The 144179-nt window shown below is 44.1% G+C and overlaps 8 protein-coding genes, 2 long non-coding RNA genes and 1 pseudogene across 21 annotated transcripts; 9 read left to right on the top strand and 2 right to left on the bottom strand.

Moving 5' to 3' along the window:
* Positions 1-2668: 2668 nt before the first annotated feature.
* LOC120707052 (very-long-chain aldehyde decarbonylase GL1-10-like) lies at positions 2669-5586 on the top strand. 8 transcript variants are annotated; one of them, XM_039991822.1, is made up of 7 exons: positions 2669-3127; positions 3528-3850; positions 3938-4085; positions 4420-4476; positions 4600-4668; positions 5148-5180; positions 5306-5586. In XM_039991822.1, exons 1-7 carry the CDS (start codon positions 2798-2800, stop codon positions 5375-5377), a joined length of 1032 nt encoding a protein of 343 aa, XP_039847756.1. In that variant the 5' UTR covers positions 2669-2797; the 3' UTR covers positions 5378-5586. The 8 variants fall into 8 exon arrangements, with proteins under 8 accessions (XP_039847756.1, XP_039847758.1, XP_039847754.1 ...); XM_039991821.1 differs by having other exon boundaries at positions 2671-3127; positions 3525-3850; XM_039991824.1 differs by lacking the exon at positions 4420-4476.
* Positions 5587-27209: 21623 nt separating this feature from the next.
* Positions 27210-29341, top strand: LOC120707051. 2 transcript variants are annotated; one of them, XR_005688766.1, is made up of 4 exons: positions 27210-27923; positions 28221-28293; positions 28392-28478; positions 28819-29322. It is a non-coding gene; the product is annotated as an uncharacterized LOC120707051 (long non-coding RNA). The 2 variants fall into 2 exon arrangements; XR_005688765.1 differs by having other exon boundaries at positions 28392-29341.
* A 13722-nt stretch (positions 29342-43063) lies between these two features.
* On the top strand, positions 43064-49758 carry LOC120707050 (alpha-galactosidase mel1-like). The gene is made up of 14 exons (XM_039991818.1): positions 43064-43243; positions 44093-44240; positions 44345-44602; positions 45274-45448; positions 45597-45658; positions 45745-45908; positions 46038-46135; positions 46854-46912; positions 47005-47139; positions 47227-47477; positions 47547-47706; positions 47848-47926; positions 48002-48043; positions 49373-49758. Exons 1-14 carry the CDS (start codon positions 43155-43157, stop codon positions 49588-49590), a joined length of 1938 nt encoding a protein of 645 aa, XP_039847752.1. The 5' UTR covers positions 43064-43154; the 3' UTR covers positions 49591-49758.
* Positions 49759-50759: 1001 nt separating this feature from the next.
* On the bottom strand, positions 50760-51590 carry LOC120709829 (zinc finger BED domain-containing protein RICESLEEPER 2-like). The gene has a single exon (XM_039995469.1). It carries the CDS (start codon positions 51588-51590, stop codon positions 50760-50762), a length of 831 nt encoding a protein of 276 aa, XP_039851403.1.
* Positions 51591-61484: 9894 nt separating this feature from the next.
* LOC120710615 lies at positions 61485-62202 on the top strand. The gene is made up of 2 exons (XM_039996249.1): positions 61485-61913; positions 62013-62202. Exons 1-2 carry the CDS (start codon positions 61514-61516, stop codon positions 62039-62041), a joined length of 429 nt encoding a protein of 142 aa, XP_039852183.1. The 5' UTR covers positions 61485-61513; the 3' UTR covers positions 62042-62202.
* Positions 62203-68865: 6663 nt separating this feature from the next.
* On the top strand, positions 68866-70189 carry LOC120709828 (annotated as a pseudogene).
* Positions 70190-79668: 9479 nt separating this feature from the next.
* Positions 79669-80967, top strand: LOC120710614 (protein RGF1 INDUCIBLE TRANSCRIPTION FACTOR 1-like). The gene is made up of 3 exons (XM_039996248.1): positions 79669-79857; positions 80117-80350; positions 80444-80967. The coding sequence occupies exons 1-3, from the start codon at positions 79669-79671 to the stop codon at positions 80654-80656; spliced, it is 636 nt and encodes a 211-aa protein (XP_039852182.1). The 3' UTR covers positions 80657-80967.
* A 2154-nt stretch (positions 80968-83121) lies between these two features.
* On the top strand, positions 83122-84567 carry LOC120710613 (exopolygalacturonase-like). The gene is made up of 3 exons (XM_039996247.1): positions 83122-83293; positions 83397-83696; positions 83769-84567. Exons 1-3 carry the CDS (start codon positions 83123-83125, stop codon positions 84522-84524), a joined length of 1227 nt encoding a protein of 408 aa, XP_039852181.1. The 5' UTR covers position 83122; the 3' UTR covers positions 84525-84567.
* Positions 84568-89172: 4605 nt separating this feature from the next.
* On the top strand, positions 89173-92186 carry LOC120707049. 4 transcript variants are annotated; one of them, XR_005688763.1, is made up of 4 exons: positions 89173-89427; positions 89522-90395; positions 90752-91110; positions 91917-92186. It is a non-coding gene; the product is annotated as an uncharacterized LOC120707049 (long non-coding RNA). The 4 variants fall into 4 exon arrangements; XR_005688762.1 differs by having other exon boundaries at positions 89174-89427; positions 89522-90896; positions 91038-91110; XR_005688761.1 differs by having other exon boundaries at positions 89175-89427; positions 89522-90896; positions 91035-91110.
* Positions 92187-106786: 14600 nt separating this feature from the next.
* Positions 106787-114355, top strand: LOC120707048 (UDP-N-acetylglucosamine--N-acetylmuramyl-(pentapeptide) pyrophosphoryl-undecaprenol N-acetylglucosamine transferase-like). Its single transcript, XM_039991817.1, has 4 exons — positions 106787-107844; positions 108591-108699; positions 113099-113234; positions 113876-114355. Exons 1-4 carry the CDS (start codon positions 106889-106891, stop codon positions 113992-113994), a joined length of 1320 nt encoding a protein of 439 aa, XP_039847751.1. The 5' UTR covers positions 106787-106888; the 3' UTR covers positions 113995-114355.
* An 8591-nt stretch (positions 114356-122946) lies between these two features.
* Positions 122947-124185, bottom strand: LOC120707047 (stress-response A/B barrel domain-containing protein HS1-like). The gene is made up of 2 exons (XM_039991816.1): positions 123926-124185; positions 122947-123343 (listed from the first exon to the last, which is right to left on the bottom strand). Exons 1-2 carry the CDS (start codon positions 124063-124065, stop codon positions 123157-123159), a joined length of 327 nt encoding a protein of 108 aa, XP_039847750.1. The 5' UTR covers positions 124066-124185; the 3' UTR covers positions 122947-123156.
* Positions 124186-144179: the final 19994 nt, after the last annotated feature.

Raw genomic sequence — 144179 nt, 5'->3', positions numbered from 1 at the left:
AAGGATTAGGCATAGATTTCAAACTAAGTTAAAAACATGGGTTAGATTTCAAATAGGTGTAGATTTCAGCAGTGCAATCTTTGTTGTGTTCTTTTTCGTTTTTGTTATGTTCTTCGATTTGCAAAAAGTGTACTAATTCATAGTGAAGTCAACAAGGGGGGACATGGCGCTTTGATTGCAGGCTCAGGTCTCGTTGATCAGACGTTGAATTACTTGTGTGTACTACCCGGCTTGCATAATTTTCATCTTTGTTTAGATGGTTTTCACCACCGGCACATACTTCACAGAAAGCCAACAAATATTGCTAGATTCCTTTGTTCTACAACCTTTGTTTACCCTTCGTATAATTTAATTTCAGAGTCAACATTGTTAAGTTCGTATCCTAGGTTGAGTTTTGTTGCTAGGTTAATGTGCTTCATCTACCAGTTTGTTGATTCGTACATTCCCTGTTGTTTCATATATACATCAAACTCTAACTGAAAGCTCTTTTGAAACCCTAATTCGAGTGAATCTTGTCCACCAAGGAAGGGATCTCCTCATCCACCGTGCCCGGTCATTCTTGCCGCTCAACACAAGCTGCAAGGTTGATGACTTGCCGGCAAGCCACTAAGACTCCAAACCAAGTTTATAAGGTTGGTTTGCTCTAAGAAGGCAAGAACCAATGCACAAGGTAGCAACACATTGTCGAAGATCAATACTGGAAAAAGGCTCATCAGTAACGGGCATGGTCAACGTTACCTTTATTGCAATTACTAATAACTTATCATCGGCAACGGTTGGTAATAACAGACACTATGTTGATGTCTGTTACTAATAACATATTAAAAAATTGCATTCTAAAAATGCCAAATGGTAGGGAAAACAAATTATACCCAAGAGCGGCACCCCACTTGACCACCCTACTTTCCTCCGAGAGACATGATATTTGCCCCGTTTGACCGATTTTTGCCTCCTCCAGGATTCAAACTAGGACTTCTTAATTCGCATGAGCCTCCCCAAACCACTACACTACATAATCTCTTGTGGTTGAAAGAGGGATGCGGTCTTTTTATATTAACATTTTTTAACCTTTTTGAATTTCTATAGTTCAGATCACACCTTAAGTCTAATTGGTCTGGTTTTTAATTTATGGTCATCACTTATGTGCTCGTAGTTCAAGAAAAAAATATCAGGAAAATAATAGAAAAACACCACATTGGTAACGAGCATCAAACACCCATTACCACATTAGTAATAATATACGTCGCATTGGTAACGAGCATTGTTAACATTTGTAACTAATGTGCGTCACATTGCTAATGGATGTTGTTAAAGTTTGTTACCAATGTTAAAGTTTAAATAATGGCCGTTACCTTTAACTCTGCTTGAAACGGGCATCAAACGCCCATTACCAATACCACATTACTTGAAATGCGTTTTGATGTAGTGGATGGCTGATGAAGCGGCCAATTATGGCAGTAGGAACGGGGATTATGCAGAACAGGTTGCCATAGCTAGAGCGGCGTAGATTGACACGAACTAAATGCTGAGAGAGAGCGCACCCTATTTAGCTTCCTGCCAAATATAAGCGAAGAATCCGCAAATGGTCATCTAGACTTTTACCGTCTCAAGCGGTTAAAAGAAAAACATAAAAATAATTAGTCCAGAGACAAATCAAGGGGGCAGCTCTAGGATTTGCTGAGAAAATAACGACCTGTGAAGTGAGGAACTTATCGGGATGCCATCAATTATATATTCAGAGATAGTTAATAGCTTCTTATCATATGAAATTTTATAGTAAAATATACATAGTTTTCCTGCCGCTAATCATTTGCTATACTTGTGACCGATATAGTGTTTCTTAGAATCAGTGACTGAATTATTAATTTTTGACCGATTTTTTTTCTGCTTGGTATTCTGTTAACTTTTTATATGGTAGTAATCTAAAAAAAACTTTTTATATGGTAGTGGTCTGATTTTGTGTGAATCAAGTAGCTGTCAGGCTACATATGTCTACATTTTATCTGGCTGCAGATATGCACATATACTCGCTCGCTGCAATTTTGGTACCAAGGGTAAAAGAAGAAAGAGTAAAACTCATAAGAGAATAAATATCATTGGAATTGTACGGTGAGTATCAGGCGTGCAAAATCTTTTTTTTTTAGAAAATTCAGGCATGCAAAATCTGAGCATTTGTTGTTGCCAGGTATATGCTCATCACATGGCCATGTACATTGACATCTTATAGGACAAGCAAATGGTGTGGTCCATGGACGTGTTGTTGGGAGCTGGTTGTACGTTTTTTGTTTGTCTACTTTATGACATCTTCCAGCTACCACGTAAAGATGAAACATATTTTGCTGATTATAGGATTATTGTGGTGGCCAGAATACCACCTGTACCAGATATTATCTTCTGCAAAATTCACCAACGATAGATTATTCCAGATGTTTTTGTATCTATGTATAAATAAATTATATGTGCATATTATTACCAAGTTACTATTTAGTTCAAATGTCCCTGTCATGCATGTAATTTTCCACAATTCCACGCTTTTTCCATGCTCCATTTCTGAAAAATTGTTCTTTTCTTAAGATCAAGATAATGCTTCTGTCACGTAATTTCACCTGTTGTTCACTTGGATACCCACGTGTCCGAGACCAACCACTATAAAGGAGCACAGAGCCCCGGACCCCGAGCTGCCATGAGCTTCATCCTCCACGGCCACCAGACGGCGAGAAGAGAAGCGCGAGGTAATAAGGAGATTGCACGTACGGGTAGATAGCTAGGTGGCCAGCCTGAGGATCGACCGGACCAGATGATCCCCTACGCAACCCCGGCGGAGGCGGAGGCGGCGCTGGGGCGCGCCATGACATGGGCGGAGGCTGCGTGGTACCAGTACTCGGCGGCGATGCCAGATTCCTGGCTCCACTGCCACACTACATTTATCCTCTTCGTCATCTACACGATCACGCCGCTGCCCCTCGTGGTCCTCGAGCAGTTTGCTCCCTCCGTCGTGCTGCCGTACAAGCTGCAGCCCCGGGTGCGGCTGCCGCTGGCGGCCTCCCTCCGCTGCTACATGGAAGCGGCGTGCTTCTTTCCCCTCGCCGTCGGCTTCCAGCTCGTCTCCTATCCTGCCGCCGTCAAGGTGGTCTCCTATACAGTACAGCTAAGCTATATATATTAGGAGTATTTTTCTTACATATGCATGGTGGCACACATCGTATATATTTTAAGTAAAGGCGTACTTATGCCTAAAACCATCGCACAAATATTGCTACTAGTTTTCTCTTAATGAAAAATGTGCTCAGGCACGATCGCGAAAAAAAAAATTGCTACTAGTTCTTCTTCACTGATGGATCGGATGGACAAGCTAATTAAGCTTGCACACAGAACAATAAGTTCTCTGCTCAATGAAACCCTTAGAATAACCATAACTCAGTATTCATTTGGTGTGCTAGTATCGCGACTGAATTAACTTCATATACATGCATATCCAATGCGATGCTGATGCATATTCCTGCTTTGTATATGCACGTATGTAGCAGATACTGAGGACTCGAATGGGACTGCCGTTGCCGTCGGTCAGGGAGACAATTGCGCAGCTGGTGGTATACTCTCTCATGGAGGACTACCTGAGCTACTGGATCCACCGTCTTCTGCACACCCAGTGGGGCTACGAAAAGATCCACCGCGTTCACCATGAGTTCACGGCTCCCACGGGCTTCGCCATGTCATACAGCCACTGGGCTGAGAACCTCTTCCTTTCCATACCCGCCTTGGCTGGCCCAGTCATTGTGCCATGCCACATTACCACGCAGTGGCTCTGGTTCTCTATCCGCCTAATCGAGGGCATCAACACGCACAGCGGGTGATTAACTTAATTATGCCAACCCCCAGTCTCTATATGAGGTGCTTGCCCCCACATGCATGACCAACTGCTTGTTGAAATTTGCAGCTACCACTTCCCATTCAGCCCTTCCAAGTTGATTCCCTTCTACGGAGGCGCCGAATACCATGACTATCATCACTACGCAGGAGGGCGCAGTCAGAGCAACTTTGCTCCTCTTTTCACCTACTGTGATTATATATACAGGACAGACAAAGTAAGTTGGTGGTTTCTCATATATACTATGTTGATATATAATAATAAGATGAGAATATATATATATATATATTATAAGATGAGAAGATATATATTGATCTGCTAGATGCAAAACCCATTGGTTAGTGTGGAACCATGAAAAGCCTTCCTAAAACAATATCTAAGAAATATAAAGATCAAATTAACATGGTTTGGTTTGAAAGAAGTAAGCTTCTTCCCATGTCCATATAATACAACCCAGTCTCCATGACTTTAAGTTTCTATATCTGAGGTACCTTCTATCAGTATGCTCCCACTAATATAATAAGGTGTAAGTTAGTGCTCTATTTACACAGAAATCGCGTCCATCTGATGTGTTGAGTTGGTTCATCTTTGTGTTTTTCTTCCAAAATGTAAGTCACTACCTACTTTCCTTTAGAGTGGTTCTTTCGAAGGAGCAACTTGGTACTCTACCTTTTCAGTGTTGTTTTTGCTCTAAGGAGTTACTAATAATAACTAACTTTTACGTACAACAGATATATGTTACCTTGTCACGAAGGAGTTATTACAATATTTTCCTAGAAGTGGCTCAGAACAAGTATTTAGTAAGTTACTTTTGTAGTGTTACAGCAAAAAAAAAGATTCTGGAGTTACTAGTTCTTAAGCCATCCTCTATATGTATCATATTTATTTATACTTAGGCATCACAATGCAAGTAGCTAGAGCACAGTGATAGAAACAAAAAGAAAAATACCAAACTACTAAAGGCCAAATAGACTGTGGTTTCAATGATATGATCCTTTAGTGTAGCCGTGCATATTGTGCCAAGTGTCCTTGACATATCAGATAGCAGCATGGCTACCAAACAAGAAAGAGATCAAACAGATAGCAATGTGTTACCAAATAAGACAAGGAGACGCCTAAAATTACAATATGATATGAAAGTTCTCTTTAAGATAAATCTACATAGAATTTTTCTTCTATGTCCAATATCAAATGTAACCATGAGTATCTATTATATATTTGCTCCATAGTACGAGGTGTCCCTCTCACACTGACTATTTTATTATTTTGTTTATTTTAGGGCTACAGATACCACAAGTTAAAGCAAGCCAAGGTACCAGTGTCTTTTTACATATTTTGCCTTTTCGCTTATCATGGTCGTATTGTTTTCAATCATGCATGTCTCTGATGTTTAATTTATTTTATGTTTTCTATTGAAATTCTCTATGGAATATATAGCTGAAGAGTGTGGAAGAAAATAACGTGGAGAAGAAAGGAGGCAGCACTGTATTCAACACCAGGAAGGACTGAGATATTTTTGTGCCTAAATAGTTTGTTATTACTGTTATTACCGGTCCTGTTCGGATGAGAGATCTACAAATAAATAATCTCCATTTACTGCAGAGGCTCTCGATTGATGGACGAACAAATGTACACACTTGTAGTGTTCTGTATTTGACAATAATAAGTATTTTGTATAATTTCTGTATGTAAGAGAATTTTGCGTCAACTTATCCAAACTAACATCCGTGACCTAGCTCTAGTTTTTTCTTTTCAGAATTTATATATCATCTGGAATATATTTATTTTGTAAGTAATGAATTACACTAGTTTTGCTGAAAGTGTTTTAACTGGACTTCGTTCCCTCAAAACACCACAAGATATAGCTAGTAGGATTCCCTCGCTAGTTTAGCTGACATACATAAAATCCACTACCTGTTTAGAAATTTGCCAGCTAACATCTGCACCTAGACACACCGTCTTCCTCGTCAGGTAGCTATCCCAATCGCCATCACCTTGATCGTCGGTTTGCTATTCCCTTCAATGCACGACAGATTCTGATCTTCCCGAATATCATCAGGATTCCATCAAATCCGGGCGGTGGGAAACAGTATATTTGAGTAAAAAAATAAAGAACGCATATGCATACACTCTGCCACGTTGACGCCTACAGATGTGTCTTCTTTTCCTTTTCGAGACACAGTACCAGAAACTTACCTACACACAGCAGGCACGACGCCAATAATTATGAACACACACACATCCTACTGGTATACCAGTAGGAAAAGGTCGTCAATTCCTAAACAAACTCTAGAAAATTATGAGCACCCATGCATACCGTTTGGATCCATGAACTAAAGTTTAGGCCTAAAATTTACTTCATCAGGTGATCCAAACAAGTGGACCAAAATATAGACTAAAATTTAGTTCCACCCTACTAAAGTAGTTCCTATAAAACCCATTTAATTTGGACTAAATCAACTTGCGAACTGCAAAAAGATCAAACTACCCCACTATGCGCACGTAGGCACAACAATATATATAGTACAATACAAGGATAAAAAGGTATTTCTATATGTACATGTCCCACCTAAAGTTTAGTCCATAGATCCAAATAGGCATGGATTAAAGTTTAGTCACCTAAATTTTAGTCCGGATAATCCTAGGTGACCCAAACAGGTCCTAAGGCCCTATAACTTTAGGTCTAAATAAAGTTTACTCCCTCAATCCCAAAAAGCGAAGTCATCCTAGAAATTCTATGAAAAATTAACATGAAGGTAAAATGACTATATTTTCTTCTGTTTATTATCCATATTCGACACTAGTTAATTCTTGTATGCACATGTACTTTATAAATAGGTTAAGATTGACTTGTTTTTTAGACAAATTTTGAATTCTAGAATGACTTGTTTTTTTGAGACGGAGGGAGTTGTCCATTAGGTGATCTAAATAGGTGGACTAAATTGTAGACTAAAGTTTAGTTCCACCCCGACTAAAGTTTGGTCCATTAGTTCTCAAAACCTACCTAATTTGGACTAACTTGCGAACTGCGAAAAGACCAAACTACTCCTCATTATCCGCATGTAGGCACAACAACAGTATATATTCCACTAAGAGTCTAGTCCTTATATACTTCCCAATAAGCATGTATTAAAATTTAGTTACCTAGTGTTTAGTCATCTAAAATTTAGTCCAGACTAAAGTTTAGTCCTGAGTAATCCAAACAAAACATAAGTCAAAGCTTTTGAGCCTGGATGAACTAACTGATTCCACTAAAAATAAAGAACCTGAACAACTAACCATATGTTTCTTCAATTACTACACACAGGCAACCAAATTTTTATCTGACGTCATATAGGGAATTTTCTCCTACCTATAACGTCAACGTGTTTCCTATAGGATGACGTAAAAAAGACTAATATCTTTACAACAGGGAAATGGGTTCGATAGGAAAAAGATGAACAAAACGAGGATCCCTATCCAGTGTGACGCAACGGGCAATGATTACAAAACATCATAATTATAATGGACTAATTACAAAACAACGGGCAATGATTACAGAACAAGGATCGATAAATTAGGGCGCGTTTAGTTCCCAAAAAATTTCACCTCGAAATTTGTGCCTCTTCCTTTGGACATGTGTATGGAGTAATAAATATAGTTAAACAACAAAATTAATTACACAGTTTGGATGTACACGGCGAGATGAATCTTTTGATCCTAATTAGTGCATGATTAGATATAATTGATACAGTAACCCGCTTGTGCTAATGATGCGGTCAAAGGCCTCAAAAGATCGTCTCGCGGTTTCCAGGTGAGTTCTGAAATTAATTTTTTAATTAGTATCCGAAAAATCTCCCGACATCTAGTCAAACTGTTGATTTGACAACTAAAAATTTTTTATTTGGAAACTAAACGCGCCCTTAATATCATCATAAATTATACTGGATCCCTATCCAGAGTGACGCAAACGCATGATGATCTTGCATCTCCGGTCTGTACCTACAGGCCACCTGCTCCGAACACTCCACGCCTCGCTGACTGACGCACGTACATCTCCAGCTCCAGCTGTGGCTGCAGGATGCGCGGCTAATACCTGTGCAATGTGACAAGGGCACCATCACCCTCGTCTTCCCTGCCGTCCATCACCGTCGGCACGTACCCTTTCGGAGCCCCACGGACGACATACGTGGCGGCTCAGTCTTCATTTTCCTCCACATGACCATCGCTACTGACTAGAGATGTCTACACATTCGTGGGCAGGCATGCAATTTGATGGCTTAGCTTCTGTATTAGATAGTCCCAGACACGAAGCATAGGAATGATTACAGACCCGGGATTGGGAACAAGAAGCTTTCGCGCAAACTAGAAACCTGGCGCGACTTTGTCGCGCCCTCCGTTTGGTTTAGCTGGTGTTTCTACGGTGGGAAAATAGCAAGCACACAATACTGTAATGGATATGTTGTGTGTCTCTAAGATTTGTAGAGTCATCCGACCGTAACGCATGTTCTACAAGGAGCTCGAAATGAGCCCTTGACGCTAGCTTGTGAGCTTTGGCCGCAGGATTAAGTGAGGCAGCGATCGAATGGACGATGATTAGCGTAGACGTGGCTCACTCTGCGCTCGGTTTTGGTCCAATGTTGGATGAGAGTGACCTTCGTTCCCTTGAGAATCATCTCAGCAAAACTTGCCTAATCCTAAATACTCGAGATATATAGATGTGCACCTCCTCAGAGATATGTTGTGAGCAGCTCTCCATTTCAGTTTCCTAGAAAACACCGGAGTCCGGAGGACGTGCCACATGAAACTGCAACTTGGAGATTTAGATGTCCTCAGCATGTTGCAGTAAGCCAGTAACTAGCGGTCGCATCAACTTGCCTGCATATTCGGCACTCCCGAATGCCCTCCAGCATCATCGATGGGAGAGGTCAGCTAGATGGAACAGCTGTGGAGGCAGAGCACGCGCAGGTGAGGCCGAGCGCATGGTGTGTAGGTGCCACGATCCACAAGCAGGCACTGCAGCTGGGCGGGTGGAGTAGGGGTGGTCGCAGATCGGCAGCGTACATCTTCTTTGCAGCCGTGCCGCCGGTTGGGCGACGGCCAAGCAGCGCTGCGTCACTGCATCTCCCTCGAAGCAGAGGCATCAGACGCGGGCAGAGGAGCTCCGCGTTCACGAGCTCCCGGGCCACCAGCTCGTTCCTGGCAGGTGGGTAGACGTAGATGCGTCTCGACCCTCTTGGACTTGGAGCCCGTGAGTATTGAGTAGGGAGCCGAATGAGTATTGAGCAGCCGCATCGCTAGAGCGGAGGTTGGGCGACGGGTCACGAGAGATTGAGAAACTGCGCGATTACCTGTTAGGACCGTCAGATCAAAATCGTACGGATGAGAAATAGTAGTGACGTGGCCGAGCGAGCGCTCGATTTTGGCCATTTTGCAGGGTCGGCTTTCGTCTTTTTAGAGATACACGACTGTCAGGTGGTACGAACGTGTTTGAAAAGTTTTTTTTGGCATATGTTTAGTTCGCGAAAAAGTTTGGGTTTTGGTACCGTAGCATATTTTGTTGTTATTTGACAAATAATATCCGATTATGGACTAATTAGACTTAAAAGATTCATCTCGTGCTAATCAGTTAGACTGTGTAATTAATTATTTTTTCAATTCTATTTAATGCTCTATGCATATATCAAAAAATTCGATGTGACAGGTACTGTAGGAAATTTTTTTGGAAACTAAACAAGGCCTTGGTGTCGATGGTGACCTGTGTGTGGAGATAATCCAGGACGGGATTCTAATATGGTACGGTGAACGGATAATGGTCGACTCATACTTCTCTGAATCATTCAATCGTAGGAATGGTGGTTCGGGGTCATAGAACAAGAAGCTACTATATATGATTGAAGCAGCTTAGGACGGAGTAACTTCTCTTGTTCCATGTAAATCTTAAGTTTGTCTGAAATCATAATAGATGCATCATCACTAGTGATCTGAATAACATATCACATACCACTAAAAAAGAATATATTTATATAGGCAGGACGGACATCGTGAGACCAGCAGAGAGAGGGCACTACTAAAACAATTTGTAGCAATGCTCCGTTTTATTTTTGGGAGGCGGGTACAAAAAGTGATGCGCTCCTACAAATAGAGCGGAGCTACTGTAGCAATTGACATACTCCTAAAAATACATTTCTAGAGACGGGTGATAACGTCATCTATTCCTAAAAATGGCCACTACTTTTAGGGGGACCACTAAAAATACACTTTTAGGGGTCATTTCCAGGGTTAAGTGATGGTTTGGCCCTCCTAAAAATGCATTTTCTAGAGGCCGATGATGCCATGATCCGCCCCTACAAATGTTCTCATAGAAAAAAGATTTATAACATTTTCATATAATCTTGGATGAAGACAAACTTTATACCAATATTGTATGGCTTAACGAGATCTAAATATTTGTAGTTGATAACTTTTTCATTTAAGGTCATTTGACAGTTCAAAAAAGTATTATAAGTTCTCTAGTTTCAAAATCAACAAGTTTTGATTTGTCTTCAAACAACCTCGGATGTAGAATATAGAGTAGTTCCAGATCAAAGTTATAGTGGTAAGATCTAAAATTTTATAGTTCATACATTATTCATCTAAGAACATTTAGGATCACAAGACCATTTTCTAGTTGTGCCTTATATATGACTATGACTATATAGTATCCCATACAACTCAAGTCATATTTTCAAATTTCCACAATCTTAACCTTTATATACAACGAAATATATTTGATATATTTCTTGTGTATCTATAGTTCACAATAACCATAGTGTAGAAGTTTCACTTTTTTATTTGTTCTACTATATTTAAATATTTAAATGAATATTTGAAATAAAATAGAAAAATACTTTTAGGGGCAGGTGGCGCCCAGGCGGGCCATGGCCTCACTCGCCCTAAAAATTAATTTCAGAGTTAATATAAATAAATAACATATCCATTGAGTCACAAGTAGCTGTATAGTGTGGTGGAGAGGAGGTATGCGCGAGGCTTGAGGTAAGCGGTTCGAATTCCGGCTTACGCAAGTGTGCATATCTCGTAAAAAAATACCTCGATAGGAGAGGGGCTTGTGGTGGTGACCGGTTAGCAGTGATACTTTTTTTTATTTTGCTATTTTTGAGTTTTTTTTTCTAATATGTTTTGAAAATAATTTGTAGGGGCGGGTCAGAAGCTCCGAGTGAGGCTATGCATTTATAGAGGCGACTTGTTATCTGTCTCTACAAATCGATTTTTACCTATGAGAATTAAGGGCGGGTATCATATCCGCCTCTAAAATACATTTTTACCCATCCATAAAAATACTTTTAAGTAGTGGAGGCCGGGGCTGTTCAAGAAACAACTCTGAGCGTGTATTTGCAAAATTCAATGTGCTTCTCCGTTTTGACTGCAGGGCTCAGTAAAAGAAATAGACACCTGCAAAAATAAAAAGCAGTTACGTGGCACAACCTGAACTGGATGACACATACTTATCAGTATCTGCATTAATAAAACATACAAGGCAATAGATCTGAGGTTTGTTGTCCAGTAGTGAGTATGGGTACATCACCTCTGGTAACCATCCAATATATTATTTGTTCTTGGGTAGAGGCTAAATTTATGAGAATGCTGATTTTCATGCCCACCCCCACCCCCCTTTAATTTTTTGAAATGATAAGGATGGTGCTGATGTGACTCTGCCGTCCAAACGTGGCTCCTACTGGTTGAAAAGGGCTTCCTGTACTATAGGATAAAAATTGTCATCTGCAAATACCACATTAATCCAAATGTCATAGTCGAAATTAATACCAACCGTTTTCGTTTTGGCAAAAGCTAGTTCCACTATGTACCATCTTCGTTCTTTGAATAGGAAGTCTTGAAAATAATTTCCAAAGCACTACTAGCTTTAGTTGTAATATTCTTTTTAAGCGTTTTTGGGAAAATTTCCTTAAGCAACCAAGGGTTTTTCAGTCTAGTCTCAAGAGATTTTTCAGGAGTTTTTATCTCTTAAGTGGTATGGAGTTCTTTTTTTTCTGCTGAGAAATATTGTTAGGTAATTCTTGTTATCTTGTACTCTCAAGAAATACTGTTCATCAATAGCAGTCCTTTGAAAAGTTCCTTTACAAAGCTGACATCTCAAACTTGCTCCACTAGCTAGGCCTATTTTTTTTCTCAGATTGTGTTTAGATCGCGAAAAGGTTTGGATTTTAATACTGTAGCACATTTCGTTATTACTTAACAAATAATGTTCAATCATAGACTAATTGACTTAAAAAATTTATCTTGTACTAATCAGTTAAACTGTGTAATTAGTTATTTTTTAAACTACATTTAATATTTTATTTATGATTTGATGTGACAAGTAAGTACTGTAGAAATTTTTTTTGAGAACTTTGATTTCCCTTTTTTTTTCGTGGACCATTGTGGACGTTCAGGTCAATCATTTCGCGGTCGTCTCATGGTCATGGCCCTGGACACCTGTCACATTGGGCCGCATCAACTTGTCGGTCTTGCTGGCCCCACCTTCACGGGCTGAGTTTAATTTCCCATGTATGGAACGAGAGATGCGCGGAACGGATAGGTTACCTACCGGTTCTGAACTTGTGATCATCGACCAAGACGGGATAGCATCTTTTGAGTATATCCTCTAGACTATAGCGCGACCTCTGTGACAATAGGATCCATAATGTCAGTTCGCTGCTTTGGTTCTACTACCTCCATTTTGATTTTTCTAAATATATATATTTTTAGTTATGCATCTAGATATACACTGTGACTAGATGCATAATGGAAATTATAAATTAAAGAATAAAAAATTATAATCTCGAACGGAGGGAGTGCTAAAAATTTTATGGGTGATATGTGATGGATTTTGGACAACAAACACCTCGATCAAAAAATAACACTCCAGGTTAAAATAGAGCTTCACCAACATATATTTGGATAAGTGATCAGGGTGTTAGGAGGATCACTCATTTAGATAGACCTCTCATATTTCACTTTGGTTGTCCTCCCTCCGTTCGTGAAACATGACCCTCTGTCATCTAGTGCTGAAAACACCACATCGCCTCCGTGTGCTCTGATGTTTGATACGTTTACCCCCTTTGATTTGTTTTCTTCATTGATGCGAGCAGCGGCGCACGGAGCCGCGAACAGAGGAGCCATCAAGCTTGGAGCAAATGAACCCGCATCACAGAAATTTTGGGATTCTTTTTTCTGTGAGAAAGAAAATCTTTTGGGTCAATTTTTTTTATGGTGCCAAATGCCCCCAAGATAAGCTAGCTGCCGGTTGGCGCTAGCCGATGGCGCCAAGTACACTGAAACTCTATTTAACATTCCCGCAAAAAAAAACTCTATTTAACAGAGCAAACTTTTGTTATTAAAAATTAGTCTCTGTCAAGATGCCAAGAAGATGGCACTGGGCTAAAGGGTCTATGATGGAGACACCGACTGCAATCGAAGTTTATCTGCTCAAAAGAGATGACAAATGATCAGTGCATCCGTCATCAAACAGAGTAGTCGGCTTCACAATCTCAAACTTCCTACCTTTTCTTTATTTTTTTCCTAATATAAATTCATGCTGTGCTTACTCAAGAATGTTAGCTCTAGCATATCCTGATAGTTTTCCTTCACTCACGGCAACCATGATCTATCAAGACCATCATGATTTGGCAACTGTAGATGGTAAACTTCGATCCAAGTAGTTGGAGTGCTTCCTTGTTGCATCATTATTTATTATGAAAAACTATTCTAGTATTCACTTGAACACCATGTGAATTATTTGCCGATGATGATTCGACGCCAAATAACACTTCCTTTAGTAAGGACTATCAAGCGTCAAAATGATTACTAAATTGATGCTAGATGGATTGCAGAAAGTGATTATCCCTCTGGTACAACAGAGTCAAGATGGCTTCATAAAAATGAGGACTACACAATTTCCTAGCATGGTCCTATGAATATCTTCTCCTTTGTGACAAGTTCAAGAAGGAACTAATTAGTCTCAACCTGAACTTTAAGAAGGCTTTTTACAAACATCATGTGATTCTTGACATTTTGAAATAGAAGGGTAGGCAGAACCATCGAACTTAAACTGGTGGTCTGGTAGCCAAAATCAACCAACGCTGAGGAGTAACAACACATGAAAGAGGGTCAACGCAACAAACGTTCATCTAATGGACATTAAAAAATCCTAAACCAAGAGCTGAAGGAGATCTATAAATAAACTAGATGAGTATATATACACTACGTGAGAAACTGCCTCTACTAGTACCGGACAAATGACAGGGTTAGTACTGGTCGGGCTGACCATACCGCCTGGCCGGTATTAAATGGTTGGCCGTTTAGGAGCGGTGGCAGCGACAGGTAATAAATGCGCCAACAAAAAAAATGAAATAAAAATTATAGACATCCAACGCATTGTCGCAAGTCATGAGTTACAAGTCACGAGAATTTTTCACGCATAAATTCGTGTGCGCAGTCGTGAAGATTCAAACCTATGACCTCTGGCTTTGCGTGTAACTTCCTTACCATCCCACCTATGCATCATATGTGACTGGTTGGGAGATGCATTCATTTTAAAGTAACTAGTGGAGATCATTTAGTACCGAGCCAAGACACCAACCGGTACTAAATATAACCGTTTAGTACCGGATGGTATCATTGAATGGTACTAAATGGCTTTGGTATTTTTAGTACTGGGCCAAAAGACCAGCCGATACTAAAATGGGACATTTAGTACCGGCCGGTATCTTGGCCCAATACTAAAATGGCTTCGGGGGCTTTTAAATTTGAACCCGGTACTAAAATGACTTTAGGTTTTAGTATATCGGACCAAAGTTAACCGGTACTAACCGAAGGGACGAAAGTTTATTTTTCTAATAGTGATAATAAATGGTCAAAAAGAATGGTGTATAACTTGTTAAAATCTCGATATGGCCCCAAGAATCTAATTAATAGCATGGGGATTTCCACAAAAAAGTTGATGCATGTCTGCTAGCTTTATCCCAAAATTTTGTGCTGACAGTGTGTTAGAGTATATATTATGGATATCTCTATATTAGATAGATTAGAATTGTATCCATATCTTACCATAATTGTAGAAGAGGCTTCTTGCCCTTCAAGTCATGTACCACTACATATTCAGCCCCAAGGCTCAAGCTAATATATTAATCACATTATGCACCAATTCTATGTCTCCACATGGTGTCACGAGTTTAGAGTTTGAGATCCTAGGCTACATCTTCCGTCGCCACTCACCACGCCCCACTCCTCCATGTGCCGCCAGTCGTCAGCCACGGTGCGCCTTTTGCACGCCCCTCGATGGCCTCCCAGCGCCCCCTACGCAGATCATCCATGTCGATCTCTGCCAGGGCAGCGTCCTTTTTGATCTACGTGGGGGATCCTATTAAGTTTGCCGCCGTATCGCGTGTAGCAGATGGAAGTGTACATCACCATACGCCACGGAAACCATTGATGACAACCCTGTCCGGTGCTGCCGTGGTGGCAGCCAAGGTCTCCCTATGGTGCCTGCACTCTATCCCATGTTGCCATGGTGGTAGTGGGGGACTCTACGTGAAGTGTCTGCCCTATAATTGACACATTGCATGGCGGCTCCTAACCTCCACCCTATACCCTCTGCCACACCGTTGGGGCTATGGCTTGCCCTCATAACCGAATCTTGAGTCGCATGGGGCCCTCTGCCGCCGCTGCATCATCCTGCTACCACGGGTGGCGTGCCTACCTCGGCAGGCTTCATGTTGACCGCCATGGTAGGCCGCCGTAGCTCCCCGCGGGAGCCACCCACCCTTGCAGGATCTACCCTGCCCCTCGATATCGTCGTCATTGAGCCACCTCGACCCCTCTTTCCCTTCCTTTCTCCAATGGTTGTTGACCGTGAGAGGAAGAAAGAGATAAGACAGGATAAGGGGTTGTGCTACGTGCACCAGGAGGTAATATACGAGCTACTGCTGCATCGTTCTTCTTTCGCCCAAATAGAGATTCGGATTGCATTGCCCATTGCCCGTCAATCTTGCTCCTCTAGCTCAACGTCAGCGTCGATTTCACCAGCTTCTTCCTCGCCTTCGACTATGCAGCATGAACGATGCCCAAGGGGACATCCGTCTGCACTACCATCCTTGCCGCTTCATCTGCACGTCGATCTTCATCGGCTTATCATCGCCTCCACTTATCATGACGGCTCCACTGAGTTGGCCCATCATTACCTCGCCTCACGCACACTCGGTCTGATCAACCGACATGTGTGATCCACCTTGCTCCTATGACGTCTGTCGTCATCATGAGTGCCTCCCGCCCAAGCATGGAGGGCTACTGATACGTCGCCTCTTCGAGCAGTGATGGTGCCACCCGTCATCTCGTTAGCCATTGAATCCTCACCGCCACTGACCACATCCACGACCTAGTCATCTACTACACGTCATTGTGCCCTGCATGCATGATCTTCATCAAGCAGATCGAGTTTGATGTCGTCTTCATTCAGCACTGTCGCTGCTACCTATAGGTCATTTGGCTTTGTGCCAAATCATCCGCTCCACCCCCTTTCTTTGTCAAGCACACCTCGTCGCCAGCATCTCCGTCTCTCCTCCCGACTACTTCATCTACTCCAACAAGCATGCTGGATCGACACCTTCTACCCTGTCGTTCTTCTGCACCTAGGACTATTGTGGCAGCCCCGCCCGACATAAACCGGCTTAAGTGCGCTAACCATCATCAAAACGACAATCAGGGTTAACACGCACTTAAAACGGAGCAATCCGGCAGTGCTGTCGGGTAAAATCCCGATAAAACCACTTAAACCTGGATCGAACAAAGCAGCATAACTCACACGAAGGCGAGTCTAGAGAAAACAACACCTCACAATAAATTACAACACATAGAGTTTAACATGACTTCAGGATTACAAACCAAGTTCCAGATTTAACGAAGTACTTTTCAAAGCCAACACATAAGAAGTTCAACAGAGTCCTTTATTTTAACGGAAAGTACACACGAGAACTAACGACGAAAGGGGTGTCACGATGAAGCCCGATTCATGACATCACTTGCTCTTGTCATCGTTGGCCGGGGACGGATCCCACTCCACGGACCAACCAGGCGGAAGGGTGCAAGGCCAGGTCAAACTGGCAAACATGTCCTCCAAAGTATCTCCTGGAACAAAAATGAGCCACAAGCAAGGCTGAGTATTCTAATACTCAGCAAGGCTTACCCGACTGAGGGTATACTTAGCCCTTTAACTAGACATGCAAGGCTTTTGGCTTGAGGGGTTTGTTTTGCCGAAAAGCAGTACAGAGTAGATCCTTAATCTTAGGTTTTAGCTTTCTGGTTCTAGTTCAATTAACCACTCTAGGTGAGCATCTATCCAATAGCATACATGGTGGGAACAATTATTTTTCATCAATCAACCATATTCATCATCATCATCTTTCACTTCTTACTCTATGTAGCAGAAGGGTTAAGCAGTCTCAATAACCGGTGAGAAACGGACGATTCGAATCGGATTTGTTAACCTGGCCAGGCAGACCTAAACACACGTCACGTGGATACTCACAGAGTCACACGTGCAACATTTCCCTTCAATTCCCGCTTCACGGAACAGGCCCACCGCCCTCAAGTACAGCAGTACGACGACTCTGTACTCGCCATTAGCTAGATGTGAACGAGTTCAAGACGGTGGGAAGGTATGTTCCGGCTGCGGTTCAATCCAGTACTTAAGCTTACCGATTACCATATTCTCGGCATGTGATTAGTACGTTCAAACGCTTAACCACCACTACCACACACTGCGGCCTTATCACTTTTCACTAGACAGACGGGGCATCCCGAGTATCACGACCCCGCCCGTAGACCTTATAGTTGTAGCAAGTAATAAACAACCAACTCCTATAATTTCTCGCGAGTGACAGGAAATCACTCGACTTCTACCGAACCATTAGCATAGCTGACTAGCGACCCATACATACTAGTGTTCAAACATAGGTACCTAGGATCATGCAACTAAGGTTCCAGTCAACTCCTGTAACTTAAATGCACAAGTAAATAGGAACAATAATAAGTTGCATAATTTAAAATAGAAGGATGTGCTCCGGGGCTTGCCTTCCTGGGCGTAGCTGGATCTGGGCTCTTCCGAACTCGGGTTCGGGTCTTGCGCAGCTTCAGTTAGATTAACTTGAGCTTCACGCTGCACACTCTCGGACTCGGGCACCAGCTCGTATGTTCCGTCAGCGAGAGTGGTAGTATCTATATGAGATGCACATGGGTGAGTTGTTGTGAAGATATCAACTTATAACTTGCTTCACTAAAAAGTTGTAAATCAAACAAAACCCGAAGTTAAAGAGTGAAACACTTCCATTCATATTTTACTGGGCAATCGTTTATAGAGTAGTAACTCAACATTTCTAACTACGCAAGACAACATGATCAACATCACAAAAGAACTATACTAACTTTACCAAGCATGTTGAAGTTGTTTCCTATAACACGTAAATCACGGTTTGCTAATAAATAAACAACTCAACACATAATTAGTAACAAATTCAACAAAAATTACATCAAACATAAGGTAAACAGAACTAGCTATCCTGCAAAAATCATCCCAACACTTGTAGCCAAATAACCAGAACAATTCATGTAATCAGACAACTCCTAGAACAAGATTGAAAAACACAGGTTAGACTAGAGTATAAAACAAACTCAAACTTTAACAACAGGTCAAAAACGGGATTAGTCAGCTACTGTGAATTTTTCAGGATTTATTATGCACATAGATAAATATGAGAAAATAAACAAAACAGACAACAGATTAGCAATATTTATTTTTAGTTCCTGATCTAGCCATGAATTGAAGCTCAAACTTCCTGGAAAAGCTAAGATACTCTAGAAGAACACTCAGGAATATTTTCAGGATTTATCAAGAACAGAAACTATTTATCATAAATAAAGTCTACTAAACAAGGATTAAATCAAAGAATTAGCTACACATGAGAACTGACCATAAAATTTTTATAGAAACACTAGTGTCACATGAACAAACCACCATAAAAATTTCAGAGCATAACAAGGCTTCAAGAAATAATTAAGAAAAAGAATAAACAACTAGCCTTTATGCACCTAGTAACACAAATCTAATTTTCCAGCAAAAAGTTTCAACTATCACCCACCATATTATGATTCTACTGCATAGAGATTTTCATAAGGATTCCAGAACAACTGGGTTTTCTATTTTACGAATTTTCTACGAATTTCTATTGAATTTCAAAGTTTACAGCTAAAAATTACAAAGGAGTCCCTACAGCACTATTCATCTGAGTCACAGTCTATTCAAACAACCCCCTGAACTTTCTTGAATTTCAACCCGAGGTCCTTGGCTGGGGTTTGAAACAGGGGAGCTTCGGGCGGCCGGCGGCGAGGGGGAGTAGGGGGAGGAGCAAGAGGAGGGTGAGAGGGACCTAGGGGTGTCCTTGGTTGGGCGCGGGGTGGCCTGAGGAGGCTCCTCCGCGGAGCAGAAGCTCCGGCGGTGGCAGTTGGAGGCGGCGGCGGCGGTCCAGCGAGCTTGGGCGGCGACGGGTGGGTCGGGGAGCACCAGCGGCGGCCAAGGAAGCTAGCTACGGGGTCATTTGGGCGCGAGGGAGGGTGGAGGAGGGAGCTCCGCGGCGACCTAAGGGACGGCGGCGGGTATGGCGGGCGGTGGTGGCTGTTCCAGGCGAGAGGGGCGGCTGAGCGTGGCTCTCGCGATCAGGAGGGGAGAAGGAAGGGTTGGGGACGCCTCTGGGCTCCGAAGGAAGACCCTAGGTAGTCAAGGACGCGAGACGGGTCGAGGCACGGTCGACCGGGCCGTCACGGCGTCGTCGTGGCGGTTCGGCGGCCATCCTCGGTGAGCGCGCCGTGGATTGCGACGCGTGGCGAAGCCGAGAAGCTACGGGAGAAGCCGAGGCGGAGCTGACTGGGGGCGCGGCGAGGGAGCGGCGCGTGGCCGGCGGCCTCGCGCTCGGCCGGCGTCGAACAGGGGAGCGAGAGAGAAAACAGAGAGAGAGTAGAGAGAAAGAGAGAGAGATTAAATTGATTCAAGAATTCAAATTTTTCTCAAAATTTCCTTTTGAAACATGAAAAACTCTGAATACGAACGTTGTAGAGAATTTAAAAACCTACAACTTTTATTTCAGGCAAAAGTTTAAACGAGCAAAGGTTTAAAAGTTAATTTAAATTTTTGAAAACTACAAATCAAATCACTTATCATTTCATGTAATTTTTGCCACTTTTACCCCTAAGGTTCAACTAGACATTGATTATTCTTTTCATGGTGAACATGTTTGTTCATTTTCATATGCCTAATTGCATTGGTGTGTAAATTATTTGAGGTTCCTAACCTAGGCACACATACACACATACACAAACACATACAAACACAGATGTTCTTTTCCAAAAAGAAATGCATAATTTAACTTTCTCTTGTTTATTTAGCATCAAACCACATTTAATATTTCTTGCTTAGCATGTTAAAACTCTGAGATGTCACAGCCTACCCCCCTTAAAAAGAATCTCGTCCCGAGATTCGAGTAACTAGGCTAAGTGTGGAAGGTGTGTGTACCTTGGAGAGAAGCTAGAAAACCACGGTAATGTTCATTTAGATAGGTTTCAGTTTCCCAAGTGGCTTCTTCTTCCGTGTGATGACTCCACTGGATTTTGTACATTTTAACTACTTTTCTTCTTGTTACCCTTTCTTTCCGATCCAAGACTTTGATAGGATACTCCAAATAGGAAAGGTCTGGTTCTACCCGTATATCCTCTTGTTCAACAATCTCCGTGGGAACTCGGACACATTTCTTAAGCTGAGAAACATGGAAGATGTCGTGTATGGTGGATAGTTGTGGAGGAAGTCTCAATCTATAGGCCACGGGTCCACAAATTTCGATGATTTCATAGGGACCAACATACCGGGGAGCTAGTTTTCCTTTCACCCCAAATCTTTGTACACCCCTGGTTGGAGAAACCCGAAGGTATACATGATTTCCAGATTAAGATCATGATGCATGCACGACCTATTCGTCCTCACAAAACAAACAACTGCCAAATAGCTTTGGACTTACGGGGTTAGTGCCGGTAGCATAGCACAAAGTTACGTCTCTCCCTAAATATGTCTAGCCGAATTCTAACCGTTCTTAGGTTATCGTAATCGCGGTTAGTGTACCTGCAGAAGATGCATAGCATATATATATAAATATTTACGACTGGACCCTTCGTGCCAGCACTCACGAATGGCCCCCATGTGTCCTACGCCACATGGGTAACGCATATGCAGTTGCCCACATATTCACCCATACATTGCCATTTACTATAGAAACGGCAGCCATACAATTTTCCGCCGCATGGCCAACGTTAACATACGCTACTCAGTGGCGTATTCACCAGTTCCTTTACTCCCAATATAATCGACCGAGGTCGGTATATTGGTAGCAGCTCAAGTAGGTCACTGCTTGAGCACAGCGTTCGGTTCGCATCACCGACGGGAAGGTCAGTCTCCCTCAGCTGACTGAGTATACTTTACTCCCAGTATAGTCAACCGATAGTTGATATATTGGCAGCACCTCAAGTAAGCCATTGCTTGAGGGCAACGTTCGGCTCGCATCACCGACGGGAAGGTCAGACTCCCTCAGCTGACTGAGGATCCTTACCTCCTTACCTTTGCATAGGTGCGTCGTTACATAATTCAAGGGTTGATTGTGCACAAGATAAGGTCTGACAGAAAGTAAAGTGCTGGAAGTTAGATATATAATGACATAAGTTAGATAGCCACCTAGTAACTTCCCATAATTCCCCTAGGGCTTTACGAACTAGGCACCACCTTAACGAACCAACGTATTTTGCAAACGCAAGTGTTACTGTCAAATTTTTAATAAAATCCTTCAAAAACTCGTCACTAACTCTGGTGCACGCTTTGTTCGGCTCTGATACCAGCTGTGGCAGCCCCGCCCGACATAAACCGGCTTAAGTGCGCTAACCATCATCAAAACGACAATCAGGGTTAACACGCACTTAAAACGGAGCAATCCGGCAGTGCTGTCGGGTAAAATCCCGATAAAACCACTTAAACCTGGATCGAACAAAGCAGCATAACTCACACGAAGGCGAGTCCAGAGAAAACAACACCTCACAATAAATTACAACACATAGAGTTTAACATGACTTCAGGATTACAAACCAAGTTCCAGATTTAACGAAGTACTTTTCAAAGCCAACACATAAGAAGTTCAACAGAGTCCTTTATTTTAACGGAAAGTACACACGAGAACTAACGACGAAAGGGGTGTCACGATGAAGCCCGATTCATGACATCACTTGCTCTTGTCATCGTTGGCCGGGGACGGATCCCACTCCACGGACCAACCAGGCGGAAGGGTGCAAGGCCAGGTCAAACTGGCAAACATGTCCTCCAAAGTATCTCCTGGAACAAAAATGAGCCACAAGCAAGGCTGAGTATTCTAATACTCAGCAAGGCTTACCCGACTGAGGGTATACTTAGCCCTTTAACTAGACAAGCAAGGCTTTTGGCTTGAGGGGTTTGTTTTGCCGAAAAGCAGTACAGAGTAGATCCTTAATCTTAGGTTTTAGCTTTCTGGTTCTAGTTCAATTAACCACTCTAGGTGAGCATCTATCCAATAGCATACATGGTGGGAACAATTATTTTTCATCAATCAACCATATTCATCATCATCATCTTTCACTTCTTACTCTATGTAGCAGAAGGGTTAAGCAGTCTCAATAACCGGTGAGAAACGGACGATTCGAATCGGATTTGTTAACCTGGCCAGGCAGACCTAAACACACGTCACGTGGATACTCACAGAGTCACACGTGCAACATTTCCCTTCAATTCCCGCTTCACGGAACAGGCCCACCGCCCTCAAGTACAGCAGTACGACGACTCTGTACTCGCCATTAGCTAGATGTGAACGAGTTCAAGACGGTGGGAAGGTATGTTCCGGCTGCGGTTCAATCCAGTACTTAAGCTTACCGATTACCATATTCTCGGCATGTGATTAGTACGTTCAAACGCTTAACCACCACTACCACACACTGCGGCCTTATCACTTTTCACTAGACAGACGGGGCATCCCGAGTATCACGACCCCGCCCGTAGACCTTATAGTTGTAGCAAGTAATAAACAACCAACTCCTATAATTTCTCGCGAGTGACAGGAAATCACTCGACTTCTACCGAACCATTAGCATAGCTGACTAGCGACCCATACATACTAGTGTTCAAACATAGGTACCTAGGATCATGCAACTAAGGTTCCAGTCAACTCCTGTAACTTAAATGCACAAGTAAATAGGAACAATAATAAGTTGCATAATTTAAAATAGAAGGATGTGCTCCGGGGCTTGCCTTCCTGGGCGTAGCTGGATCTGGGCTCTTCCGAACTCGGGTTCGGGTCTTGCGCAGCTTCAGTTAGATTAACTTGAGCTTCACGCTGCACACTCTCGGACTCGGGCACCAGCTCGTATGTTCCGTCAGCGAGAGTGGTAGTATCTATATGAGATGCACATGGGTGAGTTGTTGTGAAGATATCAACTTATAACTTGCTTCACTAAAAAGTTGTAAATCAAACAAAACCCGAAGTTAAAGAGTGAAACACTTCCATTCATATTTTACTGGGCAATCGTTTATAGAGTAGTAACTCAACATTTCTAACTACGCAAGACAACATGATCAACATCACAAAAGAACTATACTAACTTTACCAAGCATGTTGAAGTGGTTTCCTATAACACGTAAATCACGGTTTGCTAATAAATAAACAACTCAACACATAATTAGTAACAAATTCAACAAAAATTACATCAAACATAAGGTAAACAGAACTAGCTATCCTGCAAAAATCATCCCAACACTTGTAGCCAAATAACCAGAACAATTCATGTAATCAGACAACTCCTAGAACAAGATTGAAAAACACAGGTTAGACTAGAGTATAAAACAAACTCAAACTTTAACAACAGGTCAAAAACGGGATTAGTCAGCTACTGTGAATTTTTCAGGATTTATTATGCACATAGATAAATATGAGAAAATAAACAAAACAGACAACAGATTAGCAATATTTATTTTTAGTTCCTGATCTAGCCATGAATTGAAGCTCAAACTTCCTGGAAAAGCTAAGATACTCTAGAAGAACACTCAGGAATATTTTCAGGATTTATCAAGAACAGAAACTATTTATCATAAATAAAGTCTACTAAACAAGGATTAAATCAAAGAATTAGCTACACATGAGAACTGACCATAAAATTTTTATAGAAACACTAGTGTCACATGAACAAACCACCATAAAAATTTCAGAGCATAACAAGGCTTCAAGAAATAATTAAGAAAAAGAATAAACAACTAGCCTTTATGCACCTAGTAACACAAATCTAATTTTCCAGCAAAAAGTTTCAACTATCACCCATCATATTATGATTCTACTGCATAGAGATTTTCATAAGGATTCCAGAACAACTGGGTTTTCTATTTTACGAATTTTCTACGAATTTCTATTGAATTTCAAAGTTTACAGCTAAAAATTACAAAGGAGTCCCTACAGCACTATTCATCTGAGTCACAGTCTATTCAAACAACCCCCTGAACTTTCTTGAATTTCAACCCGAGGTCCTTGGCTGGGGTTTGAAACAGGGGAGCTTCGGGCGGCCGGCGGCGAGGGGGAGTAGGGGGAGGAGCAAGAGGAGGGTGAGAGGGACCTAGGGGTGTCCTTGGTTGGGCGCGGGGTGGCCTGAGGAGGCTCCTCCGCGGAGCAGAAGCTCCGGCGGTGGCAGTTGGAGGCGGCGGCGGCGGTCCAGCGAGCTTGGGCGGCGACGGGTGGGTCGGGGAGCACCAGCGGCGGCCAAGGAAGCTAGCTACGGGGTCATTTGGGCGCGAGGGAGGGTGGAGGAGGGAGCTCCGCGGCGACCTAAGGGACGGCGGCGGGTATGGCGGGCGGTGGTGGCTGTTCCAGGCGAGAGGGGCGGCTGAGCGTGGCTCTCGCGATCAGGAGGGGAGAAGGAAGGGTTGGGGACGCCTCTGGGCTCCGAAGGAAGACCCTAGGTAGTCAAGGACGCGAGACGGGTCGAGGCACGGTCGACCGGGCCGTCACGGCGTCGTCGTGGCGGTTCGGCGGCCATCCTCGGTGAGCGCGCCGTGGATTGCGACGCGTGGCGAAGCCGAGAAGCTACGGGAGAAGCCGAGGCGGAGCTGACTGGGGGCGCGGCGAGGGAGCGGCGCGTGGCCGGCGGCCTCGCGCTCGGCCGGCGTCGAACAGGGGAGCGAGAGAGAAAACAGAGAGAGAGTAGAGAGAAAGAGAGAGAGATTAAATTGATTCAAGAATTCAAATTTTTCTCAAAATTTCCTTTTGAAACATGAAAAACTCTGAATACGAACGTTGTAGAGAATTTAAAAACCTACAACTTTTATTTCAGGCAAAAGTTTAAACGAGCAAAGGTTTAAAAGTTAATTTAAATTTTTGAAAACTACAAATCAAATCACTTATCATTTCATGTAATTTTTGCCACTTTTACCCCTAAGGTTCAACTAGACATTGATTATTCTTTTCATGGTGAACATGTTTGTTCATTTTCATATGCCTAATTGCATTGGTGTGTAAATTATTTGAGGTTCCTAACCTAGGCACACATACACACATACACAAACACATACAAACACAGATGTTCTTTTCCAAAAAGAAATGCATAATTTAACTTTCTCTTGTTTATTTAGCATCAAACCACATTTAATATTTCTTGCTTAGCATGTTAAAACTCTGAGATGTCACAACTATCATGGAGGCGTCCTATGCTAGTACCTCAGACAATGGAGTGTCTAGTTGGGCACTCTCCCTTGCACATCCGGTATTGGCAACACCAGTGCATGCCTTCGTCCCTAATGCGTTGATCAGTCGAGAAAGATTCATTTCATTTACGCCCCATGGTGTCAACGAGGATGTTGCTGCAAGGTTTGGCGCTGATGTTCCCATGCTGGTGATGTGGTTGTGTAGTACATGGCAATGGCAAATTCTTCGCTTCTACCCCTCAGGCTGATGTTCCACTGGAGCAATACGGTCGTGCTCTATACATGGCTGTAGTGGTGGAGCTAGGATTTTAGAGTAGGGTATTTTCATCTCCCAACAAGTAAAAAAATCCACATGAATAGTAGAATGTTCACAATATGTACTGTTTTTTACGAAATAAAGGTACAAAGCTGTTCAACTCTAATATACCCATGAAACAAAGTGAGGAGGGAAATGCCGCCTGGCCGCGGGCCACAACACCTCACAGTTGCCGGACGCATCTCCCAGTTTTAGCCTCTGCCCACCTGCCGATCTAGGTTTTTGCCTTTTCGGTGCTCTGGATTTTGGGGAACCATCAACGGAAGGAATACCTATTGGTGCCTTTTCTGGACCAACACACGAATTCGCTTGATCATGCGACACGAGGAGGGGCCTGATGCAGCACCGCCTACGCAGGGTGGTCAGACCGGTTTTGCCAGAGCAACAAACGTTCGCCCGGGAGGACCTTTGGGGGCAAACACATGCAAAGGTTGTTCTAGGGTCTGCAGACCACCTAGAAAGTCCACAATTGGCATAGAGATGAAGGGGAAACAAACAATAGTAGATTGAAGAAGCTAGGGCAAAAGAGAAAAGATAAAAAGATAAAAGTTGTTTATTTGATTGATTGGATACCCTCAATCGGCCGTTGCCTTTTATATTTATAGGGTGGGAGGTCTTGCCCCATAAGGAATCTTTTTACAGATCTAAATCTACAAATTTCTTTAATTACACTGTGACTCCATTTGGAATGGTCAGACCGACCGGTCCAGAGCATCCGGGCCTATTCCTGGAGTATCTGAGCCAAAGTTCGGACGTCCGAACCAGTGTCTAGAGTATCCGGGTATTTACCCAGAGTTTTCTGGTTTCCTAATTTGTTGCTACCAATTCTGGTCATCAACATATGCCGCCCTATTTTTTTTGGGAGTACTTGCATGCCAAAAAATAATCTTTTGGATCAAAATTATCAATAAGGGCGATGATGAATAATAGAAATCCCAACAGACGTGTGTCGGCAAAAGTAGAACAATAGCGATGAACTATCGGTCGGGAAAGTTCTGTAACAATCGATTCGTCGGTAATTCAAGTTTCAACGACCGACCATCAGTCGATATTTCAACTTACATATATCATCAAACCATCTGTCGGCAGTATAGATCTCAAACTATCCGTCGGCATACATGCACTGGGCCCATCACGTGCTCTAGGCCCACTCGGCCACTCCGACGCGCAATTTTTCCTAGCCCACCGCTCAGATTCGCAGAACCCAATTGTATCATTCTTCTGCCCCGCTCGCGCGCCGCCATCTTCCCCAAATGTCCCCGCCGCCGCGCGGTCGACCCCTCTCCCAAATCTCATCCATGCGCGCTCTCCCCAAATCCCCCAAAGTCCTTCGTGCTCTACCGCCTCGCGTCCTCTGCTCCTCTCCCAAATCTCATCCAAAGCCGCGCGCCGCTACCCGCCCAGTGCTCCTCTCCCAAATCCATCCCACCTCCTCCGTCCGCCACTCAACAGGAGCCGCCGGCCGCCGCGTCCAGGAGCCGCGCCGCTGCCCGCCCGCTGTTCCTCTTCCAAATCCACCCTGTGTCGCGCCTGCCTGCCATTCACCGGAGCGGGAGACCGGGCAGCCCCGTCGGTCGCGGTGTCCGGGAGCCGCCGCATCGACCCACGGGAGAGCAGGAGGCGCACCACCCACCGCTTGAGCTGCAAGAAACGCTGGACCCGCAGGAGGCTGCGGGTGGCGAGAGCGCGTGAGGGACCTGCGGGAGCTGGGGCGTGCCTTGTGCTCGCATCCGTGCTTGGGACCTCCCAGGAGGAGCGGATGCTGCACAGTATGGAACACATCCATTCGTGCGGGCGCAGAGCGCATCGATGGCGGCGGCCGCGAAGCCGCTTGGGGCCGCATCGATCCCCTTGCCTGCCTGACTGCCCGAGCCCTCATCACGCTCCATCTTTCAATCTCCATCAAGGTATTACTTTCCACTCCCTCCCCCTCCCCTACTTGGATTTTAGTAGATCTGGTTGCATTTGTAGTCCTGGATTCATATACGTATGCTTGTTGATTTGCGGACATGCACAATAATAGGTATAACAGTAGTCGTGTGTATAGCGGATCTCATTTCATTATTCTGAATGAACATTTGGTGCCGAAACATTTGGTTTGCAAATTACTTGTAACACCTGTTGGTTGAGCATTCCGTGAGCTGAACTATAAGCATTTCATATATACCGAATTTTGTTGATGGAACTGAATACATGGGTAACAGATACTTACTGACAAGGAATAAGGAGAACAAGGAAAAACGATCTTGGTCATGCACCTCTGGAAGAAATGGCCAGGTATGACATCCCATTAACTCTTGCATTACTAGATTTTACAACTGAAACTGTAACTTTTGGTATAACTGCCCTATTTAATTTTCTACCAAAACGTGCAGTGTTCGATCATATTTAGCTTGCTGAAGGACCAGCTGCAGTTGGCAAACAATATCTGTTCAAACTTGATTATACTGTAAACAAACTAGGTATGGTTTTTGCAATTTGTCATAGTTCTCAGCGTACCTACATGCTTATGTTCGTGTGTGTGTACTCATAGCTTGTGTTGGTGTGTGTGTAACTGTGTATTTTGGGAGAGGGGATAAAGCCTATAAATTTTACACTTGATCATTATTCTCAGTTTGTTTGCATGCCTTTTTCTTGGTTGATTTTCCCCAATTTCAACCATGCCGCAAAGGCATAACAGATGTTATAAGAGATGAGAATAATTTAAAGGGACACATTGTTATGGTTACACTGGTTATTCTTGTAACAAAAAAGACCCTCAATACTGATTTTGTATGTTTCTAATTATTTTTCCCCTTCAAGGTGCGAGCACAAATGCCTGATCGCAGAGGGAGGGCATGCTTCTTTTGTCTACCAGTTCCAGCTCATTGAAATTGTGTTTCTTCTGAACTTCCTCGAGTTAAAACTAGGATCTCCAAGAGGATGCTTTATAAGGAGTCTCCAAGAGGATGCTTTATAAGGAGTCAAGTGCTTAGCTGTGTTCTTGGTATATATGTAGCTTTTTAGGTTGTGTTTATAGGCTAGGTCTTCTCTGCAGTTAAGTCTTTTGGCGTTCCTGAGCGCCTTTTGGTGTTTACTGTGATGGAAAATTTGGCTGTATATGCTTCTTGTAATTTCTGGCTTATATGGAATCCTTTGTCTGCAGTTCTGGGAAAACATTGGACAACTAATATTTGTATGGGGGATCAATGTCAATGTTTGTATGCTCATATTGAATCTGTTGGCTTCAAATGAAAACCATCGGTCAAGTGTGTTTGTTTTGTATTGTTTCAAAAAATTGTTGTATGATCAATGAGAGATTAATTATATTATTTTCTATGGATTCTTAGCATTGGATTGTTGGTTGGTAAAAAAATTTAGCTACTTGCTGTCGGTCGGTAAAAAAGTTGTAACAGATCATTGGTCGGGGATATGTACCAGTCAGTATATCTTAGTAGGGCAACAGACCATCAGTCGGTATAAGTTATACCGACGCCACTTACAACGACAGAAACATGGTGTCGGCATACATCTATACCGATTGATGGTCCGTCGGTACAACGGCTTTTACCAACCGACGGTCAGTCGGTGTATCGGGGCTGTGGTATAGTGAGAATAGAGCATGCTGGTTGGATCATTTTTTGTTGGTGACTTGTGGGTCGTGATTTGTGGGCCAAAGCTAGCTTGATGAGAGTTGGACTTCATTTGTGGATTGGATGGTCTATTTGGGCTAAGTTTGAGCCCATGAATGAAAATTGTGACTCGATATAGTATGCATATATGTATTACTGCTGTATAATGTATATACTTACTCATTTGCAAAAATGTTAGGTATTCTTAGAAAAATTGAGGAATCCAGCTGCCTCCGCCCCTGCATGGCTGCAGCAATAACATATTCTATGCAAAGAACTAAAGAGGCTAAGAACTAGATCTAATCGTGGACCGCCCGATCCGATGAACCCAACCCGATCCATCAAAAAAAGCCAACCCCACCCAACCCGACTAGTATGCAGGCCGAGCTCGGGCTAGAAATTCTAATCTACCATAAAAATCGAAACAGACACGGACCCATTTTTTGAGTAAAAACTCAACATTAATAAAACCTATTTTATCCAAACCGATCCGAACCAGACCCAACACAACCACTTGTTGAATCGAGCTCGGGCAAAAAAAGAATCGGTCAGATAAGGCTCGGGTCGAAGAACAATTTTTTTTATTCGAACTGAACCCAATGCAACTCGATAAATGATAGATCTACTATGAACATTACCTACTAAATATATCTTATCTATTTTATATCTATATTTTTCTATATCTGTATCTATTACTAAAGCGAGTAAGGTTTCCACCCAAATTTTTAGTTTGATACGTTGATTTGATCCGCCTATGTTATTGACATATGGGCCTTAGTCCATCCGGTATGCGAATCGGACTAACCCCCTTCGTCCACAACTCGATCACGTAGATCCCTACAAATTAACACATGGTCACCAATATGTATCCGATACTTATACCAATTTTGTCTGTAGAAACGTACAAGCATAATTGCCTAGTCTATATCTATTACTAAAGCGAGTAACGTTTCCATCCAAATTTTTGGTTTGGTACGTTGATTTGGTCCGCCTGTATTGGTTTGATCCGCTTGTGTGATAGGTGGACCTTAGTCCATCCCGTATACGAGTTGGACCAACCCCCACTGTCCACGACTCGATCACGTATATCCCTGCAAATTAACACACGAGCACTAATACATATCTGATACTTATACCAACTTTGTCCGTAGCAACACACGGGCATAATTGCCTATATTAGTAAGCGAGTAAGGTTTCCATCCAATTTTTTGGTTTGCTACGTTGGTTTGGTCCGTCTATGTTATTGACAGGTGGGCTTTAGTACATCCCGTATGCGAGTCGGACCAACCCCTTTGTCCATGACTCGATTACGTAATTTCATATGCGAGTTGGACCAACCCCCACCGTCCATGACTCGATCACGTAGATCCCTACAAATTAACACACGGGCACTAATACGTATCCGATACTTATACCAACCTTATCTGTAGCAACGCACGAGCATAATTACCTTGCTATTTTTAAAATGAGCAAGGTTTTCACCCAGGTTTTTTGTTTAGTCTGTTTGATTCGGTCCGTCTCATGTCATTGACAGGTGAGTCTTTGAACATCTCGTTTGCGAGTCGGACCAGCCCCCTCCGTCTACGACTCCATCACATAAATCCCTACAAATTAACACGCGACCACCAATACGTATCCGATACTTATATAAACTTGGTTAGTAGCAACACACGGGCATAATTACCTAGTTAAAAGTCAATAACCTAAATGCTGGATTAAACTGCTATTCCTTGAAATATTCTACCACAACTTCCTGGTGTGTTTGGTTGGATAACCGGATGGGATGGAGTGGCTCCATCCTTCGTTTGGTTTGCGGACGGGCGAGCGGAGCCAACCCTATGAGCGAATATTCGCTCAATATGCGGGATGAGCTCGCTCGGCTAAAACCATGGAACGAGTTCGCTCCAGTTAACACCGTCAGCTTCCTGACACGGCGAGGCGCTTCTTCTCCCCGCAAGCTCGGGCGGAGCGCGTCCGTCGACGGAGCTCGGGCAGCACGGGCGGAGCACGACCGTGGCTGGAGCTCGGGCCGGGTGGAGCTCGGTCGCCGGTGGAGCTCGGCTGTGACAGAACCGCCAAATTAAAACTCTAATTAAGCGTAATGGCCGTCATTTGAACACATCAGGCTCATTAGCTTAACGGCTTAATTTGGCGATCCTTTCGCAACCCACGTCCCGATCGAAACATCACCGATAGTCCCACGCGAAGGTGGGCGCAGATGGTACACGCACGACACATATTTGAAAATACAACAAATATACATAAGATTTTACCTTGTGTTTTACAAACCAAGTTTGAATAAATACATAATTTACAAACTTTGCCTTACTGAAATCCGGTTTCAACCAAAGGAAAGGGCCTACAACTACCAGAAATGTGCCCTAGGGAGATCCCTAACTAAACGACTGGCTCCACGACCGCCCATCCCTCGGCATCACGGCGGATTAACTTGGCGCAGCAGGGACAGAAGTCTACGTCTGTGTGTCCTGAAATAATGTTGGCAACAAACCCTGAGTATACTAATACTCAGCAAGGCTTACCCGACCAGTGGGTATAACTTAGCCCACCTAACTAGACATGCAAGGCTTTTGGCTGGTGGTTATTCTGCAGAAATAGCATCTGGAGGTGTATCCTTACTTTCAATATTTTAGCTGCATTTTCTATATAGATAGACTCTCACTATTGTTTACCTGTCTACACACACATGTTGAAGCACCTAATTTAAGATTCAGTATAGTATCCATTTTTCATATCTCTACCATCCTAACTCATTTGCTACGAGGTGACAAAGAGATCAAGGCCCTCATATCCGCGAGACATGGCGAATCGATTCGATTTTTCCTTGCAAGGTGGACCTAACCAACACGGCACGTATTTGCCCTGTCGGACTATACATGCCAACCATTCCCCTCCCCGCCTCGAACTACAGGAACCAGCTCAACGACATATGATCAGCCGAGCTCAACGTGAGACCACCAAAAGTAAACATATGCATCCCAATTCTCCGCGACTACTCGACTCGCCCCAGGAGTTGGGTGCGGGTTCCTTTACTTTCGAAACAAGGCAGTACTCGGCTTACCGGTTTCGACTACCTCCTACTCCCGGTATGCGGTTAGTACAATTCAATCCCCGATCAGCACTGCCACAACGACGGGTCCTTAATCGACACGGACGGGGCTAAGATACCCAGGAACCCTGTCCTGCTGCCAAACCTAATACCCTCATCCCCGCCCGGTCTCACATCTCCATAACCATTTCAAACCACTTCAACAATACTGATGTACAAAGACAAAAATATATCTCGCGAGTAACCGACAATTACTCGGCTTCTAAAGTTTCCTGTGTCTCGCGAGTGACACGAAGCCACCCGACTTCTACCGGACTTATTTAGCCTAGCACCGCTATCGACCTAGACTTTCTAGTAAACTCAAGGAAACCTAGGGATTATGCAGCTAGGGTTCCAATCAATCCCTAATACGTAATGCACAAGTAATAGGTAAAACTTATACATAGTGAGTCATAATTTAAATTAATAGGACATGCACCGGGGCTTGCCTTGCACCTGTTGCTCAACACTAGGATCAACCGGGCCTTGGGCCGAGTGCTCACACCTCTCCTCTTGGGCTTGCGTCGGCTGCTCCTGCGGTGCCGCGATCACCTCAAATATGGAGCCCTCCGATGCGGATGCTACACGTATGCATATGAAATAAATGAGTGCATCCCAAAGATGTGACTATTTTACTTTTACTGAAATACCCTGCGGACTGTCCACGCCCAAGTGGCGGACCGTCCGCCGTACTACCCTACCGACCCATCAGAGACAACAACGTCTCTGGAACACTTTCCAATTCTACCTGCGGACTGTCCGGCCACCCCTGGCGGACCGTCCGCAGTTCAAGTACTCAATCCACCAGAGACGGCAACGTCTCTGGACAATTTCCTAGACTCTACTGCAGACTATCCGCGCCCAAGTGGCGGACCGTCCGTAGTTCAATTCCGTGAACACCACCAGAGACATCGTCCCTGGAACAAATTCAAGCTTCAACGGCGGACCGTCCGCTCCCCTATAGCGGACTGTCCGCAATTCAATTTTCCTAAACTACCAGAGGCAACATCGTCTCAGGACAAAACCTAACCTGACCGGCGGACCGTCCGCGCCTCCCAGGCGGACCATCCGCGATACCTAATTTCTGACCCTCGCCCCCAGGTGGCAGCAAGGGCGGCGGCGACGGCGGCGGCCGTACTCCGGCGCCGGCGACGCGCCATGGAAGAGGAAAAAGAATGGGAAGCACAAAGAACTCACCACGAATCCATTTCCGTGGTCGGTTCGAGTGGAGGACGACCGGAGAGGCGGATCGATGGTGGAGCAAGCTTCAAGCACCTCCAATGGTGACCAGTGGTGGTGGGGGTGATTCCGGCCGGGGAGAAGCCGGTCTAGAGTTTGGGGAAGGTGGAGGAGGTGCCGAGGAAGGTTCCTGCGTGAGGAATCAAGGTTTGGTGGGTGGAGGAGTGAGATCGAAGTAAGGGGGCGACGATGGCGCGGGAGCTCGAGCTCCGCTCGGCTCTGGACGAAATGAGGAGGAAGAGAGAACCGACAGGTGGGTCCCGCATCTATCCAGATAAATATCTGGGCCATGCCTGGCGGACTGTCCGCCGTCCCCTCGCGGACTGTCCGCAAGGCAGGTGTTACAATCCTACCCCCTAAAAGAAATCTCGCCCCGAGATTTAATGAATGGCAAAAAGGGGAGCTATGAATTGGTGTGTACCTCGATAGGCTTGCAGCAATTCTGGACATTTAGCCCGAACAAATTCCTCTGTCTCCCAAGTAGCTTCCCGCTCGGAGTGATTGCTCCATTGCACTTTATAGAAATCACTGGTTTGATTCCGAGTGACCCTGGTTTTGTGATCCACAATTTTGATTGGATATTCGGGATAGACAAGATCGGGTTCCACTTGTAGTTTCTCAATGTCAAGCACCTTCTCTGGAACATGGAGGCACTTCCTGAGCTGAGATACGTGGAATATATTATGAACTGCGGATAAGTGGGCAGGAAGTTCCAAACGGTATGCCACTGGCCCATATTGCTCAACAATAAGAAAAGGCCCAACATAGCGAGGTGCGAGCTTTCCCCTCACCCCGAACCGTTGAACCCCTTTCATTGGAGACACCCACAAGTAGACATGATCCCCCACTTGAAACAGGATAGATTGACGCTTCTTGTCTGCATAACTCTTTTGTCGGGATTGGGCAATCTTCAAATTGTCCTGAATAACCCGAACCAGCTCTTCTGCTTCATTTACCATATCGGGCCCAAAGAAAGTCCTTTCCCCAGCTTCTGACCAATTCAATGGCATTCTGCACTTACGTCCATATAATGCCTCAAATGGAGCCATTCTGATGCTCTCCTGATAGCTATTGTTATAAGCGAACTCGGCTAAAGGTAGGCATTCATCCCATTTCTGACTGTAGGTGAGTGCACAAGCTCTGAGCATATCCTCCAGAATCTGATTGATTCTCTTTGTCTGGCCATCTGTCTGGGGATGATAGGCTGAACTGCGGATCAGTTGTGTACCAAGAGCGGCATGAAAATGTTCCCAAAACCGAGCTATGAATTGAGTACCCCGGTCCGAAATGATTGTCTTTGGAATTCCATGGAGACTCACAATACGGTCCATATACAATTGTGCATATTGTTTTGCCGTATGTGTTGTCTTTACCGGCAGAAAATGAGCCGACTTGGTAAGGCGATCCACAATAACCCATATGGAATCATGTCCCTTGGAAGTTTTGGGTAAACCCACAATGAAATCCATACTGATGTCTTCCCATTTCCAGGATGGAATACTTAAGGGCTGTAAAGGGCCGGCTGATCTCAAATGGCTAGCCTTAACCCTCCGATAGGTGTCACATTCTGACACATAACTAGCGATTTCCCTCTTCATCCTTGTCAACCAAAACCGCTGTTTCAGATCCTGATACATCTTGTTGCTGCCAGGATGGATAGAATACCTAGAGAGGTGAGCCTCATCAAGAATTTGTTTCCGGAGTTCTAAATCCTTAGGTACCACCAGCCGGTTCTTAAACCATAACACACCCTCGCCATCTAGCTGAAAACATGCCACACGAGGATCACTTTCCCTGAGCCTCTGCCTAATCTTTTCCATGCCAATATTATTTGTTTGAGCTGCAATAATTTGATCCCGCATTGTTGGAGTGTGGGTAATATTGGTAAGTGTACCCTCAGCTACTATAGCCAGATTCAACTTCTCCATCTCTTGGTATAGAGTTGCTTGCATAGGTGTTGCTGAGATGCAGTTGCAACTTGCCTTTCTGCTCAATGCATCTGCTACCACATTAGCCTTACCCGGGTGATAATGGATTTCCAGATCATAATCCTTAATCAATTCCAACCACCGTCTCTGGCGCAAATTCAACTCGCTCTGGGTGAATATATACTTAAGACTCTTGTGGTCTGAGTATATATGCACTGGATTTCCCAGAAGGTAATGGCGCCAAATCTTTAATGCATGCACCACTGCTGCTAATTCCAGATCATGAGTGGCATAATTCTCTTCATGCCGTCTGAGGGCTCTGGAGGCATAGGCAATCACTCGCTGATCCTGCATAAGCACGCAGCCTAGGCCCGTACCTGATGCATCACAGTACACATCAAAAGGCCGGGTAATATCTGGCTGAGCGAGGACAGGGGCAGACGTCAGAAGTCTTCTCAGAGTCTGAAAAGCCTGCTCGCATTTGGCGTCCCAAGTAAATCTCACCCCTTTCTTGAGTAGTTCAGTCATGGGTCTAGCAATTTTTGAGAAGTTCGGAACAAACCGCCGGTAATACCCTGCTAGCCCAAGGAAACTCCGGATCTCTGAAACAGACTCTGGAGTCTTCCAATTTAGGACATCCCGAATCTTGCTAGGATCAACAGAAATCCCCTTGTCTGAGATGATGTGGCCCAAGAACTGGACTTCCTCGAGCCAGAAATCACGTTTACTGAATTTGGCGTACAGCTTGTGCTCCCGCAGGCGCTGAAGCACAATGCGGAGATGTTCTGCATGTTCTTCTTCATTCTTAGAAAATATCAGAATGTCATCAATGAAAATCACGACGAACTTATCTAGCTCAGGCATGAACACCGAATTCATGAGATACATGAAATGAGCAGGGGCATTCGTCAGCCCGAAAGACATAACCAGATATTCAAAAAGTCCGTATCTGGTGGAAAAAGCCGTCTTGAGAATATCCTCAGCTCTAATCTTTATCTGATAATTGCCAGAGCGGAGATCAATCTTGGAGAATACTTTGGCCCCGAATAGCTGATCAAACAAGATATCGATCCGGGGAAGTGGATACTTATTCTTGATTGTGACAGCATTCAGAAGTCTATAGTCCACACACAACCTGAGGCTTTCATCTTTCTTTTTCACAAAGAGTGCAAGACAGCCCCAATGTGACGTGCTAGGATAGATATAACCCTTATCAAGCAATTCCTGTAATTGTTTCTTTAACTCCGCCAGCTCATTGGGTGGCATCCGGTAAGGCCTCCTAGAAATCGGTGCCGTACCCGGTTGCAATTCAATGGTAAACTCCACGTCACGATCAGGTGGCATTCCAGGCAAATCATCCGGAAAGATGTCTGGATATTCACACACCACTGGTATATCCTCTAGTTTCTTGCCCTCGGCGTGGTGCACCGCATGAGTCAAAGACGCTGGATCCCTTAAATTCGAAGTCATACTACCATGAATAGAGGAGTTGATATGCACAGATTGTGAGGTCGTGTCCAGAGTAACTCCCTGACCATCCATCCAGTTCATACCCAATATAATATCTATCCTTTGGGTTGGTAACATTATCAGGGCCATAGGGAAAAATTTTCCTTGCAACTGTAGGGGTACTTGCTTAACAAACTGATTGGTGATTAACTTCCCCCCAGGCGAATGAATGTGGTATGGCTTGGGCATGCTTTCGATTTTTAATCCCAGTCTAACAATACACCCCTTGCTAATAAAGGTATGAGACGCCCCTGAATCAAATAATACTGTAACGGGTTGTTCATTTACTGAGAACGTACCCGCCATCACTGGAGCTCCCTCAGGAATACCCTCGAGGGTGGTGTAGTGCACCTGTCCTGGCTTGAAGTGAGCCACTTGCTACTTCTGACCCTGCTGGCTCGACTGCTGGCCTTGCTTGGGCGGCATTGGACAGTTCCGTGCAAAGTGACCAAGCTGTCCACAGTTGTAGCAAGGGAACAAATTGGGGCGCACCCCCGGCTGCTGCACCCAGACCTTCTGCTCATTCTGCTGAGGAGCAGGAGGCCTGACTGTCCCCTGTGGCTGAGTGTACTGAGAGGGCCTATATCCCCACTGCTGCTGTGGCTGGTGCTGAAAGGGGGCTCGCTGTGGGCCCGACTGCACCAAGCGAAACCTCTGAGGAGCACTGCTAGAAGATCCCGCTGCCGGCGTCTTTCTCTTCTTTTCTGCCTTGTGAGCTAGATGGGCGTCCTCCTGTATGATAGCCCCATTGACTAGCTCACTGAAACTGTCGAACCTGACCATCGCCAAGCGATCCTGGAGCTTGCTGCTGAGCCCCTGCCTGAAACAGGCCTGCTTCTTCTCATCAGTATCCACATGGTACCCGGTATACTGTGATAGAGTGTTGAAGGCCTGGGAATACTGCAGCACACTGTTATTGCCCTGCTTCAGGGCCAAGAACTCTGTGAGCTTCCTTTTAATCACCCCCGCTGGAATGTGATGTGCCCTGAAGGCTTCCTTGAACTATGCCCAAGTGAAACGGGTGTCCGCGGGGAACATTACCACATGATTGTCCCACCATGTACGTGCTGGGCTCCTAAGCTGCTGAGCGGCAAATCCTGCCTTGTCCCCATCATTGTACTAGTGCAGGGTGAATTTAGACTCGATAGTCTGAAGCCAGCTGTCTGCCTCCAGTGGTTCATCCGCCTTATGGAAGAGCGGTGGTTGAGTAGCCAGAAACTCTGGATATCCAGGAGCAGGCGGCTGGTGGTGATGTCTAGGCTGCGGCGCTCTGCCCTGCGCCACAAGTTCACGGAGGAGTGCAGTCTGCTCATCGCGCCCGGTGAGTATGGCCGCAATGGCCTGGACCAACTCAGGAGGGTTCGGTGGTTCTCCCATTCTGCATTCAACCATGACAAGGTAAATGCCATTAATCGGATAAATTAAAACATTACCAACAACAACTAATCTTCTCTATTCATGGGACAATGCAGAATGTAGAGCTTCAAAGCAATTTTGAATAATACTAGCAAGCGGGGCCAGGCGATCGATCGGTGCAACCGGTCGGTCTGACCGATCTGCCCTGGTCCAGCCGAAAAGGGTATGGCGGACCGTCCGCAGTACATGGTCGGACCGTCCGCTGTACCAAAAATACATCTAACCGGACTGTCTGCGGAGAATCTGCGGACCGTCCGCTGTACACAATGTCAACCAGACTCAGTTCCAACCGGTTCTGGTAAATTTTTCTCAATGTCCGGCGGACCGTCCGTGGGTCCTGACCGGACTGTCCGCTGAACACACTTTAACTACGCCACAGTGCCTCCGGTCCGGCCGACGACACTTTCACAACCTTTCCCACCTCCCCATAATAAATCTTTCAATCCGCACGTCATCCACAAAGGTCCTTAGGATCGTAGACTCACACCCCCACCGGCTCCTACGGAAAAACCCAAAAATACTACAAGAATGAGATGCATGCTCGCCCTATGCTCAAAATTCATTTTTTTATATTTTTAGAAAAACTTGAAATTAGTCATGCCTGTACCACCCTCGGTGCGTTTCGGATCTGATACCAGCTGTTACAGAACCGGCAAATTAAAACTCTAATTAAGCGTAATTGCCGTCATTTGAACACATCAGGCTCATTAGCTTAACGGCTTAATTTGGCGATCCTTTCGCAACCCACGTCCCGATCGAAACATCACCGATAGTCCCACGCGAAGGTGGGCGCAGATGGTACAAGCACGACACATATTTGAAAATACAACAAATATACATAAGATTTTACCTTGTGTTTTACAAACCAAGTTTGAATAAATACATAATTTACAAACTTTGCCTTACTGAAATCCGGTTTCAACTAAAGGAAAGGGCCTACAACTACCAGAAATGTGCCCTAGGGAGATCCCTAACTAAACGTCTGGCTCCACGACCGCCCATCCCTCGGCATCACGGCGGATGAACTTGGCGCAGCAGGGACAGAAGTCTACGTCTGTGTGTCCTGAAATAATGTTGGCAACAAACCCTGAGTATACTAATACTCAGCAAGGCTTACCCGACCAGTGGGTATAACTTAGCCCACCTAACTAGACATGCAAGGCTTTTGGCTGGTGGTTATTCTGCAGAAATAGCATCTGGAGGTGTATTCTTACTTTCAATGTTTTAGCTGCATTTTCTATATAGATAGACTCTCACTATTGTTTGCCTGTCTACACACACATGTTAAAGCACCCAATTTAAGATTCAGTATAGTATCCATTTTTCATATCTCTACCATCCTAACTCATTTGCTACGAGGTGACAAAGAGATCAAGGCCCTCATATCCGCGAGACACGGCGAATCGATTCGATTTTTCCTTGCAAGGTGGACCTAACCAACACGGCACGTATTTGCCCCGTCGGACTATACATGCCAACCATTCCCCTCCCGCCTCGAACTACAGGAACCAACTCAACGACATATGGTCAGCCGAGCTCAACGTGAGACCACCAAAAGTAAACATATGCATCCCAATTCTCCGCGACTACTCGACTCGCCCCAGGAGTTGGGTGCGGGTTCCTGTACTTTCGAAACAAGGCAGTACTCGGCTTACCGGTTTCGACTACCTCCTACTCCCGGTATGCGGTTAGTACAATTCAATCCGCGATCAGCACTGCCACAACGACCGGTCCTTAATCGACACGGATGAGGCTAAGACACCCAGAAACCCTGTCCTGCTGCCAAACCTAATACCCTCATCCCCGCCCGGTCTCACATCTCCATAACCATTTCAAACCACTTCAACAATAATGATGTACAAAGACAATAATGTATCTCGCGAGTAACCGACAATTACTCGGCTTCTAAAGTTTCCTGTGTCTCGCGAGTGACACGAAGCCACCCCGACTTCTACCAGACTTATTTAGCCTAGCACCGCTATCGACCTAGACTTTCTAGTAAACTCGAGGAAACCTAGGGATTATGCAGCTAGGGTTCCAATCAATCCCTAATACGTAATGCACAAGTAATAGGTAAAACTTATACATAGTGAGTCATAATTTAAATTAATAGGACATGCACCGGGGCTTGCCTTGCGCCTGTTGCTCAACACTAGGATCAACCGGGCCTTGGGCCGGGTGCTCACACCTCTCCTCTTGGGCTTGCGTCGGCTGCTCCTGCGGTGCCGCGATCACCTCAAATATGGCGCCTTCCGATGCGGATGCTACACGTATGCATATGAAATAAATGAGTGCAGCCCAAAGATGTGACTATTTTACTTTTACTGAAATACCCTGCGGACTGTCCGCGCCCAAGTGGCGGACCGTCCGCCGTACTACCCTACCGACCCATCAGAGACAACGTCGTCTCTGGAACACTTTCCAATTCTACCTGCGGACTGTCCGGCCACCCCTGGCGGACCGTCCGCAGTTCAAATACTCAATCCACCAGAGACGGCAACGTCTCTGGACAATTTCCTAGACTCTACTGCGGACTGTCCGCGCCCAAGTGGCGGACCGTCCGCAGTTCAATTCCGCGAACACCACCAGAGACATCGTCCCTGGAACAAATTCAAGCTTCAACGGCGGACCGTCCGCTCCCTTATAGCGGACTGTCCGCAATTCAATTTTCCTAAACTACCAGGGACAACATCGTCTCTGGACAAAACCTAACCTGACCGGCGGACCGTCCACGCCTCCCAGGCGGACCGTCCGCGATACCTAATTTCTGACCCTCGCCCCCAGGTGGCAGCAAGGGCGGCGGCGACGGCGGCGGCCGTACTCCGGCGCCGGCGACGCGCCATGGAAGAGGAAAAAGACTGGGAAGCACAAGGAACTCACCACGAATCCATTTCCGAGGTCGGTTCGAGTGGAGGACGACCGGAGAGGCGGATCGACGGTGGAGCAAGCTTCAAGCACCTCCAATAGTGTCCGGTGGTGGTGGGGGCGATTCCGGCCGGGGAGAAGCCGGTCTAGAGTTTGGGGAAGGTGGAGGAGGTGCTGAGGAAGGTTCCAGCGCGAGGAATCGAGGTTTGGTGGGCGGAAGAGGGAGATCGAAGTAAGGGGGCGACGATGGCGCGGGAGTTCGAGCTCCGCTCTGCTCTGGACGAAATGAGGAGGAAGAGAGAACCGACAAGTGGGTCCCGCATCCATCCAGATAAATATCTGGGCCATGCCTGGCGGACTGTCCGCCGTCCCCTCGCGGACTGTCCGCGAGGCAGGTGTTACATCGGCCGAGGAGGAGCTCGGGCCGGGGGAATGCGGCCGCCAGGGGAATTGGGCCGCCGGCGGATCTCGGGCGAAGCACGGCTGCAGAGGAGTGCGGGCGGAGCGCGGTTGTGGCCGGAGCTCGGGCCGGGGGGGGGAGTGCGGCCGCCGACGGATCTCGGGCGGAGCACGGCCGCAGAGGAGCGCAGGGTCCGGCGGCACTGGGGGCGGAGCCGGGCGGCGCGAGGGAGGGAACACGGCGACGCGCGCGAGGGAATCGGTAAGAGAGAGGGAGAGAGGAAGAGGGAATCAAGGAGAGAGAGGAAGAGGAATAGTGCGACTGACAGACGGGCCCCACTAACGGCGGTTAACGGACTAATAACAGATTCACGCTCGTACCTGCAACTAAACAAGAAATGGAACCGTTCCATCCCTCTAACCAAACACATAGCATAGAGCCATTCCATTCCTGAAATCTGGAATGAAACCGTTCCATTCTACATAGGTCTCCAACCAAACGCACCCTTATCTTCTCATTCTATACGGAATCAATAATTGCCATGACACATGAGAAACAAAACAAACAGAAAAGGGACCTGTCTATTGAAATTCTTTTTTTTTGTGTGTCGGTGATAGATTTACCGGCTGGAATTTAATCCGGCATGGTTGCCGACCATACTCGGCTCCGCGGGCTAGTACTGGACTTCGTGGCTCCTTACCGTCGTCATTCGATTTTTCGCTGGCCGCGTGCTCTGATCATCTGAATTACTGAACGTCTTCATTCCTCTTCCCTGCGGCTAGTGTTGTTAGGCTCTGTGGGCTGCATGGGCCGCCAAGAGACTGAAAAGTCATGGGCGCTAGGGGGTCTATGGGCCGCCCGCCGCGAAGAGTCTGAAAAACATGCAGCCGAACAGATGCTGCCGGGACCTCCTCGGGAGATGACACATCGCGCTACAGACGCACCACCTACTACAGTCACTGCCCAACAACCCACTGCCCCTCACTCCATTAGTGCCACCTCTCTCTCTCTCTCTCTCTCTCTCTCTCTCGCTCTGTCTTCCTCCTGTTCGGCGGCCGGCAGGAATGGGCATGGGGCCTTCCTCCCCTCAGCCATGGCAGCATCACCGCTTCTGCTGCGCCCTCCTCGTCCTCGTTCTTTTCGTCTTCCTCTGGTTTGTACGCAAACTGTTGAAGCCATCTCTGGTGGATTATTATCCCATATTGGATGGATGTTTTGTATTTGGTTTGCATCGGTTCTCCGGTTAAATCCGGAAATACGGTGCTAATAATTGATGGTGCTCCAGAGCTCACTATTTTCGCTTCAGCAATTAAGTAGTTCATTGATGGAGTTGCCAATTTTGCATCTGATTAGCAACTCTGTTAGACTGAGTAACTTTTATACTAAATGCTTGAAATCTATAGAGCACTTAATTGTTTCACTAAACAGTCGGAGGACATATCTGATCACTGAGCATCCTGATTCCATTTCACACTCAACTCAGGGGGCTTAGTTTATGCTTGAAGTCCTGTACCTGCCCAACCACGGAATTGAATAACAAAAGTACAGAACCAACCCTTATGGTCTAAACTGCAGAAAATTCTAGCGTCCACTGCTTCAAGTAAATGAGAATACTGATAGTTTATGCGTATTGATAAAAATACCTCTGTTTTGGTTGAAAAGTCCATTACTTCACACTGATCCTATAGAATAAGGTTTTAATTTTGTGACCTGATTTATGCACCCTTACTGTTTCAAGTGTCTTTCTAAAAGATGTTACTGAAATAAAATTCATCAAGTGCATATAAGTTATGTGTTTTTATATCTCTTTTGCTTCTGTCCAACACTCTTTTTTTTTTGTAACGTAACATCAATGAAAAATTGAGGAATATGCTGCAATACTATTGTGAAAGTGCCAAAAACTACAAGTTATAAAGCTTCTGGATTTGATCCATAGTAACCAAGGATACACATAACTAAAGAAAAATGACTAATACCATTTTTTCATGCATGTAAATTACAGGGGTACTTCTCAGGCAAATGAAGAACTTGCCGCGTTGCCACCAAGAGGTTGGAACTCATATGACTCTTTTTCATGGACTGTGGATGAAATTTCATACCTGCAAAATGCACAGATCTTGGCAGAGAAGTTACTCCCACATGGATACCAGGTTATTTTTCAGAATACTTTAGTTTGGCTATGGATAATATCATAAGAAATATGAATCCATATAATTCTGACCACTCATTTAACTATTTATTCTATCTCATGTAGTATGCAGTTATTGATTTCCTCTGGTACCGGAAGTATGTTGATGGGGCACACACAGATTCATATGGATTTGATAACATCGATGAATGGGGACGACCATTTCCGGACCTTCAAAGGTTTCCATCATCTAGAGTTGACAGAGGGTTTAGTCAGATTGCCAGTAAGGTCCATGCAATGGGCTTGAAATTTGGCATCCATTTGATGAAAGGTATAAGTGTGCAAGCTGTTAATGCAAACACGCCAATCTTGGACATCAAGACGGTAATGTTCCTCCTTTAATATGCTAATATATGACAACTAAAAGTGTTTTGAAAGTAGAATTTTATTTGGCAAAACTTGGTACGTGTTCATTTTATCAGGGTCCCTCGACTTTGCTACTAGTCCTTGTTAACATTATCTTTTATACTTTGCTAAAAAAAATTATGTTCTATACTAAAAAAACAATAATCATTGCTAATTTTAACTTGTATATACAAAATCCATTCTTAGCTTTTCTTTGAGTCTCGATATGAAAGATGAATTTGAAATTTATGTTTCAGGATTACTCAACTTTATGTGTACTAGCTACGTGATCTTTTTTTTCAATTTTTCGAAAATTGCAATGTGGAGGATGGTTCCCTTGAGTGCCATCCAATTTTTCTTTAATTATCTTCTCCATGATTCACTACTATTGTGTGAAATGTTGTACCCCCATAGTATTTTTCAATTATATATCTGACATTTCTGTAATTTTATATTATGTGACGTTTTCTTTTCAATAACTGAATAACTCAGTCGTTATGTGTTTTCCTGTGAAATTTTAACTTTTGTCTATAATTCAACAAATAAATCTTCAAACCAGGGCATCACACCTAGCAAAATTCAAGTGCAAATGGAAGTTGATGTACTCTAGTTTATAACTTTTTGATGTGTTCTCTTATGGTTTCTTTCAGGGAAAACCGTATATAGAGGACGGCCGTCAATGGACAGCACGTGACATAGGTCTCACTGACAGAACTTGTGCATGGATGCCGCATGGATTTATGAGTGTTAACACAGATACTGGAGCTGGACGGGCCTTTTCAAGATCTATTTATCGACAATATGCTGATTGGGGTGTTGATTTTGGTACGCTTATAGGTTATATGTCATTTTAGGTGCATGGGCCTGTGGATTGCATGGAGTTATCTCAAGTTTTTGTTGGCCCTTCCCATGTGCTGCCTAACCTGACTGTTGAACAAATCCTTTCATATTTACCATTCTGTTTCATTTGCAGTGAAGGTTGATTGTATCTTCGGCACAGATTATAGCCCAGAAGAAATCATCACTATTTCCGAGGTAAATAACTCCCCATCCTAGAATTATTTATACTAGTTCCAATGAAACCAGTGGATTTCCGGGATCAGCTAATACCTATATTGCAGCTATTGCAAGAGATTGATCGTCCGATCATCCTGTCCCTCTCACCAGGAACTGAAGTCACTCCAGCTTTAGCTGAGAATATTAGTGATCATGTTAATATGTACAGAATAACTGGAGATGATTGGGATAACTGGAATGATGTGAGCTCACATTTTTCTGTGTCAAGGTAAATTGAACAGATATTTTCTACTTTGTCTTGTTTCTTTACATTCTCATTATCTTCCTTAGCTTGTATCTGTTTATTGTCTAGTAAATAAGAACTTATTCCATATTTCCGTTTGCATGCTGTACACAGTTCCTTTGCTGCTGCAAAGAAGATAGGGGCCACTGGGTTGCGAGGAAGATCTTGGCCAGACTTAGACATGCTTCCATTTGGATGGCTTACCGATCCAAGTACTAAATTACCTTTATATGAAGAAATTAAATTATCCTTGATTTTCATCTTGCACGGTGTCTTTTAACCATGAAGCAAACTCACAATTTTCAGAAAAAAACGAACTACAGTCTGATAAATGCTCATGTTACCGAATTTCTTTTGAGGAAAACATGTTACTGAATTTTGGCATCAGGAAACAGTTGTAGCACACCGGTAGGGAGATATATTCTTCCACAAACTTCATGGATGCACATGCTGTTACAGTGTTGTATGAAATATCTCATTCTATATAGGAAAATGCGGAATAACTAAACTTATATACCTATGTTATTTAGATAAAGGCATTCATTTATTCAAGCAGATGAGTGGAACTGAGCCTAGCTCAGTTGATGGGTGGTGTGGGTGTACACCCCCACCATCTAGATTTGAGTTTGGGTGTGCTAGAGAATAATCTCAGTGTATTCCTCCAAACCCTAGAAGGGTGGGCAATATAGTAGCTGTCAATGGGCCTCTAGATGGGCCTAACACATGTGCCATATGGGCTGTACATATATACACCAACAGGGTGCACTAATTTATTCAACTACATGTAACTCATCTGCTCAAATGTTTTCTTAGGTACATCATATCTGTATCTTGTTTTTTCTTCTTTCCCCCTTTTTTCTAGAATATGCTAAATGAGATAATGGATATGCAGCTGTATCAGAAACAGACCCTTTTCTTCTGTTAGTGCAGGTGTCAATCAAGGCCCTCACAGGAAATGTAACCTTACTCTTGATGAACAGAAAACACAGGTTGATGATGATCGTTTTGGTTTTAAAATTTTGAATGTGCTATATCTTTTTTATATAATAAGGAACTCTTTTTTCTTTGATTGACCTTACAGATAGCACTTTGGTCAATGGCTAAATCGCCTCTCATGTATGGAGGAGATTTGAGACATCTCGATGATATTACACTAAGCATAATTACCAATCCTATTTTATTGAAGATAAACCACTACAGTAAAAATAACATGGAGGTACCTTGACTTGAGAATTTCTATCAAAACGATTTGTGCTTTTTGTAGGCATAAAAGTACTGTATGCTGACCTGTTGACATTTTCAGTTCCATTATCTGTACAGTGAAAGGACGTCAAAAAAGGAACATTCTGTCCACTTTAAGTCACCTTATCATGTTGACCTTACAAAGAATGATGGAATGTTTGTTGGTCTCACTGCCTGCAACGATGATACAGCTAGTGGATGGTATATGTTTTCACAAGATGGGAAGCCAAATCATATATGCAGGAACTATGAAATACAGAATGACAAAAGCATATCATTTTGCCTGGGGAAAGCAAAACCACTTCTTGCATCGTAAGATCCATCCACTTCATAAATGAAGTGCTCACTCAATGATTTTTTTACACAATTTCTACATTGTAGGGGTATCATTACCATGGACAACATGGAACACCAATTGAAGTTCTGTCTTTCAGTTGGAAATACCAGTGATACTTGTTTGGATGCATCTGCTGGTCAAAGGCGGACTGCCTCAGAGATTAGGTTTCCAATGTTCTCTGCATGCAGGTGGCATGCAAAACAGGTAATAAGATCTCTACCATCACCACCAGACCACCAACCCAATCTTTTGAATAGTGAAGATTACTGGACACAACTTTAGCACGTTACTAGTCATGAAGTTTGTGAAGAATGAGAACTTACGCATGAATGTGTGAATGCACAGATGTGGGAGCTAAATGCGAATGGAAATCTTGTGAGCAGCTATTCAGGATTGTGTGCCACGGTGAAATCAAGGAACGAAGGTGGTACATATTACGTAACTTTGTTGTGATTTAATTGAAATCATTACACTGTCATCACAGTTTTCTATGAAATAGGTCCTAATGAAGCTTGTGCATGGGTTGCAACTGGAAGTAAAGGTTAGTTATCTTATATGTACATGTACTCAATAGGGAATCCTGTGAAATGGTTTACGCCTGTGAGGAATATATATGCATGTCAATTACTAACATACAAAATTCTTTTAATTGTTGCCTTTGTAAAATATATGATAATTTGCTACCAGAATTGCAATGTTTCAATATGGTACATGAGCTTCAGCTCTGTTAGCAAACATCTTGATAGATAGACCATGATATGATCTCACCAAGGATTTAGCAAACATCTTGATAGATATACCATGATATGATTCATAGAGTAACCACAGGACACATAATCTCACCAAGACTGCAGAATCAAGCGTCGAAAATAGAGACCTTAGGCTAACATGGATGGCATAATTTAGACAGGGAATGCAAAAACCGACTTTCATAGCTTCAACTGTAAGGGGAGAAACGAGACAAAGAGTATTTATATGTGCCTACCTCCACCATGTAGTTTTTTCCTCAACAATCACCAATTTCCGGTTTTAGCAATCTTTTGCAACTCCGAAGTTTCAGCCTTAGACACAAGAGTAGCATGGCCATTCTTACCAACTGTCTTAACATCTGAAACCTTTACATTAATTCTTCATTTTACAAATATACAAGAATAGGATGGTTTAGGATCATCCATAGACCCTTTTATTGGCAGATAGAACCTGGAGGATGTGCCTGATACGTGGCACATAACCTTGTTTCACATATCTGAGTTTAGGTGGATAAGCTTTTGTGGTTTCTTATTTGAATTACAAGGAAATAAACTACTTTACAAATAGTCTTCCTAACTCCTTTTCATGTTTCAATGGTGCAATCATCTTCCTCAATTTTCATAAACTAAAAAGTTCTGCATGTAGTTTGATAAAATCTTATATTGCTGGTTTATACAATTGCATTTCAAATTTGAGTTTTTGGTTTTAGCAGAAAACGGGAAACAATCTCAAAAACATTGTAATTCTTACTATTATAGAATTGGTAACTTGACTTTTGGCCGAAATTATATTGAAGTTGTGTTCATTTGTGTTATCTAACAGTATTTACCTTTCATAACTTGAATAAAATATGCCCAGAAGTTAGCAGAATTTCTTGCATGGTGCATAACCATGGGAAAGATAGACAATCTCATTACTCCTTTGATTGGGAAACTGGAAATGTGTGAAATTGCCGAGATTGTTGATCGCAATACTCAGAAATGAAAGATTTAGCCCTGGTTGAATTTGTACTCCCAATTGAGATAGTTTCAGCTTCAAGCGCGGACCATTTCTATTTCTTTCTTTTGAGTAATGCATGAGAAAATATTTATATGCTGACGCTTCGTCTTCCATGGTGCAGGAGAAATCTATCTTGCATTCTTCAACCTTGACTCCACGAGCAGGAAGATGGCTGCACGAATGTCAGACCTTGGACTAGTTCTCAGAAGAGCATTGTTGAGAAAACACCTATGTAGCTGCACTGAAGTTTGGAGCGGGAAGAATTTCAGTCTCACGAAAGATGAGATTTCAGCAGTGGTTAATCCACATGCCTCCATGGTGTTCGAAATCATATGTTGAGATTGCGGTACTGGAACCCATATGTTGATCAAATGTATGTTGGATATGGAACCCATAAATTGATAAGCCAGAAAGATTTTATATTAGAATAGTGAAAAATAGACAAGGAAAAAAGGAAGGTGAACAGTATGTTTTGTTTGATGTCCTAATTGGACTCGGTGGCTCCTATTTAGTGGTACAATTTTCAGCTATTCATGATTAACAGAGGAACATGCAACATAATTTTTAGGTTAATAAATAATTAAATACTACGAACAAACATTATCTGGTCACCAAGATAGTAACAGATAGATAAATATTGTACTGGTGGAATGGGATCATCTGACGAGAGCAGGACTCACAAGCAGCAGTAGCTTCACAACTAAATAGCAAATGCAGAATGAACACATGGCGGAACTTATAACAAGCAAAATGCAAGAATTGTATCAGGACGTGAACACAGAAAACTGAAAGAGGCACTTAATAACCAGCAAGCTGAGACAGATCATGCATGCAGCTTAACATCCCGCTAAGCATAACTGAGTTGCAACCTTACGATATAGCTACCAACAAAACATTCCTAACAGGGCCGGCTCTAGTGTTTTAAGGGCCCTAGAGCGAACGGGATACGGTGGGCCCTTAAGCTAATTTTTTTTCACATTTGCAAAATGATAAAGCATATATTAGTAGAAAGATTTACTTAATTCTTAAAAACATTGTCGATATTATAAACTGAAAGAGCATTAAAATGAGACTATTATGCCAAATGAGAACCGAAAGCTCGAACGACTCCATCAATGATAAGAAAACATCCACCGACATTTATTTATTACCAATACACGATATGGGTATGTCGATATATATATACTTGCAAATATGTGCTACCGGAAGCTACATAAATATATTGATTAGCATAAAAATCATATATATTATACACCATATGCATTTCTAATAGGGAAAAGTCCGGTTTACACCCTCCAACTATCGCAAAAGTCGGATTTTCAACCTTCAACTACAAAACCGGACAAAATAGGCCATCCAACTGTCAAAACCGGACAAATTTAGCCCCTGGGATGGTTTTGAGGGTGGTTTTCCATTTTGTAAAAATTTAAAATATTCAATTTTACACTAAAAATGTATAAGTAATTCATTTTAAGTCAAAAAATTATGAAATGGGTATCAAAAGTTTTCTAAAAATATAACCTATCTCTTAGATTCACACTGTAGATATCATGTGAGGAGGACTCATAATTCCCAGTAATGGTGAATAATCTATCTGTCATGTTCCACTGAGTAAGGCTTCTGCTGATAGCTTCACTAACTGCATTCTCTGAACAATGCCAAGGGGCCATCACAAAGTTGAGCATTTTTCGGTGCATCTTCCACTCAGAATCAATGAATTGCCCTGCAATTGAAACATATCCAAGAGTTTGGCTAGTGGTCCACCATCCTATTGTGAGATTTATCCTTCCTGGAATATTTCTAACTTCCTTGAGCAATTTATCCCTTTCCTTCAGATAAATTGCATAAACCTCTGCCTCCATCGCATTTGTAGTCACCACCTTGAAATGGGGCTGTAGGCCCTCAATAAAGGATATGAAGGTTGGCTGCTGAACAACATGTAGGGGATAGTCATGCAGAATGATCATCTTCGCCAGATGTGATGAACTAAGGTCTGGATTGAATTGAGCATTTCCATAGCCAGCACATGTGTGGCGCCTCTTAGAAGGCTTCACTATGGTACCCTGACCACCATTGTCTGTGCCTCCTGCTGAAGATTCTTGACCTTTGATCACAGGACAATGACCCAGGGTAATGTGCCTCTTCAGATGGCTAGTGCCAGCCATTTTTGAGCCAAAACTGTATGCAAAGATTCCAGGGAACATGTTGCTGTCGTGAGCCGTCTTGTTATCATGGATGTCGACCACCTTGTAATCAAGAATCATTTCGCCACCATGACCAATCGTGTCACCACTAATTATCTGACAGCCATCAACCATCTCATTGCTACCAAGCATCATTTCGCAATCTTCGAACATCGTATCAGTGCCATGAATCATCTATTTGTAATGAACTATCAAAGAGTCGCTGCTGTTTGGATCACCCATTCTGAGAACAACACAGGTAGAAGGATAAGAAGAAACAGAATCATGTCAGATATAATGTAGTCAAATCAGAACACGCACAGCAGTTAAAGAAACTGCAATATCTGGTGAAAACATAACGCGTCACATATGCACAACAAATTGAATACACATTCACCATCACAGCCCTTTTATTGTTTGAGAGCATCAGCATCACAGCAGTCGGCCATTGTATCAAACAATATATGTCCCAGAAGTGGTTCTAGCATCACAAATTCATGTTTAAGCTAGCTATTTCAATCTTTCCAGTAAGAAGGCAGTACATTTATCAATAAAAAAGGATGATCTAGAAAAAAAAAGTATGGTACTGCAACTTCAGTCAATAATGTAAGTGAAGGACTATTGTGAAGGCATTGAGTAGAAAATATGTCCCACATGATTGATCCTCGGCACAAGCTAAATCAAGCGTGCGTTCAGAATAAGAGCTGTAAACGTGCCTTAAACAACTCACACTAACTCATTGAGGAGAATAAGACTGAAAATTCTGATAAATTCTGGTAGCATGTTGTAACCGTGCCTAAAACAACGCGAGTATTATATTGGACTGAAAATTCTGGTAGCAAGTTGACAAGAAACAGATTAAAATAAGATCAGAAACACCACGCCAAATTCCACCCTTTCTAGTTCGAGAAAAAAAATTGCATCCTGTTTCTTCAGATGTTCTCCCATCACATGCGGTTGATAACAGCAGGCCCAAAAAATAAACTAGAAACTGGTTGATTTTATCTAGCAAATTTTTTTTGGCAAAAAGTCACATCAAATGTTTGGACAATGCATGAAGTATTAAATGTGAACAAAATAAAAAACTAATTGCACAATTCGCGTGTAAATTGCGAGACGAATCTTTTGAGCCTAATTGCGTCATAATTTGACAATGTGATGCTACAGTAAATATTTTCTAATAATGGATTAATTAGGAAAGATGATGAGCAACCTGCTAGTTAGTAGCACAGCATACGCACACACAGCATGCCCAAATTGAGAGAGATTTGGGCCACTTCTTATCAAACATGCACAGGAAACCCCAATTCACTCACATGATCGAATGACCAGCCCCTGATATAATTAAGGCCCAATCAAAGCAAGCGGCTGCAGTAAACACGACAGCGAAACACAGAAAATTAATTTACACGAATGCAGCAGAATCCACCAACTAAAAGAGATGGAAGAGAGGGTATGGAGGCCGATGAGGCGGAGGGAGGCAGGGTTTGCAGCAGCCTGGGTGCAAGCAAGAGAAGAGATTGAGGGCAGGGGTGGGGATCATCGTCACCTCACGCAGATCGTTGTGGTGTACTGGTGTGGACCGCTTCGGATGGAAATCGCTCGCTTCGGCCCAGCAAGGAAGAACAAGGCCGAATTGATAGCAAACCCTAGACCCCTCCGGGGCAAAACGAACGACGAGGTGACGAGACGCGGAGGATTTTATGGGCTTGTTTCGTGTTCCAGCCCACAACGGAGAAAGGCGGTGGTATCATTGCCCTTGCCTCGGACATGTGCCATGTGGGCCATGGGACCGGTAGAATTATTGTTTGGTGTCAACTATATGTGTTTTGAGTAAAGACTTACTATTTATTATCTTTCCTATCTATAAAACTTATATAATTGGTCCCCACTACAAAGCATTAATATCAATTTCTCTCAAACCTCAGCGAGCCACATCATCGACATTATTTTAACCATTCGATTGTTTCCAGTGAGCTCATATATCCATTGGATTAGACTTGATCTATGTGATCTTTCTACTTTCTAACATTGATGCACCCACTCATGATAACAACTAAGGATAATATATGATAATGCACCCACTCATGATAATAATTAAGGATAAATGCAGCAAATGGTATTTAGAAGGTGAAGAGGAATCGATCAGCGCAGCGCAATGATTCAAGACCTGTCATCTTTCAGGCCTGGTAGCCGCATTATTCTTCTCCATTTTGTTTGCTAGGTTTATCTAATCGAGTTTCATTTTTCTACGTGTTCGATTGAGTTTTTGCAAAATATTCTTGATTGATAATTAGAAGCTACTCTTTTAATTCCGCAGCAACGCGCAGAAAAATCACCTAGTATATTATTAAGAAGCTGACCGATTCTACTGTATTTAAACCTTGATTAATAAGCCCACGTGACACCCGCAAATACATACAAAAATTCAATATTTTTTGATTCAAAGAAATAGTTGTCGTACATAGATTCAGCCCTATTTTTAAGCTATGGTAGCCAGATAAACTCTACCACAAAAATCAGATGGAACAAGATATTTTTTTCTAGTAAGTCCTATCATTTAGAAGAAAAAGTGAAACTTTAAACATCAATTTGTGGGACATAGAGAACAACAAAACCTTATAATTTAGGAAAAAAGTATAACTTAAAATGCAAAATATAAATATGCACATGACCAATTTGCAGTAGTTCTCATCAGTAGTTTTGCTACAATTTAAGAAAATGTTTATCAATTTATCTAGTACCCTTAATGTCCTTCATTTTCAACAGCAGCTCCTTCACCCAGCTACTCTAGCCTCTTCCCCACACTAATATATGATGTAAATATACCAAAATCCACATGACTCATCCATCTATCATGCATCTCATTATCTGATGTTAGATAGAGAATAGCTATGACCAAGAAATTCTTACCATATCATCTTTATGCTAAAATTCCTAATTTACATCACACAGCTGCATTCATATCATGCAGTCATATATGTCCGCTGAACTTGAGCGACAACTATGAGACCTTGAGCCAATCCCGACCATCTTAGGTGTGAGAGGGGCCTCTGGCTCTTTAATAGTAAAATGGTATGCACTACTGGCGTGCCTATAACAAAAAGATACAATTATTTAGTATGAAGGTTAAATTAAAAGGTATACAGAAGGTTAGGCATAATTTCAAGTGGCACAATTTCAAGCATCATCATCATCCAGGAAAGGCCTTCCCTATAATTAATGTTGCAACCGGTCTCAAAGAACTATCGAATATTTTTTCCATGGATGATGGATAGACAGTTTGATAGCTAACGATCATTGTGTAACCAAAGTGAGAAAAGTCAACAACAGGATTAGGTTTGTAGTTATATCTAGTTGGATGGGAAAAAAATAGAGACAAAAGAAATCTGTTGCCTGTAGTTGGAACCGAGCATATGGATTAATATTTGGTGTCATGAAATTATATTTTACTCAGAAATTATTATATCAAACACCTTGGGTTGCAAAACTGGGATGGCATATATGTCATGTAGAGAACCACATAAAAAACAAATCAGTTGACTAATTCTGAGAAGAACTTGGATGGCACATATGTGATATAGAGAACCACATATAAAAACCTGGGACTGAAAATTAGGTTATGCAGCAACTCAAATTGAATGATTAGTAGGTTATGCAAGGGTTGTCTAATTCTGTGAAGAATAAAACATACATCTCCTAAGAGGCATTTCAATAAACAGTTCAAGGGAATGTCAACCAATGGTGTTTATGAAAAGCACAACCTGATAGGATCACCAGTTTCGTCAAATTCCTTAAAATTAGCCCGACACTTAAATCATTAAGGTAGCTTAATAAAGGGTTATCAGATTTGCTCATGCAAACCATGGGTAGACTTACATGATTGCATATAGAGTAAATCCACACTAGACATCGAGTGAATCCTAGACATTGGATGTTTGTCCTCTCATCAATATCAGCATGGCTTGGACACTCGGATAATTCAGGGGCACAATAAGGTGTAGGGAAATTGATGAGTACATCACTACATTGGATACATACACGCTGAAGTCCGAATCGTCTTCAAGTTGGACTTTGTTTGCTTCTTGGATTCCAGAAATAGTCTGCACTAAATACGACGCCACAGACACATATGGAGTCCGTTTTGGGAGTTTTTTATATAGTTGGAAAGATAATTTCATACCCTTTGCAATGCCACCAGAGTCTGGTCCATATATGTTCAGAGTCATCGGCAATTGCACGTCCAGAATCTGCTAGGTGCTTGTTGACTGTCTATATTGACCATGTTTGACCATCAACTCCTGCACAAAAATCAAACATATTGTGGGATAAATGCTAGCACAGGTTTATTTATTAACAAATTCCATAGATGTTGGTGAGGCAAGATCCAAGGCTCGATGTTTCGATGAATCAGAGCGTGACACATGTTAGTACAAGGATTGGAGAGCCCATCAGAACAAGGAACTGACACACCAGAAACCATGCCTCGCGCTATTGACAAGTGGACCCAGAGGACAACGCATTAGGACAAGACTGAGGTCGGTTAGCCCCACTGGGTGGCCTATCGACTACCCTAGTCGGCCGACAGCCCAGTGGGCCCTACTGCCACAAGTCTTTCACGTGGCAGCAGCTGGTTGGAGGAGAAGGTCGGTTCCAGGCAGCTTCAGCTCATCCTTGTGGAAGAACTCACGTGGCTCCTCCCTATATATATATATATATATATATATATATATATATATATATATATATATATATATGAGAGGGAGGGGTGCAAATGGGGAACACACCAACACCTCTCTTCTTCATTTGGAGCTTGGGAGTTCATCCTAGGTGCTCTAGGCAGTCTAGGAGTGTAGGAAAATAGGGAGAGAGTGAGGAGGAGTCGGGGGAAGTGCCGGGCTGGTCGGCACTCTTCTCCGCTTGTACCTTGACGGATGCTTATTCGATCATTGTAATTGTTCGTGACTTCCTTATTTTGAATTAGAGTTTAATTGCAAGTTCTAGCTTCTTTCTTTACTGGAATGAGTGTTGGCTTACAGTACCGAATGATCCTAGCTTAAGACTCCTGATAGAGATGGATAATCTTGGCCAAGGTTAGGATCAGTACGGAATAGCATAGACGTGGTGTCTAGGCAAAACTTTACCACTTGGTTGTTTTGTATGCCCACGATTTGTAGAGGTAGCCGGCAGGTGGTGACAGCCCTATCCATTGCCCAGTAATCCTCTACGTTCAATTACGAAACAAAGCACAATTGTCAGAATAACGGGCTTATTAAGTCAGGGAAAACTAGTAGCCCGAAGTTCAAGGCGAATTTATTTTTTCTTTTAAGCATAGATTCTAAATCATAGGAAATCCTCTCTACCCTGTTTCTCCCACACGAGTGTGTGTGTGTCCTTGGATGAGCCTGAACCCGTGGATAGTGTAGTCACATTCCTCAGTGGATACGATACCCTGGAATATTCCTGGATGAAAGCTACAGTGGTATTCGTGCGCTTGCGGATTTTATTCGTGACGTTACAAAATACCAACAGTGTTGTGCCACCACTTTTGGGTCGAGGGCCCGTGTATCGTGTTGGAGCCCAATAGGGGTGCGTCTAGAGGGGTATCCATGCACTAAATTTGGCATCTTCAGTAGCAAGCACCACATTAGGGTTTTAGATTTTGTTTGAGTTTAGTTTTCCATAGAGAAACTAAATCGTTCATTATAACTGTGGCAATTAGTCCTTTTACGGTGATCCAGAGCCCTTGTTCTTGTTCTTCGCAATTGTGTTAATTAGTCCTTTCATGTTGAGAGCTTGAACCACATATTTCAGATTTACTTAATCCTTATATTGGCAATTTCAGACTGCATCTTTACTGGGTTCTTACTTGTGTTCTTTGATTTGCTTGCAGGAAGATCAATCGGGCATGCCTGGTTGATCAATCATTGGAGCAAATGTGTAACGGTTATAGGTTTTGAGTCCTCGCTGATTAGAAGCCTTGATCGTGAGTTGAGTGTTCCACAAATCGAACTTATCTACCTCTCGCATGATCGCCGCGTGGCTCTATCAATTGGTATCAGATTTGACCAGGGTTCCCATGATGTATATTGCTGTTTTTCCCTCTTTAGATTAGTTTATTTCAGTACCTAAAGTCCACAAAAAGCTCTAAAAAAGATTTGTTTTCCCTATCCTATAACCCCATTGTGTCGCTGCAATTGTTTTTTATTGCTTTTTTAAATTTTAGTCCCCCGTGTGTGTCTTTGTGTTTGCTGTGTCTAGGTCGATTGATTCTAGTTTGAGTGAATTCTTGATCCTTGTGTTGCATCATAACAGTTTGGTTTTTGCGTTGTGCAAAGAAAAAAAAGAGACCTTATTGGTTTTTGGTGTGTGCGCATGAACATATTGTTTTACTCACATATTTGCTTGCACATAAATAAATCTAGGACTGCACGTTGCTTGCTGTTTTCTCTGCGACAAAGAATTCGTTGAGTATGGAACCGTGACATTTAAATTGCTCATGTGTGCAGATCTTTTGATCCTAGAACTTGTAATTCATATTATCTTGATGCAGTTCTGAATTACACAAAAAAAAAAGAAAGAGAAAAAAGGCAAAGGCAAAGAGGTACTAAAAGCTGCATCCAAAAAAATAGAAAATAGAAGGAAAAGAAGAGAAATTTTAGAACTTGATTCCTTGGTTTAGTCTTATCATCTTTGCTGGCTGGAACTAGATCTCAAACTAGTTTAGGCCGGCAATACAGACTAGCTTGGGACTACTTTTCAGTCATGCAATTTCTGAATTGAATTATTGCTAATCCTTGCTACATATATTTTAGCCTCCCAAACTCCACATACATACTTCTAGTAAGTATAGGTTTAGCTTGCAATTATTACACCACCACAACAACAGTTTTCACAAGCCACCATCGATTGTATTCCTTACTGCTTTGGTAAGAGCACTTGTAAGAACGTGGTAAGACGCTTGAGAGTGTGTAACTTTCCACCTTTTCGAAAACCTATTAGTCGATAGGGATAATACTCTTGTGTTATCTTATCTTTTCTTCTAACCACGACAGGTAAAGGCACTTCTGGTGAGTCACCTTAAGATTTCAATGAGTGTGTGTCCATGGGCAAGCTCAAGAAGCTTGTCGAAGACCAACAAACTTACGTGGAAGAGAAGTTCAAAGATTTGATGCAGAACATTACCAATCTGAGCATCCGGATTGAACATGTTGCACAACGTCATCATCGTGCTGGAGACAATGAGGAAGAGGATACGTGCTGATCGTGGAGCAACTAACAGAGATTGGAATCAACACAAACTGTCAAGGTATGGGCGGTAATGATAATCATGGTCACAATGATCATTTTGCTGGAGCTAAGTTTACTATGATTCCTTTTGCTAGTAATGCTGATCCTGAGGCATATTGAGATTGGAAAATTGTTGTTGATCAAAAATTTAAATTCCACCTAGTTCCTGAAGAGCATAGAGTTAGACTTGCTACTAGTGAGTTTACTGGTTTTGCTTTGTTCTGGTGGAGTGATATTTGTGATAACAAGAATAATAATGCTTTACCACAGTCTTTGACGGCTTTGAAACATCTTATGAAATCTCGTTTTGTCCCTCCTTATTATAAGTGTGACCTACAATTAAAACTACAATGTTTGAATCAAGGTAATAAAAGCATAGAAGAATATTATCAAGAGTTGCTTGTGGGCTTAGCTCATTGTGATATACATGAGGGTGATCAAGATTTATCTGCTAGATTTAGGGATGGTTTAAACATTGATATTCATGATATTCTGGATTATAAAGAATAGACTAGATTCAGTCAATTGTATCATCTTGCTTTGAAAGCTGAAAGGAAAGTACAAGGCCGCCAATATTCTTTCGAAGGCCTTTTTCCCACGGATGCCAAATCCTATGGCAGGAAAGTAGTAAAATAAACAATTCTCTAATACGATAGAAATGCAAATGAGCAGCTTGGCTGTACCTAAGTATAATGATTTTCCCTTCTTAATTCTTGAGTTGACAGTCTTTTTCCCTAAAAATCTCTACAGTACCCTCCTACTTCCTGTGTCCTCACCCTTTGTCCCTAAAAACTATGAGAAAAGAGATATTTGACTCATGAATTTTGGGTGGTGTTCAAGATAATTGCAACATTTTACTGGTATCTTTGTCCACCTCACCATGCACTAAAACATGAAAATATGTCATGATGCATTCGTGCACTCACCGGTATCGACATACCCATCTTTGAACATAAACCAGAGTACACATGAGAAAGCTACCACAAAGACCTGGTTGTTAGAGGACAAGTGAGATTATGTTTATATCACAATGGTGGTGAGATACGGGAGCAGTATAAGGATATGAGGGATTGTATATTTGCACAACCTCGAAGCTAAGGTGGCACAACGATGACATGTACGGTTCAGAATTCAAATCAACGGGACCGTACTGTGATCTCATTTTCAGAATTCAGAGGGAAGTGGCTTGAAAAAATTGCATAACCTTTTTTTGTACAATAAAACGAAGAGAGAAGCCAGCTGCATGATGAAGAAAGTAACAGTGAAGGAGATATTTTTTTCTAAGTGAGCAGGCAGCCAGAAGAAACAGCTTGAAAAGTCAGAAAAATATTTCTTTTGAAAGAAAGAAAGTTAGATGAATATTAGGAATCAACAAAAGAAGCACAAAAAAATTTGCTGCAATAAAAAAAATAGATTGCATATACGGCAACCAGCAAGGGTGCAGACAAATATTTACCAACGCTTGTGGTGGTTAGTAATAAATCCCTACTACTAGGTTGATGTTCATCTTTTATGTATTTATGCAGGAATTGACGGCCTAAATTTAGTACTTAAGCGTTGTCACCAACACCCCCGCTCTTAGCCTTTTCTCATCCTCGAGTGAAGGAGAAAGGACTAAGGTAGAACATCACTTTCAAAGGTATAAAGCGGGAATAAGAGATATTCCAATCCATATTTTGCACTGTGAACTTTGGAGTGTCTATCATACTATCTTGAGTAGTTGAGACATGGAATGGTTTTTAATCAAATCACTTCTAATCTTCACGTCTAGTAGCTTGGGACAATAAGTTTTCAAAACAAACCTTGCTTAGCTCCTCATTTATTCTCTCAGATCGTTCAATGTGTATATATCCTTACCAAGGCATTTGACTTGCCTTTTCTTCATACTACTTCTAGTGATGGCTTTATGTGGAGCTCAATGTAGGGTATGAATGTTAAGGCATACTTGTATCACATATTCTGCAAAGTCATACAGTCAGATCAAGATGTGCACGTGTATGAATTATGGTGGATGAAATAGAAACTCCTTTCTTTTGTATGATCTCTGTAAATTCTTTTGAGAGCATGGCTATCTTTTTTATTTTTTTTCTTGGACCTCCATGTGTCCATATTTTTTCTCGATAGCCCATGTCTCTTTCTTTTTAACAATAACTGGAGAGACTAACACATATTGTAGAGTATTTATTTTGTGGAATGGCTAGATGGTACAATGCTAACTTCTCATAGAAACATAGCAAGGGGTATATGGAAATATAATTTGATGTTACCCATTACCAAATGCTTATTTGGAAATATAATTAAAGACATAATTCACTGAATACAATACCAGGATCTTAGAATATCATAATATATCTACATGTATGGCGTCACAATATCTCCATCAGACATGCTACTTATTTATCTTCTAGTATCTAACCCATGAAATAAGGATGTATGGAATGTATCCTCTTGTGGATACTTGGTTATATATATATATACACACATCTCCAGCAGACATTTGATTATATTTATATACATCTCCAGCAGACATCCAATTCTTTCTATATATATATATATATATATATGAACAATATGTGTAGTTAAATACTTAGCCACTTGTGGATACTTATTCGATGTCTGGGTTTGATATTTGTTATATATATATACATCTTCAGCAGACATCCAATTCTTTCTATATTGTTGTGGGGTTCCTTGTGGATAGAATTCGATATCTGTTTGTACGATATAATATAGTTGTACATCTCTAGCAGATATAGTACACATATCTGTGTCAACTTTACGATTATGGCATGCCCCTACTGATTCGAGCCTATATAAGCCCAACCATCCCACCCAAAAAACTCACACCAGGAGCACACATCACCTGTACCTCCAACACAAGCTATATATTCATGGCGAAACTACTCCTAGGTTTGCTCCTTGTCCTTGCTGTTGCGGGGACAATGTCGGCCGGGGACTGCGACGGGGACCGGGAGGACATGATCCGGGAGTGCAAGAAGTACGAGATGTTCCCGGCGGAGCCCAAGATCCCGCCGTCAGCAGCGTGCTGCGCTGTGTGGCAGAAGGCGGACATCCCGTGCCTCTGCAAAAAGGTCACCAAAGAGGTAGAGAAGGTGTGGTGCATGGAGAAGGTCCTCTACGTCTCCAACTACTGCAAGAGGCCCTTCAAGCCTGGGTACAAGTGCGGGAGTAAGTGAAACACTACTCTGCACATATACACATATATATATATAACTATATATGCTTTTTATGAAGTATATGTAAGATTAATTTTGTATGGTTTTGCAGGTTTTACGGTTCCTCCCCTTGGCCAATAAATGGATCTAGTGATAAAGCATATATGTTGCATGTGAGACTGTTGAGAATAATGTATTGTATACTTCATATGTAAAAAAACTGGGAATAATATGAATATGTGTTGGAAGAAAATGGTTTGTAGTAATAATTTTAATATAAATTAAAAACATTGATTTTTCTCCTTTTTCACCTCAAAAGAACAATCGTTTTGGGTATGTGACAATCTTCTCCGCCTATTAGTATCTCAAAGAAAATATGAAAAGATTATACTACCTTTGTTCCAAATTATGAATCGTTCTATTTTTCTTATTAAATATATAGTTTTTACTATGCACATAGATATATAGATATATATTAGCTAAAGATTTCGTACCAGCCGGCCGTATATTAGTGGTCTACATGGCCGCTTCCATCTGACCAGTTCTCAACCCACGCACCCAAACCGATCATCATTGTGCTGGCAGCTGCTGGGTCCACAACCACGTGACTGCACCCAACCTTATCTTCTCTATGCGGTTGCCGTTCATTTTTCTCCCCCTCCTCTCTCTCCTCCATCCCTCCTCTTCCTGGTCCTTTCGCACCTCTCTCTCTCTCCCGTCCCTCCTATTGGCATCTACCAGCATATGGGCTTCTACGACATTTTATTTATGTCACTGAAAGTGGTATTTTCGTCATCTTTCATAATCTGTGACGCTTGCGTGACGAAAATCGGTTCGTCGCCTATACCATGTCATAAAAGGTCTTCTGCGACGAAAATGTATTTTTTTTGTCATAAATCTTATGACGATTATTCTATCATCACTAATTTGTGATGCTCATTTTTTGTCACAATCAATACCAAGAAACGTCACAAAATTGTGTGCTTGAATGACTTACATATGCCATGTAGGATAGAAAACGTCATAAAATTTTATCATCTTATGACATGGCGATGACTAGAATCTGATATGGCAATCCAAATATGACAATTTGATTCGTCATAAAATATGACCCAACAAGACCCATTTGTACTCAACTTTCAAGGCCCAACAAGACCCAACAGAATCAGTCAGTTATCCAAATATTATACAGCCATTCAGCTATTTTGTCGAGAAAACAAATCAATCCACACAACCTTGCTATTTTGTCGGGAAAACATATCAATCCACACAGCCATAGATCATTTGTGCTAGGAAATGTAACTTCCATGAGATGTACACCGGTGATGCTGCACTCAGCCACATATTTACTACCTTAATTACCTATGCAGTTTAAGACCATAAATCATAAATTGGACCTATCATTTGTTCTCTAACAATGGAGCATCTTCCAGTTCGCCGTTTATCAGGTACAAGGGTTTTTTTCATTCAGTTCCAGACCTCGCTCAGTTCCCTGTACATAAAAACAACTTAAACTGATCAGCAACATGTCATGGAAAAGGGTTCACCACTTAAGAATGTTTCTAAAAGAATGCATCTAACAATCACCCCTGTTGTTAAAGCTTTCTAATTACTTGCTCAAATGTTGATGCAACAGGTTAGAGACAATTTAATTGGACAAACAAATGTTTAAATTCAATGCAAATGATCAAGTTGGCCCCTAAATTCAGACAATGACAAATCACAGACTTATTCAAGCTGGCTCCTATATTTAACATCTTATTGCTGGAAACACAACATACACAGGAAATAATGACAAATTGCCTGTATGACAAAGAATAAGTTTAAAAGGTTGTGGCAGTGTTGCAAAATAATTTAGATGTACCCAAGGAAGGTTAACAACCAGGTACCTGGTGGCTTGTTTCTCGCTGCTGGTGGAAGAGATATGGAGGTGGTCTTTGATGCTCAAGGGAGGACATTCACTTCTTCTTGAGGGAGGTCAATCTTTTTAAAGAGTGCATCATACTGACATTTTCTACAACAAAAATATGCTCTGTCAAATAGTGAAGCAGATATATACATCAGCAGCAAAATGCAGATCTGTACTGAAAGTGTAATCAAGCGAGCATTCAGCTGTAGGCATCTACTTGAAAAAAATATGGAGCAACACAAAGTACTCACCGCTCTGTTCAGTCTAGCACTAGTAGTACACTAGTGATATACAAGCCTTCAGGTTTGGTTGAATGTACACGCAAATGATCAGAAATGTTTTGTTGAAAATTTAGTCCTAGGCGGTGACGCTCGCAGGTGCCGGGTGTGTTCAGGTATTTCATGAATCGTGGATAAATCCATAAGCGCACCGAATACAGCCGCAACATTTTACCCAGAAGTATAGCCAGGTTGTTGAACTAATCTTGATTGGATCTTTTATTGCATAAACAGGGGTAAGATAAATGGTATGATAAGGTAGTGTGACACACAAGTCTCAAGATAGCTCATACTAAACTTAGGAAGAAAGGAAGAAGTTAATAGCTCGGGTTTTATGTACATTAGATAATTATACAGTTCATATACTACTATAATACCGGGAGAAAGGAAGAAGTCAGTAGCTGTCTCCCGGTATTATAGTAGTATGTTAAGTCAGCTAGAGCTTAGGCTAGGTTAGGGGTCCTGGTGCTTCTATCCAAAACTGAGGTTATGTTAGGACATGGTTAGGGCTGCAGGTGCCAGGAAAATGGGATAACAGGGAGAAGGTCCCGTACCGGAGTACATCCAGTTGTGTTACCTCTTTGCATAAACTCCTACACCGAACCCGAACGTCAGGGAGTGTACTAATCGCAACACAACTGTTACGACAGATGGACAGGGTTGTCACCACCTGCCGTCTACCCCAGTCACACCATGGAGCACAGTTATATCCGAAGGATTCCGCATACTCGAGTACCACGCTCATGTATGAAGTCACTACCCTAGCATCCCTAGGTCTCCCACCCTTCAGATGGACAAGTAAAACGCTAGAGCAAGCCCGAAGGCACAACGAACCTCTATCTGTACCCGAATCATCTAGCCTAACTAAATTTGTAGCACAACTCATGAACGGACTAAGCAAGGATTGATAAACTATCAAGATAGTACAACAACCATGGCACAACTCTATATTATGAATAGAAAACTGACAAGTCAAATACAAAGCCATACCAGGAGCCGAGGATTGCTCAACGACCCCGAGAACGACTTGCTTCGCTAAAGAGAAACTAGTCTATCTCCACTACTTAAGCAAGAGAGCAAGAGAGAGCCTCCTTGGAGAAGTGGAATGAAATGGGGTGTGTGTGTGTTGAGGGGGGGGTGGAGGAGAGGCCTATTTATACTAGTGGAGGTCCGTTCCCGCCATCTGCACGTATGGAAGGTGATTAGGTGTCTTGGCAGCTACTCCTCCCCGAGATGCACCTGGACGGGAGACAGGCCAGGTTTGGCCGACCCCACCTGGCAGTCGTTCGTCCTTATCCTCTTTTGGCAGGCTGACAGGTGGGTCCTAAACTCTTTCATTGTATGCATATTGCGTGGAGCGCCCATTTGCTCTGACAGATGGGGCCTGCTTGTAAGTGTGTGACGTCGGATGTGATATTTTGCATACTTGTGTGGCATGTGCTGCGTGTTTTCATCTTATTCTGCTGTTGCTCATCTGAGATGGCTAAACTCCAAAATAACTGTGAACTAGGTTAGTGGTACAAATATGCGACTAAGATGTATAGTTTTTCTTTATTATTGAGTCTAGTTGACGGTCGAATTTGGCACTTAAGGATCGTCAACAACGATCAGATGGACAAGACGTCTCAACCGTTGCCATCGAACCGAGTCCAGCGGTAGATGGAGAAGACGTCCCAACCGTCGCCATCGAACCGAGTCCAGCGGCTTCACGATTACAACAATTCGCAAAGCCACTTGGGGGCCTCTGATGGGGGCAGGGACCCGGGGTCCCCAATGGACCCACCTCAATAGCGCCGGCCTAGAGTTCCGTTGGGCTCTCCCGAGCGAGCCCACAAAGGACGCAAACAGGAACCACCGAATGGGGCCCGACCCGCTGAGTCTACGACCCTCTTGAGAGAGCCACATGGCGGCCTCCCGACCATGGAGTAGCCAGACTCACTCAGTACCGAGCGGCCTAGGCCGTGCGCACGAAGAGCGCCACTTAGGAAGACGGGCGGGCTGGTCAAGCCAACCCCAGTTCCACCGTACACACCGCCCACTCCTGCCGCATGCCACGCTTGCATGCCCAACAGGACCCGCTGACAGGGTCATAGTGTAGAATGTGCTACCTACCTGTCCTCATGGATGGGAGATGGGAGAGGGTGTCAACCAGGGCCATCCCGCACGCCGTCATCATGACCATCCTGACACCACTCCATTACGCCTAGGATTGTGACGGGGCGAGGCCACATGATCGTGACAGGACACCCCCCAACGGGTGTGCCATCCTCGAGTCAGAGACCGTGCAAGGAATGACGTGTGGAGCCATTACGGACGACCAGTCGGGGAGACGACTGCCGAGCCCGATTGATCATGAGGACCATCCCGATTGATCGGGATGGGACGACAGCACAATGACCCATCACCCAAGAAATCCAACCGAACGCAACTTCTCCACGCCCGACCACTGGCATGGGACCCGCCCACTGACAAAGACGAAGGACCCCCTACTTGACCAAAACTCCACGATAGAAATATGTAACTAGGGGGCCAACTTGGGATATAAAAGGGGAGAGCCCCCCCTCCTCCGCGCGTAGGAAAAGATAGAACAATTGACAACTCCAAAGCTTGTAAGCTCCCCTCCATTTTTGAGTACCTGGGCTTGAACAATAGAACTAGAGAAACCCCCCCAACCACCATACTGGACGTAGGGCATTTTCAAGCTCGAACCGGTCTAAATCCTTGAGTCATTGAGTGCTAGACCATTCGATCCAACGCACGAGAAACACGCAGTCGAATAGTTTATTTGTTGGCCATTTCCGAAACCGACAACCAGTGTCATTACTCCCGCGATGAAGGTTATTGGCTTTGGAGAAATGATAATTATCTTAGGAAATGTACATTTGGATCCAGGTTTGAGTATAGATACTAAATATCGTTTCCCTTTTAGATTTTTAGATAGCAAATATAATTGTTATTCTATCACACAATAAATAAGATTTTTTAGTAGTAGTTCGATGCAATTTAATTATTTTTAAATAATTTAACTTTTAACATGTGTACCGAAAAACAAACGTGTTTTCTGCGAGTGAGCAGTACATGCAACCACAGACATGGGATTCCGCTGGTTCAGTCCTTGCCTATGCAAAGTGATGATGGCGCTTGGCGCCTCTTCTGACCCACCAACGTGGGCTTTGTTTAGATCCAAAATTCAAAATTCTAAAAGAATGTTATGGTATCTGCATGGAGAATTGAATCTAAATAAAATAAAAAATTAATTGCACAGTTTGCTTATAAATTATGAGATGAATATAATAAACCTAATTAGCCCGTGATTAGACACTAAATTGCTACAGTAAAGCTACGGTAAATATATGCTAATGACGGATTAATTAGGCTCATTAGATTCGTCTCGTAATTTACAGACGAGTTCTATAATTAGTTTTGTAATTAGTCTATGTTTAATACATTAAATGTGAAAAGATTCACTTTTAAAAAATTAGATGTGATGCTTAGCTGGTCTTTTAAGATGATCAGTCACACTGGGACTGAGACACGGCCCAGACCCCCATGGGGGGCAACAATGGGGAATCTTGGACAATGGACGAAAGCCCGATCCAGCAATATCCCGTGAGTGATGAAGGGCAATGCCGCTTGTAAAGCTTTTTCGTCGAGTGCGCGATCATGACAGAACTCGAGAAAGAAACCTTGGCTAACTCCGTGCCAGCAGCCGCGGTAAGACAGGGGGCAATTGTTTTTCGGAATGACCGGGCATAAAGAGCACGTAGGCAGTGAATCGGGTTGAAAGTGAAAGTCGCCAAAAAGTGGTGGAATGCTCTTGAAACCGATTCACTTGAGTGGGACAGAGGAGAGTGGAATTTCGTGTGTGTGTAGGGGTGAAATTCGTAGATCTGCAGCTAAACGAGGCCTACATGACAGTCCTGGCTTCGTCAGTGCATCTGACCCCATTGCCAGACGCCACCAAGGCTGACACCTTCCTGGTCTGGCATGATCGCGCAACACCCGGTCCCACCCAAACGCACTACAAGTTTGTTGTTTATCTAAGGTCAGTTGACTTACTTGATACCGCGTTGTTTTATTTACAGCAAACGAAAATATAATTTAGTACTCCATGTACTTTTTTTATAGAATTACTAGGAGATTGACACAAGGATGTGGAAAACAAACTGGTATTAAAAAAATGAATGGCTCTTTTTTCAGATAAAAAACACATGAAACAACACTTTGTAAAACAATGCAATGGCAGAATGTCGCCAAATCAAGGATCTTTTCGGAAGTATTCATGAGTTTCAGAAGATGCGTGTGTTTTCTTTTCTCACATTTCAAAATTATAAGTTCTAATTTATAATTTATAGTAAAAGACATGTGTATATCACTATATGTGATTTATAATCTCTAGCGGAGTTAGCGGCATTAGTTTCAGAAAGTGTGTGTTTTCTTTTCTCACGTTCCAAACAAACGAACCACGGCTCCATGAACCGTGCCATGCAAAGAGATGCGTCCTGAAACAGGAAACGAACTTTTCTTGGTTGGTTACTCCCTGAGCCGACACTCCCAGCAAAAGCTGACACCGTACCTGCTCTGCTCGTCCCCATATACGTCTGCGCGGCGCAACGCAACCTCCCTCCAGGGCCCACTAGATCAGAGCGGCAGCTGCAGACGAAGCTTGTTCCGATTTGCCAAGTCCAGTTCGACAGCTGGTCCTCCCGTCCCATCTACGGCAGTGCCCAACGCAACGCTAGCACTCCACACCGCGCCGCCGCGGCACTTCGATCTCCATGGCCGGGGAGCACCCCCTGGCGCTGTCTCTGGCCGGCGGCAGAACCAAGGGGTCGCCAGCAGCGACGACGACGGTGGCTTCGGCGCCGCCGAAGCAGCGGCAGGTGCCGGTGGAGATCGAGCGCGCGCGCCGCCGGCAGATGTCCAGGCTCTACGCCGAGCTGGGCTCACTGCTCCCCGACCTGCCCCCTCGGGTCCGTCCATGTCCGCGTGATTCTTTCGCGCCGATTCCTCTATTTATTTTCGCCCTCCTCCCCGTCCGTTAAGTTCTTGGCCATGGTCTCCTCACGGGCGCCACGCCGCTGCGCGTGGCCCAGCGACGGCGTGCAGGCGCCCAAGGCGAGGATACTGGAGGAGGCGATCGCGTACGTCGGGACGCTGCGGAGCACGGTCGCGAAGCTCGAAGCGCACGGCGGCGTGGCCGAGGGGGCAGGGCGGCGGACCGCGGCCGACGGGGGCGGCGCCGTCGCTGCCGATGAGGTGCTGGCGGTTGAGAAGGCGTCGTGCTTCGCCGCCAGGCTACCGGCGGCGCGGCGACCGGGCGCGGCGACCGGGCGCGCTGACGCGCGTGCTGGAGGTGTTCCGCCGGCATGGGGTGCCCGTTCTGGCGGCCACGGTGACCAGCAACGCCGGGGAGGCCGCGGTCACGGTCACCACGGGGGCAGTGGCGCCGAGCGCCGTGTGTTGGAACCGGCCCTTATACACTCAGATTCTTCACTCTCTCACGCACAGACGGAGGAGGAAGACGATGAACAGCGCACACACACGACAATGGCGACGAACGCCCCGGCCGCACGGACGGCCTGTATGTTGGCTTCTATTCCATCTCAAGGACTCGGCACACACAAACACATCGAGTACAAGCCATCTTCTAGCCGGCAGCTCCTAGCAACTAGCTCCTGCGATCAATCCAAGGCACACGCACGATCTCCTGGCGACCCGCTCCTCCGACGGACGTGGAGCCATTCGCCTTGCCGCACGACCCGGGCGCCTTCCGCTTTGAACGCGAGCCATGCCGTCCATGCTCCATTCGGCCACGCCTACGTACAAACCCGAACGGATCGAGCAACCAACGCACACAACGCACGCGCTAATCAACTAACGAACTACGCATGGACTAGCACAAACTAATCTACATGCAAGCATGCAACACATGCATGCGCCTACCACAGGCACACCCTGAACAAATCACGTCCTAGCCTATGCAATCTAACTAGTCAAGATTAGTGCTAACACCGTGGAGGGGATCAAGGCAGATATCAGCAGAAGCATTGCGTGATAGGCTAATTTCCCAATTCTATTTACACAGGTCTTTTCTCTTAGTATCACGGATCGATGGATGCATGTTCATCATATATACCTATATATCTCGATCTGAACAGACTGCATCTTTCAAAGAAAAGTTTTGAGAAAGAAAGCCTCCTCAAGTGCAATTTTGCGAGAATACAAGACGGGAAAAAGAACCGTATCAATACTCGTACTTTAGATGTATGCTGATCTTGTTCCTATCGATCGCTGGATCGGTTGTCTTAAATTCATCTGTTTTACTGAACGTAGCTCTGTTGCTGAGTTTGGTAGCATATCCTACCCTTCAGCAATCACCTTGAGTTCACACTCTTCTTTAGATAATGGAAGTAGGTTCTGGTATCGACCTCTTGGAACGAAGAGAAATCAGTCAAACGCTAGTGCTACAAGACTAGCACATGAAAATGTACGAACCTATAGCAATCCAATTCTAAAGATAAAAGGCCATCCATAAGACGCCAAGAATGCCAGTCCAGATCGACATCTCAGCAGTGCAACATGTCAAATATATTTCCATGTATGTAAAGATTAAGATTGTGCAAACTTAAAAATGTGACTTGAATTATATGAGATACTGTATAGTCATAGCAAGGGCACAATTAGCAAATGATCTTGCAGTAGTAAACGTTCTCAAATGAATAATGTATAAATCACAAAGTTTTATATCTTACCACTAAAACTTTTATATGGAACTACCCTACATTCTACATCCGAAGTTATTTTTGAAAACAAATCAAAACTTGTAGATTTTGAAACTAGAGAATCTATAATAATTTTTTGGACTATTAAATGACTTTAAATAAAAAAGTTGTCAACTACAAAATTGTAGATCTTGTCAACCGCTACAATTTTGGTATAAATGTTGCCTTCATCCAATATCGTATGAAAAAGTTATGAATTTCTTTGCGTACGAACAGTTATAGGGACGGGCGTGTCATGCCATCACTCGCCCCTAAAGATCATTTGTACGGGTGGTGACGCTATCATCCGCCTCTAAATTTGCATTTTAGGGGCAGATGACGCCATCATTCACCCCTAGAAATAGCGATTATTTTTAGGGGTGGGTGATCAAGGGTTGAGTGGTGGCGTCACCAGCCCCAAAAAATAGTGGCTATTTATAGGGACGGGTGACGCCATCATCCAAACCTGTAAAAATTTGTATCTTCTATCCTCGCCTTTACCATCAAACCCCAAGTCTGGCGATCTCTCTTCCTACAAATCTACTACCTCGAGGCATCCCTCAGAGGCACACCAGATGAGGTGATCATTGAGATCATCAGGTGAGACTCAAGGACCTCTTCATCAAAATCAATCCACTCCACAGGATGGATCACTTTGCCGAGTTCGTGATAGGATCTTTGTGCAAACAACTACATCGATGTTCGGCCGACTCAACTCCAACTCGCACTGTGGCGACGATCTCGACTACTCGGTTCAACTCTAGCTCACATCACGGTGACGATCTCGACTACTCGGCTCGATGTAACTCAGCTCACGCTGCGATGTCGACATGCTGCCGCTGACCTCGACTACTCATCTCAACCAGAAAATAGTCGGGGATGGGCTTTAAACTCTCGGAGATCAGTTCTTGTGATCAATATGATAACTAGTCAGAATCAATTCCGACTAGTCGGCTTTATTGATAAATCAGCCATGAATCAGGCTACGACATTTATACCTTGTCTAACTTGTTCGCCACAAGATTGTCCAATGTGATGACTACTTATCTGTGTGTAACGAACATGGCACCATTTATGCCATTTCGAGTGATTTTGGTGATCGAATGACAACGCAATCAATGGGACTAATGGTATTATTAAGTGAACATTTCTAGATCCCAGGGATGAAGTAAAAAGGCCATGCAAAGCAAAACACGAAGAAAGAACTCAAAGAAACGCTGAATTAGACGATTTCTGCTGAAATCAGTAGCACCGGAAGATCGGTTCATCCGATGATTGTCGGATGATCCGACGGCCTGGCTATTGGCACAAGTCTGTGCGCCTCTGGAGATCATGTGAAGATCAAGTGAAGCACCGGTTGAACCGATGGATTCAAGACAGGCATCGGTGCATTCAACGTACCATGTTCCAGAGACGATGTCAAGCGCGCAGGAGCCAAGTCTTTAGCACCGGTTGAACCGGCGAGGCATCGGAGCATAGCATCGGTGCATTGATGTCAGCAGAAGAGGGAGGCCCAACGGCTAGTCCAGTTGCTGTGTGTGATCGGTTGAACCGACGCCCTAAGCATCGGTCTAACCGATGGTCCCTGGTCGCTGCAACTGTGTCAGTGAAGCCAACGGCTACTTCAGTTGCTTAGAGTGACCGGATTAACCGACGCCATCCCTGGCAGAAGCATCGGTTCATCCGATGGTACGCAGATTTCTGCTGACCATTGGAGCAACGGTTCCACGACTTGGAGGCCTATATATATGGCATCCCCCGGCTATTTGAAGTTTGCTGGAGTTGCTAGAAGTCACACACACACCCAAGATCATCTCCAAGCCATACAAGAGCCCATTGATCATATCCTTAGCCTTTAGCACTAGCCTTGTAAAGTGTGAGTGCTAGATTAGCTCTTAGTGAGTAAGATTGCAAGGCCTCGAGCCTTTGTGCTGTGGTTCTTTAGTGAACCAAAAGAAGAGCTTTGTGCGCCGGCCCCTTGGAGCTGTGAAGCTCGCTGGCAACGTCATCTACCCTCCGACTTGGTGTGGAGCGACGACGACACTTTGTGCGGGGGACGTGGAGACCCCCATCCTTTGTGGAGAAGCTCCTTAGTGGAACCCAGGGCCAAGGTGACCGTGATTGTGTTCACGGAAGTGACTTGGTGGCCGAGTAGCAATACTCTTAGTGAGTGCTACAACAACGTGGATGTAGGTGTGCCTTTGTGGCTAACCGAACCACAGGATAAACACCCGCATCAAGAGTTTGCTATCTCCTATCCCGCTCATTAAGCTTCCGCATTTCATACTAACATTTGTATTCCTTTACATTCATAGAGTAGTTTCTTGATAGGAAAGGCTATAGGTTGCTAAACTCTTTTGGGATAGGGGTTTCACACTAGAACAACCATAGTTGCACATCTAGATAGCTTTTTTTAGTTTAAGTTTTATGCAAACTAATTGGAGCCATAGGTCTAAGTTTTTTTGGAGTGCCTAATTCACCCCCTCCCCCTCTTAGCCTAGAGCACCCGATCCTAACAAGTGGTATCAGAGCCGGGACTCACTCCTCTCACAAAGGAAGCCAATTCTATTGGCAATTTGTGTTTACCGGCTCACTTGATCGGTTAGGCTTCACCGCCTAGTGAGTTAGCTCTTTTAGGGGAAGGGATACATTCTCTAGGACCTCCTCCACGTTTCGATGGCACGGGCTTCCAACGGTGAAAGATCTTGATGCAATCACACCTCCAAGCAAAGGGCCTAAATGTTTGGAGAGTAACGAGTGAAGGAACTAAGAGCAATAGTCAACAAGAGAAGCAATATGATGCTATAGCCAAGTGTGCTATTTTAAACTCTCTTGGTAAAAATGTGTTCAACTGTGTGTTTACTTTCGAAAATGCTAATGTTTTATGAAAAACTATTAGTGAGAACCATGAAGGCACAAAAGATGTTGCAAATGAAAAATATCATGTTCTCATTGATAAACTTAATAGCTTCAAGCAACTTGATCATGAAAATGCCGAAGCTATGTACTCACGGTTGAATATTCTTGTGAATGAGATTAATTCTTTAGATGTGAAGAAAATTGAAGATTTGGAACTCATTCGCAAGATCCTTCACTCACTTCGAAGGCCGGACTATGATTTGATGACCACAATTCTATATGAGAAAGATATCAACACAATGACACCAAATCAAGTTGTCAACAAGGTGATCGCCCATGAGCTACGTCATGATATCAAACCAAGAGCACCACCTTCTTCACCAACACATAGTTCACTTGCATGCAAGCAAGTCAAAAAGTTGAAGAAGATGGCCATCAAAGGTAGCTCAAGTGAAGAGGAAGAAGAGGAGGCATGCCAAAGCTCCTCAAGTGATGATCAAGAGCCAATGAACCCCTACCTTTATGAGCAAGTAAAGAAGATGAACAAATGCTTGAAGGAAATCAACTCCATGGGGTATGTGGTCTCCCTCAAAGATGGGCCTCACCATCAACTTATGAAGGTGGAGAAGAAGTTCAAAAAGAACAAGCAAAAGAAGGAGAAGAAGTCCAAGCATGAATCATTTGCCATATTTGGAGAATGGGTTAGCGGTGGTGAAGAATCAAGTTCAAGTGATGAATCAAATAAGAAATTCACCACCCGCATGGGATCATCATCCAACACTTGCTTTATGGCCAAAGGTATGGATAGCGATGTAAGTGATGATGACTCTGACTCTCCTTCAATTGATGAACTTCTTGACCTTGTTCATGAGCACCAAAAAGTCATTAAGAAACAATCAAAAGAAATTAAAAACCTTAGTGCTCTCGAAGATCTAAATGCTTCTCTTGCTACAAATTTTGAAGATTCAATGTGTAAATTCAAATTGCTTAGCAAGGAACATGAAGAGCTCAAATTAAAATTTGAGAGCATTAATGATACTAATGACTCTTTGGAAATGAAGCAAACTACCCTTGTGCAATTCCTATCTCTAGGGTAGATGCTTCAACCTCTTGCATTGATTTAATTGATGATTCCTGCTCTAACCCTGGCAATGAGAAATGCAATGAGAATGTTGTTGTAGAATCATGTCATGATCTCATTGCCAAGGAGAATGATGAGCTCAAGCAAGAAGGGGAAAGGCTCATGAAGGACTCGTATAGATTGAAAGGCAAAGGCATAGAGAGCAATGTCCAACCTTCTCAAGATAACCGTGAAACCATAGTGAAGAAGCTTGAGAAGGGATCCACCGTGACTTGCTCAAAGTGCCACAAAGAAGGCCATAAGTCCAACAAGTGTCCTCAACCAAGGGAGAAGCTTTCGGATGAGAAGAACAAGTAGAAGCTAACAATCAAGAGTTCTCTCATCTACACCAAGCCCAACCGGAGAAACAAGAGCAATAGCACCACCTATGTGATCAAGAAGAAAACAAACGGCAAGGTGGTTGCTCACAAGTTTGGGAAGCAAGAAAGGAGTTGGAACCGTCCCATTTGGGTGCCCAAGGATGTCATCATCAATATGAAGGGGCCTCAAATGGTGTGGGTTCCAAAGGAGACTTGAAGCCCAAGAATGACTATGGGGGATTTGGAGGCTTAGTTTTCAAGTTGAAGTGAAGGTTCAAATCAAAACAAGCTAAGCTCACAACTTGGACATTTGTTGCCCAAGTCCCCCATAAGGTAATGGTAGCTAAATTTCAATTCAAGCATCATATAGCTCCATTGCTCTTGCTAGGTTGTTTGCATTGCATCACCTAGTGTTATATATGGTGGGTTGCTTGTGTCATGACTCTAACCCATGAGCAACCTACATGGTTTGATAAGTGTGTAGAAAGCTACACAAGATTACCCTTCATGGTATATGGACTTCATGAGGTATGTATTTCATATGTGTACCATGAGCACAAGCTATAGGGTAAACTTCCTATTTGTGTCAAAATCAATGTGCATACATTTGCTTAGGTGATTCAAACACTAAATGCACACATTTAGGGGGAGTTCACTTTATGGTTTGTGATTTTGAGACTAATGTGTTTGCTAGTTTATCTTTTGTAGTCTCATGTGGAGTTAACACTCTAAGAGAATGTTATTCACGATCAATGTGAACAAACAACTCTATAAGAGTGATTATATAAATTGTGCTTTCATGCATATTGAGCCATACTCTATTGAACTTAAATGCTCATATCTAAGTTCATAGGCTACGTGCTCATACATTTGCTTAACATTGGTGTACCAAGTGCTCTTCTTTCAAAGACTTTCAACTGGTTTTCAACTTCAATTGGTACCATATGCAAGTCACCTTCAAATTGGTACATGCAAGGTAAACAAATTAATCCCCCGGAGGTATGCAAGGTTCTAAACTCATTCAATTGGTATAATTGTCAATTCCTTATAATTTTTAGAGCTACCTCCATGCATAATATGATCTAAGCTCTCTAGTTATAACATCTAGTTGTGCACTTGTTTTTCACATTATCTTTTTGTGCACATACTTATGGAGAGCTTAGCTCATGTCATGCTAGTTTCGTGATTTTGTGATCCACCATAGTGAAATTTTTTCAATTGATATCTTCATTGATATCATACAATTGGATCATGAGTCATGGCACTAACTCCCTAGGGTACTAATCTTCTTTTGAGCTATATTGTTTTGCAAGACTTTTTTTTAGGAGCAAGACCTTTTAGGTGATTTGATTCCAAAGGGGGAGAAATGTGGATCAAAGCAAGGTATTTTCTCAAGAAGAAGAAGCATATCCCAAAGGGGGAGAAATACCTAAGTGAATCAAGTCATGAGGAAGAAGTAGCAAGATAAGGGGAGGGACAAAGGGGGAAATCATGGTTTTAGGGGGAGGTCAAGCCATCATTGGATGATGGTAAGCATCCAAGCAAGTGTAAGTGGTTTCAATTGGTTAAATTTGTCAATTTTTGCAAATATTATGCTTGCTTTGATTGTGTTGTCATCAATCACCAAAAAGGGGGAGATTGTAACGAACATGGCACCATTTATGCCATTTCGAGTGATTTTGGTGATCGAATGACAACGCAATCAATGGGACTAATAGTATTGTTAAGTGAACATTTCTAGATCCCAGGGATGAAGTAAAAAGGCCATGCAAAGCAAAACACGAAGAAAGAACTCAAAGAAACGCTGAATTGGACGAGTTCTACTGAAATCAGTAGCACCGGAAGAACCGATGCGCCTGTCGGTTCATCCGATGGTTGTCGGATGATCCGACGGCCTGGCTATTGGCACAAGTCTGTGCACCTCTGGAGATCATGTGAAGATCAAGTGAAGCACCGGTTGAACCGACAGATTCAAGATAGGCATCGGTGCATTCAACATACCATGTTCCAGAGACGATGTCAAGCGCGCAGGAGCCAAGTCTTCAGCACCGATTGAACCGGCGAGGCATCGGAGCATAGCATCGGTGCATTGACGTCAGCAGAAGAGGGAGGCCCAACGGCTAGTCCAGTTGCTGTGTGTGATCGGTTGAACCGACGCCCTAAGCATCGATCTAACCGATGGTCCCTGGTCGCTGCAACTGTGTCAGTGAAGCCAACGGCTACTTCAGTTACTTAGAGTGACCGGATGAATCGACGCCATCCCTGACAGAAGCATCGGTTCATCTGATGGTACACAGATTTCTACTGACCGTTGGAGCAACGGCTCCACGACTTGGAGGCCTATATATATGGCATCCCCCGGCCATTTGAAGTTTGCTGGAGTTGCTAGAAGTCACACACACACACACCCAAGATCATCTCCAAGCCATACAAGAGCCCATTGATCATATCCTTAGCCTTTAGCACTGGCGTTGTAAAGTGTGAGTGCTAGATTAGCTCTTAGTGAGTGAGATTGCAAGGCCTTGAGCCTTTTTGATGTGGTTCTTTAGTGAACCAAAAGAAGAGCTTGGTGCGCCGGCCCCTTGGAGCTGTGAAGATCGCCGGCAACGTCATCGACCCTCCGACTTGGTGTGGAGCGGCGACGACACTTTGTGCGGGGGACGTGGAGACCCCCATCCTTTGTCGAGAAGCTCCTTAGTGGAACCCGGGGCCAAGGTGACCGTGATTGTGTTCACGAAAGAGACTTGGTGGCCGAGTAGCAATACTCTTAGTGAGTGCTACAACAACGTGGATGTAGGTGTGCCTTTGTGGCTAACCGAACCACGGGATAAACACCCGCGTCAAGAGTTTGCTATCTCCTATCCTACTCATTAAGCTTCCGCATTTCATACTAACATTTGTATGCCTTTACATTCATATAGTAGTTTCTTGATAGGAAATGCTATAGGTTGCTAAACTCTTTTGGGATAGGGGTTTCACACTAGAACAACCATAGTTGCACATCTAGATAGCTTGTTTTAGTTTAAGTTTTGTGCAAACTAGTTAGAGCCATAGGTCTAAGTTTTTTTGGAGTGCCTAATTCACCCCCTCCCCCTCTTAGGCTAGAGCACCCGGTCCTAACACTGTGCATGCTTCTCGAAGGGAATTACCCTCCAGAGCTACACTTCACCGACTATATTTCGGGGGTATGTTCACCTATATTCACGGGCTGGGTTCACCAAATTATAGAGGCTATGGCCACATGTTTGGTGTACTGAGTTCCAGAGGCTCCACCATGAGTTTGGTATATCAAATTGATTAAGGAGGCTATGGCCATAGATTTGACATACTGAGCATTGTTGGCTCGCAATGGCTATATCCTATGAACATACACACTCTCGCCAACCACCTTATGCGCAACACACATACTCTTTATCGCAATGCCGACTTCTTATTTCTGCATTTGTTGTCTTCTCTTAACGGTCACTAATCTACTCGGGTAGAAAATGCCCACGCACTCGGGATAAAGATCTCATACACGCTATGAGCAACGGCTAAAATAGGAACATATGCTTAAACGTAACAGGAGGGATCACTCAAGAGATTTAAATGGAATAAACAAGAGCTCAACACAAGTTTATTTTACACCAAATAAATTTATTTATATCCGCATTATGCTACATAATGTTTGCATTGTCATTTTCCGGATCGAGGTCCAGCAACAACTCTCCAGGCTGCTCGGCACACCTCCAATAGCTCTGCTAGCTCTCGAGCTCGAGGGCTGGGCGCCAATAACTACTCGACATGGCTCCTATGGCTCACCTGGCTCATAAGCTCAGGGGCTAGACACCACGAAAATCCCAAACTAGACGCCACAAAAATACTCAGAAATTGTCTCATGTGGAGACTAAGATCGCTAAAGAGCCTTGAATTGATTATTCAAATCATTTCAAGGCTCACGGGCTGATAAGCTACGCCCAACATTTGATTTTTCAATTTCAAAATGAAAAAAGAAGATTCACATAAAAAGTGCACTTTGATTATGTTCCACTATATTATTACCTGACATTTCAGTTTCTAGTGTTAGAAATTATGCAAAATCTTTTTGTTGTGCCAGCAGTTTTCTTGGAAAAGTGTATGTACTTCTTGTTGTTTTTCTGTTGTTCCTAATGATCACTTCAGTTCTTTGTGCCGCAAATTATTGCAAACTTCTTATAACGCCTACGGTTTTACAGGAAAGGTGCATCTACTACTCATTTTTTTTCACTAAGATTTATAGCCGACAGTCAGTTTCCTAGTGTCACAAAATATGCGAAACTTCTTACTTTGTAAATGGTTTTATGTGAAAAAGTGTTTGTATGCATTTCTTACCCTATAAGTTTTAGCCGACATTTCAGTTATTAGCGCCGTAGATTGTGCAAAACTTCTTATTGTGCCTACGGATTTACTGGAAAAGTGCAGGTACTTCTCATAGTCATTCCTCTATAAATATAGCTAATCCATTCACTAACAAGCCCAGAACAGACTATTGCTTTTACAATGAAAAGAGAGATGGTGCCTCCATGGCTAGAGCTACTACTTGCAACACAATTCTTTACCACTTGTCCAAGCCATCTTCTTGCCAGTCGTAATGAATGTAACCTATTTTGCATCCAGTGTGAGGCACCACCAGCTGCTTTCTGCTACTATTGCCGTTCAAGTGATCACTCCACCCATCGTGTAATCCAGGTACAAAATGTGTAATCATACCATCAATAGTATGTTATGAAATTCCACAAATGGTATATTCCATACAACTAAAATGTTTGACTTGGATATGTATTCTATTTTTGCTTTTTAGCTCACCTCATAATCAAAACACAAGCATAAAACCTTACGTGAACATAAATTTGGATGTTCATTAATGAATTTTGTTTATATTCCATGGATATTGTGAGTAAGCTCATATATGATAGCAAATTTAAGTTCTCCATATTCGGTCTTTCAGATAAGGCGATCATCCTACCATGATGTTGTGAGAGTTTCAGAGATTGAGGACATTCTCGATATTAGTGATGTGCAAACATACATAATCAATAGTGCAAGGGTTGTGTTCTTGAATGAGCGTCCGCAACAACGTAACTATGGTGTCTCTAAGACAACTTCATCATCAACACATAACTGTGAGATATGTGGCCGTGCTCTACTTGATGCATTCCGCTTCTGCTCTCTTGGCTGCAATGTAAGTGATCACACATCAGCTAAAGATTAAGTCAAAAATAAGAAATAATTTTCATTATCAGTTTAACATACTCTACATCCTAAATTTTTACAGGTCAGAGGCATACAAAATGACATGAATGTGGCAGCTACGGTTGAAAGCGGTCCTCAGTGTTGCGGAGAGGCTGATGTACGTAAGAGTGATGATGGTTCAGGTACTACTAGTGACAAAGATAGCTGCAATGAGAACAATGAAGAAGAATCACCACCAAAAAAGATTGCTCGTCACCGACGCAAGGGAATTCCCCAACGTGCTCCATTCTTCTAATGCAAGCTCATGACTGTATCCATTATATTTTAAGGCAATGAGAGAAGATTTGTCATGATGGTTGGAATGAATGAAGGAATGCATAAATAAAATAAAGGACCCATTCTATTTAGGGTAGTTTTCTCTGTTTTGCAATCCTTTCAAAATTATATTACTGTTAGATGGTTTATTCTACCCTATTTCTACAAAAGGTAATAGATGAGCTAGGTGGATCCACATGGTGAGCGTTGAATACATAGGTCCCTATTTCTCTTAGTGCCACTCATGATCAAGGCACTAGAGCAGTTTGAAGATCAAATGGGGGTGGGGCATATTTCTTGGATTACAAATATTTTAAAGTGAAATTATATGATGCAAATGAGTTGGACGTGACACAAATGCCTTAAAGCATTGTAAAGAACATGAAGAAATGTGGTATGTAATCTTAGTTTTGTTGCATTTGCATTGCCAGAGTATAATTGAAAACATGGTTTATTTTTTAGATAATGGGAATAAGCGTACCCAGTCTTGACCTCAAAAGAGGCTACAACCGATTATAACAAAAAAAGGATAATGGGAATAAGAGTACCCCTTTTGGGATTAAAAAAAAGATAACATAAACATGCCTAAACCAGTTAAGACTGAATTTATTAGAACCCATCGTCCACCTACCGACATGTGGAATTTCACGTAGTAGTCTCCTTCATCTAATGCGCCAATGTCAAAAACCTCTAGATCAATACCAAGTAAGATACCACCACCTGACCGACCTTTAGGTTCTTTCACCTGCCATAGATAATTCTTACCACTACACAGATTTTTTATGAAAGGATTAGTAAAGCTTCTCCTTCCCGTCTCTGAAGTAGCAATAAAACTCAAATTGTGTTCCTTTGTTAAGTCCGAGATAAATCTATGTTTCTTAGGGTCTCTAAACCCGTCACTGTCCAAAACACACCCTTCATTTAGATAAATTGGGTTATTTAGAGACATTTGTCTCCTGTACTTTCTTGCCTTTTTATGATGTTTGGTTTTGGATAGTGGCACGGTAAAATCATTAAGATCACTGCTAGCATCATCAAAAATAAATGTGTCTATTTCTTATTTCCCAGTCATATTCTTTTCCTCTTTATCTAAAATATCTATTTTCCGGTCTATGCTACGCATGCATCCTGTTTTCTTCTACCTTTTTCATATTTAAAAGTGAGTTCCTAATGCTAGTATCATCAGAGCCTAAATTAATACCAATGCTACTGAAACTAGAATGGATATACTCATTAGGGGTGCAAATGAGTAACCCTTATGTGCACCTCCAACTCTATTTAGTTCAAATATTTGTACTTCTATTCTAAAATGAGATCTCATTTTGAAGGAGTACAAATATTTGAACTAAAGAGGGTTGGAGGTACACCTAAGGGTCACCTATTTGCACCCCCTAATACTCATCAGGAAAAGGTAAAAACAAAGAGGAACAGCATCTGTCACCATTTGTAGACTGAGCTCCGCCGGGCTTACTATATGTTCATGTTGTTTCCTACAGGATCTGCTGTATCATAGCTTCATGCCCACCAAGCTAAGAGTGGTGCGTAAGAAGTTGTAAAGCCAGGATGTGTACTCTTGGTTCAATTACCGTGAGCAATGGGCGGTTCCAAATTGGGAGTAATGCTCAATTGTCTTTTAGTGGGCACTTGCGCCTCAAAATTAACATACCGGGAAGATTGATAACGTGATTTGGGCCCCGTTTAGTTGCAGACTGTAAAAATTTTGAAAAAGCATTTTTTTATATTTGATGTACTAAATATAGACTAATCACAAAAATAATTACAGAACTCGTCTGTAAATCGCGAGACGAATCTAATGTGCCTAATTAATCTGTCATTAGAGATTATTTACTGTAGCATTACTGTAGCAATTTAGCATCTAATTACAGCCTAATTAGGTTCGTTAGATTCGTCTCGCCATTTACAGACAGCAGTCGCAATGCGTTTTTTATTTCGTCTAGATTTAAGTCTCCATGCGGGTGCCGGAAAAAAATTTTTGAATTTGGAAGTTTGGAACTGAACACGGGCTTGGTTTACCCATTTCTGCAATTTGATCAAAACCTAACCGTACCCAAATTGGGAAAAAGAAGAAAATTGTACTGTGAGCGTATATTCATAAATGTTCAAAATATGCCAGCTAGCTGAGAATGGCACAGCTGCATTGGCATCTCTGAATAAGAATGGTAAAACTGCCTGAGGTTGCCTTCCCCGGCATCTGCATGACGGTATCACTGGGACCACGGAGAAGGGAAGAGCTGGTCAAGAACCTGTGTAAAAACCAGAGGACAGGATTGGAGTGCCTTGTTCAACCATTGCCTCAAAATAGCCAAGGCTCGAGGACCATTCCGTGTACGTAGGAAACTTTGCTCTTCCCTCTCCCTCGCACGATATCTTGGAGAACACCCACCTCCCCAGCGGCGAGGAGAGCCAGCAGGCACCATAACGAGAAATGGCTTCCGCAAACAATGCTCTCAGGGTGTTCTTCATCCTGACGGTCGTATGCGCAGCGAGGGCAGCCCCTGCGCCGGGAGGCGGCGCCAAGGCGACCGGTGGAGCCGGCGAGTCCTTCGACATCACCAAGCTCGGCGCCAAGAGCGACGGCAAGACAGACTCCACAAAGGTAACTAAACATATGTCGCCAACGACGCCATGCACCGATATATAACTCGATATTATTATGATTAGTTGGGCTGATGATGGTGGTCGTCGGTCGTGCTGATCAGGCGCTGCAGGACGCGTGGACGTCCGCGTGCCGGGCGACCGGGAGCGCGACGGTGCTCATCCCCAAGGGCGATTACCTGGTCGGGCCCCTAAACTTCAGCGGGCCGTGCAAGGCCGCCATCACCATCCAGCTCGACGGCACCCTGCTGGGCTCCAATGACCTGGCCAAGTACAAGTCGAGCTGGATCGAGGTGTCGCACGTCGAGAACATCGTCATCTCTGGGGCGGGCACCCTGGACGGCCAGGGCACCACCGTGTATCCCAAGGGCAAGACACCAATGGACTACAAGGCGCTGCCCAATGTATGTACGTCGACGATAGATCTCGTTTGATGGACGACTCACTCATCACTTGTGTGCGTGCGTGACGTGCAGACACTGGTGCTGTTCTACGTGACCAACGCCACCGTCTCCGGCATCAGGCTACTCAACGCCAAGTTCTTCCACATCAACATCGACACGTCCAAGGACATCACCGTGAAGGACGTGAGCATCACCGCGCCCGCGGACGTCGAGAACACGGACGGCGTCCACGTCGGAGCCTCCTCCAAGGTGACCATCAGCAACGCGACCATCGGCACCGGCGACGACTGCGTCTCCATCGGCCCCGGGACCTCGGGCGTGACGGTGACCGGCATCAAATGCGGCCCCGGGCAGGGCATCAGCGTCGGCTGCCTCGGCCGCTACAAGGACGAGAAGGACGTGACCGACGTCACTGTGAAGGACTGCGTGCTCAAGGGCACCACCAACGGCGTGCGCATCAAGTCGTATGAGGACGCGGAGTCGGTGCTGACGGCGTCGCACCTCACCTTCGAGAACATCAGGATGGAGGATGTGGCCAACCCCATCATCATCGACCAGTACTACTGCCCCGACAAGGTGTGCCCCGGCAAGCGCAGCAACGCCTCCCACGTCTCCGTCAAGGACGTCACGTTCCGCAACATCACCGGCACCTCGTCCACGCCCGAGGCCATCAGCCTGCTCTGCTCGGACGCGCAGCCGTGCAGCGGCGTCCAGCTCGTCGACGTCAATGTCGAGTACGCCGGCAAGAACAACAAGACCATGGCGGTGTGCAGCAACGCCAAGGGCACCGCCAAGGGCAGCCTCGAGGCCCTGGCTTGCCTCGTCTAATTGATGGGCTCTGCACATTTTGCATTTCCAAATTGGATTCTAATCTGCCTGCTTAATATATATATATATATATATATATATATATATATATATATATATATATATATATATATATATATATATATATATATATATATATATATATATATATATATATATATATATATATATATATATATGCAAGCCACGCGGAAGACGCAAGCGCCTCCTGGCATGGCATCTGGGTCGTATACTTCCCTGGTTTAGAGCATTAATTAATAATACTAGAGTTCATGGCGTTTTGTATTGTATCATGTGTCCTGCCATATATATGTAGTAATGTTATTAATTATATGCTAACATCGCACCACTACCTGATGAGGTCCTATGAGAAATCAGGCATTGTATTTGAACCATGCATGCATGTACTACTTCTTCTTTTTTTGAAAGCCATGCCGGCAAGCTTTATTCATCAGATAATATTGTTGCATCATTTGCTAATAGAGCTGTAATAAAAGTGGGATGTGAATCAACCCAAATAACATGAAACTTTCTCTTCTAAAGCCTGCCTAGCTAGCTCATGTGCCACTTGATTCGCCTCTCTGTCACAATGCTCGATAGTGGCCAATGGGAGATCCCTCCATAAATCATAACAAACCTCCAGAATTGGTGCCGACGCTGAGGCTGTGAAGCCTCCATCCTTCATAATAACAATCACTTCTTGGCAGTCCGATTGCAGCATGAAATTGGTACATCCAATTTGATTTACCAAACACAAGCCTTCTTTCAATGCATATGCTTTTGCCATTGGAGCGTCCAGCACCGACTGCAGGAAGCTCGTCGAGGCAGCAACAAATCCTTCACTTTAGTCTCTAATGACCACTCCCGTGCTTCCCATTCCAGCAGCAAAACTAGCATCCACATTTACCATCCTTGATGGGCAAAATGGGCAGTCAGCATCATCTGCAATGTGCCGATTGAATAGAATGCCCTTACATGGGACAAATCCTTTAAGTACCCTCCAGCCGAAGATCTTAATCTTCCCCGGTACTGCTAGTTTCCACATGCCCTTCCAAACATTACTCGTATCAGAATTGTTGTCAAATTGAGCCGACCATCGACAGTGGTACGTTGACCTCACTGAGAACATTCCCGAGCAGTTATAGTGCCAGGCCACCACATCCTCTCTTCCTGGGAACAGCGGAATTTGGAGAATATTTTGTACATCCACCGGGTAGAAGATTGATCTCAATAGATCTATATCCCAGTTTCCATCTATCGGATTTATCAGTTCGTCAACCGTAGTAACCAAGCATCGACCCCTAGGGGTTTGGACTCTTAGGTCCTGACTACCTGGTACCCAATTATCGGACCATATATTAATTTGTGATCCATCACCCACTCTCCATATATGACTCCTCTTGAAACATTCCAGTCCCGCAAAAACACTCTGCCAAGTGAATGAGCTTCCTGTCTTGGCCTTGGCTATGAGAAGCCGACCATCTGGGTAATATTTAGCTCTAAGGACTCTTGCATAAAGCGAATTGGGTTCTAATAACAGTCGCCACACCTGCTTTGCCAACATTGCAAGGTTGAAGCTACGCATATCTCGGAATCCCATTCCCCCTTTTTCTTTTGGTTTACAGAGCTTCCACCATTCCAGCCCAAACTAGTTTGCTGAAGCTATGCCTGCCCAAACCGACTTCAGGGACCAATCAGGAGCCTCCACGTCAAAGATGTAAGGCGGTGGAACCGTGGGCTGGCCAGCCGGCCATCTTGGTCGGCTGAGCTCCCATGGGCCCCAACCGACTTCATCTTTGGCTGGTGGGCTGCTTTGTGGGCTCACATGCTCATGGCACGTGGCATGGCTCTTGGCTATGTCAGTTTCTATCCCTGGTGGGCCACTTGATCCATGAAATGACATGTGTCTTGCTCTTATTTGCTGAAACTTCATATCTTGGATTATACCTCACCATTTTGCTGCATTTTTAGCTAAGAATCATCTGCACACATTTCCCAACAAGCATTTGTGGAATTCGTTAATATTTGATCCTATGCTAGCATTTATTCCATGAATTGCTTGGTTTTCGTACATGAGTTGACAGTCAAAATAGACCATCAACAGAGAGTACTCGCAGCACTGCAAGAATTGCAAAATAAGGTAAAAACCAGTCGAACACAAGTTCCACAGACAATAGTGAAAAAGTCAAATGACTCACTTCTCTATGCGACGAACATGTATAGTGGCCCTTTGCCTGCGCGGCTGATCATCTTGTCCACTTGGTGAATCACTAAGCAAGCATGTGGTGCCCAGATCATCCCTCCGATCGCAGAACTTGGTCTGGAAGCGTGTAGCAAGGGTTTGGTCATCCTTAGATGACGAACCCAGATTGTCCTCTACAATTGGCTCATCTTCATCGCCCAACACATGGGACACCCTTGTATGCAAAGGCTTCATGCAGCTTGGGTAGTCTTGATGCGGCATAGGAGGCATACTATAAAAGCTTGCATTCTCCTGTTTCAAAATTAAATTGCCAGTTAGTACTTGGAACTTTAGTAAAAGTACTCAATGCAGCAAACACAACCAAATCACTCTTACTTGAGGAGGATTGGTTGCCCCAAACAGAGTGTGCACATAAGGCACGCTTAGGTGATCTGGTAATATCACCCGAGCCCTCTTTAGTGCCTCGTCACGCTCCACTGGCTCTGCAGACAACCGAGAACTATCTTTAGTCCCGTGGTCTTGCCTCTGCAGAGGTTGAATTATCCTTTGAATCCAGTTATAGATGATAGATGTAGCTATCACTCTCATCTCACTCATTTAGGCGACTAGTTCCATAAGTTCTCTCACTGGTTTTTCATCAGTTGAAGGACCAGAACACAGCCACTCGAGAACATACCCGGGGGCTTCGTTCCTTATTCTAGGAAGAGAAGGATATGGATTCCTACTATAAAACCACCTCTCTCTCTCTCTCTCCAATCATATGCATTGTCCATGGCAGGGTAAGAGATGTACTCGCCTCGCTGTTGACATTTCGTAGCGTCATGAATAAAAACCGCAAGCGCACGGATATCGTCATAGGCTTTCACCCAAGAATATTCCAGGACATCGTATCCACAGGGGAACGTGAGTATATTATCTAAGGCTCTACTCGTCCAAGGACACCACACTACTGAAGAGAAAAGGGGGTGAGAGGATTCCTAAGACTTAGAACTTCGGACAAAATAAGATCTAAAGTCATCGTTTACTTCGGGCCATCGGTTTCCCCTGACTTAATTAAGGCCGTGTTTGGTTCCCAAATTCCAAATTCCAAAATTTTTTTTCGGCACCTGCATGGAGACTTAAATCTAGACGAAATAAAAAACGCATTGCGACTGCTGTCTGTAAATGGCGAGACGAATCTAATGAATCTAATTAGGTTATAATTAGATGCTAAATTGCTACAGTAATGCTACAGTAAATAACCTCTAATGACAGATTAATTAAACTCATTAGATTCGTCTCGTGATTTACAGACGAGTTCTGTAATTATTTTTGTGATTAGTTTATATTTAGTACTTCAAATATAGAAAGATGCTTTTTCAAAAATTTTACAGCCTGCAACCAAACACGGCCTAAGCCAGTTGGTATGAAGATAACTACTATATTATGTAACTGAACGTGGAGGGTTGTGAAAGCGATCGGGTGATCTAGCCTAAGAGGGGAGGGGGTGAATTAGGCACTCTTAAAACCTTAACCTATGGCTCCAACTAGTTTGCACAAAACTTAAACTAAAACAAGCTATCTAGATGTGCAACTACGGCTCACCTTAGTGTGAAACCCTCATCCCAAAAGAGTTTTGCAACCTATAGCCAATCCTAGCAAGATACTACACTAAGAAAGTAAAGGCACACAAGTTGCAATATGAAATGTGAAAACTTAAATAGAGGGATGAGAGGAAGCGAACTCTCGATATGAGGATTTTTCCCGTGGTTCGGATTGCCACAAAGGCACCCCTACGTCCATGTTGTTGAAGCACTCACGAAGAGTATCGCTTCCCGGCAATCAAGTCTCTTCCGTGAAAACAATCACGGTCACCTTGACCCCGATTTTCACTAAGGGAGATTGCCCACGAAGGAGGGGTCTTCGTCTCCCGCACAAAGTTGTCGACGCCGCTCCACACCAAGCCGGAGGGTCGTTGACTTACTGGCGAGCCACCAATTGCTCCAAGGGGCCGGCGCATCGTAATACAAGTGTGGTTCACTCTAGAACCAGCCACACTACAACAAGACACCCCCTTTAGCAACGCATACCTAGCAACGCATGGTGATATGTGTTGTAAGGAATTAGGTGGGATCGCATAATATGCGTTGCAAGAATCATCTGTTGAGTTAGTAGGGATATGGCAACGCTTATTATGTGTTGCAAATATCAACCGTTGGTTAAATAGAGACAACAACATATATTATGTGTTGCAAGCATCAACTGTTGTTTAAATAGTAGGTGGCAACGTATACCATGTATTGCAAGCGGCAATATATGTTGTTTATAAATTTTTATAATTGCTTCTTTATTTATTTTAGTATTTTTAATTTGCGCCACAGTTGCTGCCTTGATTCACGCCAGCTCAATCCAAAATTCGCCACTAATCGCCGTGCCTATTTCACCCTACCACTTTTATCCCCCACGCCCCACTTTTATCCCCCACGCCCATTCTATATCCAACCGCCCGGGAGCAGGAGGAGGGCGCGGCGGCGTTGGAGCACGGGAGCGCAGGAGGCGGCGGCGGTGCGAGGAGCTGGCGTGGGGCAGCGTCTGTGGCACGAGGGGCGCGGGAAGCGGCGGTGGACGCGGCAGCGTCTGGGGCGGAGGTGAGGATGCCTGGATGCTGATTGCGGTTGCGGGCGGCGGCGGCTCACGTTGCTCATCAAGTCTAAAATCCAGGTATGTCGTCTTCAGACCTTCCCTCCCCTCTCCCTCTCCTCCTTTGCCCCATCACTTTCTTCTCATCCTCCTCAACCTCTCCTCTTCTATCTAGGGTTTGAAGGTTTCTACAATCAGGCATGGGTGCTCGACTAAGGACCGGCTATTTACTGGAGGCTACACCAGGTGAATCTCTCCACCCTCCTGCCCCTTCATCTCTACTAATTGCTGGCCGATTGAACCAAGCATTCAAGATGGTTTTGCGGGATCTTGATTTGTTCTTATTAGATTAGATGTACTGATCCAGAGGTTGTTCTAAAAATCTATTAAATTAGTTGTGCTGTGAAAAGAGCATAACGGCTGAGTTCGTCATATACCAATTAATTAGCACCTGCACCTTGCTTTACCCTTGTATTCTTGCATTCTTTAAGCATTAGTCTGTGAAGGTAGAAAATTGGATTCTCCATGCTTATAGCAGATAAGGCATATTCATGAATTACTGTGGTTAGACGAGGTATATGTAGCCAAGTCCTCTATTAGGCTGCTATTATTAATTGGTAACGGCATGGATTAGGCCACCAAAAATGCTTTTTTGTCATCTACTAGGTTCTCTTGCAAAGTTATCCCCATAAAAATTTCTATTTTACTAAGTCTCTTTTCTGTAGTTGGAGGAAGTAATAAAGAAATTTAGTCATGCATAAATGACACCAAAAGTGAACCCAAACATTATTGTGCTTCGATCTAGTACAGCAATCTGTTAGGAAAAATATCAACCATGATTCATAAGTTAAAATATATAGTTATTTGCTTAGTGCTTACCTGGCCTGTAGTCTGCACAACTGAATTCAAGATTTTGTTCTGAATTATTAAGCCATAATAAGGCTCCGTACCCACAATTGTTATCAAATATAAAGCTTATCCATATGGCTGAGCTTTATCAATGTAGGATCGCTGTCATCGGTGGATACCCTCCAGAACTTGATAGTGTAGTAAGTTCAAGGAGCTTACTCTCAATTTTCATGAAAGTAAAACAGTAACATTCCATATATTCTTATTTTTCAATAAAAACACTGTAGGATTAGGTTGATACAGAGATTTACATTATTTCACTAAAGCAAATTAATGTCTGGTATTATCATGCTTGTTTCTCCTTTAGGCTGTCATTCAAAATAATAGGACACATTCTATACTTTGGTTCTGCGCTACGCATTGCCGATTATTCTAGATATATACAACAGCAAAATAAAGCACTTATAATACTTATTTAAATAATCACACTGCTCCTCAATTGTTATTTTTCTACTATGCATGCATTCAGTCTTTAATGATAAACCTAAGTGTGCAGGAGTACTTCAAATGAGAAGATGAGCATGAGGATGAACATGCCTACTTCAACACTTTCATCTAGTGACTTGCAGCAAAACTCAACTCTAATTTTGATAGCTGCAAGTTGTTACAAATTTAACTTTCTGCAATGTTGCCAAGCTTAGGTGATTTTCGATTTCTTGAAAATTGTTAGTATCTTTTACTAGGAATCTGTACACATGCTATTACATTTATTAGTTTCAGTACACCCATTGTAGTGATTTATTTTTTGATTCTTTTCTAACTTCGTGCAAACCATTCAGCAGGCTGAAGCATATGGCAAAGTGAAGTGTGCAATGGCCGGGTTATATTGATGTCTTGATCCTTGAATCATCTTAGGTCTCCCTCTGTCCCTCACCCCACCCTATCTATCTCGCTAATACCAATACATTTTTTAGTTTTGCTCAACACTTTGCAATAGCTGAGGAGTGCGCAGTGGGAAACTCTTGCTTGCAAGTTACATCTAGCTATAGATTGGTTACTGGTACCTAATAATGGGTTTATTTCTTCGAGCAGTATGCATAAAACTATGGGGTTCTTATTGATGGTTTATTCTTGAATTGGAATAAATCACCCTTAGCCTTAGCTTTAGATCTAAAATGTATTATTTGTACTCCTAGCTTTATAGAAATATCCTTGTGTTCGCCATCACTCAAAATTAACTACACACTTGCTTGATATGGTACACTGTACATTTTATAAGATATCCTGCAAGGTACTTCTAATACATTAATATGTGATACACTGAACTTTCTAGATGGAGCATCCTATATTGTTTTTAGTACCGAAGCCGCATTTTCGTTTGTGCAAATGTGTACTGTAAGATAATTAGATACTACATATTTCATATGTGTACAGACTACCGCATGTTCATATGTGTGCACTTATTTGATATCACAAAACTTTCTAGCACAACACTTATTCTTGTTGGTTTTGACATCATCCAACAGTTGAAGTATCAATTCACAGATTTGTTGTTCCTTCCAACACTTGATAGCTTTGATTTTCATGTGTTTGGACATGGTGTATTGAAATACTAGAAGATCAAACCCCTCATTACTCAATGCAGATTCCAAAGATAGTAATATATTCACTTAATGTACTAATCGAGATAAATTTTGTCATTTTTGTATCATGGCATGTAGGTGCAGAATGCGAAGGCTTTGGTTGAAATGAATATTCCTTCTCATTTTATTTGGATCAAGATCAGTGCTAGGTTTGACTGAATAGGAGCCCTTTCACTCTGCTTGCAGCGAAGAATACATGTTCTTCGGAGTGGAAAGTTACAGAAATGTATATACCTTAGTACCATTGTAAATCATTATGAACAAATATTATCTATGTGATGAACCAAGTTGTGGATCATATCTGTATGTGACTATTCCATTTTTAATATAGTGTTTGTCCTTGCTTTCCATGTGTGTGCCTGAGATGGTATAGAAAAATACAAATATACTGAGCATGTTGTAAAAATTTAAATTGCTCCAGATGAAAAACAATTATATTTTTCAATGTTTTATTCCTTGCAACACATATAAGCATTGCTATAATTACAATCTTAGTGTTGCAATGAGGTATATAGGCCAATTGGTCATGGGCAGTACAAACACATGTAAGTGTTGTTGCAGGCTATCGATATCCGTTGCAACTTAGCAACGGTTATTAATATGACTTACCAACGCATAAATAACCATTGCAATAAACCTTAGCAACGGCAGCATCGGCAACGCATAATTATGCGTTGGTACGGACCATCGTTGGTACGGACCATAGCAACACTTATATAGGCCTTTAGCAACACATATATGTGTTGCTATAGGGGGGTTCAATTTGTAGTGCCACAAGGATCTCAACCTTGCTTGTTCACTCACTCGAGCTAATCTAGCACTCACACTTTACAAAGCTAGTGCTAAAACCTAAGGATATGATCAACAAGCTCTTGTATGGCTTGGAGGTGTTCTTAGATGTGTGTGTGGGATGTCCAGCAACTCCAGCAAACTCAAAATGGCCGGGGTGAGGCGTATATATAGGCCACCAAGTCTTGTAGCCGTTGCTCCAATGGTCAGCAGAAAACAGCATGCCATCGGATGAACCGATGCCTCTACATGGGGTGGCGTCGGTTCATCCGGTCACTCTCAGACCTGAGGTAGCCGTTGAGCTTCTGACGCACAGTCTGCAGCACCATCGGTTTAACCGATGACAGGGTGTCGGTTAAACCGGTTACTCACAGCACTCAACTAGCCGTTGGACCTCTTTCTCTCTTGCTGACGTCATTACACCAGTGCTATGCTCCGATGCACCACCGGTTCAACCGGTGCTGAAGGCGTGGCTCCTGTGCGCTTGACATCGTCTCTGGAACATAGTACATTGGATGCACCAATGGCTCTCTTGACACCGTCGGTTCATCCGGTGCTTCACTTGTTTCTTCACTTGATCTCCAGAGGCGCACAGACTTGTGCCAAAGCCATGGCGTCGGATCTTCCGACAACCATCGGATGCACCGATGATATAGGCATCGGTTCTTCCGGTGCTACTGATTGCAGTAGAACTCGTCCAATTCAGCGTTTCTTTGAGTTCTTTCTTCGTGTTTTGCTTTGCATGGCCTTTTTACTTTATCCTTGGGATCTAGAAATGTTCACTTAACAAAACCATTAGTCCCATTGATTGCGTTGTCATACGATCACCAAAATCACTCGAAATGGCATAAATGGTGCCATGTTCGTTACAATCTCCCCCTTTTTGGTGATTGATGACAACACAATCAAAGCAAGCATAAAATTTGCAAGAATTCTCAAATTGAATCACTTACACTTGTTTGGATGCTTACCATCATCCAATGACGGCTTGGCCTCCCCCTAAAACTATGATTTCCCCCTTTGTTCCTATCCCTATTTGCCTATTTGCTACTCCTCTCTCATATCTCCCCCTTTGGAATATTTTCTTCTTGGGAACATCTCTCCCTCTTTTTTGGGAACATGCCTTGCTTTGATCCACAATTCTCCCCCTTTGGAATCAAATCACCTAAAAGGTCTTGCACCTAAAAGGTCTTGCAAAACAATATAGCTCAAGAGAAGATTAGTAGTCTAGGAAGTTTGTTTCATGACCCATGATCCAATTGTATGATATCAATGAAGATACCAATCGAAAATTTCACTACGATGGATCACAAAATCACGAAACTAGCATGACATGAGCTAAGCTTTCCATAAGTATGTGCACAAAATGATAATATGAAAATCAAGTGCACAACTAGATGTTATAACTTGAAAGCTTAGATCATATCATGCACGGAGGTAGCTAAAAAAATAAGAAATTTACAATGATACTAATTGAATGAGTTTAGAATCTTGCATACCTCCGGGGGATACTTTGTTTACCTTGCATGTACCAATTGAAAGTGACTTGCAACCAATTGAAAGTCTTTAAACAAAGAGGACTTGGTACACCAAGGTTAAGCAAATGTATGAGCACATAGCCTTTGAATTTAGATATGAGCATTTAAGTTCAATAGAGCATGGCTCAATATGCATGAAGCACAATCTATCTAATCACTCTTATAGAGTTGTTTGTTCACATTAATCGTGAATAACATTCTCTCAGAGTGTTAATTCCATCGTGAGACTAAAAATGATAAACTTGCAAACATGTTAGTCTCAAAATCACAACTTATAGGATGAACTCCCCCTAAATGTGTGCATTTAGTGTTTGAATCACTAAGCAAATGTATGCACATTGATTTTGACACAATTGGAAGGTTTATCCTATAGCTTGTGTTCATGGTACACATATGAAATATATACCTCATAAAGTCCATGTACCATGAAGGGTAACCTTGTGTAACTTTCTACACACTTATCAAACCATGTAGGTTGCTCATGGGTTAGAATCATAACACAAGCAACCCACTATATATATAACACTAGGAGATGCAATGTATGCAAACAACCTAGCAAAAGCAATGGAGCTACATGATGCTTGAATTGAAATCTAGCTACCATTACCTTATGGGGGACTTGGGCAACAAATGTCCAAGTATTGAGCTTAGCTTGTTTTGGCTTGAACCTTCACTTCAACTTGTAAGCTAAGCCTCCAAATCCCCCGAAGCCATTTTTGGGCTTCAAGTTTCCTTTGGAACCCATACCATTTGAGGCCCCTTCAAATTGGTGATGATGTCCTTGGGCACCCAAATGGAGTGGTTCCAACTCCTTTCCTCCTTCCCAACCTTGTGAGCAACCACCTTGCCATTGGTCTTATTTTTTATCACATAGGAGGTGCTATTGCTTTTGTTCCTCCGGTTGAGCTTGGTGTATATGAGAGAACTCTTGATTGTGAGCTTCTTCTTGTTCTTCTCATCCGGAAGCTTCTTCCTTGGTTGAGGACACTTGTTGGACTTGTGGCCTTCTTTGTGGCACTTTGAGCAAGTCACGGTGGACCCCTTCTCAAGTTTCTTCACCATGTCCTCACGGTTATCTTGAGAAAGTTGGACATTGCTCTCTATGCCTTTGCCCTTCAATCTATACAAGTCATTCATGAGCCTTTCCACTTCTTTCTTGAGCTCATCATTCTCCTTGACAATGAGATCATCACATGATTCTACAATAACATTTTTATTGCATTTCTCATTGCAAGGGTTAGAGCAAGATTCATCAATTAAATCAATGTAAAAAGTTGAAGCATTTACCCTAAAGATAGGAATTGCACAAGGGATAGTTTGCTTCATTTCTAAAGAGTCATTTGTATCATTAATGCTCTCAAATTTTAATTTGAGCTCTTCATGCTCCTTGTTAAGCAATTTGAATTTACACATCAAATCTTCAAAATTTGTAGCAAGAGAAGCATTTAGATCATTGAGAGCATTAAGGTTTTAAATTTCTTTTGATTGCTTCTTAATGACTTTTTGGTGCTCATGAACAAGGTCAAGAAGTTCATCAATTGAAGGAGAGTCGGAATCATCATCACTTACATCGATATCCATACCTTTGGCCATAAAGCAAGTGTTGGATGATGATCCCATGCAGGTGGTGAATTTCTTGTTTGATTCATCACTTGAACTTGCACTTGATTCTTCACCACCGCTAACCCATTCACCAAATATGGCAAATGGTTAATGCTTGGGCTTCTTCTCCTTCTTTTGCTTGTTCTTCTTGAACTTTTTCTCAACCTTCATAAGTTGATGGTGAGGCACATCTTTGAGGAAGATCATATACCCCATTGAATTAGGCACTCTTAAAACCTTAACCTATGGCTCTAACTAGTTTGCACAAAACTTAAACTAAGACAAGCTATCTAGATGTGCAACTACGGTTCACCTTAGTGTTAAACCCACATCCAAAATAGTTTTGCAACCTATAGCCAATCCTAGCAAGATACTGCACTAAGAAAGTTAAGGCACACAAGTTGCAATATGAAATGCGGAAGCTTAAATAGAGGGATGAGAGGAAACGAACTCTCGACACGAGGATTTTTCCCGTGGTTCGGATTGCCACAAAGGCGCCCCTACGTCCACGTTGTTGAAACACTCACGAAGAGTATCGCTTTCCGACAATCAAGTGTCTTCCGTGAACACAATCACGGTCACCTTGATCCCGATCTTCACTAAGGGAGATTGCCCACGAAGGAGGGGTCTCCGTCCGCCGCACAAAGTTGTCGACGCCACTCCACACCATGCCGAAGGGTCGTTGACTTGCTGGCGAGCCACCAATTGCTCCAAGGGGCCGGCGCACCATAATACAAGTGTGGTTCACTCTAGAACCAGCCACAAGGATCTCAACCTTCCTTGTTCACTCACTCGAGCTAATCTAGCACTCACACTTTACAAAGCTAGTGCTAAAACCTAAGGATATGATCAACAAGCTCTTGTATGGCTTGGAGGTGTTCTTGGGTGTGTGTGTGGGATGTCCAGCAACTCCAGCAAACTCAAAATGACCGGGGTGAGGCATATATATGGGCCACCAAGTCTTGTAGCCGTTGGTCCAACAGTCAGCAGAAAACAGCATGCCATCAGATGAACCGATGCCTCTGCATGGGGTGGCGTCGGTTCATCCGGTCACTCTCAGACCTGAGGTAGCCGTTGAGCTTCTGACGCACAGTCTGCAGCACTATCGGTTTAACCGATGACAGGGTGTCGGTTAAACCGGTTACTCACAGCACTCAACTAGCCGTTGGACCTCTTTCTCTCCTGCTGACGTCGTTACACCAGTGATATGCTCCGATGCACCACCGGTTCAACCGGTGCTGAAGGCGTGGCTCCTGTGCGCTTGACATCGCCTCTGGAACATAGTACATTGGATGCACCGATGGCTCTCTTGACACCGTCGGTTCATCCGGTGCTTCACTTGTTTCTTCACTTGATCTCCAGAGGCGCACAGACTTGTGCCAAAGCTAGGGCATCGGATCTTCTGACAACCATCGGATGCACCGATGCTATAGGCATCGGTTCTTCTGGTGCTACTGATTGCAGTAGAACTCGTCCAATTCAGCGTTTCTTTGAGTTCTTTCTTTGTATTTTGCTTTGCATGGCCTTTTTACTTTATCCTTGGGATCTAGAAATGTTCACTTAACAAAACCGTTAGTCTCGTTGATTGCATTGTCATACGATCACCAAAATCACTCGAAATGGCATAAATGGTGCCATGTTCGTTACAGGTTGCTTGGGCTCGGACAGGACTATCACCTCTTGCCGGCTATCTCTCAATCCGTGGGCATACAAAACAACAAAGCTGTAAAAGCTAGCCTAGACACCACGTCTACGCTACCTCGTACTGACTCTAGAGGCGTACATGATTATCCTTTTCTATCCGAAGTCCTACTCTAGAGTCATCCACTACCCTTGAATGGACGCTCGATCCCGTAAATGATATACTAGAACTCAAAATTAAACTCTATTTCTATGGAAGGAAATCATGAATACTTATTATGATTGATAAGCATCCATCGATGTACAAGTACAAGCGAAGAAGAGTGCCGATAGTCCCGGCAATTCTCCCAAATCTCACTCACTCTCGTAGAAGTACAATTTGGAGAAGAGCGCCGTTACCAGCGCCCCTCCTGAGTACCTCTACCCCTAAACTCTAAACTCTCCTAGGCAGCCCAAGCCACCAAGGTGAGCTCCTAAACTCCAGAGATGAGGAGAGAATGAAGTGTGATTGATGTGTGAAGTGTAGTGTGTCTTCATTTGGAGCCCCTCCCTTCATATTTATAGGAGGGAGCTCGGGGTCTTGCAGCTACTTTGCCTCCTGGAATCGACCTACCAAACCAATGAGGAGACGCCACGTGGAGACCGAGAGGCAGTGGGGCCCATGGGCCGTCGGCTGACCACCTTGGTCGGCCGAGCTCATGTAGGCCCCAACCGACCTCTCCTTTGGTGGAGTGGTTGACATGTGGGCCCCTTATCCAGGGATGAGTGCATGCCAAGTTTCCTCCTTGTGCATGGCTGCCAAGTGGGTCCTCTAATCATCGTGCTTGCACCTGATTGGTTGAGAGGAGATTACTTCAGATTGATGATGTGTCACTAGCACATGGGTTAAATTCTCTCCTCATATGAGGCTGTAAGTGGGCCCTTATGATCCTTGGGCTCACTTGTGTTTGGCCGGGAGTTTATGCCTTGGATAATTCTTGCTAGTTTCATGCATTTTTAGCTCAAAATCACCTGCACACATTTTCAGACCAGCATCTGTGGAATTTGTTAATAATTCATCCTATGCTAGCATTTATTCCTTTCGATGCTCAACTTGTACATGATAGTTGACGCTTGAAATGAGTCATTAGTGAGCGTCAACACTTGCCTCTCTGGCCTCAATCGTAACCTCGCACCGCCAAAAGTATCAATATTTTTTGGGTCTGGATGAGGAAACAAACGGAAGAGATGGCGAAAGTGTTGGAAATGTGGTTGTTGATGGTCCTTAAGTGCAAAATATGACTGCCAACCATATTCATAAATAAAGGGAAACAATACACCTTACTCGCATATTTGCACCACTAACCTAGTTCCATAGTTATATTGGATATCTAGCCATTTTAGGTGAACAGGTATGAAATAAGTGGAAAACACGACGAAGATGCAGACGAACTCTGAAGAAGATCCCGTCCTGAGTCATACTTACGAGAAGGGCCCACTTGGCAGACCAAACTGATGTCCAAAGGAGGTAAACACCCTGAAGATAGGAACAAGGCCCACCTAGCAGGTACACGGCCAAAGCGGTGGCCAGTAGCCCCACAAGGGGGTCGGCCGCCCTAGCCTGCTTCCCGTCCAGGTGCATCTTGGCGAGAAGATTCACTCTTATCCTTTGGAGTTCGGTTGCACTAGTTACCATCTTTAACTTGCCCGGGAACCACCCTTGGAGAGTATAAAAGGAGGAGAAGGATCCCTCACTCAACACACACCAAACCTCCCTCCCTCTCTTCTCTTGCTACTTGTAACTTTAGGCTAGTGGAGCTAGGCTAGAACTTCTCATTAGTGAATCCAAGTCGTCCTCGAGGTTGGAGAGCAATCCCCGGCCTTTCATATGGGTTTGTATTCCTTCTGTCATCACTCTATTCAAAATACAGAGTTTATCCATGGTTGTTATGCTACCTTGATAGTTTATCAATCCATGCTTAGTTTTATCATGAGTTATGGGAATCATGAGGTTAGGCTAGATAATCTAGGTAAGGATATCGGTTTATTGTGCTTTCAGACTTGCTCTAGCTTTTTACTTCTCCATCCGAAGTGTGGGAGACCAAGGGGATCTAGAGTAGTGACCTCATACACGTATGTGGTGCTCGAGTATACGTGATCCTCCGGATATGACAATACCCCACAAAGTGACTGGGGTAGGCTACAGGTGGTGATAGCCCTATCCATCCGTCATGCCTTTGGTGGGTCTTGCAAAGTCCCCGACATTTGGGTACTGTGTAAGAGTCCATGCAAAGATGTAACACTGCTGGCTGGACCCATCTTGGGACATTCTCCCTAATATCCTTAATTTTCTGGCACCTGCAGTGCTGTAACACCCCGAAAATTTAAATTCATAAATCGCTCGAACTCAAAAATCATTTTCAAAATTTATTGCAAAACTAATTTCTTGAGTTCAACTCCTTTGCCATCTAATCCCTATCCTATACCTAACATCTATCCAAATTATTTTCTCTGACAACCCATCCATCGTTGCAGCCTAATCCATCCTTCTCTTTAATCTCGTCTCTCATCTCCAAGCTCTAAGCTCTAGCACACACACATGCAAACTCACGTATGAACTAGCTTGCATGCTCCCTGCTTCCTAGCTTGCTGTTTACCTCATGACTTTGCAGCTCGCGGCCAAAGCTTCTCCTGTGCTCGCTTGTGCTGTTGCACGCCACGCGCAAGCTCATCAATGCCAGGCCTCTGCCATTCTCGCTGGCTCGTTCACACTCCTGCAGCTCGCACGCCATGCTTCGTTGCAGCTCCATGCCGCGTGTAGCTCGTCAAGCTAGGGCCCCCTTGCTGTGCTTCTTCCTCGCTCCTACGCGACGCATGCGCAGCATGCCGCTCCGCGATGTGACCGCACACTGCCGCCTGCATCGCTGTGCTGCCACCGCCGCGTTCCCACCTCGCCTGTGCCGCTGCGGCTTCGTCACCAGCGCTGTGGCCTCGTTACTTGTGCTTCAACATTCTCGGCGCCGCCGCCATCGATGACCAAAGCCTCTGCTCGACCAGAGCACCTCCATTGATGGCGAGCAAGCGAGCGTTGGCACAGCTCCGCTCTCGCCGCCTATAAAAGCCAACCCAGCCTGCTCGCCTCGCCACCACCAAGCTCGCCGCGCCGCTCCGACAGCTCTGTCCCTCTCAATTTCTCTCCCTTCTCCACAAACAGAGCTACGAACGCCACGGTCGATCTCCTCCACCGAGCCATCTTGGTTCAATTCCTTCCACAGTGAACACTCCTGCACCTTCCTCTACCAGCCCCAAACTGCTCCCTTCCCTCTCCTTGCTGCCAGTGAGCTCCCCACTAGCAGCAGCATGTCGAAGCCATGTCTGCCGCGGCCGCCGGAACCGACTTCCGTTTCCCAAGCCCAAAGACACCAAAGTGGAACCCCTCACCCTCCTCTCTCCCCATGCTCTCAGATTCGAGAACGGTGGCCGGAGCTGCCGCCGGCTCGAGCTCGAGCAGCCCAGCCACGGCGGGCTGAACAGCACAGGCTGCTCAGTCCGGGGGACTCCTGTACATCTTGTGGAAGGTAGATAAGTCTTTCATCTTTAAAGCCCATTTGACCCAATTACTTGCTGCAAATAAGTTCAGCATTTCAACAGAATCACTTCAATATTTTTTATAAACATGTTCAACATTTAACTTCGAATTGTTGAAACTGTAAATACGGAATGTTGAAATTGGAGTTACGGAATGTTGAAAATATTAAAATTGAAAGTTGAACAGAGCGTCTTCTTCTCCGGCGCCGGCGCACAGAGGCCGCGAGGCACAGCGCGGGGGCGCGTGCGGCCGCGAGGCATGGCGCGGGGGTGCGTGCGACGACTTCGCGGTGGACCGAGCGTGGGGGCACGGGGCGCGGCGGCGGCGGCGCAGCGCGAGGAGAGGGCAACGCGCGGGCAGACAGCGGCGGGTGGGGAACAGAGAAGGTTAGGAAAGAGAGAGGAATTTATGGTTTGAGATGGATCCAAGGGCTGTGGTTGTTTGCACGAATCTCAAACAGTGGAAGGTGATGAAGAAAAAATCTTCCGGAAGATATATAGGATCCATGGCTCAGTCCGTCTACTCCTTCCTTCGTACACATATATGAGTATAGAGCCCACCAACCCAAAAGCCCAATCGTCATTGTAATAGGCCAACAGCCCGTACATACTCTTCCCTATATTAATTCTAATTTTCGGAATTAATTAGGCACCCAATCTTACAACTACAATATCTTAGCCATCCAAACTCCAATTCCATTGATTTTTTCTCCTAAATTCTTCTAAAATCATATACTATATAGTCCTCCTATTTTCATCTTCTCTTGAGATCATTTTATTTTATATTTGTGCTTGTTTGTATTTGTTTGTCGTGTGTGCCATCGTCGCCGTAGCCGACGGAGTAATTGAAGAGGAAAACGCCGAGGAGTTCGGAGACCAGTACCGCGAGCCAGAGCCAGAAGAACCGTATCGCGAGCAGGAACTCCCTGAAGACTTTGAAGACGGCAAGTCCAATCTCATCATTTGATGCATATTTATCCCAAATTTACAACCACAACCTATTAGCCTGTTTATAAAGTTGCATATTACTTTATTGCCGAAATATGATTGGATAGTCACCCCTTGATTGTTATAACCATTCCTTGATAACCTATGTTTGTCTCTAAATATGATATGCTCTGTTTGGATGATAAACACTGCTAGCAAGTTTAGGACCTTGTTACTCATTTTATCACACTCCAAATATGATTTCAATGTGTTTATTAAAAGGAGAAGTGCATGAGTTTATAAAAGGGAGAAAAATGGGATTCTTGAAAAATAAAGGAAAGAAATGCTTAGATGAGATGGATTGGTGTTTCTTGTGTGAAATGCCATGTTGTGCTTGTACCTTCATGGTTGAGCAAGGTTGGGAGATATCCATCTTGTCATAATTAAGGACCAAGTTGATGTGTCATCTTGCCTAACTCAATTTATCGTGCAACCACTCGACCGTTGTGTGTGGCAACGTCTTAGCATAAACCCCACTAGCTAGTCTGTCAGTCATCAGGAGAGCTGGTGAGCAACAAGTGATCAAGGAGACGGGATAAGATCCAGATGACTTATGCCCCGGTTAGACCTCGTTGGTAGGTCAATAACCCCTTGGTGAATTCCATGTTGGCTAGTCAGGTCTAGTTAAGTTGGGTAATGGCTTTGATAGAATCCGCACTGACACTAAGATGATCGTGTTGCGGTACCCTACTTGTGAGTAAAGCTCTACAACCTCTGCAGAGTGTAAAATCTATTCGAATAGCCGTGCCTACGGTATTGGACGAGTTACGGTTTGGTCACATAACTAGATTTTGGAAATGGATGGTTCTAGGTGTGAGTTGATTTTGGAAGGTGTCCGGCAGTTGTGCCGTGAGCCATGGCTGACGAGGAGTCCGGTAGCATTAAAACTTGGATCTATTGTGTAGGAACAACCCCACTTATTACTCGGCTACTAAAGAATTGCTTTGAGAAAAAATTTTCTAAATAAACCCTTGCATGTGTAAAATCTAGCTTTACTGCAAATTAACTTCAGCCTTATCCTTGATATATCATGTGCATATTCTGTGTTATCCCCCTCCGTGGATGGGGTTGGACTTGTTGAGTGCTTTTGTACTCACCCTTATATATGTTGTTGCTTTAGAGGAAGATCCGGACTTTATTATTGAAGACGTCGAGTAGGTGGTCACTTCCGCATCCAACGCTGCCTGTGGTGTTGGCCCTTTGCAAGATACTTTCGCTGGTGCGATACTCCGAGCCCGAGCCAGACCCCAATCTGTTCTTGCTTTGGAGTATCATTGTAGCCTTTTTATTAGTTGCTATTGTTATTATCCACAATTTCCCTCCGTAGATGTTGTACGGTGACTGAACTATCTGTCGAATAAATATGTTATCAACCTCCTGAGATTAATATTTATATCATATTTAGTCTCTACTTATGTGGGGATGCTTCAAGTGCTAACCGCGTGAGTAGCATAGCCCTCGCTAACATTAATAGATGCCTTAAGACTCTGTTCTTTGCTTGAGCTCCCGCTAACCTTAGTGTTATTCTTTTATTTTTTATTTATTTTTTTCTCCTTGAGAGTTGGCTGTGTGTGTCATATTACCCTACTGTTATTTTTTATCATGACTTACTCTGTTTGGGCTATGGCTGTAGCTTAATGTACAATATTGTGCTTATGTACAAGTAAAGTACCCTTACGACATGCCATCCTTTGAGAAAATATAAATAACAATATCCAAATATTCTCCGGGTGAAATTCTACAATAGTATATCCGTGCGTTTGCGGATCCTTCTGTAAACATTAAGTTATACCAACCAGCATTTCCTGGCGCCATTGCTAGGGACTTAATACAGCCCTAGTGATGACGTTAAGAAACGTGAACAGTGGTGATATGATAAAGAAAGCTTCACAAACGTGAATGAAAATAAGATATGCAAAATCGATTGATGATCAAGATTATGGAGTTGAATTCCATAATAATGCAAGAGTCCCTACAGAAAATCGCAGGCTGGCACAAATAGAAAAGTTTTTGAAAGACACACTGACGGATCTAATTCCTCCCCAGCAGTTTGCCACTAGATCAAATACCTCGATTGCAGAAGACCCGCACTCACCAATTCTAACAAATCAGCTTCAGAGGACTTACTTGGTACCCATGTGGATTTCTTCTCTGTTCCCTCTTGTTCTTCACGCTTCCTCTTCTCCCCATGACCAGCATCCTTCACTTTACCCATCCTATATGTCACGAGTTGCTTGGAACGCATGAGCTTGCGGGCCAAGGATGGGAAAAGGAGGAGGAGCATATGATCGCTGGTAGGGTCGAGGAGACAATAAGAAACGAGCGAAAGAAATGGCGGCGGAATATCCAAGAAAAGGAAGTAAGTAAAACCCTAATTTATCCATGGGGTTAAATAATCTATCGATGACATTCTGGCAATACTGTAGAAGTCAAAGCAGTTTTCACGGCATATATCTGTTCCTGTACAGTAATTCTGGAAATTGTTTTGAAAAGAAAGAGGCTCTGTTGGATCCCATTTTTACCATATATTCTTTTTTTAGTAAGCCAGTTCGTTTTACCGAGCCTCTGCTTGGAGAGCTCTTGTATCTATGAATAGCTAAAATCCTAATATGCGAAAGGGCATGTAACCTAGTGGTTACAAGAGCCTCAGTAGCACCTGAGGTCCTGGGTTCGACTCTCCGTGAGAGCGAATTTTCTAGAATTTAACGACGTTTGTGCTTTCAGTGGTATGCGACGTTTCCGTCGACAGCGGAGCGCCTGTGCTGACTTCGTCAATCTCGAGAATTTGCCGGCTCAGTCTCTCGGAGGTGCTCATAGGGGTAGGGTTGCGTACGTGTATTCATAGGGATGAGTGTGAGTGTGTGTTTGTGAGCGTCTGTACTGTGTTTCTCAAAAAAAAGCTAAAATCCTGATATAGCTGTTATGTAAAACGAAATAACTACCGAAAAAGGATGAAATCCAACAGCTTCTCTAAAATTTAAAAAGAAATTGTTAGCGCTCAGCGCTAGGCAAAGATGCCCAACAGCACCTCCTGAATAGAAAACGAGGATAGAAGATGAGGTAGATAGAGTTTCTGTTGGATGAGAGTTTTTTTTGTCTTTCTTTTCTTTTTTTTAGAAAACTCACCCAAGATAGAAGAGCTTTTGGAGATGCTCTAAAAAGTTAACATTTATTGGATGCTTAAAATAGATGAATAGCATTGTAGTTGTCAGCTTGTTTCAGTTCAGCCACTATACTCAAGAAAGTGTAAATCATGTCCATTAAGTTTGCTCGACTATATTATTATGGTCATGGCTCATTAACGATTAATCACACATATTTAGATGATGTAGAGTTGGCTTTCATGTCTTATCATATAATGTGGTAGATTGCAGCTCACACGTTTCTATTGATAATCTTTTTTTTTCTTTTATGCCATCCTCTTGTATGCTTCTTTTTTAATTTGCTTCTATAATATTTCTCCGGAGCTCCTTGTAGGATTGTGGAGGGAAGGATATATCAGAGGCAATTGTGGAATAGGTGACGTGGGTTTGAGGCACCACCGGAAACACAATTAGATTGGTTTGAGGCACTAGTTTTGTAGAGGTTGATTGGTTGGGTTCCAAAATTTACCCTTTCGAAATATGGGGTGGCCAAATATGATCATGCTATTTTTTTTTTGCTAAAAACATGGGCAAGAATGGCAATTAGTTGTGTGCCAAATGTGATAGCCAGAATTTTGACCATCGATTGGTGATGTGCGGCATGAACCGCTAAAATATGGACGAGCTGAATGTTGCCGATTTGCCAATAAATTTAGACGTGCCAATTTTTTGATTTCACGCCTAAATTTACAAACTTATTCATTGTTTTTCATGGCAAATTTTGAACCCAACCAATCATACCCTACGGGGGTAACCTGAGCCCGGCATAAACAATAAAATGATGCTTTTTACTGTAAATTAGGCGGCTCGGCCTGAGCCCGAGACCAGCTTGAGCGTGAGCTTAGTCTGTTTGGATCAGAATTTGTCGGCCCAATACAATTATTGGATGGACTTCGGCACTAATTTTAAACTTGAAAATCTGTTTTTATTGACCCGGGCCCAGGGTTAAAAAAACCGCTCGGAACCGAACCGGTTACCGCGGTTACCGGTCTAACCGGCCCGGCCCGGTTCCGGATCCGGGCGGTTAGAAACAGGGCCAAATTTAAATTTTAAATTTGAATTCCAAAAAATGGAAAAATCCCAAAAAATTCTTAAAAATACTTCAAGTTGCGACGAATCTAATGGTGTCAAATTTTTTCAAATATTCGTTCATTTAGTATACTTTGCGAGCATTTGAAGTTAAACAAAAAAACGTGCATACAAATACAATGTAAAAGTAGTACAAAAGAGAGTTGGAGGGTTCATTTAGGCTAAAACATATTATACAAACATTCATTTAGTATACTTTGCGGGCATTTGAATTTAAACTAAAAAAGAAAAAAATTTAAATTTGGTCAGTTATCGATCAAACCGACCGGTTACCACTCAAACCAACCGGTAACCGGTCAAACCGGACCGGTAAACCGGTCCAACCGGCCGGTTAGCTGTTCGAAACCGGTATAACTGCGGGTTTTGAATTCAAATTTGAGTTTGACCGGTTTTTACCGGTAACCGGTCAAACCGGACCGGTTAGCCGGAACCGGGCGCCGGCGGTTCGAACGGAACGGTCGGTAAAAAAATCCCTGCCCGGGCCTAAAAAAATTCTCTTATCCTTTTTTTAGGGGAAATACTCACATCATGATAATACTATTGGCAACCTCTTAAATTGAAAGTCAACTGACTCTGCTCAGAGCGCCAAGCTGGCTACCAACTACCAAGCAGCAATGGGCGAGATCAGCAGCGGACTCACAATGCCATCCTCCTCGATCTGCCTGCTCCTCCGGCGCTCGTAGAGCGAACAAAAATGGCGGCCCCCGCCGGCCAGCGCGCCTCGCCCGCTCGCTCCACCATCCGCTTCTTCAGCCTCCGCGACACCCAAACCCCACACCTCCCCTTCCGCACACGCGCCGCGGTGCCCACCCGCGCGCGCCTCCGCTGCCACCTCTCCCACTCCAGTGACTCAACCCCAACCCCGAGCTCCCCCACCACCTCCGACCCAGACCCCGACCCCGACCCCGACCCCGAAGATTCCCTGCGCTTCGCCTTCGCGTGCGGCGGCGCTGGCGCGGGCGGCCGTGTCTACTCCGCCATCGCGCTCGCCGACGAGCTCCACGCCTCGCTGCCTTCCTCCCGCTCCCTCATCCTCGGCGCGCCCTCCCCGTCCCTCGAATTCTCCGCAGCCGCAGCGGCATCCTACCCGTTCGCGCCCGTCCCGCCGCGCTGCCTCCCGCGCGGGATCCTCGCCGCGGCACTGCACCTCCGCCGCTTCCGCCCGCACGTCCTTGTCGCCACGGGGGGCGCGCCCGTGCTGCCAGCCTGCCTGGCCGCGCTCCTCCTCGGCCTCCCCTTCGTGATCCAGGACCAGGACGCATCCCCCGCGCCCGCCACCCGCCTCCTCGCCCCCTTTGCCCTCCGCGTCTTCCTCGCCTTCAACGCCCCCGTGCGCCTCCTCCCCAAGCGCAAGTGCGCCGTCTACGGGAACCCCGTCCGCATGTCCATTCTCAAGTGCCGGGCGTCCAAGGCCGAGGCGTTGTCGCGCTTCTTCCCGAGGGCAGGGTTGTTGGGTGAACAGGAAGCGCAGGTCCTGCTCGTGCTTGGAGGAGCGGAGGGGTCGCCCGAGATCAATGTCGCGGTGCTCAATGTCTACTACGAGATGCTCCGGAAGAGGAAGGATCGGTACATTATATGGCAGACGGGGACGGAGACTTTCTGCGAGATGGAGAGTCTCGTCAGGGGCCATCGCCGACTTTTTCTTACTCCGTGAGTTCTCTTCATTCGGTTCTCCTTCCTTTTGATTGGAAGTGCAAAGGAGGATAGAGATTCTTGAAATCGTCATGAACTTCGGATGGCCAGCTGTCGGCTGTCCTACTAGCCACCTTTAAAGACTTATTAGCAATGCAATTAATATTGTTCAACTCGTCAGTACTACAATAGTTTCTTTTAGTTTCTTTCCCTCACTTGTTCGCTGTTTGCTCAGCAGCAGGGCTAGCTGGTTGCACGAGGGTTAGTTCACTCTTGTTTCTCTATTTTTGTTAATGATGGAATCACTCAAAGCTTAAACATACTCTTAAAAGAAGGCTGCACTCTGAAAGTTAGTGTAGAGGCATGAGAAGGATTCAGTGAGCTACTAGGGATGTTGTACCTGAAGGGTTATTTATGAATGGTAATTAGAAAAGAGATAGATATGGCTTCCTTTGTTCATTGACATGAATCAAGCAGTTCTTGTTTTTGTTTATTCTGATAACTTTATCCCGTTCTCAAACAGTTCTAGCTTTTGTTTATTCTGATAATTTCATCCTGTTCTCAAAACATTCAGTTGATTGGATTGCCACATGTAATTTCTTCTAATCTACATTGCAAGTTCTATGTTTCGTGCATGATTCCAACGTGATAAACAATTCTGAGGCATGTCAATGGCCCAATGACATGCACTTCTGCATTGCATCTGTTTAATACTCTGTGTACCATAGTGATTCTGACTGTTTAAATTGTACCTTATTGTGAAGATTCTTGCATGAACTGGAAATGGCATATGCTGCTTCTGATGTTGTAATTTCTCGGGCTGGTGCAATGACATGCACTGAGATATTGGCCACTGGGAAACCATCAATTCTGGTATGGCTCATCCCATGGAGCTATTTTTATTCATTCCAATTTCGCAATTCGATGGTTTTTGCTGGATTAAGATTGATTGGGTCTTATGAGGATGTAATTCTATTTGTTCTCAATGGCATAGTTAGGTTGTGTACCTATCAGGAAAAGGAGGTTATCTTATGAACCATTGCAATGGTCCGGAGTGCAAACTATATGTTCTTGTTATGATAACTGGAATGTTTTGAAACTAAAAGCTTTTCATTGTGTTCCAAAATTAGTAAAGGACTTCAATTGGGATTAATCTTATGAGAAATCATAATCATAATATCAGAATGAAACTTTATGGAAGAAATGTGAGCAAGGGGATCAAGTTTCATGGTTACAATCTATGATAATGAGCTTTGCTTTTTTAATTTCCACCAAACATGTTTGTTTTATTAGTCCTTTGATACTAAGTTTGATGCTTGCAGTCCCTGTCGCTACATTTCATCTCATTGGTATAGTTTATTATCATAGGCCCCTTCACACAGTGAACTTCAGCTGTTCAGCATCTATCAGCTATTATTGTGAAATAAATTTTCATTCCGGTCCTTTCTGGATTCTAAAAAAATGTTATGCTGCAAATAATTTCTATTTTTATGTGTAAAACGAAATAACAAATGTACAGGAAATTAGGCATGACATGAAATTTTTTTTCCAAAAATATTCTTTTTTCCTCGAACACAAAAGAGAGTTGTGCATCTTTATATTATAGAGAGAAAAGAAGGCGCTAAAGAGCCCCGTACAAAGCAAGTTAGCAACCCCCGGACCTCTTCTAGTAGGTGGGAGGTTGCACAAGTTTACATCAGAGACAAATCGCCTATTATAATGATACACGAAAATGTCCTATGTAGAATTGTAGAGGCCACACACAGCTCCTCTACATGACCCAGACCCTCTACACAACCCACAACCAGGTCCTGAAGCTTTGTAGCTTGAGCCATACACCAAAGTCTTGCCTCCTCTTTAAAGAAATTTAAGGCAGTCAGCAAGGAAGGAGATGTACCATAAAAAATACATCTATTCCTGTGATTCCACTAAGTTCAGGCGCCTAGGTTCACAACAGAATTAAACCCTTTCCTTCGAGTCTTGTCCATCATCCAGCTAGTTTTTCTCCAACATTCAACAAAGCTTCTTTCATTACGTCTTGGACCATCATGGTATGCTCCAATCCAAGGTTCTAAAAAACGCTAGACGCTAGGTGAACGCTTGCCTATGGTTTAGAGTTTTTTGTGATTAAACGTAGATTGAACATGAATAAACGTGTGTTGTGATTAAACGACACTGTGATTAAACGCAACGCTTGGCCACCGTTCAGTGTTTAATCAAGATTAAACGACGTTTAAAAACGTTTTTTAGAACACTGCTCCAATCCTAGGGAGGCTAGCAGATTATACCAGAACTGCTGGCGAAAACACAAGTAGTGAGGATATGTAAATATGTTGCACTATTTCATCTTCTTGATCAGATAACACGCATTGCTCCGGGTGAGGGACTCCCCTTTTTCCTAGGTGATGCCCAAGTTCTGGATAGCTAGCCAAAGAAATACCTTGGATTTGTGTGGAGCCCAAGTTTTCCATAGATGCTTCCATGGATCAAAATTACCCAAATATAAGAATGTTTTATAAGTGTATTTAGATGAAAAAGATCCACTTTCTTCATGTTTCCAATAATGCTGGTCTGGTTCTTTTGATAGGACTATGTTTTCTAAGGCATCCCAAATTTGCAAATACTACAACAGCCCTCCATGTCCACCCTGCATGTCTCTTACCCATGCTCGGTTTTCAAGACCTTGTGCCACTGTTCGGTTGTTTAGAAATTTTTTGGATGCACAAACAGCTACAGCTGATGCTAATTCCACCAAGGAGCAACCATGCAGCCATCAATCTGACCAATATAATGTATTATTGACGCTTCCGTCTTGTGTTGTCACTGAGATAGCAAACATAGCCCGAGCTTGAGGGTGGATAGGATTATCACTAGCCCATGACAGTGCTTCATAAAGTTTTATGTAACCAGAGACAACGCATTTGCAAGGCCCATCCCACATCTGTAAATTAGTGCTACCAGGTCGACCGAGATCAATTGGCCGAGCAACCTTCTCCCAAGCCACTAAAAAACTGCCACCATTTACCTCTTTCCTTCTTTTCCATAAGAAGGCCCTCCTGATTTTATCAATCACCTTGATCACCCACTTAGGCATATCCATGGCAATAACAAGATAAACAGGGATGGCCGAAATACAAATGAAAATAGTTTATGCTTATTGTTTTGTAATGTCTGAGGTTGTTGTCATTCGTTTGGCATTTTATTATATATGTACTTTTTTTCATGCTTAGTTCTTCCAGGGGTCGGTTATCATCTGAAATGCAAACAGAATGTCCTAACTTGTCATTCACAGCTATATTGAGCTGATAATACATATTTTTGGAGGCAATCACATGTCATCATGGATTTCTTACTGATGATGCATATCATATCTAGATGATCAGGGAAGTGTTTGGTTTGAGTTAGGTCATTTAAAATCCTATTTTTGAACATCTTGGTTTGAGTTAGGTACATTATTGTACATGTCCTTAATGAGGGCCACATACTTTGTTGGGACTTTATGCCTATCCAAAGCCCACCACATCACATTCCGTGGTATCATTCCATGACAAGATACCACGGAATGTGATGTGGTGGGCTTTGGATAGGCATAAAGTCCCAACAAAGTATGTGACCCTCATTAAGGACATGTACAATAATGTAATGATTAGGGTCCGAACAAGTGATGGTGACACATATGACTTTCCGATTAAGATAGGACTACATCAAGGATCAGCTTTGAGCCCGTATCTTTTTGCCTTAGTGATGGATGAGGTCACAAGAGACATACAAGGTGATATTCCTTGGTGTATGCTTTTCGCTGATGATGTCGTGTTAGTTGATGAAAGCCGTGCGGGAGTGAATAGGAAGCTGGAGTTGTGGCGGCAAACGCTAGAGTCCAAAGGTTTTAGACTTAGCAGGACTAAAACTGAGTATATGAGGTGTGACTTCGGCGCCACTCATGAGGAGGGAGATGTTAGTTTGGAAGGCCAAGAAGTGCCCAAGAGGGATACCTTTCGATATTTGGGATCGATGCTACAGAGAGATGAAGATATTGATGAGGATGTTAGTCATAGAATCAAAGCGGGATGGATGAAGTGGCGCCAAGCATCTGGCGTCTTTTGTGACAAGGTACCTCAGAAGTTAAAAGGCAAGTTTTATAGAACGGCGATTAGACCGGCAATGTTGTATGGTGCGGAATGTTGGCCTACAAAAAGGCGGCACGTCCAACAATTAAGTGTTGCAGAAATACGCATGTTGCGTTGGATTTGTGGGCATACAAGGATGGATCGAGTTCGAAATGATGATATACGAGATAGGCTAGGGATAGCACCAATTGAAGAAAAGCTTATCCAACACCGGCTGAGATGGTTTGGACATGTCCAATGGAGACCGCCAGAGGCACCAGTGCATAGTGGTATCCTAAAGCACGACGGTAATATGAGGAGAGGCAAGGGCAGGCCGAAATTGACATGGGAAGAAACAATTAGAAGAGACTTGAAAGACTGGAGTATACCTAGAGATTTGTCCTTGGATAGGAGTGCTTGGAAAGCCGCGATTCTCGTGCCAGAACCATGAATAATGGTCTTTGTTGGGTTTCAACTCTAGCCTACCCTAACTTACTTGGGATTAAAATGCTTTGTTGATGTTGTTGATGTTGATGTTGGTTTGAAGAATGCAATCCATCAACAGAAGTTTCTCGTGACCACACCATTGGAGGGAACCATGATTTAAAAAAAAATCATTGATGACCAGAGGATTATAGATCAGTTCATTTAGTAGGGCAATCAGCCAAACATTTATGATATCTATATATTGCATTGAAAAGGTAAAATTTACAAAAAATTCAATTGTGTATCAACCTCTCGTCCCCTCATACAGGGCGGCTGAAAAGATCTTCCCATGAACCCATAAAATGCCCAAAGCTCTACTGCTGCGTCAGAAGCTTCCCTGCTACAATTATATTTCCATCCCATCAACATTAGGAGGATTGACTACAGGTTCAGCCATTCAGGCCACAACCCATGGTTTTGTAAAATTCTGTAACTTTAATCTTGATTGATCATATTACAAGAACAAAAAGGCTGACTGTTAGAATGGCTATTTACTAGTTCCGAGACCTGTGTTCTTCTTAAATAAAGGTGGTGTGGGTGGGCTGCCCTTCGGTGTCGTTTTTTTAAACGTCCATTTGGTGGTTTTATGTGCAAATTGTAGTAGTCATCTTTCTGTACAAGTTTTGGTCTTTTTGCTGAGTTCAGTTGTGCAAATCTGTTCACCATTTTATGTCTTTCAGATACCCCTGCCAACAATTCTGGATCATCACCAAACGAGAAATGCATATATCATGGCTGATATCATGGGGGCAAAGGTCATCACCGAAGATGAACTTGATTCTAGCAGTCTCACATCTGCAGTTGATGAAATCTTTGGTATGTCTTATCTCAATTCTGTTTCTCGTGCTATTGGCGGACATTCCAAACTAATCACTTATACCAGATACAACAAGATCAGAATTGAATATATAAGATGGGTGGTGCGAATATATGCATATGCTTCAATTGTCTCATTTTATTTGTACTTCCTACCATAATATTGTTTGTCTGCCATTGACCATACTTGCTTATCATGCTGTGAACATAGTTTCTCACTTGTGGATTTGTGGAAACCTTACATTCTGGGCCAGTAAAAAATATGCCTTACTTAAATTTATAGCTAATAATGTAATTGAAAGATAGCTTATGTAACAAAACTACTTGAGAATCTAGCTAATAATTGATTTTATATTGGAATGCCATGATCGGATCATGACTATGTAGATTGCTGTTACCTTTTTTATAGTGTATATGAATCCTGTCCTTTGTTTTTGTTCTTATAAGGGTCTGTTCGGTTTTCTTTGAAACTGGGTGGAATGAGTGGATGGGGGATTGAATCCTAAAATGACTTGTTTAGGATTCAATCCACCCCATTCCACCTGGTTCTGAAGGAAACCGAACAGGGCCTAAATGTGCTCATCCTGTTTATCATCTGTCTCACTTCTGTACATTATTCCTGATCTAATTCCATTTTACAGGTGATGAGAAATTGATGGCAGACATGTCTCAGAAGGCACTAACTGCAGCCCGACCAAATGCTTCTGCTGATATAATTCGCCACATCTGTTCCCTGATTGGTTCACCCTACCCAACATGAAACTTATTTAGACACTAGAATTCATGCCACGACTGCATTCTGTAGGAATTCCATTCTGTATTGTTGGTTGAGACACAGAAGAATGCCATCTTGTTCTTGATGCGGAAGAAGTTATGATACCTCTCGTAATTCACTTGAGTGATGACAGTGGTTTGGTCTAAAAAAGATCAGGAAATAGTTTCTCAGGTAGTTTTCTGGTCTCTGACCTTCAATATTCTTTTTCGTTTATGTAAAGGTTTCATAAATGACTGCTAGAAGGCAGAAGCTGTCTCCTGCCAACTTTCAAAAAGATATTGGTCCTCAATGGTCACTCCGATACTTTTGTTGAATGAATGATTAACTTGAGATCTTTTGCATTTTCCTCGATGCAAGTTCCTCCACTCCACTGAAACAGAACAAATGTTTCCGAAAGTTACATTGAATTAGCTTGAGTGTAATCAAATGGAGAAAGATGGTATTTTTGAAGTAGAGTCACATGAGTTATGCCTGCATGAATCTTGAAATCATGTATCATATTTGTGTTTCCCAAATTGATGTCTCACTAGTGGCATCGTGACGTATGGTCCTTGCCAACTTACTTGACAATGTTATAGTCATTGCCAAATAAGTATTATATGACAATAAGTTTGAACTACAAAAGAAAAACTAAAAAAATGAGCTACAAAACGATGATGCAAATTATGATGTTTGCCTCTTTTTGGCTGTGAAATGAGCAGGTTTACTTTAGCAGCATTGTTGAGCTATTGCTGTTGATTGATTATTGTAAAATTTATTTTACTTGATAAATGGCATGAAAGGCCAGAGGGTGGTACCATGAAAGTATTCCTATTTTGAGACCTCACAAGTTCTGATATAAACAAATCATAAAGGTGGTCAACAAATTGAGGTTGCTGATCATTGTGCAGACATATATACTTCAGAAATTGACTTATTCAACGATCAAACAGCTCAACGAGGTATATGTTATGTCTAGGTGCATAGCAAAATCTGTATATCTAAAAAATCCAAAACGACTAATAATTTGGGATGGAGGGAGTATCATATACAATGTCCAAAACATCACCACTGATTTATGTTGTGATGCTTTAACAGTGTATGAAATTCTAGTTAGATACAATTTATCTATGACAGAATATTTACAAAGGACCTGTTTTGCAGCAACACTGATATTGTGAAGGTAGAATCTGATCCATGGTTATTCAAGAGTAATCCATTTGACAGTGGCGTGGACACAGCATATGATGACAAAACAATATTTCCAAGTTAGTGTTGGTGTATATTGAGCTCATGTATAGAGGCCCATCTCGAGACCCATGTATAGAAACTATATATCCCACTCTTCTAGGGTTTGGAGGAATACATTTCATTATTCTCTCCTACATGGTATCATTATCCTAGGGTTAAGGTTTCCTCTTCTCTCCTTCCTCCCCCTCCCAGCCACCGCCGCCGCCGGCACATGGCCGGCTGCCGGCGCCTCCTCCACTCTCCTCCTCCCCTCCCCTCCCATCCTCCTCCTCTGCAGCCGCCGCCCCTGCTCTAGGTGCGTGGTCGCCAGCAGCCGCGCCCAAGTCTGCTCCACCGGCCGCCGCCTCCTCTGCCGCGATGGTCGTCCTCGATCCCGTCCCGGATGCCGCAGCCCTGCCCGGCCCTGCCGCCGCCGCCGCTACTGCGGGCGCGCGGGGCGCAGGGGGGCGCGGGGGCCTCGGGCCCGGCCGCCTGGCCCCGCCTCCCTGACCCAGCCGCCGCCCCTGCTGGGGGCGCTGGGGGCGGGGGGTGTAGGGGGCGCGGCCCCCTAGCGCCAGCGCTGCAGGCGCCCTCCGCCGCCGCCGCAGCTGCCGCCCAGGATGCCCAGGTCGCCGCCGCCGCCCACCGCGCCGCCGTCGTAGCGGGCAAACAGCCCCTCCCTGACGGCCCCACCGCGTGGTCCGGACTCGGGATGGCGCCCGTGGATGCACCGCTCGCCGCCGCCGCTCTCCGAGGACAGCAGGCTGACGCCGCTCTCGCCGCGGCCCTCCTCGCTGCCAAGTCAGAGGCTTCGGTGGCCCAGGAGCGGGTCCGCGTGGTTGCCCTCGCTTGGGAGCGCGAGCACGCCACGGCCGACGCCCTCGCTCTCCGGGTCGCCGAGGCGGAGCACTTCCTTCGTGTCCTCCGGCCAGCTGCCCGTCGACCCCGAACACGGCGCCTCTTCCTCCCACCAGGCCCCGCCCGCTGGATCTGGACCCCGGCACGACCCGATCGACTCCATGGTCGCCCAGCTCCACCTCCAGGCCGCCGGCGTCCAGAACATCAGGGCCCTGGTCACCGTCCTTCTCGACCCCACGTCCTCCTCCTACGGACGCTGGCGGGACCAGGTTCTGCTCGCCCTCCGCCGCTACGCCCTCGACGACCACGTCCTCCTCAACGCGCCGATCGAGGCGCGGGACGTGGTGTGGCTGCGCCTCGACAGCGTCACCATGTCCTGGATCTTCGGGACCATCTCCCTAGATCTTCAGGACCTCATCAGGACCCACGACGGCACCGCGCGACAGGCCTGGGTGGTGCTCGAGGGGCAGTTCCTCAGCAACGCCGAGTTCCGCGCCCTCCAGCTCGACGCCACCTTCCGCACCTTCGAGCAGGCGGACCTCTCTGTTGGTGAGTTCTGCCGGAGGATGAAGGGCATGGCCGATGCTCTTCACGACCTCGGGTGTCCGATGTCCGATCGGGTCTTGGTGCTCAATGTCCTGCGGGATCTGAGCAGCACATATGACCACCTGAAGACCTGGATCACTCGCCAGAGGCCCTTCCCCTCCTTCCTGCAGGTCTGGGACGACCTTGCCCTCGAGGAGATCACCAGGGGTCTCGCGCCCGGATCGTTCTTGCCCACCCCCACTGCGCTCGTCGCTGCTCCACCGGCCTCCTCTGCCGCTCCTGCCACCTCGCTCCTTGGTGCTGCTCCCGCCAGGCAGACCGGAGGTGGGGGGGCCGTGGACGTCGTCGGCGAGGGGGACGGGGTGGTGGTGGCACTGGTGGCCCTGCTTCTGGGGGTTCCGGTGCGGTGGGGGCCGTCGGGGCGTGCCGACTCCGACTCCGGCTCCGGCTCCGGTTCCTGCCCCTACCCCTGGAGGTACGCCCTGGGCATCCTTCAGCAACTCATGGTCAGGGCGCATCTCGATGTGGCCGTTCCAAGGTCCGGGGGGGTCGTCCTCAGCTCCAGCCGGCGGCCATGTTCACCGGTGCTGCTCCCCTCATCGCGCCGTCCTGGACCCCGCCCGCTCAGCCCAGCCTGCAGCCGACCTGGCCTAGGGGGTGGGACCAAGCCGCTCTGGCGCAGTCCTTCAGCACTATGGGACTGACGCCGCCGGTCAGCACCGAGTGGATCGCCGACTCGGGTTTCTCCTTCCACACCACCCCTGATGCCGGTATCCTCTCTTCTGTCCGACCCCCACACCCCTCTTGTCCTTCTTCCATCATGGTTGGTGATGGGTCTTGCCTTCCTGTCACCGCTGTGGGTTCTGCTCCTGGTTTTTTTCGCCTTCCTAATATCCTTGTTGCTCCTCAGATGGTTCACAACATTCTTTCCATTCACCAGTTTACTGCTGATAACTCTTGTTCCATTTAATTTGACTCTTCTGGTCTTACTGTGAAGGATTCGGCTTCCCGACGTCCGCTCCTCCGATGTGACAGCTTGGAGCCCCTTTACACTCTTCGGCTTCCTGCTTCCATTGCTCCACCTTTGACTTCTTCTCCGTCTGCTACTTTTGCCGTGACGCCTTCTTCCACAACCTGGCACCGCCGGCTTGGTCACCCCGGCCGCGACGTTTTGGCTCAGCTCAGTCGTAGTACCGATGTTCCATGTACTAGGGCTCCTGCTGAGCACCTCTGTCATGCGTGCCAGTTAGGTCGTCATGTTAGACTTCCTTTTTCCTCTTCTTCTTCTCATGCTGCGCATGCCTTTGATCTTGTTCACTATGACCTGTGGACATCTCCTGTACTCAGCATGTCTGGCTATAAATACTATCTGGTCGTGGTTGATGATTTTTCTCATTAATCTTGGACTTTTCCTTTGCGCACCAAGTCTGAGACCTTCCCCACCCTCCTCCACTTCTTTGCCTGGGTGTCCACTCATTTCGGCCTCACCATTAAGGCCGTCCAGTGTGACAACGGCCGTGAGTTCGATAACTCCACCTTCCATTCCTTCTTCCTCTCTCGGGGTGTTTAGCTGCGTATGTCTTGCCCGTATATCTCTCCTCAGAACGGCAAGGCTGAGCGGATGATTCACACGACGAACGATGTCGTGCGCACCCTTCTGATCCAGGCCTCTCTGCCCCGCGCTTCTGGGCTGAGAGCCTCCACACCGCCACTTACTTGCTCAACCGTCTTCCGTCCACTGCTTCTCCTGCTCCCACTCCACACCACGCTCTTTTCGGTACCCCTCCTCGCTACGACCACCTTCGGGTCTTCGGGTGTGCGTGTTACCCTAACACCTCCGCCAGCGCTTCTCACAAGCTGGCGCCCCGCTTGACTCGTTGTGTGTTCCTTGGTTACTCCCCTGACCACAAGGGGTACCGATGCTTTGACCTCACCTCTCGCCGCGTCCTGATCTCCCGACATGTCGTCTTTGACGAGTTGGATTTCCCATACTCCACCTTCTCCTGACCCTGAGTTGGATTCACTGTTTTCGACTGACGCGGTGGTTCAGCCACCGTTACTTGTCTGTCCTTTCCCTGCAGGTTTTCCCGGTATACCGGCACCGCTTTCCGGTGATCCCTGCTGCGCCGAGTGTGGCCCCGGTGCCCGCGGTCGTGCCACGCGCGGCCCCAGGACCTCCGGTCGTGCCGCGCATGGACCCGGTGTCTCCTACTGCACCACGCGAGGCCCCGGTGCCTTCCCCTACACCTGCGCGGTACGCTCAGCCGGTGCAGGTGTACCGGCATCGTTCGGCGCCGACACCGGCGCCACCACGGTACGCTCAACCGGTGCAGGTGTACCAGCATCGTTCGGCACCAACACCGGCGCCGCCTCCAGCTCCAGAGGCTCCTGCGACGCCTACATCGGAGCCATCGCCGCCGCTGCCGCCTCCACCGGCTCCCTCTCGAGCCGAGCCGGCGGTGTACCACCCGCCAATCATCCATCGGGATCCTCGGCATATCCATCCCATGGTGACTTGGCGGATGGCGTCTCCGACCGCGACTCTCTCCGCCACCGAGGGGGAGCCACGGGTCTCTCCGGTGCCCTCCTCTGTCCGCGACGCCTTGGCGGATCCTCACTGGCATCGCGCGATGGAAGAGGAGTATGCGGCTCTTCTCGCCAACCAGACATGGGACCTCGTGCCGCGTCCGTATGGTTGCAATGTGGTCACAGGAAAGTGGATCTGGACGCATAAGCGTCGGGCTGACGGTGCACTGTAGCGCTACAAGGCTCGCTGGGTTCTCCGGGGGTTCACACAACGGCTTGGCGTGGACTATGACGAGACCTTCAGATCAGTGGTGAAGCCTGCTACGGTACGAACGGTCCTCTCGCTTGCACTGTCTCGGTCTTGGCCTGTGCACCAGCTGGATGTGAAGAACGCGTTTCTTCATGGCACTCTGTCAGAGACTGTCTACTGCTCTCAGCTAGCGGGATTTGTGGACTCCAGTCGTCCGGACATGGTCTGCCGGCTCAACAAGTCTCTCTATGGTCTGAAGCAGGCTCCTCGGGCTTGGTACTCTCGGTTCGCCACGTTCTTGCTGACATCGGGGTTCACCGAGGCCAAGTCTGACACGTCTCTCTTCATCTACCGCCGTGGGGATGAGACTGCCTACCTGCTGCTCTATGTCGATGACATTGTACTCACAGCCTCCAGTCAGCAGTTGCTTCAGCGGGTCATCTCCTCTCTGCAGCAGGAGTTTGCTATGAAGGATCTTGGTCAGCTCCACCACTTCTTGGGCGTCACTATTGAGCCTCGCCCTTCTGGTCTTCTCCTTCACCAGTGGTAGTACGCACTCGATATTCTGGAGCGGGCTGTGATGACTGATTGCAAACCCTGCTCCACTCCTGTCGACACTCAGGCGAAGCTGTCTGCTGATCTGGGTGATCCTGTGGCTGATCCTACTGCCTACCGAAGTCTGGCTGGTGCCTTGCAGTACCTCACATTCACCAGGCCGGACCTCACCTACGCTGTTCAGCAGGTCTATCTCCATATGCATGATCCCCGGGAGTCACACCTTGCTGCGCTGAAGCGTCTCCTCTGCTACGTCTGTGGCACTGTGGACCTCGGCCTGGTGCTTCACCGCTCGTCCTCTGCTGAGCTGGTTGTCTACACCGACGCTGACTGGGCTGGCTGTCCAGACACTCGCCGCTCCACTTCCGGCTACGCCGTCTTCCTGGGCGGCAACCTGGTCTCCTGGTCGTCCAAGCGGCAGCCAGTTGTCTTCCACTCCAGTGCCGAGGCGGAGTACCATGCTGTCGCTAACGGCGTGTCAGAGGCGTCCTGGCTACGACAGCTCTTGGCGGAGCTTCACAGCCCGCTCGCCAAGAGTACGCTCGTCTACAGCGGCAACGTCAGCGCCGTGTATCTCTCCACCAACCCCGTTCAGCATCAACGGACGAAGCATGTGGAGATCGGCTTGCACTTCGTGCGCGACAGGGTCGCCATCGGCGATGTTCGGGTACTCCATGTCCCGACCACCTCCCAGTTTGCCGACATCTTCACCAAGGGACTACCCTTCTCGACCTTCTCGGAGTTTCGCTCCAGCCTCAACGTAGCAGGTGGCTAGTTGTGGCTGTCGGGGGGTATTGGCCCTTCGTACTTTCTTATTGTGCAGTCTTGAACACTGCTGCGACGGTAGTTCAGACTGCGGGGGGGGGGAGTGTTAGCTTTTTTTGTTGTCCAGTCTTGAACACCGCTGCGCCGGTAGTTCAGACCGCGGAGGGGGGGGGTGTTGGTGTATATTGAGCCCATGTATAGAGTCCCATATATAGGAACTATATATCCCACCCTTCTAGGGTTTGGAGGAATACATCACATTATTCTCTCCTACAGTTACTTTGTGTTCCGGAGCCTCTAGAATTTAACAATAGCCCTGTACTCCTGATTCAGATGATTGATTTAACTTTTCCATGAAAACTGCAAGATACAATGCTCTTTGATATCTTTTTTCACTATGTGCAACCTTTCATGTGTTTGTAATATTTCTCAAGTAATAGTATGACACTTCTTGGTCAGTGGGCCCTTATGGAAGCCTTGTAAACATTTTTTTTCGAACAACACAAGAGAGCTATGTGTCATTTTCGTTAAGAAGTACAAAGTGTACAAAGGACACGCCCCACACACCTTGTAAACTTATCTGTGTGCATTCTGAGGAGTTAGCATCTACGACTACCGGAGTAGAAATATCTGGTGAACTAGTGCTAAAAACTGGTACAATGGTTGTTAACTTTGCTCATTCTCATTTCAATGGCTTCTCTTTCCATGCTTTTCTCATTGTGTGACTGGACACCAAATATCAATTCATTTTTGCTTTTTAAACATTTTGTGGGGCTCAAATTATTGTTTGGGTCCTTTGGGAACGTCATAATGCTCTTTGTCACTGGAGTGAAAGTCTATGGTCATCGACGAAGCTATTGTTCACTTTTGCAATTAAACTTTTTCGTTTGGAACTGTGGAATTGTTCCTTATATTATTTCAGCAATGCATCTGCAAATGTTTAAATTATCCAGTAGCTAAAATTTGAAGCACTATAAGACTCCTTTTTTTTTTAAAAAAAGATTGGATTTCATTAAAATAGAACCTCTTCTACAACTAAGACCTCAACATAAAATAAAATTACACTGAAGCACGCCACTAGGTCACTATCCTTCATCTTTCTTGCACCCGGCCATGTCCACTGCTTCAGAAAACTCCATCGCCATGGAACGTCACCAGATCCGGCCACGAGAATCGCAATTTCCACCAACAAAAGACTCCACAATCGTGGAGACCGCAAAAGAGGTGCAGAATGCTCAACCACTATAGGGAGTAAAGGGCACCGAAAGCACATTGGCCATATCTTCTGAAGGTTGAACCAACCATAAGATCCAACACAGCACCGGCTAGAATGATAAATCCGCTACGGTAGTATCACCAACGGCTGGAACGACTAGGCCCACATACTCCCTGTACGAGGAACACGCCGCCATCAGAGAAAACGACGCATCTCATGAAGAAAATCCAGTACAAAATAGAAAGGCAGATTGAAGACATCGAAACGATAATCCAAACCCTAACCTAATTATTCTAGATTCTGGAGTAAAGAAAAAAATCGAAAGAGCCTAATAGAATAGTATATCTACTGGAGGAGAAACGGGGCCGAAGGCTGTGGGGAGCGGGGGAGTGGGGGGGGGGGGGGGGCTCAGGCGCTCGGCACGAGGCGGTGGTCCGCTCGAGTCGCTAGGCACCTGGCGACGCGAGCGGATGTGGCTGGAGAATGATAACGTCGAGGGCTTCTAAGGACTACAAGACTCTTTAGAGGTCATCACTCCTGTTTCCTGATGTGAAGTATGAAACATGTATGATGTGCCTCTACAAACCAAATTTGAAATCTTGGAGCAGGTGCTAAATATTGCGGATCAAGTAAAAAGGGTAAATAGCAAGCAGGGCAATTGGTTTCAGCAGTACATAGCATCAATTTCGTGTTTTCCTCTATGTTCGCAAAACAGTTAATTTTCCTTAACAAAGGAAGCGCCATAATTTATTATCCAAGGAGCAAAATACTAAGTAAACAGAGACATATTTCAATAAAACGGTGTACAAGACAAATTACTGTGATTGAGATCAAGCTGACGAGAAAAATCATGGAGGATTTTTCACAGTCTATTTCAGAAATTATAATTACCACCACTCTTTATATCAATCATGATTATCGATCAAAGGATAAAAAGAAAACACATATTCACTGCCTGCAACAGAACTTGTATGGAGAGCAAAGAAGACTTTTTTTTTTGAAAAGCAGAACAGCAGACTTTGGGAACACAATTCTGATAGCAACAAAAAAGGTGCAGAGTTACTTGAACTGCAGTTACAGAGAACTCAAAAAGGAAACCTAGCATCAGAATTTATTCAGCCCAAAGCTTACATAATATAACTGAAAATGAAATTCTCCAACAAACAGTAGGAACAATTATTGGCAGTGAGAACTGAGGAAAAGTGCCCCAGGTTCTTCGTATTCAATTGACAGAAGTCGGTTTGTAGTCGATTATGACGACCTTTTCTAATAGAGGCAAGAATACATTTGCGAATTCAACATGCGCTGGGTGCTCGATGTACTCCTTCACTCCTTCTGCGCTTTCAAATGTGGACTCAAACACATGGGTGAACCCTTGATGCATGTTTTCGATGCTCACATCAGTTCCCCTGCAGATCAATGGGCAGATAAAGAAACCAAAATTCAGAAACAAGTAGAAACTTTGCATCAAAGATTGACAGAAAAGGCACTACTGAAATTTTTTGATGGTTTCCCATAATCTTGCCGATGCACTAAAAATTCTAGGATTTGACGAACGGATACATTTAAGGCTGCTGGGAAAGTCTCCCTAGAACACATCTACCATGCTTAGGCTCTAAGATCATGTACTGTGTCCTAAAAAAGAAATAGTGGTAGCAGTTACATAGTTCTCTTAAATCCACTGTGGATCCTGGATCCGAAAGCTAAGAGAAATCAAGGCTAACAATCCTGGTCAGTGATGGGACACGGGGAACCCAAACCGAAAACCCAGGCACCCAATTCGTCGAGCATCTGGGGCGCGTCATCACCGGCCTCACTCACAGCACTGAGACCACACCTGATCAGGTAGCTACCAGTCCCGCACAGCCAAGGGCGCAACGAGACGAGATCCTCTACCAGTCCCGCACAGGCAAGGAGGCACAGGCAACAGTTGACGTGGATTCGAATCTTATCGAAGTCTAGCTATGTAGGCTAGTAGCTACGGGCGTTACCAGTGGAAGGCCTTCATGGAGGGGACGGCGTCGACGAGCGCCGCGTAGCCCCGGATGAGCTGGTCCAGGCGCTCCGGCGTCACCTCCTCCTTGAAGCGCACCAGCAGGATGTGTTTCACCACGCCGCCGCCGGCCGCCATGCTTCCTCGCAGTTTCTCTGTTGACGCCCCTCCTACTCTTCTGTCGGTTCGGTCGTGGTTGGTAGGAGCACTGGTTTGCTTTGTTCTGTTGCTCCGCTCGGCCACCCCTTTGTGACGACTCGGTGACATTACGGCGGATCATGGGCACGCACTCCTGTAAGGTCCTCGGCATTGTCCTAGCCGTGAAAAAAAAAACAGATTTGTTCCTTTTAATGTGACTCGTTGATTGTTGAATGTGCATGAGATCGTCTTGTATGCAATTGAAATATTGGACCCATCTGTCCACTTGTTTTGACCGGTCATCTTTATTAATGGGTTCGTAAGATCTGTTTAGATTTGTTATCAGGTTGGAGTGAAACCGTACCACAATTGTTCGTTTCAGTTGTCTTCTTCATTTTGTCTACCCTGCTTTTGTCTGTTGGTTGAATACAAGGCAGAGAGAGCAGCGATGAGGGCACGTCTTCTTGTCGTGGTGGAGACATCGGCGACGAGGGCGGGCTGTCTCATCAGGGCGGAGAGATCGGTGATGAGGGCGGGTCTTCTCGTGGGGGGCTTCGCTGGGGACGTGAAGATCGCTAGGGATTCTCCTTCCCTTGCTCCTATTCTGTGTCTGATTTCTTAGGGTTTCGATATGTTTTGGGTTTTCAAATCGTCTGCAAAATTAGTTTGCACGGCAAGCGTGTTCGTGATGTGTGTATGTCTGATCTGTGAACATACTCGTGTTTGTTATACGGAGACCCGAAATCTCTGCTTGCTTATATTCACCTCTCTCTTATCTCTTTGTGTGCGCTTGCTAAGAGATTAGGTGTTCCTCCCGCGGGTTCTGAATGTCCCAGTGGCTCGCACATAGAAGTTTTGAGCTGTCTGTTGGGGACGGTTAACAAGCTATCGCTCCTAGGCCTTCCTACCAATGAGATTCTGTGTGTGGTTGTCCTCCAATCATGCTAAGTAACAGGTGTGCTTCCTAGGTGTTCGACAAAATATCCCAGTGCCCAGTGCCTAAGTGAGGGAAGGTAGTGATGCCATTGGCGTAAGATGGAGAGGCAAAGAGGGTAGTGCTTTGTGTCCTATGTAGTGTTATAGTACTGGTCCATTTGTGTTGTGTGTTTATCAAATTTTTGATTAGGAAATGATGTGCTTATTTGTTTCAGTGTTCAAAAATTCTAGCAGGGATTAGCAGTCTGTAAATTAAACATTTCCACAACTTAAATTGTGGTGTGAGAACCAACATTTCCTCAAAGTTAAAATTTTAATTTCCTTCTCTAATGTTTTGTTTGTTCTCAATATATCTGATTCTAGCTCCTTTTGGATTGTAGTCAGCTGATTGGATGGGGGGTGGTATGGGCATCCATGCTCGCTTAAGGAGTACTAAATATAGACTTATTACAAAACTAATTTCATAAGTAGTGACTTAATCACGAGACAAATTTATTAAGTCTTATTAGTCCATAATTTGACCACTAATTGCTACAGTAACCATCCGCTAATCGGGCATTAATTATACTTAATAGATTCATCTAGAGCCCTAATTGCAACTTATGCAATTAGTTTTATATTAAATTGGCATCAGAATAATTGAATTGACTTCTGAATATTCATGACAACAACTTAAAAAACCAAACGAGGCCTAAGCTCCAAAAAGCTAATTGGAGGCCTACCAATGGAAGGTAGGGACATCTATTTACACCTCATTTGGTACAACTTCTTCAATAGTTTCTTGGAGAGCTTCTCTGAAAGTTGTGCTAAATGGGTATAAGGCCAGTCTCAATGGAGTTTCATGAGCGTTTAATTTTGCTGATGTGGCAGGATATTTATGAGGAAAGAGAAGACATAGTTTCATAGGATGTGAGAGGAGTTTCATCCCCATGAAACTCATCCGGCTCGATTACCTTGTTTTTATTCTAGGTAACTGTGCAATGAAACTATGCATTAAGACTGGCCTAAATGCAACATCTTCATCTATGCAAGAGGAGCCAAAAATACTTGCTTCATCGACTTAACTTCTTCTATCCACTCATGAAGACCAGGAATAAGTTGTTTCACCAAACATTTTCTAAAATAGCTTCAACTTCACCAGAGAAGCTGCTAAACACACCATTTCAGAAAACGTTGAAGCCATGCCAAATAGAACCTTATTTTCTGCAGGAACACTTCATATTGTTTTGAAAGTTTCAATCAATTCAGAACTGTTTGAAAACAATTAACATTGTTCTAGAAAAATGTTGAATCTAAAACTGTTTTGCACTTTCTAAATGTTAAAAAACATTGCATGAAGTTCTGAATATTTCAAATAATTTGGAAATGTTTGAAAGCAATTTAAATTGGTCCAAAAAAGTGTTGCCAAAAAAGTTCCCAAAAAATGTTACACCCTTTTCTAAATGTTAGTAAACACTACAAAGTGTTTCCGAATGTTTGTTTGAAAACATTTCAAAGTGTTACAAAAAATGTTTAGAAAAAAGTTCCCACCAAATGATTACCAAACATGTCAGAATGTTTGAAACATTGTAGTTGTGATAAAAAATAATTCAAAGTTTTTCAAAAAATTATTGAGTAAATTGTTAAAAATTGTTTTGGATTTTCCTAAAAGTTTCATAAACACTTCAGAATGTTATGAATATTTCAAACAATTTGGAAATGTTTGAAACATTTTAAAGTGTTCCAAAAATTGTTGACCAAAAGTTCTCAAACATTGTCTCACACTTTTGGGATGTTAGTAAACACTTCAGAATGTTCCTAATGTTTGAAACATTTCAGATTTCTTTGAAAACATTCAAAAATATTCTACAAATTCTTACCAAAAAGTTCCCAAAAAATGTTTTGCAAACACTTAAGAAGTTTTAGAATGATTCAAACATTCTAGATTTTTTTTGATCAATTCAAAGTTTTCTAAAAAATGTTGAACAGATTGTTCCTAAAAATTTGTTTTGGGGTTTTATAAAAGTTTTATAAATACCTAAGAATGCCCAAATATTTCAAATTTTTTGAAAATGTTAGAAAAAAATTTAAAGTGGTTTGAAAAATTGTTGGCCAAAAAGTTCCCAAAAAATAAACATTTGAAGGAATATTGAAATTTCCAAATGTAGTGGTATTTTTTTTTGAAACTTTCCCAATTGTTTGAGTATGAACCAATCACAAACATTTTGAAAATGTTTAGTAATTTGACATAAATATTGAAGTTATTTGGAATAAGAATTAAAGAAACAAAAACTTAAAGGAACAAATAGGAGGTTCTGGAGATGAAGCCGTACTGTGACATGTCATGATGATGAATTCCTTCTCAGATATGTGCTCAAAAGTTTGCAAGCATGGTAAGAGAAGTGAGGAGTTTATGATGCAAATTGAAATAGTTTTTGAAAAAAATGGAATGTGAGCAAATGACCAACAAGCAATCTGCTATAGTTGTGTCCAAAGACCCAACTATTGCATATGCAAATAGTGTGGACCAAGCAGCAAATATTGATAGTTGCTAGTATAATCCAGCATAAGGATGGCCCGATCTTCACGATAGTAGGTTCAAGAACAAGAATAACTTTGCTACGAACAGCAGGTAAGTAGCTTTATACCTGCCAAGGTTGGATGCGACCAAGCGACGTGGAGAGAGACACCGAAACCTTGAGGACTTCGATTCGATCTCCAATCAATCGTAGAACCACAAACCGAGATTAATCCACACAAAATGGTACATCCGTACTATAAAACCGTGGAGCACGAAGTAGCGGAACCCAGAGGGATCTCTTCACAAGTCCAAGAAGAACAAGAACAAGGGTGTGCAAGACACTTAGCAGCTCGGCTGCCAAATGATTTTAGTTTATCAAATTATCAAAAGTCTACTAATCTCTGAGAGTTTCTGGACCTTAGAGTTTCTGGAGTTATGGTAAATCAAAATTCACGACTAACTGAAATCCCAAGGAGCCTTGCGTGGCTGTTGGTCTTCTGTGCAGTCTCCACTCAATCGCTCATAACTCTTTATTGGGAAGTCCAAATGACATGCGGTTTATTGCATTGGAAAGTAGACTTAATTATCTTTCCATCCATGTATATCTTGAACCGTGAAACCTTGTGGATTGGTAGAATTTTGTATGCGAAGTTGAACATCTAGTAGACTATTGACCTTCTGATCAGTCTTAACTAAAGTACTCGGATCTCATTAGTGGATAATCCAAAATACTCGGCATAAATGTCATTGGAATGTAGACTTCATAAGCTTTCGAAAATATCCTCATTGACCTTTATAGCTTTTGGGAATCAAAAGTTATGACTGCTTCTTTCAGACTGGCCGGGTTCGAGTGTGGTCCTTCTCTGTAGTCTTCTTTTGTATTAATGTCATCCTCCTTGGTGAACCTGAGTAATAGCAACGTGCACGACTTAGGCAGTATATAATTCTCATTGATATTAAAATGAATTTCACAAAGTAGTGCGTTCACTTCTTGTTATAGTTTCTTAGCTCGGCTACGCGTAGTTGGTCCATCAAAGACTTGGGTTTGATTTGTATTTTTTATGTTGGATGGTGAATTCTTGACACTTGGAGTAGCATGTACGGTTGGGATGTCCTCATCACATATTTAGTAAGGTCCGGTGAAAAAAGTTCATTGAAAAATATTCAGAAGGAGAAGACATTAATAAAAAAACAACAGACAAGCAAGGAGGCAAGGATCCATCGAAGAATAAGAGAAGAATTTTGCAAAGAATGAGCATTGTATAATAGATTTATGATATAATTGTCTCGACATGAAGAATAGACCAAGGATTGATAAAAGGAAAATAAAACCAAGGAGGGATGTGAAAGGATCGGTAGATCAAAATGAGAGTCTGATGAGAAACTATGGATGTGTTTAGTTGATGAAAAGATTTGAGTTTTGGTACTGTAGCACATTTCATTATTACATGATAAATAATGTCTAATCATAGGCTAATTATGCTTAAAAGATTCATCTCGTGCTAATCAGTTAGACTGTGTAATTAGTTATTTTTTTCAACTACATTTAGTGTTCCATGCATGTGTTCAAAGATTCGATGTGACGGGTACTGTAGAAATTTTCACTACTACAAAATTCTATTTTACGAGGCACTTGAAAATCGGCTCGGATGCGGGCATAATTTTTAACCGCCTCGGTTAATGCCCAGTATTAACCGAGGTGGTTATTTTATATTAACCAAAGCGGTTACAAAAAACTGCCTCGCAAAATCTATTAACAGAGGCGGACTCTGCTAATATGACCGCCTCGGTTAATAGACATTAACCGAGGCGGTCATCCTTATTTAACTACCTCGATTAAAGGCTAACTGAGGCGGCTAGTGTAACTCAACCGCCTCGGTAAAAAGGTCCAGCCCGCTAGCCCAAATGGCCCCGTTGCAAGCACAAGTATATATATAGCTCTTAGGGTTTGGAGTCCACATTTCTCACTCTCTCTCCCTCTCCTTCTCCACAGCCGCCGCCGCCCCCTCTCCCTCTCACCCTCACTCTCTCAGATCTCCCTCTCTCAGATCTCCGTCTCACGCATCGTGGCGGGGGCGTGCGCGGGCCCCCGGCGGGAGAGGCCTGCAGCGGCGGCGGCGCGGAGTGGGGGAGCTCGCGGGCCCACCGGCGGGGAGGCCTGTAGCGGCAGCGGCACGGCGCGGCGTGGGGTGGCGCGCGGGGCCCCAGGCGGCGGCGCATTCGGCGCCTCCTCCTCGTCTCCTCCTCCTCGTCTGCTCGGTCGGAGGCCCCCGGCGCGGGCAGATCTGGCGGCGGCCCGGAGCGGGGGCATGGCGGTGGCCCGGAGCGGGGAGGCGGCGGCGGCGGCTTCCGCAGCCTGTGTCGGCGGAGCCCGCAGCCCGTGGCGACGGCCCGCGGGGGTGGGGGGGGGGGTACGACGGCGGATCTGTGGCCGGATCCAGCGAACGGCGGGTGCGGCGGTGGCGGACGGCAGACGCGACGGCGGGTCGTGATGGATTCGGCGGGCTCAGATGGGCTTGGCAGGCTTTGTTTTTTTAATTTTTTACTCGATTAACCGAGGCGGGCAGCAAACCACCTCGGTTAGTGCCCCATTAACCGTGGTGTCGACTCCGAGGCGGTTGCAAAAACCGCCTTGGTTAATGTCTTTTGCCCGCCTCGGTTAAGTTTTTTTTTTGCAGTAGTGTGTTTTGGAAACTAAACATGGCCTATGTCTATTGATTTGCCAATGTACCTACAATGAAGAAGTCCTAACTCGAATGATCTCGTCAGAGAAGCTGCCGCCTCATCGATAGTTGCCTTTGTTTAGCAAGCCTTGTTGATAGTTGTTGGTACGAAGTAGGGGTGCAAATGAGTGACTTTTTGGTGCACCTCTAACTCTCTTAAGTTCAAAATTTTATACTACTAATTTTGTACTACTTTTAGTAGTACCAAATTTTAAACTAGAAAAGATTGGAGGTGCACCTGTGACCCTCTACTGACGACAAATGAACCTAAGAACCAGCGATAGAATGAACCAACAAAAAAGGAACCAACGTGGGCCGCCCTTGCTTAATGGGCCTCCTAAATCATGAAGTCCAAATAAACGTAGCAGGGGCCCTTCAGCGACAGCGCCATTGTAGCAGTGTGTGCGATAAATAGACTTCACGGTTTGCGAACGTGCTGTTTTTGTCACTGCTATGTAACATATTTTATTTTAGAAACAACTGGAACTGAAGACCACATTTTTGAATTCCGGTCTGCTTCCAAATACAAGTTTTTGGGACCGCAATCGACTTCAGCTTTCCAAAATTGATGTTTTTCTAGTCTTCATCTGATTCCCTGTACCAAGGACGAGCTCCGCTCGGCACCACACTACTATGCTATGAGAAAATAGATGCCCACAGAATGAAGTTGGCTGGACAGGCAAAGTCTGACATTGCAGGAAACTCTAGATTAATCGACGGGTGACACAGCTGGGTGCGGTGCGTGGACCAAAATCTGAAAGGACAAAAAAGAACGCAGGGCCTGACGTGTAGTACGACAAAGGAGCGGACGCAATCCAACGATAGAAGATGCCGTACTTATCTATACAGAGCTAGATATAAAGGTGAGCCAACGAACGTCATAGGGACTTGTTTATCATCTTCACAAAGTCAACTGTTCATGCATCCAGCGTTGCTACTCCATGCAATTGGATGGTAAAATTTCCGTACGCAGCTCTTTTTTTTTGCGAACCAAGATGTAGATTATATTAAAACAGTGGCAAACATAGTACATCCTAGTTTTGCAAAGACAACCCTAAGGAAAGCACAAATTACAACCAGGTCCCTGCACATCGTCTTCCACCTCCAGACAGGGAAGTGCGACTGCCTCCGTGGACTCCAAGCATCGCCCAAGAACTTGATACCATTGATCAAACCGAAGCAAATCGAGAGGTGGACACCCAGAGGTAAACTGCAAGAGATCCGCGAGAAGAGGACATCAGCCGTCGACCTCATCGATTTGACCCTCCATCCGCCATCTTCCGCCTCAATCCGAGAAGCTCCGGAGCACCGCAGAAGAACGCGAAGAACAACCCACACTTGCTCCGCCATGGAGGCCATCCCCAACGACGAGATACAATTGCATGGAAGCGAGAAGACCCGACCCAAACTCACAGAAGATTTCAAGCGAGAAATCTCACCAAAAAAATCCCCGGAGAAGCAAAATCCACCTTGCCGAAGCGATGACTCCGACCATCAGCAAGAGGAAGACAAGTCGCAGCGGCTCAAACAACATCCCCTCCAACCTGATGCAAAAGGAATGGACGAATTGAGGCCGCCGGCAAACCCTAGCTCCTTCACCTGGCGGCGATGAGCAGCATCTAGGCCTAGATAAGTAAATATCTAACCTATCTACAGCAGCACGGTGATCCTGTGGTCCTTCCCCCACGCCGACAGCCGGCCATTGGAGAGGAAGAAGACCGGCGGAATCCCCGCCGGAAACAGCGTCCGCCTTGGAGTCGCCCTGTTTCGCCTCTGTTCACTATAGAGAGGGGATAAAGACGAGTCACTTCCTGTAACAAACTTGGCGCACGTCAGTTTCTTGCCCCCGTACGCAGCTCTCTTAATTGCGCATGACCTGGATACATAGTTGACTCAGTTTCACCTTAGTGCCGAATAGATTGCAACGTATTGCCTATGTCTATATATGTATATTGGACAATTTTCTCTACTAGATGATTGAAGTTTTCATAGTTTGCACGGAGTAGTTGGTTTGCACCTGATACGTTTTCATTTAGGGAACATATCAGGTGCAAATCAACCTTTCCATGGAAAATATGAAAACTTCAATTTGGACCATCAGATCAACATCCAAGGGGAGGGGCGCAGGGTGGTGGGAGGAGGGATTTGCAAAAGTGTGATTACCCAATCCAAGGGCGGGTCTAGATTGTAAAATTACCCAATCCCTCATGCCCTTTGGATGTTGATCCGATGACACATATTGAAGTTTTCATAGTTTGCACGGAGTGGTTGGTTTGCACCTGATACGTTTCCATTTATGTAAGCCTTAGATTGCTTGGCCTTAAGTTAGTTAAGGTCCTTAGTTTAAAAATTCAAAGACGCAACCTTCTGAAAAACAATTGTTTCCTAATTCTAGTTAGTTCGATTTGACACTGTCATTCTCAAAAAAAATGGTTAAAGTACCCTTTCATGCTAATAATCCACAACTACATCCGACAAAGCAGCGGTTTAAGTTTGGCAATATATAAAATACTCTCTCCGTCGTGAAATATTAGGCATTATGATTTGTTCTAAGTTAAAGTTGTCTAAATTTAACCAAATCTATAAAGAAGAAGAATAACATCCAATACATCAAATAAGTAAATTGTAAAAATATCTTTTGTTAACGGATCTAATTATTCTCATTTGTCATTCAAAATATTATTACTCTTCTCTATAAGCTTGATCAAACTTAGAACAATTTGACTTAGAACAAACCAAAATATACCTTATTATTTCAGGATGGAGGAAGTATTGTTTTGTTTTGGGGGTGAAATATATGAGCTGCTAAAGAAGAAGAAAAATAAAATATATGGTAGAGCCGTAAAACATTATGTGTGTGATCTTTGTATCGTAAATAATAATATGAAATATGTATTTTAGCTTATTTTTCAAAAAATAATGTCAACTATTTTGACAAGATGAAATTTGGCTTCCATTACTTGTTGTGTGATGATGAATGATAACTAAAAGCCAGGAAGCGTACTACCGGACAAGCTATAGAGCCGTCGGTTTAACGTGAGTAATATATGTATAGTACTCCTCGAACATTTGAGCTGCGCATTGGTTTGTTTATTTGATGCATAAAATGGTGGAACGACCACAAGTAATCTGCCATTAAATCTTTGTTCTTGTGCTACTGAACAGATTGTATTTAGTGATGCCCAAGTCAAAAGCAAGATCGACTGAAGTACCACTACTAGAAAACGGGCCATCGGTCCTGGCCAAAGGTACCAGCTGCTGTTGCAGCCAGTACCAGCTGCTAACCATCGGTACCGGCTGCAACAGCAGCTGGTACCTTTGGCCATCGACCGATCTAGTGGAGGGCAATTGGCACCGGGTGGTGGTTCCAACCGGTTCCAATGCATCACCATAGGAACCGGTCTGAACCACCACCCGGTACCAAATGAAGGCGGCGCTAAAGGCACCGGTTTATAGGAATAACCGGTTCCTATGAAAATAAAACGTGGCAGCTGCCAGGAGCTCGGGTCTAAGGCACCGGTTGGTGCCTTGACCTGGTGCTATTGAATTAATTTTAGCACCGGGTCATTGAAATCAACCGGTGCCTTTGGCCCGAGCCTATAAATACCCCAGCCCCTCCCCCTCTCAAGCTGCTGTGAACTCACTGTTCATGGCAGCTGAGTGGGGTGAGGGGAGGCGAATTTTTGCTTTTTTTTTGAAAAAAATGTTAGTTATTTTTCTTTATAACTTAGCAATTAATTTTTAGAAAAAGTTATTACTTGATTTAGTTTATATATGTGATAATTATTTTATCTTATTGTAGGTTATCAATTTATTTGATATTTGAATACTATCAAATTATTGTATTTATATGTTTTTTCAATTTATTTGATAAGTGAATAGCATCTATTTATTATAGTTATATGCATTATCAATTATATAAATATATTGTTATAAATTGGTAGTATGAATGAACTATTTGTACAGTACAATGATGTATATAAATGTATTGTGGACCCAGATGAGTCGGCAATGGATGTACATGGCCGACCGGCGTTCAAAGGAGTTCATGGATGGCGTGCATGAATTCATAGAAGCGGCCGAGAAACACAAGTATAGGACGTTCGTTGTCCATGCAAATTCTGTAAGAATGAGAAGGATTACTCATCATCAAGAACCATCCATAGTCACTTGTTCAATAGTGGTTTCATGCCGAACTACTATATTTGGACCAAGCATGGCGAAAAAGAAATTGTGCTGGATAATAATGTAGAAGAAGAGGACAGGATTCCTGACTTTGCAGCCAATTATAATTCTTTTATCAATGACACTGCAATGGGTGAGCCTGAAGAAGATACTGAAGGATACGTTGTAGAAGATGATCTTGGTCAGATGCTGCGCGAAGCTGAGGAAGGTTGCGAAACAGAAAAGGAATCGAGAGATCTGAAGCGTATGTTGGAGGACTACAGAACATTGTTGTACCCTGATTGCAAACAAGACCAAAAGAAGTTGGGTACCACATTGGAATTATTGCAATGGAAGGCATCAAATGGTTTGTCTGACAAGGGATTCGAGGAGTTGCTGAAACTTATAAAAAACTTACTCCCTGAGGGTAACACCTTGCCGGAGACAACATACGAGGCAAAAAAGTTGTTTGTCCTTTAGGATTAGAGGCACATAAGATACATGCTTGTCCTAATGACTGCATCCTATATCGAGGTGAGTATGAAAATTTGGATTCATGCCCTGTATGCAACGCATGCCGGTATAAGATCCCTCGAGATGATCCAGGCGACGTTGAGGGGATGCATGTCAAGAAGAGGGTGCCTACCAAGGTGATGTGGTATTTTCCTCTAATACCACGTCTGAAACGTTTGTTCATGAACAAAACGAATGCTAAATTGATGCGATGGCACAAAGAAGAACGTAAGCAAGACAATATGTTGAGACACCCCGCTGATGGGTCGCAGTGGACAAAAGTGGACAGAACATTCCCAACATTTGCAAATGATGCGAGGAATATAAGGTTCGGCTTAAGTACGGATGGCATGAATCCTTTCGGTGAGTAGAGCAGTGGCCATAGTACCTGGCCTGTGACACTCTGTATATACAACCTTCCTCCCTGGTTGTGTATGAAGCAGAAATTCATTATGATGCTGGTGCTTATCCCCGGCCCGAAGCAACCCGGTAACGATATAGATGTGTATCTGAAACCACTGATTGAGGATCTTCTATTGTTGTGGAAAGATGAGGGTGTTCGTATGTGGGATGCGCACGCAGAGGATCATTTTAACCTGCGTGCATTGCTTTTCGTACCCACCAACGATTGGCCAGCACTAAGTAACCTCTCCGGACAATCCAATAAGGGTTATAGGGCATGCACCCATTGTTTAGAAGAAACCGACAGCATGTACCTCAAGCACTGTAGGAAGATCGTGTATATGGGTCATTGTCGATTTCTTCCGATCAAGCACCCATTAAGGAGGAGGCATGCTCACTACGATGGAAAGGCAGATCATCGTACCAAGCCTAGGCACCGTTGTGGGAAAATGGTGTTTGAAATGGTCAAAGATATAAAAGTAGTATTCGGAAAAGGACCCAACAGCAGATCAGTGCAGAGTGATGACAGACGTGCACCTATGTGGAAGAAGAAGAGTATTTTTTGGGAGTTACCTTATTGGGAAGTCTTTGACGTCCGCCACGCAATTGATGTGATGCACCTAACAAAAAATCTTTGTGTGAACCTTCTAGGCTTCCTTGGTGTCTACGGTAAGCCAAAGGATACATTGGAAGCGCGGCAAGATCTTCAACGTATGAAACAACGGGCCGCCCTACATCCAGAAAAAAGGGATAAATGACGTCATTATCTAGGTCCTGCGTGCTACACTCTTAGTAACGAAGAGAAGCAAAGTATGTTCGACTGTTTGAATAGTATCAAGGTCCCATCAGGCTACTCTTCGAATATAAAGAGGCTACTGAACTTGAAAGAGAAAAAATTTGCACACGTAAAGTCCCATGACTGTCACGTGTTGATGACGCAATTGATTCCAGTTGCACTTAGAGGTATTCTACCAGCTAATGTTCGAGCAACAATCATAAAGCTATGCGCATTTCTCAACACAATTTCTCAGAAGGCAATCGATCCATCGAGTTTAAGCAAGCTACAAGAGGATGTTGTCCAAAGTTTAGTCAGTCTTGAAATGATATTTCCTCCATCATTCTTCAATATTATGACGCATCTTCTAGTTCACCTGGTCAAAGAGATTGGTATTCTCGGTCCTGTTTTCCTTCATAATATGTTCCCTTTTGAACGATACTTTGCAGTCCTAAAGAAATACGTTCGTAATCGGGCTCGTCCAGAAGGAAGCATTGTGAAGGGCTACGTCACAAAGGAGGTCATTGAATTTTGTGTTGACTATGTGGAAGAACTCTGCCCAATTGGGATTCCAGTATCACGTCATGAGGGGCGGCTGATTGGAAAGGGCACACTTGGAAGAAAATCAGTAAATGCCACAGATCATGCCACGTTGAGCAAAGCACATCTCACAGTTCTGCAACAATCAGCCTTGGTGGCTCCATACATGGAGGAGCACATGCAAATTGTGCGAAATATATACCCTTTGAAGTCTGAGACATGAATTACAAAACATCATAACGATACATTCGCCACCTGGTTGCAGAAGGAAGTCATGGCCAACGATCAAATTCATGAGCAGCTAGCTTGGCTGGCCAGGGGTCCGGCAAATTCAATCCTGATGTACCAAGGATATGAAATTAATGGTTACACATTTTATACAAGAGCCCAAGATAACAAGAGCACCAATCAAAATAGTGGTGTCCGTATAGATGCCACCGACTCTAGTGGCCAAATGAACTCATATTTTGGTTACATTGAAGAGATCTGGGAACTCGACTATGGGCTGTTGAAGATACCTCTATTTCGTTGTCAATGGGTTAAACTCACAGGAAAAGGTGTCGATATCGACGAGTACGGAATGACAACGGTAGACCTCAAAGAGCTTGGCTATCGAGACGAACCATTCGTCCTAGCTAAAGATGTCACTCAAGTTTTCTATGTGCAGGACATGTCTAGCAAAATGAGAAAGGACATGTCCAGGAATAAATCAAGTTTTGTAGGTGCCGAAGATGAGGCAAAGCGCCATATTGTTTTGGCAGGAAAAAGAAAAATTGTGGGAGTCGACGATGTCACAGATGAAGAAGAATACAATAAGGTTGAAGATATGACTCCGTTCGCAGTGGAGGTTGACACAAGTATTCTTTTAGCCGAAGAGGAGGCTCCGTACGCACATCATGATCATAATGAAGGGACGATTGTAAAGCGAACCATCGTTAATATTCCCTTAGTTGAATGATTATGTCTTGTAATATTTTTGTGAATATTATTAGATTTCTTATGCAATGAATTGATTTATTGGACAATTAAATGATTTATTATGCAATTATTTGATTTATTATGCAATTAAAATGATTAGTTATGCACCTAAATGATTTATCATGAAGTATTTGGAATTATTTTGCATTTAAATAATTTATTATGCAATTATTTGATTTATTATATAATTAAAATAATTAGTTATGCACCCAAATGATTTATTATGTAGTAATTAAAATTATTGTGCATTTAAACGATTTATTATTGTGCACCTAAAACCATTGTTAATATTTTCTTAGTTGAATGATTTACTAGGCAGTTAATAAATTTATTGAGCAAATAACAAATTTATTAGACAATTATTTTAACTATTAGACAATTATTTAAATTATTAGATAATTATCAGATTTTCTAGGCAATTATCAGATTTATTATGCAAATATCAGATTTATTATGAATTATGAGGCAATTAATAGATTTACAAGAGAAAAAGAAAAGGGAAAAGAAAAGAGAACCTTTGGTACCGGTTGGAAAATCCAACCGGTACCTTAGCGTCCTATTTGGGTAAAAAAAAGTGGGGCGTCGCGCGGGAGTCGAACAGTGGCCGCGGAGCCCAAATTACCGAGCGTTACCATTGAGATACTGAAGAATTCCGTTCAAACTGGGTCAAAGATTTGTGAAAAGTGAACTTTAAATGGCATAAGGTACTGGTTTTGGATATCCACCCGGTACCATAGGGTCTTTTCATTTCCCGCCCGTTGGGCTCTTAGGCACCGGTTGTGCGGAGACCCGGTACCTAAGGCCTACATAGGTACCGGTTGAATTTTTGATCCGGTACCCTTGGCCAAGGGTATAAATCCGTTACCTTCTTCCTCCATTCTCCACTGCTCACCAGCGCACTCCTCCGGTCGACCGCCGCCGCCCTCCATCTCCGCGCGCGCACCGTCGCATAGTCCGCGCGCACCACCGCTTCTCCTCTACGCTCGGCCCGTTGCGTCATCCGCCCGCTTCTCCCCCGCAACGCCACCTCCGCGAGCTCCGCCGCGCACGCCGCCGCCGGACCTCGACGCCGTCGACCCTGCATAGCCTCCCCGCTTGAATCCAAGTCTCAGTGAGCATCCCTCTCTACCCCCTGCACTCACGTACGCGTTTGAACCCACGCTCTTGCCCAGAACCGCCGGAAGCCGTGTGCGCCGGTGAGCCCCGTCAAGCAGAGCCGCCCCTCGCCGTGGCAAGCCTCGGCCAAACCCTAATCTGCCGCCCCGTTTGCCCAGACGAGTTCGCCGTTGCACGAACTCACTCCCATGCCAAGCCCCGCTCATCTAGACCCCTGGAGGGCCGAGTTCGGCCATCTCCGGTGAGCCCCGCTCCGCGCCGCCGCGGACAGAGCCGCCGGCGGGCGAGCGCCGCCGCTCCCGCGCGCGGATTAGGTCCGAGCCGTCCGATCAGCAACGGACACGCCAGAGTAGACCCAGCATAACGCTTCGCTGGTCTTTTTGCTAAAGAGTCCTCGGGTTTTTCCCGAATTAACCCGCGGTCCACACTGCAGTTCAAAAATTCCAGAGAGGCCCTTTTTCTTCTGTTTAGGACCCTAAGCTTTCTAGGTTTTGAACCCGCCGTCCAGCCGTCTTTTTTTTCAATCTAGTCCTCAAATCTAAGGTTTAATTATGATCTAGCCCCTTGTTTCTTGGAAATAAGCCCTTAGAACCTTGTTTTAGCCATATCTTTAACATTTTGACTCATGTATTTAGTTATTAGAGAGACTTTATTAGAGAGACTTGTATTTAGCCATATCTTTAACATTTTGACCCATGTTTCATCTTGCAAATAGTGTACAATGTTTTCATTATATATAGTGTATAATTTAGTTATAGAATTTAGTTATTAGAGAGACTTTATTTAATCATGTATTTAAATAGAGAGTGAATAATGCTTGTATTTATGTATTTATCATGTATTTCTGTAACTCGTGTAACGACGACGAGTAACGGTGACGAGTAATTTCGTATTCGCTCTCTAACTCACGCATTCGCCATCCCTCGACCCTCAACTCTAGACCTCGACCCTCAACCCCGTTCCTCGACCCGGTTCCTCGACCCCGTTCCACGACACACACACACACACAGTCTAATACACTCTAACACACACACACACACACACACACACACACACACACACACACACACACACACACACACACACACACACACTAACTCACGCATTCGCCATCCCTCGACCCTCAACTCTAGACCTCGACCCTCAACTCCGTTCCTCAACCCTCAACTCTCAACCCGGTTCCTCGACCCCGTTCCACGACACACACACACACACACAGTCTAATACACTCTAACACACACACACACACACACACTCTCTCTCTCTAACACACTCTAACACAATTGTATAAAGTATCGACCCTCGAGACACAAACACACACACACACACACTCACTCACTAACTCTCTCTCTCTTTCTCTGTCCATCTTAACATACACACACACTCTCTCTCAAACACGTGCATATTCGTTCAAAGAATTGAATTCTCCTACTTCATTTAAGGATGGACACATACTCTAACACATTTTTACGGTTTTAGTTAAGGATGGACCCCTTCGGTGATGAGCAGGCCGCCGGGCAATACATGTTGGACGCAATAAACGAAGATACGAGGGCCAACACCACCCAGCCAATCGCTGAAGAAGATGCTCGGACAGCTGATTCATTCCTGAATATGTCTGGAGATGCTGATGAAGAAGATGATGACTTTGCGCCACCGCCCAATCAACAGCAGCATGTTCCAGTACGAATCTTAAAAGTATATGCATGGTGACTTCGGTAGATTAGTTTTGCGATTAACATATCTTTTCTGTAATTTAGTCGACCTCCGCATCGACTTCGTTGAGCCAGTCAAAAGGGAGACGCCGGCCAACCAAGAAAATGGAGGGAAGACAGGTCATCACAGAAGTGGACGCAGAGGGCTGTCCAAGTGCTCCAGAGGATGCTAGCACAAAATTTGTCAATCAATGTGGGGTTATTGTTCGGGCAAGAATTCCGATCACCACAAGACTACGGAAAACGACCAAACCCGAAGAACAGCAACACGCCGTGCCTGCACATCAGAAGGAAATGCTATGGGCAGAACTTAAGAATATGTTCACTCTTTCTGAAGGAGTTGACCAAGAACTTGTGAAGAAATGTGCCTTGAGAAAGATGGCCCTTGCCTTTGCAACTTTCAAGAAGAAGTTGTACACCAATTACATCAAGAAGGATAAGGAGCCGAACTGGGATGATCTTGCTCAGGTTAAACCATACTGGGAGGAGTTCAAACAATACAAACTATCAGAGGAAGCCCAAAAAAAATCCGAACAAGCCAAGGTGAATGCAGCAAATAAGAAGTACAGCCACCACCTTGGGGCTGCCGGGTACAAGAAGTCAGTTAAAAATGGCAGAAGATAGAGCAGGACCTTATGGATAGAGGCATCAGGTCGACGACTTGGGTTCGGCCGGATAGATCCAAGTGGTGGTTATTTTGCTAATGGCGTGACACTAAACCAGTTGGATGTAAGTTTGGTCATGCCCGAGCATATGCAAGAAGTGTCCCGCGATCTAGTCGCTGCAATAGATGAGACTCAACAAGGAACATTCCATCCTCAAAGGGAGAATGATGAGCTGACAAGAGCATTAAAGAATCCGGAACACCCTGGACGAGCCCGCGGCATCGGCGTGGTCCCATGGAAAGTTGCTTGGGCCGGAGATCCCTCTTACAAGACTCACCGAAAGAGCAGAGCCGAACAAGAAGAGAAACTTCGTGCCATAGAAGAAAAGATGAACAAGAAGGTTGTGTCCTTGGAATCTCAGATGGACGCCAGGGTCAATGAGGCGGTGCAGCTAGCTCTGAGCCAAAAGGGCACTGCTGGGTCGCACCTGGATGTTGTGATAAGCCCGGCCTCTCAGCGACGCAGCAGCTGTGCATCCACAGCGGCGCCCGACGTACAAGCAGAAAAGCAACCCCAGATTGGGCCAATGGCGGTAGATGACCAGAGGTATCCAGTGGATGATGTCACCATGCCGACACCGTGCGAGCTTCATGTGCGAGCAAGAAATATATCCATTCATGTCGCATATGGGTCAGCCCTGCCCCTGAATCCTTCTACTACAATTCATGGAAGGCCGATACCCCCTGGCTACACCTCCGTCACAGTCGAGCAGATAGTTAGAAACAATGAGGATCTTGAGCTCGACTTCGTTGGAGGGGATGGAGAGAAGACATTGGGAGACACACTGCACGGGGTCGTTCTATGGCGCAAGGCCGACATCAAACTTACTGCAAGCACAACGGCTCCCGTGCAGACTGATCACCCGTCTCCGCGGCCTACCTCACCACCGTCCCCACTGCCACCTCCTTCACCACCGTCTCCGCCGGCGCAAAGGGCCACGAGTACTCCAACTCCTTCTGCACCAGAAAAGGGAAAGAAAAAGACAGCATCCCTCCCAGCGGCTGGACCCTCAAAGAAGAAGCAGAAAACGGTCGAAAGACAATTAACCTAAGAGAAAACCGCTGAGGAGTTGGAAGAGGAGACTGCTCGATATATAAAAGAACAATTGAAGCCTAAAGTCCCCCCGCCGAGGGAAAATGTACCTCTAGAACTAGGGAAAAAACTTCTTGCAAACCTAGACAACCCACCAAAACCGAAAAGCTTACCCTCGGACTATGATCGTACTCTGACAAAGGCACACAAGGTGAGAAATCTGAAGAAAAAATGTGGCAAGACCATTCCTCAGCTTGGCACACAACAAAAAGAACTCGAGCCCCTCCGGGTGCCAGGGTTGCCACTCCTACACCCGACGGACGTACAACTCCAGGCGGACCTACAGGCCGCAATATTTCTTTCTGAAACTAGATTAACGCCAGAGGAGGCAACGGGGCATGTGGAGGCAAAAATCCCTGTCGCTCGCGCTATTACTACAATCCAGCATGGAAAACCTTTTGTCACTGAGGAAGAGGAGAAAAGTCTAGGCACGCAGATGTTCAATTTGCATAGATGGTACCTGCGAATGGCGAAAGACGAAGGGAAAATGTTTAGAGTCAAGTATCGTGACCATGATTTCTTCCGCGGGGAGGATGACTTCTGGGTGTACTTCCAAAATTTATATCACATTTACCATCGACAAGCCCTCGATGCCTCTATCATCACCATTTGGGTTTTGTAAGTATCACTTACCTCTACATTAATACTTTTTGTTAAGAAGAACATAATTATATGTGTGCATTATAAAATTTCTATTGCATCGTTTAGACAGGAGACCCAAAGAAGCCGAAAACATGGATGGCACCATCAGATCGGCTTCATGTCTCCTTTGCTAGTCAACCAGAAATTGATCAACGAAAGTTACAAGGAAACGTGCCAAAACATGTACGATTCGTTGACTAGGCAAAGTTACAAATCCTATATATTCATACCATACAACTTTGGGTAAGCCTTGATCGACTCAAACCTCTGTTATATTACTAAATAAATACTAAGTTGTCTAATATATTTATGTATATATCCTATCTATATCTGCAATTATCATTGGATTTTACTCATACTTTCCGTAGAGACCGGCAATCTTATAGTCTTTGACTCAATGAGAAATCCAAAGTCCGCAATCCAACATATCATAGACCCCTTGAACAGGTAAGTTCAGTTTGCACAATCAAATCCTTTTTCTGTTAATAACAATTCCTGAATATCAAACTTAACTTTGAGCGTAGGGTTTGGAAAAAATTTGTGAAAAATAACAAAAGACGTGGTCGATGGAGGCCCGAACTGAACGTTAACATGGATTATCCGGTATGTTCATTCATAAAGATTTGTCTAGTTAAGTATATAATCCCAAATTGTTCTAAATTGAATAATTTATTTGTTTCTCCTTAAGTGTGCGAGACAACAACAAGGAACTGATTGGTGTGGGTACTACGTATGCGACTACTTGCACATCATGACTCCATGCGGGTAGGCTACTGATGAAGAAACGAGAGTACGTCCAAACCGTTCACTAGTATATTTTCATAATTGTAATAACGCACATAATGTTAATGCTTTTTTCATAAATGATAGATGTCTCAAATGGGGGATGAATGTTACTCTACTGATCGGATCAACGCCGTGTGCGAGCAGCTCGCCGGATTCATTTTGAACGAGATCTTGGATCCTAGAGGCGAGTTCTACCACGACGGTCAAATCTACAGAGGACTTCCATCGACCTCCTGAGGGGACTAGTAGTTGAACGGCTAACATGACTTGTACATTTGTAAATATTTTTAAACATTATGCCTTGATGTTTGTAAATTTGTAAATATATTAGTTCATCTAATTAGCTTAATTATATGCTCGCATTTCACTTTTAGTTAGTTTCAAATATTCTATGAAAACGAACACGAACGACCAATGAACGTAGAGTATTGTAGAGCTTGAATGCGTTTAGCAATTATAAAAGAATAAACAGTAATAAATATAACAAACAAAACTGGTTTTGGAAAAAAAAGGGAAAATGTCATTGGTACCGGTTGGAAATACCAACCGGTACCAAAGGGGCTGCCA

The sequence above is a fragment of the Panicum virgatum genome, chromosome 5K (assembly GCF_016808335.1).
Source record: "Panicum virgatum strain AP13 chromosome 5K, P.virgatum_v5, whole genome shotgun sequence".
In the NCBI taxonomy this organism is placed as follows: domain Eukaryota; kingdom Viridiplantae; phylum Streptophyta; class Magnoliopsida; order Poales; family Poaceae; genus Panicum; species Panicum virgatum.
The sequence above is the reverse complement of the archived record's forward strand: the minus strand, read 5'-3'. Positions and strand labels throughout refer to the sequence as shown.

Excerpts from the sequence above, each read along its gene's own strand:
- LOC120707047 (XM_039991816.1), bottom strand. The coding sequence starts at position 124,065 with ATGGCGGCCGGCGGCGGCGTGGTGAAACACATCCTGCTGGTGCGCTTC. Across the intron at positions 123,344-123,925 it reads TCCATGAAGGCCTTCCACTG|GGGAACTGATGTGAGCATCG; the intron begins GTAACGCCCGTA and ends ATTGATCTGCAG.
- LOC120707050 (XM_039991818.1), top strand. The coding sequence starts at position 43,155 with ATGGGCATGGGGCCTTCCTCCCCTCAGCCATGGCAGCATCACCGCTTC. Across the intron at positions 44,241-44,344 it reads TACTCCCACATGGATACCAG|TATGCAGTTATTGATTTCCT; the intron begins GTTATTTTTCAG and ends TATCTCATGTAG. Across the intron at positions 48,044-49,372 it reads GGTTGCAACTGGAAGTAAAG|GAGAAATCTATCTTGCATTC; the intron begins GTTAGTTATCTT and ends TCCATGGTGCAG.
- LOC120710615 (XM_039996249.1), top strand. The coding sequence starts at position 61,514 with ATGCCCCTACTGATTCGAGCCTATATAAGCCCAACCATCCCACCCAAA. Across the intron at positions 61,914-62,012 it reads GCCTGGGTACAAGTGCGGGA|GTTTTACGGTTCCTCCCCTT; the intron begins GTAAGTGAAACA and ends ATGGTTTTGCAG.
- LOC120707052 (XM_039991819.1), top strand. The coding sequence starts at position 2,798 with ATGATCCCCTACGCAACCCCGGCGGAGGCGGAGGCGGCGCTGGGGCGC. Across the intron at positions 3,851-3,937 it reads GGCATCAACACGCACAGCGG|CTACCACTTCCCATTCAGCC; the intron begins GTGATTAACTTA and ends TGAAATTTGCAG. Across the intron at positions 4,086-4,419 it reads ATATATACAGGACAGACAAA|AAATCGCGTCCATCTGATGT; the intron begins GTAAGTTGGTGG and ends CTATTTACACAG.
- LOC120710614 (XM_039996248.1), top strand. The coding sequence starts at position 79,669 with ATGAAAAGAGAGATGGTGCCTCCATGGCTAGAGCTACTACTTGCAACA. Across the intron at positions 79,858-80,116 it reads CCACCCATCGTGTAATCCAG|ATAAGGCGATCATCCTACCA; the intron begins GTACAAAATGTG and ends TCGGTCTTTCAG. Across the intron at positions 80,351-80,443 it reads TCTGCTCTCTTGGCTGCAAT|GTCAGAGGCATACAAAATGA; the intron begins GTAAGTGATCAC and ends AAATTTTTACAG.
- LOC120707048 (XM_039991817.1), top strand. The coding sequence starts at position 106,889 with ATGGCGGCCCCCGCCGGCCAGCGCGCCTCGCCCGCTCGCTCCACCATC. Across the intron at positions 107,845-108,590 it reads CGCCGACTTTTTCTTACTCC|ATTCTTGCATGAACTGGAAA; the intron begins GTGAGTTCTCTT and ends CTTATTGTGAAG. Across the intron at positions 108,700-113,098 it reads CTGGGAAACCATCAATTCTG|ATACCCCTGCCAACAATTCT; the intron begins GTATGGCTCATC and ends TATGTCTTTCAG.
- LOC120710613 (XM_039996247.1), top strand. The coding sequence starts at position 83,123 with ATGGCTTCCGCAAACAATGCTCTCAGGGTGTTCTTCATCCTGACGGTC. Across the intron at positions 83,294-83,396 it reads GCAAGACAGACTCCACAAAG|GCGCTGCAGGACGCGTGGAC; the intron begins GTAACTAAACAT and ends CGTGCTGATCAG. Across the intron at positions 83,697-83,768 it reads ACTACAAGGCGCTGCCCAAT|ACACTGGTGCTGTTCTACGT; the intron begins GTATGTACGTCG and ends CGTGACGTGCAG.
- LOC120709829 (XM_039995469.1), bottom strand. The coding sequence starts at position 51,590 with ATGATGCTTGGTAGCAATGAGATGGTTGATGGCTGTCAGATAATTAGT.